Raw genomic sequence first — 144,179 nt, forward strand, 5'->3', positions numbered from 1 at the left:
TAATCAGCACATTGTATGCTACACAATCCAATTGGATATACCTTGTTTTTAATAGTGACCTGTGGTCACTATTAGAAATAATATCCTGCCTCAACTAGATGTCACTGGGAAGCCTGCAAACAGGATGAGGTTAGAAGAACCTAACTTTATGTTCTTCAAAATCCATACTGAAAGGCCTGCTGCCTCTGAAGCTGAAGATCCAAGCAACTTACATGGCTGGCATAAATAGACTTATTATTCTCTATGAATTTGTTTAATCCTCCCAGAAGGCTAAACTAGTTCATTGCCATTGTAACTTCTTGTACTGTCATAGAGAATTAACTTGAGTGAATTTATGTTAATCCATCCCATTTCAGCTTAATTGCTGAGCCTGGTGAAAGAAGATTCCCTATCTGCTTTTTTAAAACTATTCATAATTTTATACCTTTTTATTATATTCCAATTTGTTTGCCTTTTTTTTACAAGTGAAAGATCTCCAGTCTGTGCTACCTTTCCTTAAAGGGATCTTGCTCTAGTTGTTTTACCATTTTGATTGCCAAGTAATATCCAGAACTGAATACACGATTCTGTATTCTGATGAAACTTCAATTGTGTAATCAATTGTATACATACACTGCCTTTGTGAACACCCTCTTTCTTTCAGGGCATGAACATCTTCTCTATTTTTGTGAAATAAAAATTTCAGATAATTTTGCATAATTTTCCAGAAATTCTTATTTCACAAACATGGAGATGTTCATGTCCTGAAACAAACAGGGCCTTCAAGTTCTCAAACTTTTAATCTTAATTAGATGCAAAACTCCACTCACCTTTCAATGTTATAATCTCTCTTCTGCACTAGCAATTATTAGTGTCACACAGTGGGCACTGTGGCCTTTACACCGATCTTGTTGAGGGAAAATATTTCAACAGTGATGGGGTAGGTCAGATATTCTATAAATTGCCAGCAAAGTAACGTTTTTCAGCCCAATTCATAGGCTTGTGAGGAAAAGAGGAGGAGGAAAGAGTAAAGGTAGTCCTGGAGATACAACCCGTTGAGCCCAAAATTTCTGTTGCTAAGCAAGACAGGTGTTAAGTGAGTTTTGCCCCATTTCAGGACTTTTCTTGGCAAAGTTGTTAAGTGAATTACCGAAGTTGTTAAGTTAGTAACACGGTTGTTAATTGAATCTGGCTTCTCCCCATCGACTTTGCTTGTCAGACAGTCACAAATGGTGATCCCGTGACCTGGGACACCGCAACAGTCAAAAATATAAACCATTTCCCAAGCTTCTGAATTTTGACCATGTCACCATAGGGACTCTGCAACAGTTGCGAAGTGCAAGACACGGTCCCAAGTCCCTTTTTTCATCAGGGCCGCTGTAACTTCAAACTGTCACTATAAACCAGGGGTCTTCAAACTTGGCCCTTTTATGACTTGTGGACTTCAACTCCCAGAATTCCTCAGCCAGCTTTGCTGGCTGAGGAATTCTGGGAGTTGAAGTCCACAAGTCATAAAAGGGCCAAGTTTGAAGACCCCTGCTATAAACGAACGATTGTGAGTTGGTATGTTCCATGAAAAAGCAGGATAAAAATCTGAAAGAAAACGTTTAGTGATGAACAACATTCACACGCACTCCCCACCCCCACCGGTTCAGCACTAGTCTCCTCCTCCTGGGCAGAAAAGCTACAAGACGTCGGGCTTTATGTAGCCGGGGACGGGAGGGCAGCTGTTCGCTTCCCAGGATCAATTCCCAACTGAGGCACCGTGAGCGAACCAGCAGCAGCGGCGCGCACCGAGCTCCTTGGAAGTCCGACAGAGGCGCGCGCCGACGGCTGTTGCACGAGCGCCCGTCCCGCTCCGTACTGGGCAAAAAATAAAAGACCCGCCCCCTGCACCTCAGGAAACCATCTGGCCGCAAGCTTGGCGCGGCAGAAAGGTCAGCACGGCCACAAGTGAGCGCTGCTGGGGGAGCGCCTCCCGTTGCCGTTCCTCCTCCCTTTAGGCGCGCCTGCCTTCCCTGACAGGAAAACAACATGCGTTTTTATTCGCTGCGCTTTAGAATAAAACCTCCAGGGACTCAGCCGGTCTCTCATTCACACGCGTGTGAACGAAGGGAGCGCTTCGGCGCCTGGCACCCACCAGCTCTGACAGGGCGACAAGCGCCAACTCCTCCCAGCACCTGGTAACTAAGCCCTTCCCTCCTCCCGGCTGCCTCCATTGCCCCAGCCCAGAGCAAGCAACGTGCGCTTCCATTGGGCACGGCTCGCGTTCCCTTGCTGCGCGGCTCGCGGGCGGCCAGAGCTTCGGGCTGGCGTGTTTCTTTGCAAAGCCTGCAAAGCACCGTTTGGTGCGCGCTAACGCGCAGCCCTGAACCCGAGCGGAGCCTTGGTTTTTTCAAATAAATCCTCGGCTCTTCTGGGATATTTTCGTTGCAACCCTTTCTACGAGGTAGTGGAAAGGACACCCAGATATTTTCCCAGAGATGGCAAAGTGGGGGGTGGTGGTGGTGTGAAATCCCTCCTGTTCCTTACCGTTCGGCTCATCTCTCTTGTTACTTGCATTTAGTTTGAAAGCAACCTGCAGCCAGCCAGCCAGCCCCCGCCTGGGAAGTTTCCGTTCTGCTGCTTCTCAGCTGAAGCGCGTTCAAGGTGCCTTTGCTCAAGTCTCTGTGTGTGTGTGTGTTTGCCTGGTGGTAGCCGCTGCTAGGAATCGGGACTGTTGCTTTTCCCCAGCTCTTCATCGCGGGCAACCCCCACCTTCCTCTTCCAGCCCACATACCCGATTTGCTGGAGATGGAAGGGGAGGGAGTGATGAAATAAACAAGAAGTGGTCAATTGATTTAAGACTAGTTTCCTCTTCAAAACGGCGGCTCGGGAGAGAAAGCAGCGTAGCGAAAGGCGATCCGAGGCGGCAGCCCGAAGAGCTTGGGGAAGAAGGGGTGGGGATCAAGAGCTCTTGTCAGCGGCGAAGCTTTGCTGCCTTTTGCAACGGCGAAGGCTTGATGCTAGGCGCCAGGGGTGCTGGCTGTTAGGGGCGCTTCTGCAGTTCGCCGTCAGCATGCAGGCGCGCTCTAGCTTGACTGCATTTGACTTATAATGCCGGCTTCTCTTTGGAATGCAAAACCGTGCACAGGATGAAACCAGGTTTGTTACTATTCTTGTGTGTGTGCGTGTGGATATGTTTTAAAAACGCTCCCGGCCTTTCCCCCCCCCTCCCCTCCCCAGATGTCAGAAACGATCATAGCAACAAGACAGCGGGAGTCACCTCCTTAACAGTGTGTCTCGTGCTCATCTTTTGATAATGTTGTTTTTTTTTTAAAGAGAGATGATGAATCTTTTATGCAGCTGGCTTCTTGGAACCATCCAGGAGCATCCCAATTTGCAGCAGATTGCTGCTTAGAAGAAATGCAGGTTGTTGGTTTTTTTTTTAAAAAAAATGTAAGATCTCCTTCTTTAACGATGGAAAATAAACATAGGTGGAGAGGGGGGGAGAAAGGCAGTAAAGAGCCTGTGTGGTGAGGTTTTTTTTTTCTTGCTTCCCCCCCCCCCTCTGAGAATGTTTCCCCTAGTTCTTTGCCTCAGACAGAGAGACTTCAGTCTGAAAAGCAGCTGCACGGGTTTCTGCATCTTTGAAAAGTAGAACAGGTTGAGTTATGGGTTAACTCCTCTCCTTCTACTAAGCAGATTCTTCCAAAAGCAGTCCTTCCACCTGTTCTGTTCAAGTCTTGATTTCTTCCCATGTTTTGCAGGTCACTCTGCCAGAATGCCAGAAGAAAATTCTCCACGGTCTACTCCCCAGAAAATCCCATATCAGGACCTTCCTCACTTGGTCAATGCTGACGGGCAGTATCTTTTCTGCAGGTACTGGAAGCCAGCTGCTACTCCAAGGTGAGCTCTATTTAACAATGCATTTGTTGTCTGTGTAATAAATACACCATTCATTCAGTTCCAATGCTGTTTGTTCAACAGTCCAGGGAATGATAGAAATGTCCTTGCCCCAAACAATCTTTTAGCAAAAGAAACCTTGATCCTTTAGCATTTGCACTAAACTAAAGCAGTAGGTTGAAATCTTGCTCTTGAGTAACAGTTCCTAAACCCATCCAAGTGCCTGTATATTTCTGCAATAAGAGAAGAACTGGTTATTAATCATTCAGCCTCCTACTCATGAGAATAGGACTTGTTACTTGCATAAGTAAAAGCAACTCAGATGAGTAAGGTTTGACAATTTGGATAATTCTCTCATTCTTTCTTTCCCTTTTAGTTCAGTGAAATGAAACAGTAAACCCTGTGTTTTGGCATTGAAATAGGTATTTTAATTGAGTGGTATTATATTCAAAAGACAGATATGTGAAGCCTAGTCTGGGTCAAAACTTCAGAGCCCTGTTAAAATTGCTATAAATCTGTCTTTGGTAGCTAGGTTTTTCAATTTACATATTATTTACAATTTGTCATTTACTGACATTCTTCTACTGTATTTTGGGTATAGGGTTATATGGACCTCTAATACACAAAATGTATTTACAGTAATTTAAGAAGTAAATGATTGGCCATTAGGCAATCCTATTTTCATAATCCCATATGAAATAATGTCTTTGTAAATGTAATGTATAATTCAGAAAGTCTGGGATATATTCTGAATGAAGATATTGTTTGGATTTTCTCATTTTCTTTCTGTGTTGGGACTTATAATAACTGTTCTATTTGTGGAGTAGAGTAATGCACATAAAAAGGTGACACGATTGTTCAGAATAATCTTTTTTACTTTTATATTGCAAAGCAATCTCCAATTTTGGAAGTCAATTATCCCAAAGCAGCTCTTCTATTTTAGTAAATTTTAAAGCATTCTGGCTTGAGTAGTTAATAAACTTTGTATGATTCATCAGAGGATAAAGACAGAAACACAAGTCAAATCAGAGAACATTCTAACTTATTTTTCTAAAAAGTGGAGTGGCAATGGGAGAAACATGATGTAACAGCTTCTGCATGGCCATCTCCAGTTTTCATACTAGTTTATTTTGGGGGGGGGAGGGTGCTCCGTTCATTACTATGAATTTATGGACAGGTTGCAAGACACACTGAACTATTGATTTTAACTATGTAGATGTTTTACGAAAGCTTGTGGTATCAGTTACTTAACGGGTAGGTGACATTTATGAACCACAGAAAGAATCAAAGTGCTCCTTTCAACAAAATATGTTCTTTTCCAGTTACTTGGGGGTTGTTTTCTTTACCAAAATGTACTGTTTTCCGTATCATTCATGTATGATTCATTTAAAAATCCATTCATCTAATTCAGGGCCCATCTTAAGCCTCTGACCTTTCACCTAGAAACCAAACCTGAAGAATCTTTGTGCTTTGTTCCCTTCAGCACCAAAACCAAAGTTATCCTCCAAATTAGAACTTCAGAGTCATTTCAAAAGCATTGCTTTTTCCCTGACTTTGTGTGCTTTAGGGGCTTTTTTCTAAGTCCTGTTAAGGTCAGAGGACAAAGGTAACATGATTTGGAACTGCCTTTGAAGCATCTCTTTGGGTCTGGCTTTGACTATATGTTTCATACAGTAGCTTCATCAAGCCCAGTGGAAAACTTTTGGTCAATACTTATAATGAGAGTCCTGGCATCTTCCTAAAGATTTCAGCCATTGTACAAATACAGTCTTGAAAGAAGCTTCTTGTATGAAAATTATCCTGTTCTTATTATAATGCTAATTAATCATTAACTGCCTACAGTGTTCTTCATTGAGTTGCTGGACTGCATTCCCCATTTTGTGTTTAATTTCTAAGCAAATTAGTGTTGTTCACATGAGTCTTTGATCAAGAAATGAAAGGATGGTAAAGAAGTGGAAGTTAGAACTTGGCATTTCAGGCCTCTGGTAGCTTGTCTGCTAGAGCTTTGCATACCCCAAGTGGTTAATTGATAGCAAGAGTGTCCTGGTTTTTGAAAACAAAGTAAACATGATCAGTTCTGTTCACTTACAAGTGGCTCTTAACTGTGTGGAACCATTTATTTTTAGCCTCTATTGTATTGTGCTGGCAGGGTTTGAGAGAGAGATTATAGGTTGCTGGGGAATAATTTGTCAACTGCAGCCAACTTTCATGGGACAGTCATGAAATACATGGAGAAAGAAATTGTCTTCTACTATGTGGTAGATTTTCATGACTCATCTGTAGAAGCTCTGAAGATTTGCTGTGTTTTAAATGATGAATGGCACGAATTGGAGGTCAGCCTTGAATCACTTTTACAGTACTATTAATCTGAGAGAATTTCAGATACAGAAGAAGAATCAGTTGTAGTTCTGTTAGCTATAACACAAGAGATTCGCATTTATGTTTCTCCTCTTGAATGTAGGCTACTGGAATTTGTAAGAAAAACATTAAGAGCTGCTAGACTTCCTGTAGTCATGTAAGAACTTTTGAACCTTTCCTATGTGAAAGTTGTTTCATATACAAATACCTCCCTGCATGAAGAGGAAGAAAATAAGCCTTCACATATAAACTTTATCAGCATGCTTCTTCTATCATTCACAATGTTACATTTGAAGACATGCAGGTTTAAAAATGTGCCAGCCATTTGCCAAAAGCAGTTTTGATTGTGCATGCATCTTTTCTCTGAATTTCATTTTTTTTCCTAAGGAGAAAAGTAATACCGTATATCTAAAATAACCACATAAAATATTTTTGCTTAAATAGTGTAGAACTTTTTTTTCTCTCTGGCACATTCGTTAGGATTAGACATTCATTTTTTTTCCTAAACACATTCATTTTTTTCCTAAACACATACGTGTGTGTAACAGAATAACAGAGTTGGAAGGGACCTTGGAGGTCTTCTAATCCAGGGCTTTTCAACCTTTTCACTGATTGTACCACTTTTAGGATGTGGCAACATTCGAGTACCACCTAGCAAGGTATCAAAAACTTGATGACAAAAAAAAAACCCTGTTCAAAGTTGCAATTGCGCTGAAATGACTTATGACCATTTTTCACACTTATGACCATTGCAGCATGCCCAGGGTCATGTGATTTATATTTGGATGCTTGGCAACTGATTCATATTTATGATGGTCACAGTGTCCCAGGGTCATGTGACCCCCTTTTGCAACCTTTTGACAAACAAAGTCACTGGCAGGGCTGCTGGTGGCCAAGTGCTAAGGCGGGACTTCCCTCCCTCCTTCCCTGCCTCCCTCTTTCTCATGCCCACCTCCTTGTGAAGGAAGAATTTGGAAAAAAAAGCCCTTATTTTCTCTCTTCCATATATTCATCAAACAAGGAAAAGCCTCCAGAGACAGAAAAGACAAGCTTCTGAGTGAACTAGTTTAAAAAGGCACATTCCCCTTTAATAATTAGCTACTGGCTAGAAAGGAAAGTTAAGAAGCCCAGCTGGCACTTAAGGAAGAAAAAGAAAAGTAGTAAGTATTGGTTGCCGGCTAAGGCAGCCTCTCCAAATGGCTTCATTCATAAGTAAAGGAATACTACAGGCAAATTCCATTGAGAAGAAATATGCTTCAAAATCTCTTGCAGCAAAACTTATAGCTAACAGTAGCAAAGCAATAGAAGCTAACACGAGACATCAGCCATCAGCCAAATAGAAATTGCCAAACACTCCTTAAGAACACAAAGCACACATTGCACAAATCCCAGAACTTCAAAGTCACAAAAGCACATAAGAATCCTTCCTCTCTCCATCTCCCTCTCCCCCTCTGTGTCTCATCTCTAGCTGATGCTGCCTTTCTTCACTGCTACATTTCTTCATTCCTTGTGGAGGGCTACCCCTCCCCCCTGCATTTCTTGCTGTTTGTTACTACCAGCACAGGTGGCTGCCACAGAAGTTGCAGATCGGCTCATGGCCGGCCTGCTTGATCTCCTTTCCTCTTCCCCACCCAGCCTCCTCCTTTCCCTTCAGTGCAACTAGAGCTGACTCCACCTCCTCCCAAGGCGGCTTCTTTTTCTCTCTCTCTCCCACCCAAACTGCCTCCTTTTACAGCCTCTTCTTTCTCTGTCCCCCCTCCTCCTTTCTCATGGGGGAGGGTGAGCCAGAAGTGAGCCTGGGGCCTTTGCCTCGCCCCAGCCACTCTGCAGCTCCAGAGGACTCTCTCACAGTAAATCCTTGCCTGCGCTGGCTCTTTCCCTCCCTCACTACACTTGGCTAGGCAGGGCTGTGTACCACCTGCCATGTGTTAATGTACCTCAAGTGGTACGTGTTGAAAAGCCCTGTTCTAATCTCACCCTCAGGCAGGAAGCCCTATAACATTTCAGACAAATGGTTATCCAATCTCTTCCAGTGTTGGAGCATTCACAACTTCTGGAGGCAAGTTGTTCCACTGATGAATGGTTCTGTCAGGAAATTTCTCCTTAATTCTAGGTTACTTTTCTCTTTGTTTAGTTTCCATCCATTGCTTCTTGTCCTGCCTTCAGGTGACTCTCTTCTTTGTGGCCAGCTCTGAGATATTAGAAAAAGTACTGTTATCATGTCATCCCTAGTCCTTCTTTTCTCCAGTACAATTAATGTTAAAGGCAGGCACTGAAAAGTAGGTGATATTAGAGTGAAATTTAGTTAGATGTACAGACAAGAATAATGACTATTCCCTAAGTTCAGTTTACATTCACTTAAGCACCCCCATCACTTGTATGTTTTCTGTTCAAGCACCTTTTCCAGACATTCATCTTTTTTTTCTGTGGCTACAATGAATGGAAGAAAAGATCCTGGTAATTGTCATACCATTCCCACAATCATTCTTAAAGTCGAACTATATGGTGATTAATAAACTCTCTTGTCAGATTTACTTTGGCTGAGCAGATGGGATTAATTTAATAAAATTGATCCTGCATTTGGTAAGTAAGCAAGGGATAAATAAGAGGTGAGGCACAAGCATTTGGATTTCAGATTAAGGAAGGGAATGAAGAAAGACTGAAATTTTGACAAGTGACAATCATTGCTGAACCACTGGCACAGTAGAACCAGGACAAAACTCTAAGCTGAGTTGGGGAAAAGAAAAAAAGGGAAGAGGGGAGGGTGGGTGTTTTTTTTTTGCAGAATTGTGGCAGGGCCCCTTTTCTAAGGTCAATCTTAGAGTGAAAGTTGGTTTACTGAGTGCAATGTTGGCTTACTATGTTCTTTCCTATTTCCTAGGTATAGATAAGCAATCTTAAGATCTCCAGTTCTTTTGAATCTCTCTTCCTTACCAGGCACAGTCAACGTGGCCACCTTAAAATGATTATAGGAGATATAATCCAAAATTTCTGGAGTCCTAGGTTGCTTATTACTGTCCTGGTAAGTGCAACATAGAAACATGGAAGCCAGTGACACATATGTAAACCACTTGTGCTTTGGTTAAAGGGACAAGCAGATCACACATCACCTGTTATACTGTGGGGTAGACTAAAATTTGTTCATGATTTATTTTAGGATGCGCATTTTATTCAGTACATGGCAGAATGTGTGGGATTTTTCTTCCCTCTACAATAATTGGATATTGAGGTAAAGCAGTGCAGCTGTGCTTCTCCACCTGCAGAAGCATTTCAACTTATTGAACTTGATTTATGTGAACTGTGATTAAGTCCTTTTAAAATGCAAATCAATTTGATATGTAACATGGGTTGGGGTAACTGAGTCATTTCTCATAACAAGAAACAATGTTTGTTTTAAAGCTGTGATCAGATTTCTGGTACTAAACAAGATAATGTATAATTTATAGCTGCACAGTACAAGAACAAGTTCAGAACAGTTCAACATTGTTTATAAAATTTCATAATCGTTAATGCAAGGAAACAAAACCTACCTTTTAAATACAATCAGTATGCAGCTGTACATTTTCACTATGGTTAAACCTAGTCTCATATAAGACAGGGGTGTCTAACTTGCAACATCACATGATGTGTCGCGATGTATCACAACTTTTTTTCCATTGCCGGCAATGGGGTGGGCGCGGTTTCGGCATGACGCATCTGGCCCACAGGCTGGCAGTTTGACACCCCGATATAAGATCTTTAAGATTACAATCCTAGGCCCATTTACGTGGAAGTAAGCCTCACTGAACTCATTGAAATTTACTTCTAAGTTCCTCTGTTAATATGGCAACACACACACGCACAAATGCTTCAATCAGTTTCTCCTCCATTTATTTCAGTTTTGTTGACTGCCCTTTCAATGGCTGTCTTTCGAAGTATTAAGAGCTTCTTAAATACATATATTTTTATTTTCCATGTATGGTTGCATAAAGCATTTGACTGCTGGGGTAAAAGCATGCTTACTTCTTCTGTGTATCTGAGACTGCCTCTTGTGTTTAAAAAACTAAAACACTAATAAATGGCCTTCCCTATGTTTGAATGTAACAAACTCACACATGCCAATTAAGGAAGATGCTTACTCTGAGTTCCATAGACAAAAGAGAATTACATCATTTGTTATTTGGAAGCTAATACACTTGCTATTATTCTGGGGGGAAATGATACTTGCATTTTCTACACATTGTTTTTTGGAACTTCATCTGTATGTTAGAATTACACACATAGATAACATTTCCCAAACTGTATCCAAACAACTGAAAAATCTTTCTTTCTTCCTCCCTTCCTCCTTCCCTTCCTTCCTTCCTCCCTCCCCCCTCTTTCTTTCTTTCTTTCTTTCTTTCTTTCTTTCTTTCTTTCTTTCTTTCTTTCTTTCTTTCTTTCTTTCTTTCTTTCTTTCTTTTCCTCCTTCCCTCCCTCTCTCTCTCTCTCCCCTCTCCCTCTCCCTCTGGTCAGAAGTTTATATCTGACCCTTGAAACACATATTGGATGATATAACAATAGTGACTATTCATGGGCCAGCCTGCTTGTCCTCGTGCAACTCTCTTGCTGCAAAACCAAGATAAAAATGACCAGACTAATGAGTCCTGTGTTTCTAAAATGAGACAAGAAGCAGGACCTCTACAGGATTAATTTTCTTATTTAAAATTAGTTTATTATCCCTTGTTTTGCTGTTTTCTGAGGTGAGAAAGGAATCATAAAATATGTGTTGTTAACATTTAGTAAGAGGATCTCTGTGTTGCAGCAGAATGCAGAAACTCTGATAAATGAATAGTCAATGAAATCAAAACTTGAAACCTGATTGCAAACAGTGGAACAGAGTTATCCCAGGCCCTTTGAGTCTTAGGTGCCATCTATGGCGATCTCTCAAAGTTGTTACCAAATTGTAATTTAAAAAATTAAAACAAGAAGATGAATTTATTAAATAACCTTAATGTACCTGAAATCAAATTCAGCTTTTGTCTTGGCCCTGCCCATTACTGTTTGGAGTGCAGCCCGTAGGCCAAGGGGTACCATTGGCACTGACAAGATTGTGCATCCCTGGCACCAAAGTACCAGAGGATGATTTTCTTAGCGTTAAGAGTTTTCTTTTTTATCAGCACTGATGTGCTTCAAGAAATAACCCAGTAGAGCAGAAATTATAGTTTTCTCTACCATATTCTTGTTAGATTTAATAGTCATTGCTAGTGATGAGCACCATTAATTCAGGTTCTACTAGTTGATTTATTACAGATGAATGAGAATTTCTGACTCTTAGATGTTAAATATTTGGCAATCGGATTCTGTAGCAGGTATGTACGATGACATGCAGTTATAAAATGTAGGTTATAATCATAGGTTACAGATGTAGTGCCTATCAATGCAAACTTGAATCTAATATATTTAGTTTAAAGTATAACAGTTGAAACTAATGAGTCAACTCCGTACTGCATGCACACACACACTATACTGTGTTTAGTATGATTGAAAATCTTTTGCACCAGAATATACTTACAGGATCTTGGTGTTATAATTAAAAAACAGCTTTTAATGAAGGTTACTTTGTGGCACGATATTAATGAGTTCTTAATATTAATGAGTGCGATATTAATGAGTGCGCTCCCACAGAGAGGGCCTCCTCAGGGTGCCTCCGATCAAAGAATGCCGATTGGTGGCCCCCAGGGGGAGAGCCTTCTCTGTGGGCGCGCCAGACCTATGGAACCGCTTACCGGTCAAGCTCCGGATGGCCCCCGACCTTCGCTCCTTCCGGCGCGATCTCAAAACCTTCTTTTTTGAACAAGCTGGCCTGGTCTGACGGGATGGGGTTGGGTTTTTTATAATTAGTTTTAATTTTTAATATGTATTAATTACGGGCATAGTTGTTTAATCACTTTTTAATTTTTGTATCCTGTTTTTATTATGTATTGCCCTGTTCACCGCCCTGAGTCCTTCGGGAGAAGGGCGGTATACAAATTAAATTATTAAATTAAATTAAATTAAATTAAATTAAATTAAAGGATGAGAAATTAGAGCAGGGGTGTCAAACTGCCGGCCCACAGGCCGGATGCGTCATGTCAAAACCGCAGCCACCCCATTGCTGGCAATGGAAAAAAAGTCACAATATGTCGCGACCTGTCACGTGACGTTGCGAGTTTGACACCCTTGAATTAGAGTATACAGTTATCAAATTTACAAACTACCTAGTATAAGAGGCACAGTATATCAGAGATTTAACTATTTCAGGCCATAGAACATTGAAAAATAACAAAAAACCCTAAGTAGGTAATAGAAGTAAACTACTTATAATAGATTCAAAATAATATTTCCAATGTATAAAAATAAACTTTAATTTTACAATTACTTGGATGGTTACAAATTGGTGTTCAGTGCCTGGGATGTGATTGTTTTTCCTTGGTTAAAAGTTCAGCATTTGGAACAATTGCTGCTACTTCTAAGCAAAGATGATCTTCTATATTTAGCTTATTTTTATACTTGTTTTTTGATGCTGAGTATAAAGGGAAGATTGTCTCACAAAAGCATGTTGTTGCAAGTGACATAAGATATTTCAAGATTATTGGCAATTACGAGATATTCTTTTAAAAGCTCTATCCAGAAGTTTCTAAGTTAGACACAAGGAAATGTTTGTATAATGAAATGAGACAAATTTAATTTCTGAAAACCTATGCCATATGAAACCGCAGTAACAACACTATTGGAATTTGTCTTGCCTTTTCTGTTCTTATCTTTTTCTATACTATGTTGATGGTATGGATTTTATTTTCATTGTGAACACCTGGCTGAAGCCACTTAAGCTTTCTCCTGCCCACTTGCCTTTGCAAACACAGTTTTCTTATTTGTTTACTCCAAAGAAATTCGCACTCCAAAGGCATTTGAGGAACACATGCACTGCAGCCAAGCAGTGCAATCCTGTTTGCACATAGATCAAAGGGGTTTACTTCAAAGAATGTGTGCTCACAATGTCACCTTGATTATTAATTGGGGAATTGGGGCACGCATGCACATATGCAAAAATATGTCTGCAATATGGAAAGTGAAGAAGGAGGAAAGGATCCACCATGATTGCTCTTGCAGCATTCAAAATAATGTAGGCAGGGCGTCAAGTTTTGTATGGGTGCATCCAGCAAGGAAAAGGCAGCCAGTTGTCTTGTTCGTGGAGCACGTGCAAACACTGGTAATGTACAACCAGTGAAAGGGGAAGAGTACTGTAGAATCAAGGCAGCATTGAGTAGCTGAATGTTTTTGAAGTTTAGTGGGTTTTTCCCAACCTTTAATCCTTTTGAGAGAAAGTTTTCCTCCCTTTAGTCCCTCATGGATCAAATGGAACTCGATTTAAAAAGTCCTATCTTAGAACACAATATCAACATTTAGGAATTTATGGAACAATGGGCAGAAATCAGCAGGAAAAATTTTAAGTTTACATTTGGATTGGAAAAAATTAAAGGCAGGTATAGGATGATGGGAAAGGTAGGACTATGTTCAGAAGCAGTACATGTGAAAGAAAAATAGGTATCTTGATCATTGGAAAAACAAGTGCAATCTTAGCCTGCATAAACAGAAGTATAAGTGTGAAAATCAAGGGAAGTCGTCATTTCTATTTATTCTGTGTTGGTCTCACCGCATCTAGAATAGTTCTGGACCCTGGATTTCAGAATAGACATTAACAAACTGGAGTATGTGTAGAGAAGAACAACCAAGATGATAAGGGATAAGATCTAGGAGGGAAAATTTAAGAGGAGCAAGTACAGAGAGTGAGCATGAAGAATTTTTTTTTTAAAAAAATGGTAATACCAAGGACTGCCATGTAGAAGATGGGTAGAATTGTTCAGTATTTTTTCAAGAAAATGTAATAAGTGGTAGATTTAAATTAGGAAATAGCTTTCAGCTGGACAGCATAAAAATATCTTAAATGAAGAGAGTTCTTCAGCAAAGGAACAACTACTTCAGGTAGACTCAACTGAAGACTGGAAGGCTGGCTGTCAGAGGTAGAAAGTACAATGGATTCTTGTACAAGACAAGGATTGGATAAGATATCTCCAAAGTCCTTTCCAAACCTTGTATTATATGATACAAGAGTAGACATCTGTCCATTGAGAGATGCTAGATTTACAGAAAACAAATACTTATTAAAAGGAGCTCAAATAAAAATCACTAAACTATACCAAATGTTCCCTTTATGTTTTAGTTAAAAGAAATGCATCATTATGCTGTTCATGCAATGGAATAAAATATACAACATTTTAAAAGCTGACTGTTGGCTTAAGAACTCAATCTTATTTTGAATTTCTGGTGTTTGTAATAAATCCATTTGTATGAAAATACAGTACTATCCTCTCTCTAAATAGCGATGCCTAGATAAGGTGAAAGCAAATGACATTGTTTAAGGATGAAGATAACTGATAATTCCCTTAAGGGAAAAACTCAGACCCAGCAAACAATGGCTGTTGTTCATTTATCCAGAGTTCTCAAGCTCACAGAAAACAAAATGCAATCCTATCTAAATATAGAGAGCAATGATTTGTCCCTCAATACTATTAGCCAATTTTAGGACTGTATTACAAGATATTAATTATGCATTCCCTGTAACGTCAGTAGCATTTTACATTTCTCTCTCAAACTGTATAGAGTTGTGATACATTTCCTTTGCCAAGTTACAAGAAATAGGAATCTGGAAGAAGCAATAAATAGTTGAAGTAGTTAAATTTTGTATCTTGGGATAAATGTGGAAAAGTTGAACTGAGAATTGGGATAGTCATTAAAGGCATTGGCTAGAGGTGGGGGGGGGGGGAACACCACAAGTTCTTGTCCTGCCTTAAGCCTCAAAGTTAGTTGGGTGTCTGGTCCAATCTGTGTCTCTCAGCTCTAGGAAAAAAAGAACTGGCAAGCTATGTCTAAAAATCTATGACTTGTTACTGAGTCACCAGGAGTTAGATCGACTCATGGACCATAACTCCCAAAACAAATTTCAGAGTTAAGAACCGGATTTCTTATATATGATTTCAAAAAGAAGTAGAGAAAAGTTCAAATAGGAAAAACAGTGTATGCTTAAAAAAGCAGTATTTTTAAAAGTATCCTGCCATTTTCATGGAGAGCCTTCTTGTAATAAATATATCCATATTTTTCATTTTCATAATTAATTATAGGTCAGATATTAAAAGGTAAGTACTAAACCCTTGATCCGTATTGTAAGATTGTCATGAAAACTCCATCCACTCTAAATTCCACTCTGCAAATTAAAATAATGCACAATGGATACATATTGAAATGGTTTGGTTTCAATAAAATTAGTTGAATATGCAGCCCAGTCCTTTCCCTCAATTCAGATATAAGGCCCATTGAATTTGTTGAAATCAATTCATAAGAGAAATTTGTTTTATTTTCACTTTAATAAAAACTTAGGTAATTTGCATTTTTCAAATCAAATCAAATCAAACTGCATTTGAAATTAAAATTCTTTTGAGAGGGGAGTTCTCTTATTGAAATGATGGACACAAAAGTGTGTACATTAAAGTTAGAGAGAAAAGTTGTTAATTAAGTAAAATAGCCTGTCAAAATCCATTATGGTACAAAAATGTTAGGAAAATGTATATATTAGGAGAATTGTGCTAAAAGTATTTGTGACTTTTGGTGAAAGTTCTAACAAAGGTCTACAGGTTCATTCTGTAATAGATTTAAAAATAGAAAGACTGATATTTTTAAATTTATTGAAGTAAGTATAGATTTTAAGTGTACATTTCAATAGAAGAGAAAAAAGCAGCCAGGCTTTGAACTATCACATCAGCAATTGACAATCCTGAATAGGATTCACACCTTACATGGCATTACCAAGACTCTCTGTATAAATGGGGCATAGTATCCTCCCCTCATGTGACTGCAGGGTGCCATGTCAAATTGTAGATCACAATGTGATCAGGTGTAAGCTGAAGGCATATATGGTCCAGAATATGATTTTTTTTTTTAATATGAATGATGCTGCACGTCAGTGGTTAGATGGCCTAGCCATAGGTTTGCCACCACCGGGCTAGACATTGGTATTTGAACATAGATCTTTTTAGCATTAATATTTTATTGTGTTTTACTAATTTAGGTGAAATGTTAATACATAATACTAGTCACTGTATGATATGCCATACACTAAATAAATAATTTTCTGCCCTAAGCCTGGTGGTGGCTTCTATAACAAGCCATAATGATGTTAAGCCATGCATACAAGATTTTTAACTGATGAATTGTGTAGCTTCACCTTCTTCACCTTATTAAGCAATCAGTTACCAACTGTAAATACAAGTAGTCCTCAATTACAATCACAATTGAGCCCAAAATTTAAGTTGCTAAGTGAGAAATTTGTTAAGTGAGTATGCCCCATTTTATGATTTTTCTTGAAACATTTGTTAAATTAGTAACAAATGCAGTTTTTAAATTAGTAACACGGTTAAGTGAATCTGGCGTCCCCGTTGAGTTCGCTTGTCAGAAGGTGGTCATGTGACCCTAGGATACTGCAACCGTCATAAACATGAACCAGTTGTCAAGCATCCAAATGCAAATCACATGACCATGGGGATGCTGCAACCATCTTAAGTGTGAAAAATGGTCATACTTTTTTCAGTACTGTTGTAACTTTGAATAGTCACTAAGCGAACTGTTGTAGGTTGAGAACTATTATGCAGAAGTACATTTGGGGTCCAAGAACACTAACCAAAAAGTTCATTTTTATTCTGTGATGTACTGGGAAGTGTTTATAAAGTACTAGAAGTAGAAAAGATTGAAGTGTTTCTAGTTGGTATAGTCCACCCTCTTGGTATGTAGCAGGTCCAGTGTGCTGCATGCATTGGGAGGAGCTGGGTTTAGGCAGTTAGAGGGAATACTATCTGCTGGAGACCTATTGTGAAAAATCTTAAATCCATGGCTAGGAAGGTCCCTCCATTATTCAATTTAAATCATACTCTTCCTTCTCTGTTTCTCTTATTTGAACACAAAGTTTAGTCAATCCATCTAGGTCAGGGGTCTTCAAACTTGACCCTTTTATGACTTGTGGACTTCAACTCCCAGAATTCCTCAGCCAGCATGCTTGGCTGAGGCATTCTGGGAGTTGAAGTCGACAAGTCATAAAAGGGTCAAGTTTGAAGACCCCTGATGTAGATAAACATCCAGTTTTGAAACCACATCTGCAGGCTCTCTAGACTCTCTGCTGTTGGCCAAACTATTATATTGCAGTTCCCTGTTATAGAATCACTCAGTAACCAGAAGGCTTTGTAGAAAATAGCCTTGAGAAAATCTATAGCTCAGTATAGAGTGCAGATTTAGATCCTAGCAGGTAGAACTAGAACTGAATAATTTAAAAATCTAGGAGATTGCCTTCTAGCCATGAACAATACAAAATAATGATTTGATTCATTATAAACAGCATTTTATATTTACCTGGTATGATGATAATGGCTACAATCCATGAACTTATACTTCTTGTTGAATTGAGTAGGAGTGGACAATCTGTAGAGCAGAAGTAACCCCCAGACATCCATTTTTATTGTCCCTGGAGTTCTCTGAAATTACATAGCCCAAATTTGGCAATAACTTTCCAAACAATAAAAGAGTGATATCCCATTACAGTTGGTGATAGAAAAAGAAAACAAAAAAGTAATATGAGGTAGGTTTAAGTATACTAAAATTGTATAAAAACTCATTTCAATTCCTCAAGACATAATCCAGAAAATTTCATCAACATCCACCAATGTGGTATCATTTCTCCAGCACCTTGTTCACTCATCCATAATACATACAAACACACATACATTTGAAAAGTTTCCCACTGCTGAATTAGAATGTGGCATACATATGCATTAAGTTCAATGCTGGTAGTAATACTTTTTCCCGAAAAATACCTATAAAAATGTGAGCATGTTTCATATACAAATGACATGGTCATTTCACATGTAGTTTACTGATGGAAAAGCCTTTGCAGTCTTATTTCTTTATTTGCAGTCTGATGATTGACGGAGACTTCAGAAGAAATTTCAGGAGATATTAGAGATGCAGCAAAGGACAAAGAGAAATTACCATTGTATAAACAAAAGTTCATTTCTTTGTGTACTTGGGTATCACTTCTTCCATACAAGTAGTTGTAATTTCTATTTATGTATATATGTGTATATGAAAATAATTATGATTCTTAATATACAATTGATCTTGATAGAATAATAGCTATGAGATGCAGCATAGGCATGGTTATAATTTGTTTTTAAGCATTTGAGTCTTTGGTAAAGTGCCTTTCAAACGTGTTATAATTTATCTATTTTTAATAAAGAAGAACACACATAAAGCATATTCTCTTGTAAATGAATAACAGCTTGAGGCATAAACTAGAGTTGTTATTTTGGCATTGCTGTAGATGTACATGTATGTTTTGGTTTGGTAGTTGCCAGCTATGCTACAAATGAGGGTTGATTTCCTTGTCTGTTTTCAATTCGGGTGCAAAAATGAATTTCAGCATACCATGACTTTTTAAGGATTTTTCTTCCTTTCTCACTGTTGTTCTTTCTACAGTAGCCTTGACCCATCTAGCGATACCATCTGAGGGGCAGGTCAGTTTAATTTTTCCTGAAAAATTAATAAACACAAGTGCAAGAGTTCAGATGCCTGGCACCATCATGCTGTGTTGCATTAAGGCACTGATACCAAAAGAGTTTAAAGACATTGAAAACATCTAGCTTCCTTTTTTTTGTGGGTCCCTTAACTTATTTTCTTTAGTTGATAAGTCAGATTACTTGACTTCTCAACATAAACGTTAAGAAGTACAAGTGGAAATTATTTGAAAAGTCCATGAAGATAAAATATACTCACTTAGAAATAAATTACATGGAATTCCATAAGATACATAAATAATACATATAAATGTTTTGGATGTATTAAAATGTACATAGTTTAATTTATATTCTGGTTTTGGGACTGAATCAGACCAGATACGTGGAAAAGCTGTTGACAGACAGAGTATCTAGTTAGAAAAAAGAAATGCTGAATTAGTTATACTGTTTAAATCAACACAAAATCATGACTCACATTAGAGCACATGTTATATTATTGACTCAGCAGTGCAATGCACAGCTTCTGTGGTAGTTCAAGAAACACACCCACTTTTGCCTGACACATGGACAGTACAATTTCTAGTGGCTGAATTTTTGGAGTGGTTGAGAGATGTTAAGACTTAAAGCATCTACTTTGCTTATTAAAACATTTTGCAGCCTCCCTAAAATTAATTGTTTCTTTGTTTTTTCCCCCCACTCTGGGAGAATTGTACAGGTTGCAAAAGCAATCCAGGTTGCACTTGGTTGGTGGATTGTTTATCGTCCACTGGGAGGATATATGTATGTCCTGTTACAGTGTTTACTCTTCACTTTTAAGACTATTCAACAAAATAACAGAGTTGGAAGGGTCCTTGGAGTTCTTCTAGTTCAATATCCTGCTCAAGCAAGAAGCCCTATAACATTTCAGACAAATGGTTGTCCAATCTCTTCTTAAAAAACCTCCACAAATGATGTCTTTGTAGTGAATATGTAAAGGACATCTACAATTATTTGAAGGTTCCTGAGGGTCAGCAATTGGTGAGAGCAAACTACTTGGCAGGTCAGGAGATTACTGGAAATATGCAGACCATCCTAATTGACTGGCCTCTGCAAGTTCAGATAAAATTCAAACTCTTGCAAAAAAAACCATGTACATGAGTGTTGCCATAATCCATTGGGTTCTGCAGAATAACAAAGTAGCTAAGAGGATGCAACAACTGGTTGGGTATCAGCCACGTTCATTGCTAGCAAATATGAAGCGATGCTTCCACCAGAAATTGGGCACTCTGCCTTTGGGACAGATCATACTTATACCAACCTACAAATCATGGAAATGGAAATCTTAAGATCAGTGAATTTCAACCTTGCTCGCCCTCTTCCACTGCACTTCTTAAGGAGAGTATCAAAATCTAGAGAGACAAATATAAATCAGCAAACATTGATAAAATATCTGATAAAACCTGCACTGGTACATTATAAATTGGTATACTCTATGTAAAATATAGAGCACTGAAAAAATGAATCATGATTAAGATTCCGAGTTCATGCTTTTCCTTTGACTCACAAAAAATCCCCAAAAGTGTATTTCATTCTGTTTTCACAGCCGTCAGAAAGTGTAGCATCCAAGAATGCTCTAGTAGACTCTCTTCCATATGCTGAATAAGATTGCTCTTCATATACATGATTAATGTATTTCATCTCCATTGGCAATTTAAAAATGCATAATAGCCTTTCTCTCCAGAAATAAATTAAAACTTGACATTCAATGCATGTCAGAAAAGATTTCAAGATGATGCCTTTGCTCCCTGTGATGTTAAAGTAAGAATTCAGTACTCTGACCCAGACTGTGCTAGTTTATGTAGACATGAAAGTTGGTTCTCCAGATAGCACTAATTCATACTCACTAAGCTCAGCAACCTGAAAATAGCTGTAAATTTTTCTTTAGGTGCACATGATCTACAAATATGAAGATGAAAAAAAACTGGTTCAGAACCATAAAATATTGTGGAAATATCCTACATTCCAGTGCGTTGTCGAGTTTTTAAATTAAATGCATTTAGTAGGCCAGAGAGAGCTATTTTTTTCACAGCCATGCCTGCACATCCTTTAAAAATGGTTTTTAGTCTCCAGAGTATTACAAAGATTATTGAAGTGGCCCACCGAAGTAACTTGAATAGGGAAGGCTGAAATTTTTAACTCTTTTAACAATACATTTTATAATATTTAGAAGTATTTTAAGGCAAAAATTCTTAGAGAAGAATTAACATGGATTTTACTTTTAAAGACACTCTGGGAAAACAAATCACCCTACTAGCACAATCTTCTAATGTCTTTAGGGCTGTTTGGTTAAACAAATGGAGCTGGAAGAGTTGCATGCAGTCCATAGGATGCATGTTGCTTGGTTGTGACTTCTGTATCCTAGGCTCTGGGATAGGGTAATTGTAACAACATTGTTCCAATATTGTTTATTTCTGTGTTGTTCACTTGAATACACCATCTTGTTTAATATTAAATTGATTTCTTATGCTGTGGGCTGCCTTGAATCAGTCAGAGGTTCAGTGGCACTGAAATTGAATAAATAAATCACCATTGACAATTGGGTTAGGCCTTTCCTCCAAAATGTGTCCCATCTTTGTTGAGAAGCACCCTACATATAACACAAAAAATAATTGGAAGCCCTTCCAGTTTGCCTTTCCAATTTTTTAGAGCTTTGCATGATAATCCTCTTGCCCTTCGACACTTTCTTAGTGGGTGGGCAGACAATATGTAATGGAATGTGATGCCTTTATAATGAACAGCATTCAATAGTTGGTCCAGCTGTGCAGTGCTTGCAGTTGCATGATGTCTTGCCTTTCTCTGTAGCAAGCAAAATTGTACCAGATGAAAATCTTTAAGTGCTAAACCACATGTTACATTAATTATGTGAGACCTGCCATTCCAGTGCTCTGTCCGTTGTTTTTGTTTCGTTTTGTTTTGTTGTTTTGTTGAAAAAGACTATCATCACATTTTACATTTGCCTGTCCCTGTGCAATTTAATTGGCTGCAATGTGCAGGAGGATGGCCAGGAAAATGTAGAGTATGATGTCACATTGATTGTCTTCTTTACTGGGTGATGTGGGTGGCAGCCATGTGTTTTAGATCACATGGAATTTAGTCACAAGCTTCTAGTAGAATGTTGATGTTGCAGCTTGGTAGCTATTGTAACCCCAACCCATTCTCATGATTCAGAAATGGATGACTCCCAACTCCCAAAAAGAACAATCCATGAAGATATGTCTGCTGTTAAAGCTGGTATAGAAAATACCCACACTGATTAGACATGTGATGAAAACATTTGGTACTCAGAAAGATGGTTTGGAAGCCATTTCCACGATTTGTCCTGATAGTCATGTAACACATGAATTTGGTTCTGCATGGCTTTGCAGTGGACCTTCACATGAATGAGTCAGGTTACAATGTGAATTTGTTTCAGTTTTTATTAAGTGATCCCCGCACACATGGGGCATTTAATTTTTAAGTGTTCAAACTAAGTGAGTAATTATGTTCTAGGAGCCTTGAATTTTTACACTGAAACTTGAAATACATATTGTAGCATATTAATAAGCTTAGAGAATAAATACCATGACCTAAAAATGCAGATTAGTTTCTTTGTTCAGGACATAAATTTTGCATAGAATTGTGGCTTTATTCAGAAAAAAATAAAATTGCTAATTTCATGACATTTTTATATAAATTTATTGTATGACTTCAGAACAACCTGCCTTTATGAGCTAGATGTCAAAGTAGAATATATTCTTCTTGATCACGGCATATTTATCTCTGAATTCAAGTGTTTCCAATCGTTCTTTCTCCAGAAAGGACCTAAAAATGTTGCTTATCCTTGTCTTTTGTTGTTATTTGATTCTACTGCTATCTTTGGTTTAGATTGCTGATTGCGTCATTTGTTGATGATTACATATATACCCTTTTGGTAGCTGCTGCATGAATCCCTGTAATTAAGAGGCAGGTTATAAATAGTGAATTGGATTCAAACTTCTCCATTCGTAGAGTAGACACATTGGAAACAGTGAGATTTGAATAAGTCATGACTAATTTAAGTTCTTTTTATTTCAATTGACCCAAGTTAAGCATGACTAGCAATGGTTGGAGGTGGGGGACTTTCGGTGGAGGTAGGCAGAATGATTGCAGTGTCACAAAACTAGCTCTGTCTCTTGTATATGCAGTTTGAAGTGGCGAAACCTGGAGCATAATATAATATAATTTTTGTCCTTACGACAGAAGCAAAATGCTCCTGTAGGTATCACAGGTTTGTCTGCACATCTTCCTTGTCCTCAGGGAATAGGGCGGTATATAAATATAACTAAATAAAATAAATAAAAATAAATAAAATTTGGGAGGACATCTGACTGTTTATTAAGGACATGAATGCACAGTGTAGTTCCCACATTTTCCTTGGCTGGTAGTGTTTTATAAATCCCTTATGGGGAGATTAATAGGTTTTTCCTATGAAAATTGGTGGTTGATATTGGATTGGAATGGTGAAACCTTCCCACAACTGAACAGAATTTATGAAAAAAATATTGGAATTACTCAGAACAAATTACCTTTTTTTTAATTTGATGGATAATTTAAGACCAATTAGTGTATGGAAACAGAAAAATTGTGATTCAAGAAAATATACTTACTTTTCTGAAAGATGTAAACCTTCTTCAACAATTGATATTATTTGGATTTCGAAGAATTTGCCCACTAAGATTTCAAAGGAAAGATATTACCAAAGACTTTTTCAGTTCATAAACATATTTATTTGACAAGAAATAATTTTTTAGATGAAGACGAGCAGAATTTTGCTACAGAAAGAAACAATAGCAAATGATTGTAAAAAATAAAATAAAATATTTTTTTCAAAATAATTTAGTAAAGGCACTGATTAAGAATGTTTGGAAAGCATTATTTTGATGATTAAACAGGATAGATTATACAAAGAAGAGAGGTATGTTGTAATCATAGAGTAATAAGTAAACTTATAATTAATTATAACTGCTCTAAAAAAATTGCAAGCCATTTTTTCTTTTCTGTGTTTTCTACTTTCTTCTTGCAAAACCTCTTTTTGATTTCTTTTTTCTTGCTTTATATTAGTTCGTGTTAGTTTTTATGTTCTTTTAGAAATCTTTAACAAAGATGTGAATAAAATAAAATTTCAGCTACTGAGCAGGTTGTACTTTCACTTGCTTGTCCCTACCTCTTATCCTACAAAGGGACATCCCAATTTGAATAGATACAACTCTGTCCTGAAAGAGGTATTTCAAAATAATTAGATCTCCTTGGAGAAGCTCCTGCGTTTCTCCAATCAATCAGAATAGAGCTGGAAGGGACCTTAGAGGTCTTCTAGTCCAGCCACCTGCTCAAGCAGGAGACCTTATACCATCTCAGACAAATGACTGCCCAGTCTCTTCTTAAAAACCTCCAGTGATAAAGCACCCACAACTTCTGACAACAATCTGTTCCACTAGTTAATTGTCCTCACTGTTAGGAAGTTTCTCTTTAATTCTGGGTTGCTTCTTTCCTTGATTAGTTTCCATCCATTGTTTCTTGTCCTGCCCTCTGGTGCTTTGGAAAATAAGTTGACCCCCTCCTCTTTCTGGCAGCCTTTCAAATACTGGACTACTGCTATCATGTCCCCACTAGTCCTTCTTTTAATTAGAATGGCCATACCCAAATCCTGCAATCATTCTTCATGTTTTAATCTCCAGGCCATTCATCATTTTAGTTGCTCCTTTTTGCACTTCTTCCAAAGTCTCAACATCTTTTTTGTAATGTGGTGACCAAAACTGGATGCAGTATTCCAGATGTGGTCTTACTAAGTATTTATAAACTGGTACTAATATTACACATGGGAACTAATACTATGTGGATACTAATCCCACACAGATGAAGTGTGGCAATGCCATTATGACTCCTGTAATGCCGTTTTTTCCCCTATCCCATGCAAAGCTTGCAGATGCTTTGCCACTTGCTACCAGCATTTCTTTGCGATATTTATAGCCTGAGAGGTGGGGGAATGAAATTGAAAAGGGTTCTTTCACTTCCTTTGCTAACCAAAAGTACTGGAAAAACTGCAGAACAGTCTATTAGTCTTCTGTATGACTGGTAATTTCTGTCCAGAATAGTCCAAGTGACAGGTTGGTGGGCTAGAAGATGGCTGAAAGTTTAACTTCCCGTCACTATTCTATCATACTACTCCATCAGCTAGAATTGACAAGAGAAGATTTTTCAAGTCTTCTGCTAACAGTGCACGCTACCCTTGACGGTATTCTCTACCTTGCCTCTCTTTCATCCCCCTTTGTATGGATAGAATTCTTACAACATTCAGGAAAGAAGAGAAAAGCTGGAAAAACTATCAGCACTGCTTTAAGCTAGCATACTTTTAAGGTTGATCCTGTATTGGATAACAATACTTTAGTACTATCTTGCAGAAATGCCTTAGGCTGGATGTAGATAGGCTATAGGAAGGACTTGAAATGCCTCAATAAAACAAATTACTTCATCTTTGTGAAGTTAGTAGTGTCAACCTCACATATTGAAGCGGTTTGTGGCCACCTTAGTTATCAGGGAGACCTTATGTCCGCGGGAGACCACCGTCCCTCAGATAGTCGGGTGTGAGTCTCTCTTTTTGAGGTTTGGTTCGGGGGCGCAGTTGGGCTTGCTGCTGGTGTACGTTTCGCCTAGTCACACAGCGGCAGCCCTGCCTGAGCTACTCGATGTCCTCTCCGGTTTGGTGATTGAGTTCCCCAAACTTTTAGTTTTGGGTGACTTCAATCTACCATCCCTGGGAGGGTCATCTGAGTTGGCTCGGGAGTTCATGGCTTCCATGACGGCCATGGACCTGACGCAGGTAATTTCTGAACCAACTCATGAGGGAGGCCACACCCTGGACCTAGTTTTTTTATCTGGACGATGGTTGGATGATCTTGGTGGGGGCTCTCCATTTATCATGCCCCTGTCATGGACGGATCATCACCTCCTGCGGCTGGTCTTCCGTTTTACCACCCCCCGCCGTGGGGATACGGAACCAATTAGATGGTACCGCCCCAGGCGCTTAATGGACCCCGATGGGTTCCAGGCAGCGCTGGGATCCCCACCTGCCTCCGTCGCTCACAACTCGGCGGATGCCTTAGTGGAAGCCTGGGAAAGGGCAGCCACTGAGGCACTGGACCGAGTTGTACCCTTGCGGCCCCTGACCCGGTGCAGATCCCAACGAGCTCCATGGTTCTCCGCGGAGCTCCGGGAGATGAAGCGTCGGAAACGGGGCCTAGAGAGCTGCTGGAGGTCCAGCCGATCCGAATCCGACCGATTGCGGTTAAGAACCTATATTAGGTCTTATCTCGCTGCGATGAGGGTGGCGAGGTGTAATTACTTCTCCACCCTCATCGCGTCCGCAGATAATCGCCCGGCCGCCCTGTTTAGGGTGACTCGCTCACTTCTTAATCAGGAGGTGAGGGGGGATCCCTTACAGGGTCGTGCCGAGGAGTTTGGTCAGCATCTGTCGGATAAAATCGCTCGGATTCGGACCGGTTTGGACTCCAGCTGGGCAGAGTCTGACGATCAGGACACGGGCGGTCTTGTCAATGTTATCTGGGAGGAGTTTGATTCTGTGACCCCTGATGAAGTGGACAGGATTATGGGGAGGCTGAGCTCCACCACATGTTTATTGGACCCGTGCCCTTCCTGGCTGGTTTATGCAGCTAGGGAGAGGACACGAGGCTGGTTCCAGGCGGTGATATCTGCTTCTTTGAGTGAGGGTAATTTCCCCACCGTCTTGAAGGAGGCGGTGGTGAGACCCCTCCTCAAGAAGCCTGCCTTGGACCCAGCTGTGTTGAACAACTTTCGTCCAGTCTCCAACCTTCGCTTTCTTGCGAAGGTTGTTGAGAGTGTGGTGGCGCATCAGCTCCCTCTGGTCCTGGATGAAGCGGATTATCTGGATCCGTACCAATCGGGTTTCAGGCCCGGGTACAGCACGGAGACGGCATTGGTCGCTCTGGTGAATGATCTCTGGAGGGCTCGGGATAGGGGATGTTCCTCTGTCCTAGTCCTATTAGACCTCTCAGCGGCTTTCGATACCATCGACCATGGTATCCTGCTGCGGCGTCTCAGGGGATTGGGAGTGGGAGGCACAGTTCTTCGGTGGTTCTCCTCCTATCTCCTGGGACGTTCGCAGTCGGTGTTGGCAGGGGGGCAGAGATCGGCCCCTAGGTCTCTCGTTTGTGGAGTTCCTCAGGGGTCGGTTCTCTCGCCTCTCCTGTTCAACATCTACATGAAACCGCTGGGTGAGATCATTCGTGGTTTTGGAGTTGGGTATCATCAATATGCTGATGATACCCAACTTTTTATTTCTACCCCAAACCACCCCAGTGATGCCCTCGCTGTGATGTCCCGTTGCCTGGAGGCGGTTCGGGTCTGGATGGGGAGGAACAGACTTCAACTCAACCCGGACAAGACTGAGTGGCTGTACATTCCGGCATCCCGGGACATTCAAAATGTTCCATCCCTTTCTATGGGGGGTGAGCTGTTACCCCCCGTGGATAGGGCTCGCAACTTGGGAGTCCTCCTAGATTCACGACTTACCTTGGAAGATCATGTAGCAGCTGTGACTAGGGGGGCTTTCGCCCAGGTTCGCCTGGTGCGCCAGTTGCGGCCCTATCTGGACCGGGATGCCCTGTGTACGGTCACTCATGCGCTCGTGACCTCTCGCCTTGACTACTGTAATGCTCTCTACATGGGGCTTCCCTTGAAGACCACTCGGAGGCTCCAACTGGTACAGAATGCGGCCGCGAGAGTTGTCTTGGGAGTTTCCCGGTACTCCCATGTTACACCTTTGCTCCGCGAGCTACATTGGTTACCAGTTGTCTTCCGGGTGAGGTTCAAGGTCTTAGTGATGGTTTTTAAGTCCCTACATGGCATGGGTCCGGAATACCTCGGGGACCACCTGCTGCCGGCGTTAACTCCCCTCCGCCCTGTGCGTTCCCACAGAGAGGGCCTCCTCAGGGTGCCTCCGGTCAGAGAATGCCGGCTGGTGGCCCCCAGGGGGAGGGCCTTCTCTGTGGGCGCCCCGGCTTTGTGGAATCAACTGCCGGTGGAGCTCCGGATGGCACCGGATCTCCGCTCCTTCCGGCGCGGGTTAAAGACCCACCTGTTTGAACAAGCTGGCCTGGCCTGATGGGGAGTTAATTTGGGTTTTAAATATTTGTATATTTTATTGTTTTATCTTGGGCATTAATTTAATTCTATTTTAATTTTTGTAGTTTTGTATTTTTATCATATGCCCTGTTCACCGCCCTGAGTCCCTCGGGAGAAGGGCGGTATAAAAATTTAATAAAAACTAAAACTAAACCTGTCTACCCTATTAGGAAGATGAAAGTAGGAAATCAACTCCATAAGAAGGCTAATGCTACTTTTACTTATACAGATTATAATAACAGAATCTTGCAAGTCTGTGCTGTATTGTCTCCCCTTCTTACACCCATGTGAATTAAGGTGGTCAGTCATTGTATCTGCTTATTTTAGACTTAAGATACTCTTTTCTTTGATTCTGTATCTCACCTATGTCTGTCAATATCATCTTCCTTATTTTCTATGACAATATGCTTACCCACCCAAGGTAGAATGGCCTTTCCTATATAACCTTGGGATGTAGAGGTAGAATTCCAAAATATTTTTCTAGAGTACTCATAACACTGGAACTTGAGAAATGGATCGGCAGTAGTTTTGGAAATAACAAAAAAGTAACAGGTTATTTTTATATAATAAGTGCAATATGCCGTTTACTAATTAATTACTTCAACAACTTAGGGATTTTTACATAAGAAAAAAAGAAGAGTGAAATTTATGGCTAAAAAAATCACCAGAAATTTGCAGATTCACCAGGATCTTGATTTTGTATGCCTGATGCTGGGAGAGTGGTAAAAAGAATGAGGGAAGGAAAAATTCGGTTCCTTCCATATTCCATTTGAGCAACTATCCCAAACTTGGAAATTGGATAGGCCAAAAGCATTTGTTGAGGAAGGTGCGCCAGTTACGGCCCTATCTGGACCGAGATGCCCTACGCACAGTCACCCATGCGCTCGTGACCTCCCGGCTAGACTACTGCAATGCTCTCTACATGGGGCTGCCCCTGAGGAGGCTTCAGCTGGTGCAAAATGCAGCCGCGCGAGTTGTGATGGGAGTCTCCCGATACTCCCATGTAACACCTCTTCTCTGCGAGCTGCATTGGCTTCCAGTTGCCCTCTGGGTGAGATTCAAGGTGCTGTTGATGACCTATAAAGCCCTAAATGGCATGGGCCCAGATTATCTAAGGGAGCACCTGCTGCCAGTGTCAATTTCCCATCGTCCTGTGCAGGAAGGGAGGGCTTCCTCAGGGTACCGACGGTCAAGGATTGCCGACGGGCGATCCCCAGGGGGAGGGCGTTCTCTGTGGGTGCGCCTGCCCTATGGAATCAACTGCCAACGGAACTCCGGACTGCCCCCGACCTTCGTTCATTTCGCCGGGACCTAAAAACCTGGCTCTTTGAGCTATCTGGTCTGGACTGAGGGGTTTAATGTTTTTAAATTGTGATTTTAATTTTTGCGGCTAGACTTAATTTACTTTTATTTTAATTTTATATTGTATTGTTTTTAAATTTTGCCTTGTAAACCGCCCTGAGTCCTTTGGGAGTAGGGCGGTATATAAACCGAATAAATAAATAAATAAATAAATAAATAATAATAAAGGCTTCTAGTTGTGCACTGCTGGACAGTGATGGTGGCTATTACAGTGTGGAATGGGACAACTTGCCACAGCCACATCCAACTTGCCACAGCAAACTTGCCATGGGACAACTTGCCATGGGGACAACTTGCCAAAGGACAAGTCGCTGTGGGACAATTTAACAGTTCAATTTAATTATTTTTTAAAAAATATTTTAATTTTTGTCATTCATATTTCATTCTGTCCCTCCTATTTCATCCTTTCTTAAATAATTCTATCCCACCATTTCTTTGATATTAGTGTAACGCTTGTCTCACAGCGAGTTGTCCTGCGACAAGTTGGCAGTGGCAAGTTGTCCTGTGGCGAATTGGCCATGGTGAGTTGGTCATGGCAAGTTGATTGCAGCAAATTGTCATAGACTCACTACAGTTTGTGATAACCTTATAATTGCAAATTAGTTTCTATAGTATAGCCTTGGCCTGGAAATTCTTTATGCTGGTAAGTACTTCCCAAGTGCTAAACGGAATTTTAATCAGAGTATTTGCTTTAATAATTCTTCCAAAGAAGAAGAGAATTTCAGACACTTTCTCTTGGGTAGAATATGATGTTCTTGCTCTTTTTTAAAGTGATGAAGTGCCAAGAAGTGTGTATCTTGGATTTCAGTGCAGAATAATTTTTCCAGTTGTCTATAGATGTCATACTCCTTTTGCTGTTATTAGGCTCCAAGGAAATATGTCACAAGGAACTAGTCTTTTGGATTTTTTTTTAGTAGTTGGTGGTATTGTCACTACTGAGGGAGTTACTTCCTTGATACAGCTTATGAAATTTCTCCATTTTATTTATTTATTTATTTGTTTGTTTGTTTTTATAAACCGCCCTTCTCCCGAGGGACTCGGGGCGGTGTACAGAGTAAGGTAGGTATACAGATTGAACAATAGTGAAAAACAATAGTAAAAACAAACTGGGACCCCAATTAGAGCTATCAGGCCAGGCCGGACTGCTGGAACAGGTAAGTTTTCTAAGTCGCGCCGGAAGGTGCGGAGGTCGGGGGCCATCCGGATTTCGGTTGGCAAGCAGTTCCAGAGGGCTGGTGCACCCACTGAGAATGCCCTCCCCCTGGGGGCCACCAGCCGACATTCCTTGAGCGGTGGCACCCTGAGGAGGCCCTCTCTGTGTATCCTTCCTGGATACATTCTGAGAAATCATCCACATAATTTCTCTGCTCAAAAATACGGGGAGAATTTTGAAAGGGCATGTTTGTCTATTTCTAATTGTTACCTATTAAAGCCGGTATCTCATGGATGCATTTTTACATGGCTCTCTTAATATTGAATTGGTTCTCAACCAAAACAATAGTAATTTCAATATTAATAATTTTTATTAATAATTTTGATAGACTGATAGATTGAAAGAAACTTTTGACTCTCCACTTAATAATTCTCTGACAAATTCTTACCAATGCTTAGCAATATTAGGCAACCTTGCTTTAAATCTGATCTAAGGGCAGCGTTCCGTGTGCCTTTGGCATCTAGTCATGCCGGCCACATGACCACGGAGACATCCTCGGACAAGCGCTGGCTCTTTGGCTTTGAAACGGAGATGAGCACTGGCCCCTAGAGTTGGAAACGACTAGCACGCATGTGCGGGGGAACCTTTACCTTTACCTTTAAGGGCAATAAAAATATATTGCTTTTTAGAAGAAACATGAAAACCTAGAAGTTCACCCAAGGTTTCAGCAAGGGAGAATGAAACCCCACAGTTCATCATATTTGCCATCTATGTGAGTTAAGGGCAGGTCATTTATTTTCTTTCAGTATTTGTTACATTGCTGTAATCAGGTTATTAGATTGTCATGAAACCCATTTTCCAATGGGTTTCATTAGAACTCATTTTCAACCCAATGTGCACCAAGTTGCAGTCGAAAGGATTTACCAACTGCATGCCAGTGACCAGTGGGTGTGGTAATCCATTTTGTAGTAGCAGCTGCAGGTTATACATGCAGAACCTGTTTTCAAACATGCAGAAATTACCTCAGCTCAGATATTCCCAAGAGGCTTTTGTACACTTACTTTGATTACAGCATATTCAGGAAAAGTCCTACATACGGTATTTTCTGCTCCGGTTTCTTCTTGGAATATAGCTGAAGAATCTTGCCAGCAATATCTGGGGTTGAAAATAAACAATAGAACGAGGTCCTGAAGAACAGAACTGTGGTCCTAGTACAGACTTCCCAATCTGGTACACTTCAGATATGTTGGATTTCTTACCTGGAAGTTGGGTGGTCTGACAAACAAAACTGTTTGGTGGACTTTCTTCCCAACTGTGTTTGGATTGCTTAAAATAATAATATACAAATACACCATATTCTGCAGACCTGACTATTCCCACTAAAGCAATAATAGGCCATCAATGATGTGATGTCACACACCTTATTCACATTTTTGCACTGTTCTAAATGGAAGATGTATTACTGAACCATAATACTCTGCCGGACCTACTTCTTCACAGCTATTATTTAGAAGTTCAGTCAAAACTTGATTATTTAATTAGGCATTTGGAGGATTTGTATAGAGAATGTAGATAATTAAGAACTTTGTGGGAGCTGTTAATGATGTTATAATATGATTCTATATATTAATGACAGGTGCTGTATAATTTATTGTAGATCCTTTTTTAATGAAGCACATAAAAGCTGTTTCAATAATACATAACATTATTTATAAATGTGGTGTAATAAGTAAGTTCCAAGCAGAAAGTAATGAAAGGACTATGGATTTCATTTGGTGTCTTTGTAGGCAAGAAAGATATATTAGTTAGTCATTGCTCTGTATCTCCTACCACAGAGTAAACTGGATTCATTCTCCTAGCTGTTTAGCTTGCTCTATCCCCTAAGCCAGTACATTTTGTTTATTTATTTACATCCCACACCTTTTAATCTGAGAGTGATTAGAGCAGTTAACAATATAAAGCATTAAAAATAATACCACTATAAACATCAAAAGAAAAATTATAATTGATTTTAAATTTGAAGAGAAAGAAAAGTAAGTTTTGACCTGATTCCTTAAATATATCAGTATAATCTCCAAATTAGCTTCTACAAAGCAGGCATTCATAGAAAAAAGAGGTAATACCAAAAACTCTTGTTTCTGTCAGTTCTGTATGAGGGCATCTAGAAGAGATTCTTAGATTAACAGGCAGTGGAGGGTTTGCTTGTCTTCTGGATGGTTGGACTGCAGAGCCAAGAAACATCTAGGATGTTCATTCTGAAGATTAAACCAGGACATGTAAATAATGATAGCTTGTTTGATGTTTCCTAGGTGCTACCTTTATGTTTTTGTGTTATTGCTCTCTTTAGGGGCCTGGTGTTTGTTATTCATGGTGCTGGAGAACACTGCTGTCGCTATGATGACTTGGCGAAGATGCTGACAGGAATCAACTTTTTCGTGTTTGCCCATGACCATGGTAAGTGCCTTTGGTAAAAATTATATGGGGATAAGATTAAAGGAGAATAAGTATGATATTGTAGTAGATGAAGTATAGAGCATGGACTGGGAATATTCAGGATCAAGTGCATCTTTACCTATGGAAATTCACTGGATAACTTTCAGCTAGTCACTCATTCCCAGTCCAGCCTATTTCACACAATGACTGCAGATGAAATGAAGAATTGCGTGTAAGCCACTGTGAGCTTCTAAAGGGAAGGTGGAATATAAATTGAATAAATAAAAAGTAAAAAGTGCTTCAGGGATAATAAAGTAATCTAATTCTTGATTGTTTTAACTGGTGGTATTCTGCCCATATGTGATACTATTATCTAACTATCAAGGAAAATGTATTATTATTATTATTATTATTATTATTATTATTATTATTATTATTATTATTATTATTATTATTATTATTATTAATTATTAATTATTAATTATTTCAATTTCTATACCGCCCTTCTCCCGAAGGACTCAGGGCGGTGTACAGGGCAATAAAATGCAATAAAAAATACAATATACAAAAGTTAAGATAAGAATTAAATAGAGTAGCCCAATTGCAGTGAAAATTAATTAAAATTACAATTAAAATACCCCAAACCCATCAGACCAGGCCGGATTGTTCAAATAGGTGAGTTTTCAGGTCACGGCGGAAGGAGCGAAGGTCAGGAGCCATCCGGAGCTCAACCGGTAAATGATTCCAAAGGTCTGGCGCGCCCACATAATATGTGTATTATGGTGCAAGACTCAAGTTATCACATTTTAATCAAGTGGTGTTTTTTTTACTAAAAGAGCTACCCTGACGTGTGTGTGATCACATGAAGAGACATAAAACTCACTTTTATCTAATATGCTATGCTTATTAGTTTTAAAAGTGGTTTGTTGTTCTTGGCATATTGTCCAAATCAAGCCATTAGTTTGGGATAAGGGGAGTTATTAAATTGTGAGCAGAGACAAAGGAAATATAAAACTTAACACTAAATAAGTTTGTATATCACGGTCAACTGATTTTAACAATGTTTTGAATGAAACACTACTGTCTGGATTATATAATGCACTATTATAGATCATGATTTATAAATTGCACTTGTTGCATTCACACAATGTATTTGTGATTATTGGCCAGTTTCCTGTACAGTTTCAAGCAGTTTCTTCTCCTCTCATAGCAGCTGGTTAGTTTTAACTCACCTATTTGGCAGTTTACCCTGGTTTGGGGGGGGGGGGAGGAAGGAGTGGTTTGCCATTGATTTTTTCCTAGGCCTGAAGAGAAAAATTACTGTCCCGAGGTCACCCAGCTGGCTTTCTGCCTCAGGCAGGACTAGACTTCAGTCTCCCAGTTTCTAGCCTGATGTCTTAACCACTGCTCTAAGCCACCTCTCAGTCTTTCTATACAGCATTTTCCTTTGTTTCATATAATTTTAATCAGTGCTTTTTTTGTAAAAGAAAAAGGTGCCGGAACTCACACATGTCATACAACCCGCCTTGCCTACCCTACAAGGTTCCATCCAAAAAAGGTACCGGAACTCCGTTCTGAGCGTTCTATGAGGAAAAAAAGCCCTGATTTTAATGAGTCCAGGGGCAAAATGAGATGTGGATGGTGGGCCAGACAAGGGAAGATGGGCAGAATCCCAAAGCATAACCAGTCCAGTTCTTAGTCACTTTGCCTATGAAGTCCCCTTTTTCACTTGATGAAGGGGAAAGATCCACAGAATCCAAACACAAAATCATCACTGGAGATTGAAACTGAAGTACCGGTAGGTCCTTTTATTTACTCCCAGGGAACAATGTTACTCCTACATTTCTTCTGAACTGGCCTTCTTTGTGATGTGCAGTCACCATGAACACTCCCCAACGAGTGCTAAATCCACATTTGCTAATTTCTACCTATTTAATTAGTAGGAAAGGACAGAAATAATAAGAGATAATATGAGAAGATAATAATAGTAATAATAACAATAATAATAGTAATAATAATAATAATAATAATAATAATAATAATAATAATAATAATAATAATAATAATAATAATAATAATACAACAACAATAATAATATAATCAGATATGTTTATTGATTGGAATCCTGTTTATATTATGACAGCTGAACATGGAGCTACCTCTGCATATTTTTAAGAAATACAGAATAAAAAACCTGCTGTGAAAGGAGCTTTGAGATGTAAAAAATTTGAGCTCTTCAAATTAAATATTATGGGCAGAACCAATTTTTCACTAACATTTTATTTTGCATTTGGCTGCCTCTGGAAAGGAAAATCGTTATGTCTTTGCTTTCAAAACATAAAAAAGTCTGCTGGATCAGATTGAGGATGTCTCTAATCTGATATCCTATTTACAAAATTGGCCATCAAATAATACTGAAGTATCTACTAGCAACCAATGAAGATACTGGTTTTCTTCCACTGTAGTTTTTCAGCATCTGAAGTTTCTGTAGAAGCATTGTAGCTAATCATAAAATTAACCAGCTTGTTCAGCAGCCATATTTGGAGGCCAATATTTGAAAAAGACTGAATTAGTTCAGGAGTCTGACCTGAAAATATTATTTTCTGTTAGTAGTCAAAAAACAATTCTGAGAAATAACATGCAAGAACAAAATCTTTGAAGTATCAGGAAAACATGTCCTATAAGTCTTTCATGTCTTAGATAATTAAAACAAACAGGAAACATATTGATATATTTTTTTATCATTGTCCTCCCAAATGGTACAAACATTATGGAAGAAAATGTTGCTTTCTTTCAAGGACACAATGAATGTCTTCCTATTTTAAAAAAAAGTAATTTAATTGATTAACTAAATAAGAAGTCTTGGATTAGAACATGAACAGTATTCTTTTTACAGTAAGTTCTGATTCATTTCCTTATATTTTTTTAAATTTCCTTCTATTTTCCATGTGGTCACATATAAACACACACAAATACACACACACACACACACACACACACACACACACACACACAGAGTGAGTGAGTTTCTATTTCTTCTAATATCAACTTTAATATTTCTTTGGGAAAACTTGCAACTGGTTATGAGTTTAAGGAAAACATATGGATTATTATGCTCCCATGTTCATTTACCCAAGAAACCACAATTATTTTGTAGATTACTTATGCTGGAGTCATGTAGTTGAAGCAATTAAGTGCATAATTCCTTTTAAAGACCATCTGGGAGTGTGCACTTCAGTTGCTTCTCTTCTAGCTTACCATAACATGGTAATAGCACTTAATGATAGCTAATGTTTCAAATTCTGTTTCTTGGTCCATCAGAAACCTACAGGCACAGATGCCTTTAAAAGCTATTACTTTGTTTCTATTACTTTTTCTATCATTCAAGGAAATTGTAAAGTAATGAGAATTACTTCATTGGCTTTTGCCACGACATATGTAGTGTAAATTTTCAAAACACAAAGGTTTGAAACTCAGCGGGGTTTGTTTTCAGAAGCAGGTGGCATTTTAAAAACAACATTCAGTCTTTCACACAAAACATTTCTGGGATTTCTGAAGTCCACAACAACTCTGTTTGAAAACCAGGAGGAATACTATGAATAGTGATGCCAGTCAGGTTTCACTTGGAATCTTCAAATTACAGTATCTTAATAAGCAAAGACACAGTTGAGTGTCTTCTGCATCTACATTTCTTTTCTTTCTTCATCTGAGCCAGCAAACAAATCTTCTGCCATGTTACTCAACAGAAAGATGATGGATTAACTTTATGGAAAGACAGAGATATGGCCAATTTTGTGTATAATAAACTGTTATGGTTATTTAGTTTCTTTTATTAATGATCTTATATTTATTCTTTCATGGTTTCATTAGTATTTTAAATATTCTTTTGTTGTTGTTAGTTGCGAAGTCGTGTCCGACCCATCGCGACCCTATGGACAATGTTCCTCCAGGCCTTCCTGTCCTCTACCATCTTCTGGAGTCCATCTAGGCTCACACATACTGCTTCAGTGACTCCATCCAGCCACCTCATTCTCTGTCGTCCCCTTCTTCTATTGCCCTCAATCTTTCCCAGCATTAGGCTCTTCTCCAGTGAGTCCTTCCTTCTCATTAAGTGGCCAAAGTATTTGAGTTTTAGCTTCAGGATCTGGCCTTCTAAAGAGCAGTCAGGGTTGATCTCCTCTAGGACTGACCGGTTTGATCGCCTTGCAGTCCAAGGGACTCGCAGGAGTCTTCTCCAGCACCATAGTTCAAAGGCCTCAATTCTTTGGCGCTCAGCCTTTCTGATGGTCCACCTTTCACTGCCATACATTGCAACTGGGAAGACCATAGCCTTGACTATACGCACTTTTGTTGGCAGGGTGATGTCTCTGCTTTTTAGTGTGCTGTCTAGATTTGCCATGGCTTTCCTCCCCAGGAGCAAGCGTCTTTTAATTTCTTGGCTACAGTCCCCATCTGCAGTGATCTTGGAGCCCAGGAAAATAAAATCTGTCACTACCTCCATTTCTTCCCCATCTATTTGCCAGGAGTTGAGAGGGCCGGATGCCATGATCTTGGTTTTCTTAATGTTTAGTTTCAACCCAAGTTTTGCACTCTCCTTCTTCACCTGCAACAAGAGGCTCTTTAGTTCTTCTTCACTTTCTGCCATTAGAGTGGTATCATCTGCATATCTTAGGTTGTTGATGTTTCTTCCGGCAATCTTAATTCCAACTTTTGATTCATCTAGCCCTGCCTTTCTCATGATGTGCTCTGCATATAAGTTAAATAGGCAAGGCGACAGTATACAGCCTTGCCGGACTCCTTTCCCAATTTTGAACCAATCAGTGGTTCCGTGTCCAGTTCTCACTGTTGCTTCTTGACCCGCATATAGATTTCTCAAGAGACAAATAAGATGGTCTGGTATGCCCATCTCTTTAAGGACTTGCCAGAGTTTGTTATGATCCACACAATCAAAGGCTTTAGCATAGTCAATGAAGCAGAAGTAGATGTTTTTCTGGAACTCTCTAGCTTTCTCCATGATCCAGCGTATGTTAGCAATTTGATCTCTAGTTCCTCTGCCTCTTCGAAATCCTGCCTGTACTTCTGGTAGTTCTCGATCCACATACTGCTGGAGTCTAGCTTGTAGAATTTTAAGCATAACTTTACTAGCATGAGAAATGAGTGCAATGGTGCGATAGTTTGAACATTCTTTGGCACTGCCTTTCTTTGGAATTGGAATGTAAACTGATCTTTTCCAATCCTGTGGCCACTGTTGAGTTTTCCAAATTTGCTGGCAAATTGAGTGTAGCACTTTTACTGCATCGTCTTTTAAGATTTTGAATAGCTCAGCTGGAATACTGTCACCTCCACTAGCTTCGTTGTTGCTCAGCTTTTCTAAGGCCCACTTCACTTCACATTCTAGGATGTCTGGCTCGAGGTCAGTGACCACCTCATTGTGATTATCAGGGACGTTAAGCTCATTCTTGTATAGTTCTTCTGTGTAATTTTGCCACCTCTTCTTAATCTCTTCTGCCTCTGTTAGGTCCCTGCCATTTTGGTCCTTTATCATGCCCATTTTTGCATGAAACGTTCCTTTCATCTCTCCAATTTTCTTGAAAAGATCTCTGGTCCTCCCTATTCTATTGTTTTCTTCTATTTCTTTGCATTGTTCATTTAAGAAGGCATTCTTATCTCTTCTAGCTATTCTTTGGAATTCTGCATTTAATTGGGCGTATCTTTCTTTTTCTCCCTTGCCTTTCGCTTCCCTCCTTTCCTCAGCTATTTGCAAAGCTTCCTCAGACAGCCATTTTGCTTTCTTGCATTTCTTTTTCTTTGGGATGGTTTTGGTTGCTACCTGTTGTACAATGTCGCAAACCTCTGTCCATAGTTCTTCAGGCACTCTGTCTATCAGATCTAATTCCTTAAATCTATTTGTCACCTCTACTGTATATTCAACAGGGATATGATTTAATTCATACCTGACTGGCCTAGCGCTTTTCCCTACTTTCTTTAATTTAAGCCTAAACTTTGCAACAAGAAGCTCATGGTCTGAGCCACAGTCAGCTCCTGGTCTTGTTTTTACTGACTGTATAGAGCTTCTCCATCTTTGGCTGCAGAGCATATAGTCAATCTGATTTCTGTGTTGACCGTCTGGTGATGTCCATGTGTAAAGCCGTCTCTTGGGTTGTTGGAAAAGAGTGTTTGCTATGACCATCGTATTCTCTTGACAAAATTCTATCAGCCTGTGCCCTGCTTCATTTTGTACTCCAAGGCCAAACTTGCCTGTTATTCCCGTTATCTTTTGGCTTCCTACTTTAGCATTCCAATCCCCCATGATGATAAGGACATCATTTTTGGGTGTTAGTTCTATAAGGTGCTGTAGGGCTTCATAGAACCGGTCAATTTCATCCTCTTCAGCACTGGTGGTTGGGGCATAGACTTGGACTACTGTGATATTGAATGGTTTGCCTTGGATTCGAACTGAGATCATTCTGTCATTTTGAGGATTGTATCCCAGTACTGCTTTTCCTATTTTTTTATTGACTATGAAGGCTACTCCATTTCTTCTGAGGGATTCTTGCCCGCAGTAGTATACCTGATGGTCATCTGAATTAAATTCACCCATTCCTGTCCATTTTAGTTCGCTGATACCTAAGATGTCAATGTTTAGTCTTGTCATCTCTTGTTTGACCACGTCCAGCTTTCCTTGATTCATGGATCTTACATTCCAGGTTCCTATGGAGAAAAAATCTTTACAGCATCGGACTTTCCTTTCACCACCAGACATATCCACAGCTGAGCGTCCTTTCGGCTTTGGCCCAGTCGCTTCATTCTTTCTGGCGCTACTAGTACTAGTCCTCTGCTCTTCCCCAGTAGCATATTGGACGCCTTCCGACCTGAGGGGCTCATCTTCCAGCGTCATATCGTTTTGCCTTTTAGTACTGTCCATAGGGTTTTCATGGCAAAGATACTGGAGTGGTTTGCCATTTCCTTCTCCAGTGGATCACGTTTTGTCAGAACTCTCTGCTATGACCTTTCCGTCTTGGGTGGCCCTGCACGGCATAGCTCATAGCTTCATTGAATTACGCAAGCCCCTTCGCCACGACAAGGCAGTAATCCATGAAGGGGAAATATTCTTTAAGGCCTGTTAAAATCAGACACTGACAGCATAATATCTTCTTTCACTTTGAGCTCCCTTCCTTATTCTTCCTATTATTGTAGATAAACTTCTATACAAAATCTTAGAAATAGAAACTCTGTGGAGTATCTATTTTTAAAAAAAATCTGGAAAAAGCCACCTGCTTGCTGCATTCTTCATTTCAGTGGTAGCTATCTCTTTGTGTGCTCATCCTGACGTCATGAATTTCAGTTTTAAATATTGCCTAGGTACCGGTAATTGTCCAAGATGGAAAAAGAATATATAAAAGAGATATCCAAAACTAATTCCAGTTGCATCGACTTCGGCAGGCTTTCAGGAGCATTAATGAAAGATACGTGTATGGATATTTACAACCAGAAAACTGATTTTCTAACCTGGTAGCCCCAGCATGGCTTCTTTTGAAGGCTTATAGACAGGGAGCTTTTTCTTTCTTCAGTTCTAGATGAGAATTAATAGAAGCTCTTAATTTACAAATGGAAAAAGATGTACTTCAGCATCCAGTGGTTGATTCCACACATTGCAATAAAACCATAATGTGTTTCAGTTTTGCTTCACATCCCTTATTTTAAATTATATTTGAGGCTGTTTATATTACTGTACTTGAAGATTCAGCTTTCAGAAGATTGGATGAAATTGCCAAACCCACAAACTGCCTCATTTTTATTCTAACTCCTGGTGATTAGTTCAACTAAGGAGGTAGAGAAATTGGTTTAATGTGTTTTTGAATAAAAATTTAGCTAATTTCCTATTTTAACTACTACTTCAAGCAAAAGTTAGTTAAAAATTCACCAATCTCTAACTTTTGCAAAACAAAAATTAAAATTTTACAATGCAGCAATTAAATTTTACATTAGGAAAAGATTTCCCTAAAAGGCAATATACATGAAAGAATGCATTGTATAAATGTACACACAACATAAATTTCAAAATTCTCAAGTTTCAAAAGCTTGACATATTTAGGCTAGGAAATTAAGGACTGAACGCATGTATTCACTGAAATAAGGTAGAGGTAAAAGTTCCCCCGCACATGCATGCTAGTCGTTTCCAACTTTAGGGGCCGGTGCTCATCTCTGTTTCAAAGCCGAAAAGCCAGTGCTTGTCCGAGGACGTCTCCGTGGTCATGTGGCCGGCATGACTAGATGCCAAAGTCACACGGAACGCTGTTACCTTCCCACCATAGTGGTCCCTATTTTTCTTGCATTTTTACGTGCTTTCGGACTGCTAGGTTGGCAGAAGCTGGGACGAGTAACAGGCGCTCACTCTGTTACGCGGCACTCAGGATTCGACCTGCCAAACTGCCGACCTTCTGAATGACAAGCTCAGTGTCCTAACCCACTGAGCCACTGCATCCCTATTCACAAAAACCAACATTGGCAGATCTGGGTATCCCTACTTGAAACATTGTTCACATGGGGATTCATTGTGATTTCCTAACAGATTGCACTCCAGAAAACTAAAAGAAAGATAATTTTGCCCATATGCTGAAAGAGTAGAGATTTTATATATATATATATATATATATATATATATATATATATATATATATATATATATATATATATATATATATATATATATATATATATATATATACACACACACACACACACACACACACACACCTTTGTACACTTCAGATGTTTTGGACTTCAGTTTCAATACCCCCCTCCCAATAAAGTCTTTAATGTAAGAAATTAGAGTGGTTACAGAACAAACAAGAGGATGAGGTGTCCCCAAGGTGCTTTTCCAAAAAGCAACTGGACTCTTTTTCCAGGAAAAACAAGTCTAATTGCTTTTTGAAGAAACACATTTGGAACAGCCATGACTTGGATGGCTGAGAATCCCCATAGGCAAGAGGATGGAGAGGTTCTTGATATTTTTTGAGTGAGATTCTCATCAAGACAAAGAATAATTGAAATATTATAGCCAACAGAAATCCTATGAAATTGCTGTAAAATGATTTTGCACATATCAGTATTTGATAGAGGAACAGTAACATTTGTAAGATTAATATGAGATGCATGTTTTGGTTTGTTACTTCTTATTTGAAGAATAGGATTTTGAAATTAACTCCCCAAAAACCTTTGGATACATTTTCTCTTTAGTTATTGATTGAATGCAAGATCTCCTTCTGTGCTTTGGGTTCAAGGTTGGGTTGCTCTTTCAACACTCCCAACATCTTCAGTTTGAAACATATTTCCAGGAATACGGAGTCAAAGTACAGTCATGTTTTAGAGGAATTAGAGGCTTGGCAAAAATAGCATAGTAATATCTGGAAATTGTGGGATGTAATGAATAGAAGCAAGAAATTATGGTACACTGCACAAAGAGATGTGTGGGTTTTTTTGTACATTTTATACTAAAGAATAATGCATGGTTTTTGTTTCGTTTTGTTTTGCCAAGGACAGTGTCACAATTTTTAAAGCTTCCTTTGAGTTAACAGTTTCTGTTAATAGACTGCACCTGGCAAAGCTATTCCATTCAGTAGTTTGTGTGAAAAAGATGTACAGCATTATCAAGGCATTATATTCTTGGAGTATGTTTGCAGAATGTACTATGCAGAAATATTTTCCCAGATTGAAAAGTCACGTAAAAGAAAATAGAGGAAAATTGCCTCATTTTGCTGTACATGTGCTTTAAAGTCACAGTTATTTTATATTTTAAATAAAACTTTGTTTAGAGGGAATGCTCTTCTGTGTTCTCATTCTTGATTCAGTTAAGCATTGAAAATCCTTTTCCTATTTCTGATTTTCTTGTGAGGATCACAGAGTTCATTCAGTGTTGTTTGGACAAGTTTGGACCCTTTTTTCTTATGACCCCGAGTCAACTACAGCCTTACAGGTAGTCCTCATCTTACAACCATTTCTTTAGTAGCCATTCCAAATTACAGTTCTGAAAAAAGTGACTTACAATCACTCCTCATAGTTAAGAGCATAGCATCCCCATGATGATATGTTCAACGTTCGGGTGCTTGGTAACCAGCGTGAATTTACAATGGTTGCAAAAAATTACAATTTGTGACCTGTCCGGCTGGCTTCTGACAAGTTAAGTCAATGAATTAATCCCAATTCACTTAACAACTGCAGTGGTTCACTTAACAATCATAAGAAAATCGGGTGCCACTCACTTAACCGTCATGATTAGCAATGAAAATTCTAGTTTTAAGTTGAGGCCTACCTGTATTCCTATCTGGCCACGACTGCTGAAAATTGGCAAACTTGGTTTCTCAGCATTTTGTGCAAGAAACCACATGGAAAATGGAGTATTAAGTTCTAAAGTACAGTAAAAACAATTCAGCCCACCCCCACCCACCCCCATTTGCTACTCATTAGCAAAATCCAGCTGGAAAAATATCAAATGTTTTAGACTCATATGTGTAATATAGCTTCACAATTTATTCATTATTGTCTCTGACACCAAACGTTTGTTTACCCCACTCTAAAATTGCAGGTGTGGGCACTGCTTGATATTATGTTGCCTTCACCACTTTATACAGAGATGAAATTTAAAAATCTGTGGGCGTCATAAAAAGAAACTCAAAGAATGCAAGTTGTCAGGCAGCTGAACGATGAGTCCATATGCTCTAAACACCTTTCAGCTACCATGAGATCACTGGAAATATGAACAAGATACATTTTACCCTGTTTTTCTTTTCTAAAAATCAGAATACGGTAGTTTTAATGAAATTGTATTAATGAATTTCATTGTGATTAAGCTATCACTTTCTCCCTTCCATGGAGTTCCCTTACAGAGTCCTAGATTACTTGTTGTATATGGCTGCATTCCTTACTAGGTCTTTAAATATGAAAATGTAAAGTGCCATGAGAAGCAGCCAAAGGAGGTACTCAAACAGACACTGAGGTCCTTTTGCCACTTTTTGCTAATCATGGCAAATATATAACCTAGTAGCCTCTTTTTTTGTCCTGAATTCAAATGATGCTTCCTTCATCTTATCCCGTAATAACAAGCCATGCTTAAGAGTTTTCATCATACCTTCTGACTGCTAGATGATGTTGGATGCAGTCTGCCAGTTTTTTACCCGGGTTTCTGCATAGTGTCTATTACAGTTCCTATACTGTATATTGTAGAAAGATGACGCCTATTTTTTCTTCTTGATTACTGGGTCCTTTGTTCTTTTAGAGGAATTTTGTAGGTTTTGTGCTACAATTGTGTAGTCTATTGGTTGTCTCAGAGATGTTTTGATATATGGGAGTATTGTCCTTTTTATAGGTTGTACTTGTTGAGTCGCAGTGGATTAGGTAGTCAAAAATTTTTTAGATGAAGCTGCACAGTTATCTGTCGTGTTGGAAAATATTGTATAAATGGTCCGTTTCCTTTTTTGGGCATTTTGAATTATTGCAGAATGTTTGTACTTGTTTGAGTAATGTTTTTATGCAGCTTCTCATGTAGTAAGTTGGGTTGCTGTTTTGTTGTGAAGCACTTGGTTAGTATGACTTGTTTTTCAATAAACTTGGGTGTCCAGTTTGCCTTTGTTTCTTTTTTTTATTTATTTATTAAAAAGTTTTACAAAAACATTATAAACATAAAACCCACCCCACCCCCGCCCAATTTCCCCTCCCTCCCCCTCCTCCCCCTGACTTCCCAGAGCGTAATACAGGGTATTTATTAACCCTAACAATCTTAAACTATAATAAGCTAACTAACTATAATAACACTTTAAAATCCTATTGAACTTTAACTCTCCTTAAAAATAACTAAATAATAATAAATCTTATAAATCTACTACTTATTCAAATGCTAAATGAAACTTTTTGGTCCCATATTTATTCTGAATAAAATCAATCCATCTTCTCCATTCCAAGATATATCTTTGTTGCGAATGGTCTTTCAAATATGCTGAAATTTTTGCCATTTCTGCCAGGTTCGAAACTTTTAAACTCCATTCTTCTATAGTAGGCAAATCCTCCTTCTTCCAATATTGCGCTACCAAAAGTCTTGGGTGTCCAGTTTGCCTTTGTTTCATCTGCTAATGAGGCTACACAGGAAGGCACCCACGCTCTGGAATATTAATCCTCCCCCCAAAGTAATATTGACCCTAACCACATTACCCTTCTGGAAGATACTTAAAACTTGGTTCTGCCATCAGGCCTGGCAATCCTATCAAAAGATTTTGAAATGGTTGCATTGCATTTAGAATGCATTCTCCTCTGTCTTTTTGTTATGTTTTTTTTAAAAACTCTTTAAACTGTAAGATTTTTGTTTTAATTCTATTAATGTTGGGCTTTGTATTTTTAATTGTTCGTACCACCCTGTTACAAGCACGAGAAGGGCAGCTAAATAAATAAATAAATGGGTAGGGCATTATTGTGTTTTTTTTTCTTCTCTTGGGAATGTTATTCCTTTAAAGATGTTGATTGTCTGATGTGTCTTCTCCCATTGTTCCTTTTTTATTATGACAAAGGTGTGTCATCTACATAAATGGGTTGTGTGTGGGAGTGTTATTGTAGAGATTGAGGAAGATGACCTTGATGGAGATATGCAGGAGCTGTTGCCTAGGCAAAAGTGACTGAATCATTTTTTTAACCTCCAAGGCTGTACTGCTAGGGGCAGCAGGAGGTTAGTTCTTTGAAACCAGGCTGTTTCCTGCCAGGTCTCTGAATCAATCCTAGCACAAAAACAAAGATTGAAGTGAATAACTACTAAGTACACATGGCAGGCTTCAATGTGAAACAAGAGAGAAAGAGGAAGATGACTTTCTGTGTGTTTATTTAATGACAGATCCCCCCCCCCCAATGCCAATCAGGGACTGTTTGAACTGCTTTTTAAGATGAGTTTAGGGTTGTTCTGAAAGTAGAGTGAAAAAAGCTGATGGGTGTAAGAAATTGAACAATGGCCTTTCCCACTTCACCATGCAATATCCCTCATGTGCCTGTAGGTTCTTAGTGAGAGACAGAGGACTTCAGATAGTGGTAGTAATAGATTAGCAGTTATTTTATATATTGTTAGGAATTATTACATTAGCCTTATTCTTCATGAATTTATTTAAACTCCTAAAGCAGCCAAACCGGTTACAATAATCACTGAAGGAATTGCATTCCAAGTGAAATATGCAATATACAAAGAATAATCTCAAGTTTTTATTTTACTTTGTTATTATTTTTTGGCTCTGTCACACAACTCTTTGTTATAATTTGATAGATTATGTGCCAAAAAGCACTTTGTGATCTTTTCCACAGTCAACACCTGGCCATGCCTCTCATGCTCTAATTGAGCTCTTCCATTTCCTTTGAGCAATAATATAATCAATTTGAATCCTGTATATGTCATCTGGTGATGTTCATATATACAGGTGCTGTCTTGGTTGCTTGAAAACAGGGTTAGCTGTGAAGAAATCATTGGAATAAAAGAAATTGGTAAATTGGTCTCCTTTTTCATTTCATTTTCCAAAGCCGTACAATCCAACTACATTTTCCTTTTTGGTGTTTCCAACTTTGGCATTCCAGTCTCAGTTTCAAAGTTGAACTTGGTGATAAAACTCACCAACCTCCTCTTCTGCATAGGTAGTTGTAGCATACACTTGAATGATTGTCATATTAAAGTGTAGTCCACAGAGTCTAATCAATGTTATCTGGTTTGATTACATTGGTTACATTATGGTCAAAGAGCATTCTTGCTATACCATCCATTCCTAACTATAAAAGCAATGCAGTTCCTTCTTTGTTTTTCATAAATAGTGTGAACTTCTGACTGAAGTGTCCAATCCCAATCCTTCACAATTTGCTGATCCTTAAAATATCAGTAGTTTCCAGTGGTGGGATTCAGCCAGTTCGCACCACTTTGGCAGAATCGGTAGCTAATTTTTTGTTGCCCAGGCCCAGAAAGGACGTTCGGAAGCGGCATCCATAGAGAGAACCGGCTGTTCACATATTTGAATCCCACCACTGGTAGTTTCCTTTCATCTTTTACTATGTTGAGCTTTCCCATGTTTGTTTGTTTGTCTGTTAAACTTGCATGCTGCCCATCTCACCAAAGGTCATACATTTTATGTTCCAGGTTACTACTATAATTCTGTCTTTGCAGCTTTGGATTTTTTCCCCCATTATAGCAACATCAGCAACTAGAAGGCTTTAATCTAGTCATGTCATAAATACCATTAGACCTTGAAGAAATCCTCAGCTCTTCCTCAGTAGCTGTTGAGTGCCATCTGACCTGAAGAGCTCATCATCTGGAACTAAATTGTCAATCATTTTATATTTTATATCTATATAATTTTCTTGTTAAAAGTACAGGAGTGGCTTACCATTTCCTAAATTACAGAATTTGCCATTGTCACTAAAGTGATCCTCTGACTACAACATGTTCATCTATTGCTGCTACCCAGTATAGAGGCCCGCTTGCTTTACCTGGGCAGCTTAGGATGACCTTAGTTTTGGAAATATATACTATTGGCATACACTCCTGATCTCTTCACTCATATCTCCCAGGAACACACACACACACACACACACACACACACACACACACACTGACAATGGGGCAGCACAGGAGGACCTAAAGGCCTTTGTTATGAGTCTGACTGTTGTATAAAATTTGGTTCTTGAAATTCAATGCAACTACTAGAAAGATTATATTTTTTACCTTTCCTTTTTTCCTTAATTAAATCCCTTTCAATATTCTTTCATCTCCCTCCATTGAGTTACTCCATCCCTCTTAATTTTGTTTATTTTCAAAAGTAGATAGTGTTTTATTTTAGAAGATTATATCATTTATATCATAAATGTTACTTTGTTCTCTCTTTACTACAGTTTTCTCAAGCTACATCATATTTCCTAGGAATCTTTGCCATTGTCATAGTAGGTAAAGAATTTTACACAGAAAGCACCTTTGATGGATTGAATTTAGCTTGCCAGCTTGTAATCAGATTGATCACAATTATGCTACGTTAGAGAAGTCCCTCATTGTCTATAGTTTTATATAGTCAGAGTTGTGGTTCTGCCATGCAAGTCAAATAAATAAATAGCTCCATGTATCCTTTCTGGGCAGATAATTTTAGGAGTTTCTCTCATTTTGATAGGATAGAAAGATAGGAATAATTTTTTTTTTAAAAAAAATGTTATGATTACTTTCTTTAGATTAAAATACATAAAATATATTTTTAAAATAACCTTTTCTCTTTCTATTGCTGGCAACAGAAATCTCTGCACCCACACAGAGGATTATAACTTCAAGATTATAACCCTTCGCTACATTTCTCCCCCATACCATCAAACCTCTGGTAGCTTGTAACCATCATTTCATTTTAATGGTGTTTGTGCAGGAGTCTTTCACAACCAATGAAGTACTGGAATAAGTGCTAAGGTTTACATGGTTTAAAAACAAAGTGTGACAAATTTTTTGAGAATTAAATCTATCAGTGCATATTGGTGGGTATTGGTCCTGAGAGTTAAATTTAATCCCCATGGCCTAAGCCACAATATAATCTGATTATTGTATATTTAGGAACAACTAGGAGTGGCCATTTACTTGTGAGCACTTGGAGACACCTGTATAGTTGTTGAAAATTAAATATTGAACTTGATTACTATGAAGACAGCAAGGCCATTTTGAAGAGCACTCAGTGTATAGTAGCAGGATTTATATAAATATTTTCATCATTATTGTGTATTCTTTATGTAATTTTTTCATTACTGTTTATATAAATGAATTTATTCTTATTGTGGTTGGGAGAATTAACTGGAATTAAAATGAAAACATGAGTGGAAATATTTAGCTGTCTTTTTATCTGAAGAGGAGATACCGTATTTTCCGGCGTATAAAATGACTTTTTAACCCATGAAAATCTTCTCAAAAGTTGGGGGTCGTCTTATACGCCAAGTCGTCTTATATGCCGGAAAATACTATTCACCTCTCTGATCTTTTCTCTTTTCTGCTGGACGGTGGGATTGCTGTGTGAATGGAGGTAGGTGATGGCAACCCGTGGTTAAGCGGCCGATGGTGAACGGGTGATGGAGGGTTAAGAGGCCGCCACCATTGCTCTCTCTAGGACTGGCCATGCTGGCGCTTCCAATGCTGGCTGTCAGGTCCCCGAGAGGAGGGGTAGGCGGTCCCCAGAGGCGCGCCGCTCGACAGTAGGAAGGGAGCACCTTTGCTCCTGCCGAGGCACCGCCTGACCCGCGCCGACCAGAAGAATCGCTTGCCCGGTCACGGAGTGCAGAACTGAGAGCAGCAGCGCACCAAGCGAGAGAGCTCAAAGGAAAGAAGGCGAGGCCCCCCTTTGGCGGGGAAGGAGCAAAGCTGGGCAAATCACAGAGCAGGCAGAGCAGGGAAACGTTACAGGGGAAAAGGGGGCGGGGTTTAAAAGGCGAGGCGGGCAGGACGTGGGCGTGGAGATGTTCCGTTAGAAGTAACGAAGGAGCCTCCGGGCGCTTTCTGGATCAGATTGTGCGAACTGACGGTGCTGTTACAGTCCTCGTGTTTCCCAGGGTTGCCCGTCATGCCAGAGGCATTCCCTGTAGCCCCAGATTCTTTAGCTCCCCACTTTCCTTAATTCAGGTGAATTTTGTGCTCCATGGAGAAACATTAATACGCAAATGCCGTTTATTTAACCGCACAAAACTCGGGGGAAACCTTGGTATTTGGGAACGGAAAGGCTTAAGACTTTTCATTTCTGTTTTATGCACAGGCTGGGAAGGTCACGAAGTTTACCTCTTTTATTTTAGCAACATCGTGGCACATATAAAAAAAGGGTACTAACGCTAGCCCAAACCCTATAATTTAACAGGAAAAGTAGGGGGTCGTCTTATACGCCCAGTCGTCTTATACGCCGGAAAATACGGTAGATAATATGTTCAGCTTCTTGATCAAAATATTAGCTAGAGCATTGTAATAAAGCTTTTGTTGGGATATCTCTGCTTCCCTTGTTCATGACATATTTTGCAGATTACTGTTTCTTTTTCCTGTTTGCCTGATTTCTGTTTCTTGATTTTGTTCATAATACTGTGCTACTGATGCTTCCTTGACCTTCTCCAGTTTAGTCTGTAATAACTGCCACTGCTTTTGTATTGTACAAACTCTGATTGAACTAGGTGCATCCTATTGAATCTGTTAAGAAAAGTCAGCCTTTTATACTTTAGATCATACTTTGCAAATATTTTTAAAGGAAGATGATACCTAGTTCAAATTAACAGGTCATAACCTTTTTTTCTGTATATTTTAAATTAACTTTTGAACAATCTGAGATTATTGCAGCAGCATTTGGACCTTTCTTCATGCTGTGCAGCACAGCAAGATGGATGAATGAAATAATAATGTTATCCTTAGTTTTTATGCTACTATTAGGAATTTACAACAGGGAGCTTCTAAACCAAGCACTGGTAATTAGATAATTTTATCGGCAAAGGAAGCTTCTCAGGCAATTCATAAGCATCCCAGTAGCTTTATGAAAACTGTGGAAGCTAGTCTAAGCTTTTGGGAATTCTCACCAGTACCTTATCTACTGGTAAGAAGGGGAGGGGGGGACAGTTACAAGTATTTGCTTTCTTTTGAAAGAAAAGGAAGATCAAAGGATACAGAATAATGTTGACCACAACCTTATTTAGATTACCATAGGTAAATGTTTCTCTTCCTTCCTTCCTTCCTTCCTTCCTTCCTTCCTTCCTTCCTTCCTTCCTTCCTTCCTTCCTTCCTTCCTTCCTTCCTTCCTTCCTTCCTTCAATGTTGTATTTCCCCTTCTGTCAAAAGGATTTCAAACCATACATCTTTATGTTGCATTGCCCTGCCAAGAAAAGCTAGAGACAAACAGAAGGTCCCTTCAACAATAACTAGGAACAAATTCCCATGAAAGGCTACCAGATGACTATACAGATTGTGCAAAACTGGTTCTCACCTTCCAAATAGTTTCACAAGTGCATGCACTCAAATACTGATTGCTTAATAAAGCACTGACATCTATAACAGTCTGGATGGAAATTCCAGTTGTATCTTTTTAAGATTTCAAAGCACAGGTAAATAGGTAATATACTACTTTCCTAAAGATATATTGCAAAATCGGGAATAGAAATTTCACTCTTCTATTTTGTACAGATTCCAATTTTGTCTTGTGTATGAGTTCCTGAAGTGGCTCTATTGGACCAATAAATTAAGCTCTTTCTCACTGTGGAGTTTCACATCCCATTTTCAGTGTGTTTAACATCCCCATAAAATAATTAGGAGAGGTAGTCCATGTCAACTCTACAAGTGAGCATGGCTGTAGCCATTTTCCCTATTCATTTTTGGTTGACACATAGAATGGAGGGAAGGGGTTTTGCCAGGTGCTTTGCTATTCTAAATAAACTTTTATCCCGTGGGAACCAAGGTCATCTGTTGCTCCCAAGACTGCAGGCTGGGTGTTGCATAAAAAGCCCGCCAAGAAGATGTATTGGGGAACGTAGTTGTTTGCATAGCCTTGGGGATGGGATTTTTAAACTTTGTATTGGGGAATTGTTGTATATCTCCAGACTTCATTTCACTTTTGCCGTGCAGATACTTTGTAACTAATAAACATGTTCTTTGAGGAATTTGCAAGCCTCGGAGTTCTGCCTTATTCATCTCTGTCTGTCGGAACCATGACAGGCCTATGATTTGAAATACAATATCAATACTTAATCTATCCAGTTCTATTTGTCAGAATATAGGATGACAGTGAAAGTCCTGAACTGGATTGTGATGGACTGGATGTCAGAAACAAGCTGAAACTTAATTCAGGCAAAGCAGAATTAAAGTCTAAATGCAAGGATAAAATGAGTAAAGGCAGTATTCACGATGGACTAAATTTTCTTCCATAAATTTCCTTATGGAATCTTCTCACGTCAGAAAACAAAAAGGTAGCACAAGCCAAAATGGCCACAAAGAATAGTGATTGGACAGGGAGGACATGCCCACAGCAAACTTGAAATGCCTGTATTGTATGAGCTGGACAGATCCCGCTCTTGACAACCAAGTTTGTTTAAATGGTGACAGAAAATACATTTTAATGACAGATCAATTAAAAATGACTTCAGGGGTGTTTCCATAGCAGTTTGGGAATAAAACCAAGATATGTCCCTTAAAAATGATAGTGAGGTGTATTCATGCTTTGGTTAAGAGAAATGTAAAGTTAAGCCTTGAGTAACTTTGTTAATAGGTCACATTAATAAGTATAAGATTCTTCCTCATTGTATAGCATTAGCACTTAGACTAACTGTATATACCGATTCAAAGTGCTTTACATCACTCTCTAAGCGTTTACAGAGTCAGCATGTTGCCCCCAACAATCTGGGTCCTCATTTTACTGACCTCAGAAGGATTAAAGGCTGAGTCAACCTTGAGCTGGACTGAACTTCTGCTGGAAGACAGCAGAATTATCCTGCAATACTGCATTCTAACCATTGTGCCACCATGGTTCTTGTGTTAGAATTTTTCTCTCACTTTTTACTGTATTAACTGTATTAAGGAAAAAAATAACTGGATTATATCACATTTCTCAAGCTCAGTCACACTAAAATTCTTACTACTAATAAAGTACCTCCTGCGAGTCCCTTGGACGGCAAGGCGATCAAACCGGTCAGTCCTACAGGAGATCAACCCTGACTGATCTTTAGAAGGCCAGATCCTGAAGTTGAAAGTCAAATACTTTGGCCACCTAATGAGAAGGAAGGACTCACTGGAGAAGAGCCTATGCTGGGAAAGGTTGAGGGCAAGAGAAGAAGGGGACGACAGAGAATGAGGTGGCTGGATGGAGTCACTGAAGCAGTAGGCGTGAGCCTAAATGGACTCCAGAAGATGGTGGAGGACAGGAAGGCCTGGAGGAATGTTGTCCATGGGGTCGCGATGGGTCAGACATGACTTCGCAACTAACAACAACAACTTTGTACTTTTCAATTTTGTTAGAAAGAAGCTTTGGCACTGTAGTATGTGCTACTGCAAGTTCGCTGCTCTCTTGTTTTAAAACAGGAAATACCTTTATTTTCAAATACAGCCAAAGCTCCAGAGCTTTTTTTCTCATAGAACGCTCAGAATGGAGTTTCGGCACCTTTTTTTTGATGGATTTTTTTCAACTTTTGCACAAACTGTGCTACTCCCTCTATTGGCTTTTGAAAGCTAATAGGAATTGCTGCTGAGTGTGCCAAAAGACCTGGCCGGCAAACGTTGCACATGCAAGTTGTTTGCAATGAAGGAAAGTTGGCAGGAACTTTGCACCCCTCCCTGCTGCCCAACTACACCATCTCCTAGTTGTAAGTAAGAGAGGACCAGGAGTGGGAGGTGGGGAGCAGCACTTAATTCTGCCCTGCCGAAAAAGCCGGGCAGCATGTGCACTCCCACCTCATGGGGTCCATGTGCACACCCATGTCAGCCAGGTTCTCCATGCCACGCTGCAGCATGGAGAGCCTGGCACCAAAGTATGGAAAACATGTGCACGCCTGCCTTGTGCTCACCTCGTGTCAGCCAGGCTGACCACAAGTCAGAAGGAGAAAACGCAGTGGCAAAGAAACCCTCCTCAAATAACTCGCATCTACTTTTTTCAATCCATTTTCTTTCTGTCATTAATTCCCCAAGAATAAGACATGTAAGTTGTAAGCTCCTCATAGCACAGTTCTGTATCATTGTTAAAATACACTGGGCAATTATGGACATATTCATTCATATTCATAAATAGATTGAATTGTAACACTTTCCCCTTCACCTAAGCCTGTTCTCTTGTGTGTATAATTTGAACATAGCCAGGCCATTTTTTATCAGCAGTTGTAAAGAAATAGAAACAAAATGTTTAACTTACGTATTAATAACAATTTCTTTGCAATTCATTATCTTGTCAGTAACATGACTCCATCAATTAAACACATATATGTTGAAGGCAGCATATGCACTTGTATTAGACATCTATTATCTCCCACTGCTAGTCCTTCCAAAAGGAACTCAATATTTGTCATACTATATATGCAAAAGTTGTCTCCTCTATTAACGTGCAACACATCATTTTCCAAGTAGACAAAAAAAAATATTTCATCTTTACTATACCCACCTGCAGTATATAAACATGGAGGAGCTATCCCACAATTTTTCACCCCTATGGCAGCCTACTATGCTGTCTTCATGACAAATTTGATAAAACAGAACCTAGTGTTCTAAGTTCATCATATTATATTATATTATTATATTAATTTTATTTGTATACCGCCCTTCTCCCGAAGGACTCAGGGCGGTGAACAGGGCAATACATGTTAAAAAGACAGAATACAAAAATTAAAAAAGATTAAACAAGTGCCCAGAACTCTTAAATAGATTAAAACGCATTTAAAAGTAATAAAAACCCAACCCCCTCCCATCAGGCCAGGCCAGCTTGTTCAAAAAGATACGTCTTTAGATCGCGGCGGAAGGAGCGAAGGTCAGGCGCTGATGAAAATAACTATTTTGGCAGGGATGAATCAATAGCATGCATTTTGCGTTATAAGGAGCATCTCATTCACTTGAACCAATGTGATCATATCTTTAAAATGGTATGTACAAGCTATTAATAATGTGGTTGCTAATATAGGTAGGTCCGGCTTATTAGCTGTTTGTATTTAAGGAGATGCTCACAACAAATTCTAGTTTATTTGGTGAATGCCTGAAAGATGCATTACTTCATCTAAGCCAAAAACATGAAAAACCTAAAGGCAATTATGAATTAAACTTGGCTCAAATCTCAAAGATTTGTTGGATGAGAATTGGACAAAACTTTGGAATTTACTATGAACATTTGCCTTAAATACAATAAATTAAATTTATGTTAAGAATTGAATATATATTTTTAATTATATAAATAAATATATAAATAAAATTATATAAATAAAAGATTAACAAGATGAGAGTTCTGTCACCTTTTTTTTTTTTTGAAAAAAGCACTGCAAAGCTCTACGTAGAATTCTAATACTGTATGCCCTCCAACATTTTCTAGATGTAAATTCAGGACAGTGGATATGAGCATGGCCGAAGACATCGGGATAATATCCATAGTTCACAAGTAATAGCCTCAGATACTGCCTATTTTTAAAGCATCTTAAACGGTTAAAAAATAGGCAATATCTGAGGCTATTACTTGTGAAATATGGATATCAGTTGTGAAATATTGATGAGAGAAATAGAGAAGCACAGTTTAGGTTTGGCTTCTAACAAGTTAATTTTACACAAACCTTGATTTTAAATTCAGTAACACTCTCAAAAGACACTCAGTAGGAAAAGATAGGGTGAAAGTCATGTGACAGAATTTACTACAGTAGTTGAATGAAGAAGACAACTTACTATTGGAAAGCAGCTGGATTTATTTCTGAGTAAATACGCATAGATTTAATCCAAAAACATAAAATTTGGAAAGAGCCAGAAGCAAGCATATTTTTTTTAATCAAAGTACAACATTTACATGAAAAGGATTTTATTGTTTGGCAGATTGTCAAGAACCCCAGGCTGGCTCTAGTGAACTTCAAAAAGAGCCACTTTGGAGTTTTCCTCTGAATAATGTTAAACAGATGTTAGCCACTATATAGCCCTTGCCTGAGATGCAAGGCTGGCATGCACCATCCTGACATTTGGAAATATTTGATTACCTTTTCTCAGTGTAAGGAAACTAATGGGATGTGTGTGGGGGGGTAGAGTTCTGTTTTTCATGTTGAAAAAGGCTGTTATCAGGAAGACACTGAAGTTAGACTTGAAGACAGAATTTCTCTCACTCTGAAAAATGCTTCCCAGCTATGCCTTTTTCTCACAATATGCAATGTTCCCATGAGGTTTGATAGATCTGCATTATCAAGTTAGGAAGCAGCTGGACCACACAGAACTAAAAAAACAACACCAACACTGAAGTGTCACATAGAGCCTGTGCAGTTAACAATATAATGAATTATCCAAAAACATTCAGGCTTGAAGTACTGAATTACTTAGAGGTATTAGTTCATTATTTTAGGTACGGTACTTAATGAAGAGAATTCACTTATAAATTTCCTGCTGAAATTACAATATCAGGAGAACATTTTTATTCTCTGATCCAACTTGGAGCTACTGGCATATAACCTATTGATAGTTTCTAGGTAAAAATAAGTCTAATCCACATAGAAGGAGTGGGGACCTTCCTGATTTCCACACTAGCAGCAACTAATAAGGCCAGGGGTCAGGAATGATGGGACCAGTAATCTTAGTGACATTTTTGCAGCACATAGTTTCTTCATTCATAGTGGGATCAGTGGACATTGAGGAGAAATGACTTAGGAGGACTCACCCAACATTAACATGTTCGTCAGTTTGGAATAATTTTTCCCAGGTAGTTTTTGTAAAGTTCTGCTTTGGAAGAAGAATGTGGCCACTATTGCAAAGACAGAAGAGAGAGGAAGAAGAAATTTGAACTCTTGAGAAGTTTGTAAAGAAAATGTACAAGCTTTTTTTTTTCTTGGTGCTCCTTGTATGCAGGGATGCTTCAAACTAGGCCTAACATTTTTAAAATTTAAATTAGAATGTGATAATTAAAGTCTGTATCATTTATTTTTCTCACTGTGCTGAAAAAAATGCAGTGTCATCCCTTTTTTCTTGCTTGTTGGAATATACAAATAAAAATGTTTCTAAGGTAAGTTACAGGCTACTGACCTATCTTTTAATCTCATATCAGCCTTTGATTAAATTCCTAAAATGCAAAAAGAAATATATTGTATGGGCTCATTTCATTGGCTAAACAAGTAGTTTATTTTAGAATAGCATGCTTTGTCTTCTTTGGCTGATACCATGAAATGAAGATCTAAATTCTTTTCTAGCATTTTTGATGATAGATTGTCAAGTTAACATAATCATACTCTGTAGGACATAAGCAAAGACAGACAGCTAGTCAAGAAAATAAGCTTTTCTCTGCAGATTATTTATTCTTAAACTTTAAAGACCATAGGATTGGGGATATTAAAACATTGATTCATAATAAATAAAAACTTTGTGTTCTCCAGAGGCTTGCTAAACAATTCATTCCAAGGAACTCCATACAAATATCCTGATTCGGATTTGTCATACTTTGCACTTTGCTCTGCTCCCAGAAAATTTGAAAGGTATAAAGAGTGGAATAGCTAGGCAAGCAGTGCCTTCTGATGCCCTGGGAGTTTTCTGTTTGATGGCACCCTGTGTCTCTCATTCAAGGCCTAGGCAAAACATACAAACCAGAAAGACAATCTTATTTGTTCTCTAGGTAGATAGCATTTTCTTTTGTTAACTCTCATTTCATCCTGAGAGATCAGCATTTATAACTCATCTTTCTTTTTTTTAAAAAGGGAGGGGGAAGTGGATTCCAAAAAGGTAGGAAACAAGTAGGAATGGAGTTTTGGACCTAGAGTCATAGGGCCAAGTTGAAGTGGTCCCTGTGAGGTCTGAATTCAAGCAAGTCATCATCTGGCCATTATAAGTGAGCTAGCCTATAAAGAACTGGAAATAATAGTACTATAATTTGTCCATGGCAGTAATGCAAGAGTCATGATCATAATTGCACAACATACCAAGGAGAAATAAAATTTACTTGACTCATTCGCTCTTCTCCTTTCCTTCCTTTCATCCTTTTGCAAGGAAATGTCTGGATTGAAAGCTGATCCCTTTGAGAAAGTATAAAAATACCAAAGAAAGAAGCTGGAGGTGAGGGAAGGGAGGGATTATTCCTTTTTTGAAGCCCAGTCCTGTCAGAACTAATTCTTAGCCCAAGCGATGGCATATTCTGAAAGAAAGTGTCACCTGAAGGAAGTTCAGAGCTGTTGTTTGAAGAGGAGAAGCAGCAATACCCTGATCTCTTGGGACAGTCTTTGTTGTTCATTGATTTCATCTTTCCAATAGCTTCTGTTTCAAGGCTGGCCTGTTTCAACAGCAGCAGTGAGAGAAAGAAATGACAGAATGTTAGGTCTGGCTGGGCTCCTTGTGTTTTTTATAATTATTGTGCTCTCATGCATGCATCTAAAGGCAAGAGTCCAAGGATTGTTTTGTGAGGTAAACTATCCACCCAGCAGCTGTTAGTTGGCCAGTCTTCCTCTTGTTTCACTGGCTTTTTCAAGGGAGTAGCTTGAAGATATAGTACCAGACATCAACCAATGAGAAAGGCAAGCATGCATTGTTCTGTTCCTAGGTTGCCAGAGCCAACAGTCAGTTGAAACAGTCCCTTTAATACAACAAGGGAAGAACCTGTGTTCCACAGCTTATCTGGGAAAAAAATGGCCTCACATGCTTCAAAGTAAGGTTGGCGGTCCAAAGATTGCTACTTCAGACTGAAACAGTGACCTGCAGAAGGCAATAAGGAGAAATATAACAAAGACCATTAGTTGGCATTTTTTAAACAGAAGATTAATAGAAGAAATGTTGTTGACAATCTGATTTTGGAAATGCCACCTCGAAGTTTTGTTAAGCTCTTTAGAAAAATGATCTCGTACCAACCTCCTCTTGCTATCCAATGCAAGCTGCCCATTTGTTTTCTTTTTGTACTGTAGGTGCCATTTCATCACGGCCCAGAGAAGGACAAAGTTAGTAGAAACTATTGCTTTCTTTTCATACACTTGAAACTTGGCTGCCTATTCTGAGGTTCATATTATTCCTGCCTAATTGGTAATTGCACTAATGGCTTTTTTAAAAAAAACAAAACAAAAAGCAAATAGCTATTTGCCAGGCTACTTGGGACCAAAGTATAGGATGCACCAGAGGGCTCTGAGCTGATTGGGCCTCAAGAATCAAAATGATTTTCCTCCAGATTGAAAGGTTCAAGTAGATAGGAAAGATCTGTTGATAATTGAAAGACTTGCATCCCTTTGGCAGCAGAAAATGTAATGGGCCATAATGCTGTAATGTGCAGTTAAGCAGCATTGCCTTTGCATCATTTTCAGTGATAATGTAAGGCAGATGTTTTTATAATATGGAGATAAATTAGTAAATTAGGTAAATCAGTGTTCCTAAAAAATTAATTATGATCACATTAGAGACTTGGTGTAGCATAATGGTTGCATCAGTGTTACATTATGATGGGAGAGCCAGATATAAATCCATCTTTACCTTCGAAGATCAGAGTATAACTGTGCTAGTCATTCTCACTCAGCTCAATCTATCCTACTGAGTTGTTGTGGAAAAAGTAGGGAGAAATATGCTACCTTGAGTTCCTGGAGGAAAGTCAAAATATAAACAACTGAATATGCAAATTAAGCCAAACAGTACTTCACTTTCAGTTTCAGAAATGGTGAATATGTGAATATAGCACCTAATTGCCACTTCTTATAGTACCTGCTTCTTATCTTGTGATCATGCAATAGCTGTGGAGGGCCACTTGTATCCTAGGAATATGGCTTTGTTCTATTTGAAAATGAAAGGTAGTCCTTATTTAGCAATCTCAGTTGGGACTGACAACTCGGTCAAAAAGTGAAGTCACTAATTGAAAGTACAACTGTCCTTATGAACAGCTTTCTTTTGCTTTACAGACCTGCAAAAATTGTGACTGCAAGGATTGGTCACAAAGTTCATTCTTCATCACCACTGTAACTGCAAACTGTTGTCACCAAACGAGGCAGTCAGTAAATAAGGGCTATCAGCTTCATATGGTTGGTGTGCCCCTGTTGTGAAAATGTAGGAAAAATAAAACAAAATGTGAAAGTGCCCACATACTTTGTTCGATAGAGATTTGTCAGTCAAATTCCTGCTTTAAACATATTTTTGGTTTCCTAATGCTGCCTTCATTTCTGTCTGTTATAACTCATTGAAGTTGAAACAAATAAACGTCTACAACTAAAGATATTAGGAAGGCTGCCTCAAAGTTACACTTGTTGAGACAAGCATATAATTTTCAACCAAATAAAGATTTTTTTGTCAGATAATTAGGTTTTGAAAAATGCTTAATTAAAGGGGCCACTTACCTTGTTATATAGTGCGTGCATTATGTATTATTTTGGATAGCAAATTGAATTTTTTCATCCAGTTTCATTAGATACCATTTAAATGCATAGGACTTGAAAAGGACTTATCCATGACATTTGTTGCTGTTATTATTGTCATTATCTCCATTGAAGGATAGAATATAAATCAAGCAAATAAATATATATTGTCATTCTTACATGTAGGCACATTGCCTTCATTCTTTTCAATGTAGTTCACAAAATAGAAAAAAAAATACTAATGTTTTGATTAGCTTTATTGAGATCTCTTAAACCAGAATAAAAGCTTTGCAGGAGAAGACTGCCTACAATGAAGATTCTGATTTATACTCTTTCTTTAGTCCCAGGCTGTTGTAAGATAAATATCAGTGCAATCAAGCGAAGAGAAAGAGAAAAAAAAACTACTAAAATTGCATAAAATGTTAGAATATAAACTAGATGGCAAATTCATAAATATTTAAAACATAATAGAGCAGGTGACAAGCAAGGTTGTCTGAGGAATGGGTATTATCATCATGCAACCATATCAGTCTCTCTCTTTGATCCCCACCGTAAATGAGAAGGTATGCAAGTAAGATATTGGCTGCTAGGAGGATAGAAGTCATGGTGCCTTTCCTTATTTTTCAGTTGTAGTAGGGGAGATAATGGATCCTGCTCTTGATATCTCTGAATTCTGCTTTTTAAATCAGAAATTATGGTTACATCCAGTGGTGGGATTCAGCCAGTTTGCACCACTTCACACCAAGTTCCATGAAAAATAATGCATGTGTGGAGAAATTGCACAAAAATTAGTATATATTTTGGTTACATTAAAAAAACATCCCCTAAAAGTTAGGGTTATCCACAGTGCGTTTCAGTCTAGTAAGCATAATGAGATAGTATCCCGGGGGGGGGGGGAGTCTTGTTACCTTTCATGAAAAAACAATACAGGTAATCCTCAATTTATTACCACAAAGAGGCATAGAATTTTGGTCATACGTCATTGTGGTCATAAGTCAAGTCACCACCTGACTGGATTCAATTTAATGATTGTTTTTACAATGGTTGTTATACAAGTCACCTTGGTCATTAAATGAATTGTTATAAGTCTAAATCCAGCTTATCCAAATTGTGGTCTTTGCAATCACAAATTCAAACCAGTTGCCAAGTGCCCAAAATGTAATCATGTGGCCATGGGGCTGGTGCACAGTCATAACTTTGAGGACAGGTTGTAAGTAACTTTTTTGAGTCCATCATAATTTTGAACAGTTGTTAAGCAACTGGTCGTAAATTGAAGATTATGCATACGGTATATAACTCTAAATGTTTATTGGCATTATCCTGTTCTCATGATGTATGAATCTGAAATGTCACTAAACAGAGAACATTAAAGTTGTATTTTCAAATAGTCCAAAGAAGCTTTTTGTTTTATACCAAAGGTAAGCTAACATGCATTAGAAATGCAAACAAAATTCCTTTAACTTTAAAGCAGAAGAAGGTGGTTGCAGATAAAGGGTGGGATTGCTAAATGATAACAGATTGTAAGGCAAGATAAACTAAAAAGAAGTTACAGCTTAGCTTTGTTGCTAAACTTAACTCTAACTTAAAATTGCTGGTATCAGGTCATTACATTTTAATAATGGATGATCTGGCAGCTGGTATAAACAGAGCATCCTGGGATCCATTTATTCCAAGGCCTGACTACTTGACAAAAGACTTCAGGATTAAGTCACTGAAATGATTGTTTTCAACTATTAGCATGAAGAAGGTAATCTGTACTAGAGCAGATAGATTATTAGAGGGTCTGATGTAAATGAAGACTAAAGTATTTGAGGAAGAACATTGTGTGTTTTGTTTCTTACAAGGAACATGAGAAATAAATCAAACTTCCTGCTTCCCGCATAACACCTAACAGATATTCAGGTTTGTTCAGCCATGCGCACTGGTGGAAGCAGCCAAGCGAAAAGCATCACACTGTTTATTCATGATGTTCTAAGATGGCGGCGCCTGGAATGGCTGCGGCTGCATTGGCTCTTGAAGGTGAATAGTTTTGGGAGGGATAGTAAGGGCTATAGGCCACATGATCAGGAAGATTTTAATGTGTTTGAGCAACATGGTGGAACTAAGGTAACATACGACCGACAATCTTTGCTGGCCTGGCGAGTTTCTAGTTGTTTTGGAACTGCTGGTGAGACCGTTAAAAGTCGTTGGCGCTGTTTGAATTTGTTCTACCAGCAGCAAGATCTGACTGCTGGCCTAGTGATGGATTGTATTGCAAATCAGGGCTGTTTCCAGAGGAGGCAGAGGAGGAGAGGACCTGGAGCTTATGGAGCGAAGGAACTGGATGAGGCTGTCGGCAGGCCCAGAGGAAGAGAGAGAGGCTTTTGGAGGAGTTGGTGGCGGCGGCAGTGTGCTTCAGGGGTGAAAAGAAGCAAGGCCTCTTTAAGGAAAAGGTGGAAGAGTCAGGATCAGAAAAAGGAAAGAAGGCGAGGTTGTCAGAATACAAGCTAACTTGAGGGCTAATCCACAGGGAGCCCCATTTCCATCTGTCCTGTTTGCCATTGTTCACTCCCTAGAGACTAAAATGGACAATGTGAAATTTGAGCGGGCCCTGAACAAGGAGTATATATCGGAGGTGGTGACCCTTTGAGAGCTGTACGCAACGAAATTTCATTTTGATGTATGCCGATTGGTGTACATTCAAAGTGACAATACAGTTGTCATCATTATAACACTTTCCTGTAATTTTACATCTTCAGGAAAAGTGAATTTGAAAGCTAAGTATATACAGCCTGTATGTGTGCTTGGAAATTACCTCCATAGTTAAACTTTAAAATGATGGAAATTAAATGAAGCATATTGTATCAAGACTATGATGTATCTTTTTTTGAAAAACATAATGCTGTAGTTTCAGGGAAGTTGGGTTTTTGTCTTTCCTGTTCATGAAGATCTTCTTTTCCATAGCAACATAGCAGCTCTTTTATTTATATATCAGGAATTCCTGATTTGAAAGGTTTCTTGTTGGTGGTTGCATGACGTCTGTTGGAATGCATCCTTTTAGCATAGGAAAAGCTCTGGCTTTGTCAAAAAAAAAAGGAAATTAAGACTGCTACTGCATTCCCTGGATGTGAGCCCATTTTCTTCACTGAGGAAATTACTGCTGAATAGGTATACTTTGCTGAAAGGGTACAAGAATCAGATTATTTACAAAGGCACAAGCACAATTATAATGTATGTTTATTGAGCTGTGGGTGTTTCTGATTTAGTTCCAAAGAGATGCTTCAGAACAGCAGGTGCATAAACAGAACACCTGCCTACAGCTCCTTAAAGCAGCAGTGCCACACAACTTTGTGATCCCAGTAGATTAGAAGGCACAGCTGCAGCCAGGTATTAAGTTCATGCCCCCAGCATATTTTTTGGAATCAAAATCTAAGTGCTGGATAGCCCTAATGCCTGATTGATCAATTCCTCTATGTGTATCTGTTACAGTGTGCAAAACAAATGTAACAGAACATAATGGCTTACCATGATACTTTTACACCCTGAATATAGTGGTTTATTGTGACCCACTATCCTCTTAAGACAGGCGACACCAAATCACATTAATTAGATAAACTGATTTTCACTATAAAGGTAAAGGTTACCCGCACATGCATGCTAGTCGTTTCCAACTCTAGGGGCTGGTGCTCATCTCCGTTTCAAAGCCGAAGAGCCAGCGCTTGACCGAGGACGTCTCCGTGGTCATGTGGCCGGCATGACTAGACGCCAAAGGCGCACGGAACGCTGTTACCTTCCCACCGTAGTGGTCCCTATTTTTCTACTTGCATTTTTATGTGCTTTCTAACTGCTAGGTTCACTATAGGTAAAGGTAAAAGTTCCCCTGCACATGCATGCTAGTTGTTTCCGACTCTAGGAGCTGGTGCTCATCTCCGTTTCAAAGCCGAAGAGCCACGCTTGTCCGTGGTCATGTGGCTGGCATGACTAGACGCCAAAGGCGCACAGAACGCTGTTACCTTCCCACCGTAGTGGTCCCTATTTTTCTACTTGCATTTTTACGTGTTTTTGAACTGCTAGGTTGGCAGAAGCTGGGACGGGTAACAGGCGCTCACTCTGTTACGCGGCACTCGGGATTCGACCCGCCAAACTGCCGACCATCTGGTCGACAAGCTCAGCGTCCTAACCCACTGAGCCACTGCGTTCACTATACTTATTGCAAAATAAAACATGAAACTGAAAACTGGTAGGTCTGGTTATAAACCTTTTACTGATAACGTTTAAGTAGTTCTCATTGTGAATTAAATTTGCGCGAAGAAGGATATTTCTATTAACAGTTAATGAAAGGCAGACTCTGCTGCTATCAAGTGGTTGTCTGCATTTTTGTATAGACCCCTGCTTGTAACATGATGGGATGAAGAATGGGATGAGAACCAACCTAGAATGAAGGAGAAATTTCCTCACAGTTAGAACAATGAATCAGTGGAATGACTTGCCCCAAGAAATTGTGAATGCTCCAACACTGGAGGTTTTTAAGAAGAGATTGGACAACCACTTATCTGAAATGGTACAAGGTTTCCTGCTTGAGCAGGGGGTTGGACTAGATGACCTCCAAGGTCCCTTCCAACTCTGTTATTCTGTTAAACATCCATTGTGCACACACATTTCGCTTTGATTGAGTTAAATATTAGTACACTTTGTTCCTGTAAGTAAAGACAAAGAGGCTAAGATATTTCATGCTTGAATTATTATTTTTAAAATGTTAGACCAAATTGATAATATACTGCTCAAAAAAAGGGAACACTTAAACAACACAATGTACTGTATTTAATAGTATGATGTCTTATCTTCTGTTCCCTTTATTTTTTTTTTTGAGCAGTATAGTTGGAGAAAAAAAAACAGCAAGCTAATATAATGATGCTGTTCATTCAGTCCTGTCAGATTTTTGGCAATTCTGTAGACCTGGTCTCTTAACATTGTCTTTTCCAGTAAGCTTGATCATGTAACATGGCCAAAATAAGTCACATGATAAGAATTTTGTGATTTTTGCCTTCCAGTGATACGTCTGGTTTTATATGTTCCAGTTGTTACTTGTTTGTCACCTTTGTTGTCCTGGGAATACTCAGGAGCCTTCTTCAGTGCTACAGCTCAAACAAATTGATTTTCCTCCATGGTCCAACTTTCACAGCCATGGGTAGAAACATGACTAATCAGCATTTAGTTGCCAGGCTGATGTCCTTGCTTTTCCATACTCGATTCCTGCTCATTGTTGCTGTGATGCTTTATTTCTGGACTCCATCCCCTCCCTGTTTTTAGATCAGTCTGTGATCCCAGGAAAGTAAATTCTTGCTATACATCTGATCTCTTCACTGTCAATTGTTATTTTTATATTTTTAAAATACAAAACATTGGAAAATGAAGCTCCAGCTGGAGTTTTTATTAGAAGACAAGAAAGTAACTGGATAATGCACAGGTACATGACTTAATTCACAAAGGAAAATGGCTGCACTGTTGTGATGAAAGGAATCAACAAACAGGTTTCCCAGTATCTGGATCAACAGACAGAGTCAGCCCACACAGATATCACAGAAATCTGAAATAATTATAAGGTGCCCCAGCAGCACACTTTTAGCTTGCATAAAAGAGCTGTGCTCTCTCATACTGCCTCTTTGTACTGATTTACATTCAGGTTGCACAACATTTTCCTGCCCAAAGGACTGACTGTTGCTCTTCATATTCCCATACTGCACACTAAAAAATTAAAGGGTAGGGCAAAGTAAAAAGCTAAATGTTACTTCATTTACTTTTAAGATTAATTAAAGCAGAGATTAGGTAATTTAATGATTAGTTTCTAGCCCTGTGTGTTACAACTTTCCTTTTCAATCCACTTGCAAATCAACCTGTAGAAGTCCTTGAGAGCTCAAACTGTACCTCTCTGCCTTATTCTTTTCTTTTCCCTTTGCTTATTATGATCAGTCTAAGCCTTCAGAGATCAGAAACTGAAGAGAATCAACAGAATGAGCCTCAGCCTGTCCCTGGGGAATTAACAGAAGACAGTGCCCCTGAGAAAAGACAGAGGTGTAGGCTAAGTCTGCTGATTTAGAGCCTGAATTAGGTAAAATCCCAAGATTGCAACACATCACAAATTACAAAGAAAAAGCAAAGAAAGTCAAGCTCTCTACTTGAAAAAAAAAAGGATTCGGAAGACTTTAGTCGTTCTAATAGAACTACATAAAAGAGGTGGCAATTATTCCTGGCTCTTTGTGGTAAAAACTGTTCCGATTTCCTGTCTGTAATATTCTTTGTATGCTGTTGTTGGATTACTTGAAACCTTAAATTATTCTCAGATCTTGCGTCTTTTTCTATGCAGAAAGCTTTGAGACTGCAGGATGCTTAGGATAACTTTGGTGGAAGATTTACATTTATCGTAAATATTTTTAAGCTCATTATCAAAAACACTGCGTGTGTGTGTGAATGCTTTTGCATGTGTAAGAACAGTGCTTTCATCTATCGTCAGACTTCCGTTTAAGGATTAAGTCTCTCTAAGGTTTGTAGTTCTAAACACACACTTAATTTCAAGTTAATATTAAATAGTTCCGGGAATAACCAAAGTCCTGTTTCTCTCTTTATTTCTATTTTCCTGCTTTCTTCTTTTTCCATGTTTTTTTCTGTACTGAATTATAAGTTGTAAGCGTTTCTTGCAATTGGTAAAGCACAGTGCACATTTAATAATAATAATCAACTTGGCATTGATTCTCTAGTCTAAAGAAGAAATTCTGTTTCTCATTAAGCTCCTAATAGTATTTAATATAATAAGTGGTGATGAGGAATGTGATGGGAAATATTCTTACCACAACAGCATCATACTTTAGGAGGAAAATACTATAAGGCCTGACTCCAAAACTAGATAGGCCAAGCTATTAATGAAATTTGATATAATTTTGTTTTAACTTAAAGAAATTCATTACACCATTACTCCCCATTCTTAGAGGTCTTTGTCACATTAAGAACTGGATTTGTTTGCAACATTTACAAAGGCTTTGGAAACTATGCTTGAGGCTTGAAAGGGATCTCATTAATTTTAAAGCCTTGGATTATATACCAATGCCTTATAGGCAATTGGGCATAGTATCTATCTAAGAATTGCAATAAAGAATAAATAAATTGTAATAAAGATGCTTTTGACTTTTGTTTGCCTTCTAACCACTCTTGCCCTTTGGAACCGAACCCTCAAGAAAAAAATAGCAAGTGACTTCTGTAGGCAGTCACTTCTTTGTTTGACCCTTTTCTGCTGCCAGTGTGACTGCATTGCTTCAATGTGAAGAAGAGTAAATAGCTTATTCTCTTGAAATCCCCTTCTCTCCAATCCTTCTCCTCCATAGAAATGGGGGAGGAAAAGGGGAAAAAAACAGGTCAAGCATAGGAAAGCTGACTGTAATGGCAATTGTGTGATTGAAGGATAGTGTAATGATTGTAAATAGGCCATAAAGTTATTTTTTCAGCACTGTCATGACTTAGAACAGTTGCTGAATGAATGATTAATAAGTGAGGAGTACGAGTAATGGGCTTGAGTTTTAAACCTAAAGCAAAGCAAAAAAAAAGTAAAATATGTTTAAAAGATGCTGTTGTATAAGGAGACAATAGAAATTTATCATTGAAATCTTATATTTCCATACTTCAGACTGTCTGACTATATTCAATATACTGAATTCATTATAATACTACTACTAATTATGTAGTTGTGACAAAAGGAATGTTTTGAATGCATTATTTGCCCTGAAAATAATGTAGACTATCAAGGGCAGCACACAAATAATTAAAATCAAGTCTGTTACAGTTTTTTCTCAAAGACAACTCTAGAATTACTTTCAAGATACTAGCAGAAATTAGATTATTTTGAAATAAAAAGGGAGAATTCTGTGGATCAGGGGCCCAGGGTTTTTTAAAAAATATTCATGCTTTGTTTCTCCATATAAACTAAATGTAAAAGAATTCTTAAATGAGCCGTTGCAGTAAACCTCCTCCTTGCAGCATAACTAATTCTAAAGAAAGTGCAGTCAATTCAATTTGAAAAAAGGACTTTTATACAGAGGGAACAAAACCCTGATAAAGAACAGGAAATAGGTAGAGATTTTGAAAAGAACTGAAAATGTTTTCCAATCAAATAAGCAGCTGTTTGAGTTTGAATAGTGTCTCTGTGTTGAAAAGCACAGTCATATGGATTATGACACTAAAGCAGGTGGTGTGCTAATCAACAGGTAACAAAGTAATGTGGTTTTGTGCTTCAGCTTGAAAAAAAAAACTGGCCATAGGGGTTTCTTTTACAAGTTGTTATTCTGTGCAATCTGAAGCTACTGTAGTCATCAAAAGCATATGCTATAATGTGTAGTTTATGATGTGGCATGGTCTTTTGGTATTCTTAAAAGCACTGAGTTATTAAAGATAAATATAATAGTTCTCTTTCCTTTTTTTGCCTCGGGTGGGTAGAAGTTTTAATGTTGTAAGAAAACATTTCCTTTTCTAAAGGTGTTCCTTTTTTCTTTCTCTTCTTCCACTGACAGTGTGCTAGGTTAAAAATAATGGGCACATGAATCTAAGTGTCATCTTATTAAACATGAGACATATCATAAAAAAATTACTTGTGTGAAGTTAAATTTCTAACAATGCCCATGTTGGTCACCTTAAAGCTATAAAAATGTCTTCAATCAGTTAAATTGTCACACTAACCAGCATATAAAATTAGTAATATAAATCCTAACTGTACTTTCTCATTTCCTAATTAAATTTAAAAATTAGTAGCTAATCTAGCTAAAGGTGGTAAGAATGTTTGTTCTTTAGAGGACTTGGGAGATACTTTCGTGAAATTTATTAGTTATAAAAAGAAGGTAGATGAAATGTAGCCCATAACCCCATGTGCATATATGTAGCTTTAAAAGAATAAAGACACCCTCACCATCTTCCCCCAAGTATTCTGGTATTTCTGATATATCTAAGAACCCTCAGTTGTGTTAAATGACTATATATATATATATATATATATATATATATATATATATATATATATATATATATATATATATATATATATATATATATATATATATATATATATATATATATATATATATATATATATATATATATAGGGACGCGGTGGCTCAGTGGGTTAGGACGCTGAGCTTGTCGATCGGAAGGTCGGCAGTTTGGCGGGTCGAATCCCGAGTGCCGCGTAGCAGAGTGAGCGCCTGTTACTCGTCCCAGCTTCTGCCCACCTAGCAGTTCGAAAGCACGTAAAAATGCAAGTAGAAAAATAGGGACCACTACGGTGGGAAGGTAACAGCGTTCCGTGCGCCTTTGGCGTCTAGTCATGCCGGCCACATGACCACGGAGATGTCCTCGGACAAGCGCTGGCTCTTCGGCTATGAAACGGAGATGAGCACCGGCCCCTAGAGTCGGAAACGACTAGCACACATGTGCGGGGGAACCTTTACCTTTACCTTTACCTATATATATATATATATATATATATATATATATATATATATATATATATATATTTGTTTTCGTAGATTCTCGCGGGTGTCTGTATGTGTAGATCTAGAGTCTCGGGTTTCTTCCCGCGTTCCTTTCATCTTCAGAAAGTTGTGGCGACGTTTCGACGAAATCCCATCCGTCATCATCAGGCCGGAGTGTTCCTCCTGCTGCTTCCAGGAGCAATGCGTGGTCTGGCTGTTCCTTTCCTTCCAACTGCCGGTGGGGCTGTGTTCTGACTGGGTGGAGGCGTGGCTGCTTTCTGATTGGGTGGGGGTGTCCTCCGATTGGGTGGAGGCGTGGTTGTCTTCTGATTGAGTGGAGGCGTGGCTGTCTTCTGATTGGGTGGATGCGTGGTTGTCTTCTGATTGGTTGGAGGCGTGGCTGTCTTCTGATTGGGTGGGGTATGTTCTGAATGGGTGGGGTTTTTTGTTGTGTTGTAATATCCTGAGTGTTGTGATTTGGTATCCTGAGGAGTGGGCTGTGTAGTGGCCTCCAGAGCTTTGGTTTGGCTCCGAGTTCGAGGACCTGCTATGTATCTCTGGTATGGGTCAGTCAGGTTCGTGTGTGCGTTCTTCTGCTTGGGTGATGGCACTTTTGCTTGACTTGTTCTGTCTTCTGTGTGGGAGAGTTTTTGTTCTGGGTGTGGATGAGTCTTGCTGGGGCAGGAGTTTCCTTATTCATTGGTGCTTCACTATATTCTTGGAAATAAGATCCCAAGAGGATGCCCCGGACACACATTCTTTCTAGTTATGGAACAGCAGCCTATTTGTTTTTCCTGCCTGAAAATGCTTTTGGTTATAAATGCCCCAGCTCCTACCTTGACTACAAATTGTCTTGGTAGCTTTCTTGGCAGTTTATTCATACACCTGCTTGCTTCAGCCCTGATCTAGTTCTTCATCTCCAGCCCTGCTTGTTATCACATCACATTTCTGATCCATCAAAATATCTTGTGCAACTACTCTATATTTTTCTTATCAGTAAATATTTGAAGAAAGGAGACTTTAGTTCAGGAGCTGTAGCCTATAGTAAGGTAAACCTGGAGAGGGCTTTCCCCCCAAATACTGGAGATCTTAGTATTGTTCAAAATTAGAGGACTTTTGTCTCTCCAGATGTCACTGAATTACATGTCCCAACATCTTTTGCTCTTAATCAAGCTAACTGACTACTGGGAATTATAATTCTTCAGCATCCATAGAACAAAAGCTCTCTCTAATGTCACTAAGAGCCTGAATTGATATGAGACAATTTCTAGAATGACTCATTATGTATTTAATTTTTAAAATAATATGCAACATTAACACAAACCTAACATACCACTTTGTTCAGCCATATCTCTACCAGCGGTCCAACATAAAATATAACTGCAAATCTTGCTAAAAAACAAAACAAAACCTGGGATCAAATACTCTTGTCAAGTCATCATTATAGTACCTTCAGAAAATCAAGGACCTAAGCAGAACAGAATGAAGTTATAGTTTCACTTGATGTCACAAGACTCTTCACATCCATAGACCTGGAATTATCAATAGAATCCATTACAGCATTACTACAGAATGTACCTATCCTAACAAAATAAACTAAGATTGAAATTCCCGGATTCATGGAATTCATTGACCTTTGCCCCACCACCTAATTTCAGTTCAAAGGACAAATGTTAATCACACATAGAATTACCACTCTCAGGATTCAAATCCAAAACTGATGTAACATCTAGAAGCAGCAATACCTATCAAGTGCTTTACTACCAAACCCACAACCCAACTGCTTACAAGACAAACTGTATAAAAACATTATTCAGATGAACACTCCGCAGTAATCCGAAAGATTAAAAAGAGGAAACAGACCATTTATGCAACATTTTCAACACAACAGATAGCCATGCAATTTCATCAGAAATGCTTGATTTCACAATCCATTGCAACACAACCAGTGTAACCAGGTTGAATCTAGTCTGGTGGCTAAGTTTGGAAGAGTTTAGTGTTTGAGACATTAGAGTCTACTGTCTAATTAAGTTTGGGAGAGTCTGGTAGTAATGTTTGAGAGCCAGTTTGGTCTAGCGGTTAAAGCACAGGCTAGAAAACAGGAGACCATGAGTTCAAGTCTCCCCTTAGCCATTAAAGTCAGTTGGATATCCTTGAGCCACTTCCTCTCTCTCAGCCCAAATCACCAAATCCAAAAATGCTAAGGAATTCCAGGAAGTTTGCATTTAGACAAATTGCCCATTGATAAATTCCATTTATATACAATTTAAAAAATAAAATCCAAGGCCTAGAAAGTCCCAAACATGCATTTCAAAAGACAACTGGACTTCCTTAGGTTTTTTTTCCCCTTTTAGATGATTAGCTTCTCATTTAAGAAGCTTCTTCAGTTCTGATTGAATAGTGGAGAATGGGAAGATTCATATTATTTGGTTGCTAGCACTCTGAAGATGCGGCATTAGCTCTCTAAGAATTGTTGAGGCCACTTGGGGGACTATCTGTACCTTCAGGGTCACCTGAATCAGAGTGCAAATGGATGTGGAACCCTCTTGGAACTGCTGATAGGACAGTGTTATAGGTAAGAGGAAGGTGACATCATATCCCTCTCCCTTTTTTGAGAGAGGTCTGTTCAACTTCAACATAAAAGGTAAAGGTTCCCCCGCACATGCGTGCTAGTCGTTTCCGACTCTAGGGGCCGGTGCTCATCTCCGTTTCAAAGCCGAAAAGCTAGCGCTTGTCTGAGGACATCTCCGTGGTCATGTGGCCGGCATGACTAGACGCCAAAGGCACACAGAACGCTGTTACCTTCCCACCGTAGTGGTCCCTATTTTTCTACTTGCATTTTTACGTGCTTTCGAACTGCTAGGTTGGCAGAAGCTGGGACGTGTAACAGGCACTCACTCTGTTACGTGGCACTCGGGATTCGACCCGCCAAACTGCTGACCTACATAGATAGCCTCTTTTACCCCTCTTTCAAACGAGTGATCCTCTCTTAGTTTTAAAACTAGATCTGGATGAGACTATGGTTTCTTATGATGTGACTTCACTCTTTACCTGCATTCCAACAACTGAAGCCGTCATGGTAAGGAAGAAACGATTGCCACAAGACAGCGCATGAGGTGACAGAATTAACCTCAGCCCAGACCACCTATGTGCCATGCTGGACCTCTGCTTCAAATGTAAAGACAAAAACACAGCAATGCCCTGAGTTCACCTGTGTCCCCCATTATGGCCAATCTCTACATGGAAGAGGTAGAAACCAAAGCCCTAAACTTCACAAGAATTCCACTCACTCACTGGTATAGGTATGTAGTCGATAACTTGGGTCAAGATCAAAACACAGGAAGTGGAAGACTTCTCCAAATATATCAACTTGGTGAATGGATACATCAAATTCACATGGGAAGATGTTAAGCAAAACAGTCTGGCCTTTCTGGACTATACAGTACACATTAAGGAAGACAGAAGCCTTAACGTTGAAGTTTACAGAAAACCCATACACACAGAACAATATTTACATTTTCATATTCACCTCTGACTGGAGCACAAAATGGGAGTAATCAGAACCCTAAACCACCAGGCTGAAGCTTTGCCTATCAGCAAAGAGGGATAAGAAAAAGAACTAAAACATATCAAGGAAGCCATCAGAACTTGTGGCCATGCCAACTGGGCCTTCACCAAATCCAAAAAATGACTCGGGAGCTCCTCCATAACAGACAAAGAAGAGAACAAAAAAACGAAGCAACCTCATTCCATATGTTGCAGGAATATCTGAAAAGTTCAGGAGGAACAACATACATCCACTCTTTCAACCCAAGAATACACTAAGGCAGAAAAGCTTGTCCACCCCAAGGATATAACACACATACACAAACTAAGTAATGTGGTATATACAGTACAGCACAGTGAGGCATGTGCAGATCTGTACATTGGAGGAACAGAATAACAACTTCACAAATGCATGGCACAGCATAGGAGAAGAAACCCATCAGGACAAGATGCATCAGTCCATTTGCATTTGAAAAAAAAGGTCACTCTTTTGAAGACAACAAAGTCCACATTCTGGACAGAGAACCAGTGGTTTGAGAGAAGGGTAAAAGAGGCCATCTATGTTAAAATTGAACAGCCTTCTCTCAACACAACCAAAAAGGTTCCAGACAGATTTGCACTCTGATTCAGAGTGCTAGTCATCAGACGACTGCAAAGAACATAAATCCTTCCAATCCTCACCATTCAGTCAGAACTGAAGAAGTTTCTTGGATGAGAAGCAAAACATCTTCAAGGAAAAAGCAAAGTCCAATTGCCTTTTGAAAAGCACTTTTGGGACAATCATGATCTGGATGACTGAGACTCTCCATAGACAAAGCCTGGGAAGGAGACCTGCAGCCTAGAATTCATCCTCTTTAGCAGCCCACTTCCAGGTAACCAATCAGGAAAGAAACACCTAAATGATGCCACAACCCCACCAAGACTGGTAGAGCAAGCTGGTGTGTATAAAAGTCAGCACTCACTTTCCCTCGCATTGATATTACTTAGCCTGGTAATAAAAAACCCTGCAAGAAAACCATCAAGCTCAAAGAGTGCCAAGGACTGTACCCAACTCTTATCTTTCATTATCACTGATACTGCTTACTGGGGAAAAAATGGTTTGGTTTTGTATTTTTTAGTTCAGATTTAATGTTTTATTGAGAAGAAAATTACCAGCATGAAGAGTGAAACTAGTGTTATTTAGATATTTCATTGGGTAGTCTATTGGTACAAACAGATAGGTTAAGAAAAATATCATTTAGAATAATATGACTGACACCTCAAATCTGAATTTGGATCTCCAAAAGAACAGAAACATGAAAAGGAAAACTTTTCTTCCCAATCATATCCTCTGCCATCAGAGATCATTTTGTTGAGCACTGGCAGAAAATCATGCAACAGACTTACCATATCCAGAGTTTTCTGCTTCACAGAAATAAGGCAGAAATAATTTTAGCTTAGAAAATTGTTTCTTTCTTCTCTCTCTCTCTCTCTCTCTCTCTCTCCCTTTTTCCCTTAAGATAACAAAACAATAATCTGTTGTGCAAGCTAGTCTAAAAATATCTCTGCTCTTCAAAAATATGTACTGAGAGGGAGGAGATTCTTTTCTGAGAATTACATTCTGGTTTGAGGAAAGAAACATAATCATGTGAACAGTGACAAGAACTAGATATCGATCATACCAGAAACAAAAATATTGCGTATTCTAATATAAAGACATTTGCAGTTTAAAAAATAACTCTGATCCATATTTCATTAAAAATAAAAGACAAAAATCCATCAAGCTGCAAGTAAAAGCCACCTTGTCCTTGCTTCCAACAATATAACTATAGTGTGGAGGCTGTCGTTGATATGTGGATGTAATTCAGTGTTGTTGTTAGCTGCAAAGTCGTGTCCGACCCATCACAACCCCATGGACAACGTTCCTCCAGGCCTTCCTGTCCTCTACCATCTTCTAGAGTCCATTTAAGCTCACGCCTACTGTGTTTCAGTACTGAGACATAAATGTGAGTTAAACATACAGGCTGAGAACAGAATCTAACAGATTCTAGTGAATTTTTACAAGAATCTTAGCCTTGGTTGGCAACTGGAAATCAATGTGAGATTACTTTCTTAGAGTTGCTACAAGCAGAGGGCTTATAAAAGCAAGCTTGGTTCCTTCATGCGTGGAGATGGTTAGGAGACATTCAGTTTATATATTCTTCCACTGATAATTCCGTGCTGTTGTGGAATTTAGCAGCCGTGGAAAGTGTGCTGTTTTGATCCAGTCTCTGCAAGTATTCCCATTGCTCAAAGGTGGAAGTCAGCCATACAGATTGTACAATTGTGAACTTACAGAAATTCCAACATATCAAATAAACTGGCAGAGTACAGTGGGCAATAAAGTGCATAATTCAGAGAGATAGCAGTATAAGGAAACTCTAATAGTAAGAGTTTTCCATGCAATTACTGAGACAGACAATTAGCTCCTTTTGCTAGATTAGGCATGGGATGCTTTAATCCAGTAATGATTCCTTTAGGGAATCCTGTAGTCCAAAAGGGCGGGCTCAGTTGGCTAAATGGTCCTTTCCAAATCTATGATTTTGTGAGGCACAAAAAATTGAAATGCTACATGCACTAATTAATACATCATTAAATAATAGTTATGTATACATTGCCATCCACATAAGAAGCCTTTGAAAGCATCTATTGCCTATGCTGCTCTGTGTCAGTGGACGCCTCAGGTAGGCTTACTTCTGCAGAGATCAGGTCAGTCTCCCTTGTGTAAAAACTAATTATTATTTTTTTATTTTTTTATTTTAATCCCATTTATATCCCGCCCTTCTCTGAAGACTCAGTGCGGCTTACAATTTAAAGCACAAATCAATGTGCTTAGCAGTAGCCTTCATTCTATGTATATGCCTGCTTATTAGGGCTTTCGCGCCCCCCCCCAAGCGGCATTATTACAAACTCAGCTTATTGCCCCCAACAATCTGGGTCCTCATTTTACCTACCTCGGAAGGATGGAAGGCTGAGTCAACCTTGAGCCACATTATCCCCATTTTACGTTAGCTCTCCCCAGCAAAAGATGAAATTTAGGTAATGGAATTCTTTAAGGATGCAAGCTAAATTACTAGTGCCAGCTTGAGTGGATTCTTGGCATCTGGTATATCCGTTCATAGAGCTTAGTATGGATGTGTGTATTTTTTTAATGATAGGCATGTTTCCTTTTTTACATACACAGCCTTCAGCATTTGTTAGACTGGAAAGCAGTAGATAAAACTTTAAAAAAAAGAAAAGATTTTTTAAGGTCTCCAACTTCAGTGTTTAACAGATTGATAAACACATGTGTCCTTGTGTTTGTTTCTATTTGGCATGCATCCTGGGTTCTGTAAGAGTGATATTGGGTTTAGATGTTCAGAGGAATTGAAACCTCGACTTTCTTCAGGTCATGGGAATATGCCCCATCTTCGACACTTAATCCAGCTTGGATTCGACAATTGAAGTAGTCATGTTGCTACTAAGTAGTTACATTACCGTGTGTTTTGTTTGTACAATCTCACCTACAAGCTACGCTCCTCCCATAAAAATTCTTTCTTGATTTTGAATCTCTCTGCTTGGAATTTTGCAATTGGTTAGAGCAATTTCTGAGCCAAAATATTTAAAAACTGTGAGTAGGTTTCCTTCCCCCCCCCCTTTTTGTGAACTTCAGTTAAGCTTAATTCACCATCATTGTGTATGTCTTCCTAATAGTCAATTTTAACATGCTCCTAAGGAATCACTAAACTCTCTTGTTTATCCAAACCATTCATTAACCAAATACTTTGAATGGTTCCCAGGTCATCAGAAAGAAAGGTTACACTTCCCATATGCATTTTACTCCTCTATTTAAATTTGACATAAACATTTACAGTATATGACAAAAGATATAGGGCAGAAGAGCTTGTTTTCTGCCTAATAGATTGGACTGAAGTTTTATTTATTGAATTTAAATAATAATAATAATAATAATAATAATAATAATAATAATAATAATAATAATAATAATAATAATAATAATAATAATAATCCCTTCTTACCCTTATAGGTGGCATAGGTCTTCCTCAGTTTCAGGTCCTTGGAGGTCATCTAGTCCAACCCCCTGCTCAGGCAGGAAACCCTATGTCATTTCAGGCAAATGGCTGTCCAGTCTCCTCTTAAAAACTTCCAGTGTTGGAGCATTCACCGCTTCTGGAGGCAGGTTGTTCCACTGGTTAATTGTTCTAACTGTCAGGAAGTTTCTCCTTAGTTCCAGGTTGCTTCTCTCCTTGACTAGTTTCCATCCGTTGCTTCTTGTTCTGCTTTCAGGTGCTTTGGAGAATAGCTTGACTCCCTCTTCTTTGTGGCAGCCCCTGAGATACTGGAACACTGCTATCATGTCACCCCTCACCCTTCTCTTCTTTAAACTACACATACCCAATTCCAGCAACTGTTCCCTATATGTTTTATCCTCCAATTCCCCAATCATCTTTGTTGCCCTTCTCTGTACCCTTTCTAGAGTCTCAACATCTTTTTTACATTGTGGTGACCAAAACTGGATGCAGTATTCCAGGTGTGGCCTTACCAAGGCATTGTAAAGTGGTATTAGTACTTCACCCGATCTTGATTCTATCCCTCTGTTAATGCAGCCTAGCACTGTGTTGGCTTTTTTGGCAGCTACAGCACACTGCTGGCTCATATTGAAGTGACCTAGGACTAGTGGACCTAGGACTCCGAGACCCCTCTCACAGTTACTACTATTGAGCAAGATACTATTTACTGCCCAATTCATGGTTCAGGCAGCTCTGAGCGGATTTCTGGTTTGTAGTTTTCCTTTAGTTGTAGTCTAGATGTTCCTTTCCTCTTCAAACAATTTTGACTTGGTAGAATCCATTTTTTAGTTTATTCATATATTGTTACAACTGCTATTATTACTAACAACCTTCCGCAGCAATTTATTTGCGTTGGAAAATAATGAAAATAACATGTTCTCTGTATCTGTGGTCTGGATAATGATTAAAATTATATAGTGAATATATGCATGAGAAGAATCCTACTTGATGGTATCAAAATTGCACATAGTTCACTATGCTTTCAGACACCCCCAAGACTGCATCTGCATGCAAAGGTATACTACCTATTAGAATAGGAATAGAACAGAACAGAACAGAATAGAATAGAATAGAAGCTGTAAGGGACCTTGAAGGTCTTCTAGCCCTGCTCAAGCAGGAGAACCTATACCATCTCAGACAAGTGACTGTCCAGCCTCTTCTTAAAAACCTCCAGTGATGAAGCACCCATGATTTCTGGAGGCAAGCTGCTCCACTGGTTAACTGTACTCACTGTTAGGAAGTTCTGAACATGGACATTATTTGTTGTTATTAGTTGTGAAGTCATGTCCGACCCATCCCGACCCCATGGACATTATACAGAAGTCTTATTTCCATTCTCTGTGAATTTGTCCAATTTCTGTGCGTTAACTTTTTTAGAATTGACATTCTTTGATAGAATTGTTTATTATTAAATGTTTGCAGCCTCCCCTCATTTTATGTAATTTTCTGTATGATAATTCCATTATATTAAATCAGAAGTGATGTTTGAACTCTTTACCGCTTAGAATAAAACTTTCCATCTGTGAAGGACCAAGAGTGGCCGTTCTAGAAGATGAATCTCTGAAAGTCCTCAAGTTCATACACTATGGTAATTTAGGAGGGCAACCTCAAGAGTGAAGAAGGGGAAATTACACAAACTGATATTTATCTTAGAATGTTTTCACTATAGCTTTAATCTCAATTTTTTGCAATTATGATCAGAAATATTTCCAGAGGCTTCAGGAAAGGAATTTGGGGGGTATATGTAATTCTAATAATGACTAAGGAAAATATATCTTCTTATTAGACTCTGTTGATGCCATGAATTGCCTTATTTGTGAATTTTATCTACTAAGAAATGCATTGTGGAGATCTTGATTAATTGACTGACTATTAGTGATTCAGAAATTCTTGCCTTTTTTGGTTGAACTTTCAGACCTTCCTAACTGTACAGTTAACATAACTTCAGCTAGCAAGCTCATGTCTTAGTGAATTCACTCACTTGTTCAACTCTGTCTAAATTGAGCTATTTAATCCATCTCCATTTTCTGCATTATAACTCTACAGTATATATTATAGTAAAAAATTGTCAGTATATCTATATTAACTTGATTTGTCCAGTCTCGTGGCATCATTCAAAATAAATGAAAAGGCCAAGGTTAAAGTTTTCAATTATTTCACACAGAGAGAAAAATTGCCCTAGAACCTCCACTAAAATGTATTCACATTCTCCTTCAAGAAAATTGAGCAAATGAGATTACTTAAAAGCTGGACAATTTTTAAATTTATTTTTTCTCATATTCTGTATTAAAAGGAAAATCAGTTATTACTGATGGTTGTTGCCGTATTAAGTTGAACCTTAAAGGAGAGTTTGCCTTATTTACATCTTGCCATTACATGAAGGAGGTGAGAATGTATTGAACTTGACTTCCTTCCTTTTCTTGATCATGTCAGAATGAACATTGATCCTGTTGCTCTTGCAGGGAAAGAATAGAATTGTTATAAATTTTTTTTATTTAGACAAGGTACCTGCACAAATATACCAATGTATATTTATTTACATTCTGTATTTATATGCCACACATTTCCAAACTTGTAAGGAATTGCAGTATATTCTTGGTTTTTGTAGCCTCAGTATGTCACTGCAAAGCTGTTCATTTTTTTGCAGTAACTTTATTAAAAATTACAACTAAAAAGGTAAAACTAATACAAAATTAAAAAATAAAATAATACAAAGGATCTTTTTCCATAGCATTCTTGCAGCCTATTTTTTTAAATCAACTTGCACATCAATCTCAGCCTGTCCAATAAAATTTGTTCCTCTTCGATAACACCTTTTAAACACTGTCTCTAGTGGTAGACATTCTTAAAATTATCCATTGTTCAAAAATTTCCTTCAGTATGCTCAATGTTAAAATGTTTTGCTCCCTTCTGTATTAGTAAGTCAAATTTAAGTGTTTTTCTCTTTTAATTTTAATATTTAGTTCATTCTGGTTCTCTCTAATGTCTAAACTCTCATTCCTTTTTTAAAGAGAATTAAAACAAAAGCATTTTTCCTTGGGAAGAATTCTTATAATTAATTCCAAAATCTTATTTCAAATCCATTTGGACCCCCATCCGTCATCATCAGGCTGGTGGCTTCAGCTTCCTTCTTCTGGGAGAAGCATGTGGTGGTGGCTGTTTGTTCCTCTTTTTTAAACTGCCAGAGGGGGTATATATATATATATTTTAAAAAGCCTTAAACATGTATTCAAAACTTCTTTCTCTAACAATTGAAGGAGATTCACCTGGTGCTGTAACACCTGTTGATTCAAAAGTTCCTAATAGTTGAAAAGCAGTTAACAAGCAATTTGCAAAGGCAATTAGAAAAGGAAATATGAAAACCCAGTGTCCTGTCTTAAGGCACTGACTGTGGTTTGAGCAAAAAAAAAAAGTTATTCCCTCATTTCCCAGATCTCGAAACACACCACACTGTCGTTTTGCAGTCTTATTGTTAGTAGCGACTGTATGAAGTGCCCTTATCTGGAAAGGAATTACAAACAGCCAATTAACTTGCCAGCCCTTCATTCTGCTGTACTCATTGTTCTACTTTTTAACTATGGAAAGCTGCTGTTGGTTTTCCATTATTTGATTGGAAATAATCAAATCTACTTAGCTTAGTTTATCCATGAATATACATTGTTTGGTTTACTTGAGATTTGGCAACTAAAAGTATGAAAGAATAACAATCTTAAAGATTTTTAGTTTTTCTTGAACATAGCCCAATTCACACATAATGGACGGATTCACACACAGAAACCCATCAACCACATTACAGCTTAACTGGGGCCATATGTAAAGTAATATGAAGAAGCAACTCATCCATAGATGATTGTTAGAGATATAAAAACAAACATAATAGCACTTAAAATATTTTTTTAAAGCATATGGGAAAACCTACTTTCACAGGACTCAATAATAAAGGAGCTTTAAGTGGAAATTTTAAACGTTTTGTCATTTATTTATGCTAGTCTTTCTCAAGCTGATGCCCTCTTGATTTATTTGGGGCTACAAACTCCAGAATGGCTGGAAGCTGTTTTCTGAACACATCTGCTAGGCATCATATTAGAGAAGGCTGGTTTATATTATCACTACTAGCCCAATCTGTACATGTTTAGACTTAAGGAAATTAGTTTGTACTTACTGAGCTCAATTTTTGTTAATTCCACATAAACATATTTGGAAAGAAAAGAATCCAAATTAAATTGCTCTGATTTTGCTGGATTCGTGAGTACCTTCTGATCCTAAGCTTCTGACAGCTATTTAAATTTGAGAAAAAGTCATCAGCAACTTCAGAGTTTACATCTCTTTTGATGCTATTATAATTAGACCAGTTTTATGTATTTGTTTCTTATCCACCTACATTTCTTTAGAATAGAATAGAGCTGAAAGGGACCTTGGAGATCTTCTAGTCCAGCCCCCCGTTCAAGCAGGTGAACCTATACCATCTCAGATAAGTGATTGTCCAATCTCTTCTTAAAAACATCCAGTGATGGAGCACCCACGATTTCTGAAGGCAAGCTATTCCACTGGTTAATTGTCCTCACTGTTAGGAACTTTCTCCTTAATTCCAGGTTGCTTCTTTCTTTGATTAGTTTCCAACCATTGTTTTGTGTCTTGCCCTCTGGTGCTTTGGAGAATAATTTGACCCCCTCTTCTTTGTGGCAGCCTCTCAGTACTGGAATATTGCTATCATGTCACCCTATTTCTTCTTTTATTTAGACTAGCCAAACCTAAGTCCTGCAACTGTTCTTCATGTTTTAGTCTCCAGGCCTTGGATCATCTTAGTTGCTCTTCTTTGAACTTTTTCCAAGGTTTCAACATCTTTTCTGTAGTATGGTGACCAAAATTGGTTGCAGTATTCACAGTGTGGTCTCACTAGGGTTTTATAAAGTGGTACTAATACAACAAAAGTGCGTATAGTCAAGGCTATGGTCTTCCCAGTTGCAATGTATGGCAGTGAAAGTTGGACCATAAAAAAGGCTGAGCGCCAAAGAATTGAAGCCTTTGAAGGCTTCTGAAGGCTTCTGAAGAATACCATGGTCAATGGTATCGAAAGCCACTGAGAGGTCAAGTAGAGTAAGGATGGATGCACTACCCTCATCCCGATGACACCAAAGATCATCAAAAACCATGACCAATGCCGTTTCTGTCTCATATCCAGTCCTGAATCCTGATTGGTAGGGGTCTAGATAATCAGTTTCATCCAGAAACCTCGAGATGCCTTGCAACCAGCTTCTCAACCACCTTCTTCAAAAAGGAAAAATTGGAGTCAGGTTGGAAATTATCCAACAGGGTGGAACCCAGCAATGGCTTCTTGAGAAGAATGCGGACCATAGTCTCATTAAAGTGCTGCGGAAGGAAGCATTAATCACCGCCAGGATGGGAATGTTGCATTCAACTAAAAGCCTAGTTCCCATATTATTCTTAACTCAGTAAGCCACTAACTCAGTCATAATTCCTAGCCTAACCAACATGCTGCTTTCAACATTGATACAATTGCAAATCATGTTGGGTGGACCAAATCAGAATATCAGTATCGAAGAAACATTTACAGCACAGAAATCTGGATTAAAGGGCAAGAAAATGTGCAGCTGAGTAATGTCAGAAATCTCTGCATTTCTTTACCCCAACCCTCTGCTCTTGAGCTTGACTAGTCAGCATTTTTTTCTTTTAAGAATCAAAGCTGCAATGATTACAGAGTTATAATTTTGGTTCAATAATATGGCAGTGGGCCATCTTGTCAGATCAGCTGATCATCAGTGCCTATTGCTGTTCTTTAGTTCTATTTTATGAGGGATAATTATGATGAATTTCACTAGCATATGAAATAAACAATCCTTTCCTGGAAATGGATAAGGAGGGAGGTAATAATTATTTTTCTGCTTTTAACTGTGTAAGTATTAGTCCCATAGCCTGCAATCATTTCTTATTCAGTGAACATAACACCATCTTTTATTTCTCAAAAGTTTAGAATTCTACCCTTATTTCCTCATATGAGTGTTATAAAACCAGGCCACACTGGAAGCCTCTTAAGGAGCCCCAACTATGTAGGGATTATGATCATTTATAGTCTCAGGCAATCTCAGTTGTGGAACATGGAAGTTCTACTTCCATGACTTGGTGTTACCTTTCATTCTCAACAGGTTAACGTTCCCCAGACAAAGGTGATGTACAGTTTGGGGCTCCCCCTGTTCGCATTGCTCTTGTGGCTTGAGAGGCCTTTGCATATAAATGATGTTATTTGCATTGGCTATCATAAAGTTAAACTAAACGTGCATTTGAAATTAACAACCAGACTACAGATAGTCCTTAGGTTATGATCACTTTTTTAGTAATCATTCAAAGTTATAACAGTGTTGAATGAACAATACTTATGCCCAGTCCTCAAAGTTCTGATCATCACAGGATCATATGATTATAATATGGGCAGTCAGCAACCAGCTTACACTTACAACAGTTGCAGCATTCCACAGTCACGAGATCACCATTTGTGGCCTTTCCTGCTGACTTCTCACAAGGCGAAAGCCAATGGGAAGGTTGACCAGGAAAGTCATAACTTGCTCCCACTACTTTCTCCCACAGAGCCCTACTATGAAGTACAAATAGCAGCTCCCTGCCTGCCTGCATTTTCTGCAGGCCATTTAATTTTTGTACTTCATTAGAATGGTTGTGACCAAATTTCTTTTTAGTATTTTTGGAGGAGGTTTAAGTGTAGGAATCATACAGGAAAATCTGTATGAGGTAAACCATTACCTCAAAACCAAAAAAAAATGCTCCTAAAGCACACTATCAAATGTCATTCATTTTGCTGTGGGTGTTGGGATGGAGGCATACTGGAGTGCAGGATCACAGGTTGCCCACCTCAGTTTAAGTGAAGTTTTGAGGTGGGTTAAGCCTTATGTAAACCAGGAAGACATAATGCTATTGTTCTTACTCTTGGAGGTGACTGATACCAGAATCAGTTTAATATAATGTACAGCACATTGTTGCATTACAGTATATTGTTGCATTACAATATAGTGTTGTATTCAACACTGTATTGCTGAAATTGGATTAGTTCAAGAATTTATCTTCCTTGGATCCAAAATTGTTCACGGTGGCAGTTCTACTAAGATATATTTAGGATACACCACAATGGTTAACATAAATAAAATCTGGAAAAGCAGAGATATTGATAAATACAAAAAGCAGGCTAGTCTTCCTTATGTATGGACACTAAGGATGGCTGATCGAAGACGTATTGACGCCTCTGAACTGTGGTGCTGGCGAAACCTACTGCGTATACCATGGAAAGCTAGAGTAATTAACAGAGAAGTGTTAAATGATATAAAACCAGACATATCCCTGGAAGCTAAAATCATAAGGCTAGGTCTGATTTACTTTGGCCATCTTATGCGTGCAAATTCATTGAAGAAAGCAATGATGTTAGGAACGGTTACTGGACCAAGAAGAAGGGGCAAGCAAAGAATAACACTGAGGGATCCTTAGTGCTGTCTGAGCTTGCTCGTTTTCTTGCAGACGTTTCATTACCCAAATTAGGTAATATTATCAGTGGCTTGATAACATCAAATTTGATGCAAAGTTGAATATAAAACAACTGAAAGAAGCTGTGCTTGACAGGGGTAGCATAGAGAGTCACCAAGAATCAGGCACAACTAAATGGTTAAAAACAACAGCACATTGTAAATGGAGTATAGTTTTTCTTAATTTGGTGACTGCCAAATGTGTTGGATTTCGGTTCTAATAGGCCCTGCACATATCTCAACGGTGCCATGTGGGAGAAAAACTGTAACAGAATATAATGTTTGTGTCTGGGTTGGGTTTCATATGTATTTTTATTTATTTTTTATTTTAATTCCATTTATATCCCGCCCTTCTCCGAAGACTCAGGGCGGCTTACAAGCTTAGCAGTAAGTCTGAGAAGAGCAAAATATGAACTACCGGTACTTTTGATATGGCAGGTCACTTTTCCTTTTCTCCTTCTACAGTTGGCCATGGGCAAAGTGAAGGAGACCGTATGGTTGTGTCCGACTTTCATGTGTTTGTCAGAGACAGCTTGCAGCACATAGATCTTATGAAGAAGGATCATCCAGGTGTTCCTGTGTTTCTTCTGGGGCACTCCATGGTAAGCACACTATCCTTCCTCACGGAGCCTTGGCCTCCTATAGAGCAGCAGACGCTGTTTATTTTGGGTTAGGATTCTGAAGTCTAACAATTAATACTGGTGCCAGGAGGGTTTTTTATTATAGCCTTTTCTGCTTCCTCTCCTTTCCCTTTTTTGCTTCCTTTTTTCTTTTATTTTCACAGAAGCAGTGGCTACGTTATTGGAGTTATTTGTAAATAGCTGCCCACCTAAATGTAAACTGCACAGTTGCTAGTTCTAATGTGAAATTACAGATGTACACACCATTCCCAAGGCTTATTTCCAATATTGAAGAGCTATGAGCCTGGAATTTCTAGAAACGCAAGTGGAAAAATACAGGCTTCTTATTTTTCCAAAAAAAGGAATGATGTGATACGAATGTATGTTTTTATGTACAGTATATGAGAGAGGTAAAAGACAAAATGTTTTGGGGGTTCTCTGATGCTCTAATGGACTTTACATGGATTGTTGTTCTCATAATTTTCCCAAACCATAAATAAGCCAAGAGTTTGTTCTTTTTCAGACAGATAGGTACAGAAACTGACCAGACAGACAGAAAGACAATAGATTGTGTTGTATGTCCCCTTATTCATATTGGTTAAAATGTTTCTATACCAATTAAGGGCCATATTCATTTTAAGAGTGAGTTTCCCCATTTTCTGAGATTCTCAGGTGCTCTTAAAGGGAAGGATGAATATAGCATTGGAATACATTTTTGCATTGAAAAGAAAGGGAAAGGAAAGGAAATGGGCAAGATGAAAGCCAAAAATGAACTTCTGGGTTGGGAGCCACAATTCAGCTTTCCAATGCTACAGGCTACAGAAGATCTTTTGATTGTGAATGAAAATCACAAATGTGGGCAGGGCCCAAAGTTCCAGTTCCTTGGGGAGGCTAGATAAATAACAAATACTCCCATTCATACTTACGATCCTTGTACGTTGAAAAACTTGGAGAAAAATTGCATTGCCAGAAATCAGCCATTTTCTACCAAATTTTAGCAGAGTATTCTTAGGATGCACCAATAGCTATAGATCAGGGGTGTCAAACTGCTAGCCCGCGGGCCAATGCGTCATGGCGAAACCGCACCCACCCCATTGCCGGCAGTGGAAAAAAAGTTGCAATACGTCGCTGTTGTGTATATAGTGGGGTTGTTCAATGACGGCATGGTCACTGACAACACCAGGTGGTGCCAGTCAAGCGTCCGGATTGGCTAGCCAGTGTATGGCAGGAAAGTCCGATGTTGAGATTGGTTTTAAGTAAATCTGGCAAGGTACTTAAGGGGCTCCGGGGAGCTCCATCCTTTGTCTTCGTCTTGAACTCAATAAAGGCTGTTTGTATGAACCCTTTGTCTGCTGTCTCCACGTGGTCCTGAACCCACTACTTTACAGTGGCGACGAGGATGGGATGCTGCTTACCCAAGCTGAACTACTAGCAGAATTACCAGGAAAAGGGGAAAGAGAAAACTTTCAGAAAATTCCTGCTGAGGCAGCATCAAGGACCGACAGCAGCATGTCTAAACTTGGGCACATCCGCAAGTTCGACGTCTGCTACCCAGAGCGCTGGGCATCGCACTTGGGTCAAATCGAAGGCTACCTGCTGGTCAACCAAATAACTGAAGACCGCATGAAGGCAGCGGCTTTGTTGTGTCTCAGCGGGCCAGCCATCTACAATATAGCCGTCAGTTTGTTCAACCCAGCAGCCGTCACAACCGTATCGTACGCCGACCTCACCCGCAAACTGAACACCCATTTCATGCCAAAGAGGTCTGAGCTTTTTTGGCGGCTGCAGTTTGTTCAGCGGAACCAGCTTCCAGGGGAATCTACGACTGAATTCGTCGCGGCGGTGCAACAAGCCGCCTGCATGTGCAAGTTCCCTGACCTGGAAGACCGGATTCGCGACTGAATTGTATTCGGGTTAAGGGATGAGCGGCTGCAGCAAAAGATGGTCGCCAAACCAACCATAAACCTGCAAGAGTTCATAGATGAAATAATGGCCCACAAGGTGACCAGCTGCAGGAACTCTCTCTGACCTAGCAGCAGGAGAGCGTTGCGGACGGCGGAAGCAAGGAACCCGAAGAAGAAATGGAGATCGATGCAATCTTACAAAAACTTGAGAAGACCCAAATTCGGTGCGACATTGGAGGAAGCCAGAAGAAACCACGGAGAGCCAAAAAATATTCAAAGTACCCAAGCTACAGCCCTGAACAAAAGTGTGCCAGCTGCGGGGGTAGCCATTCAAGGGCGACCTGCAAGTTCCGCAGCGCGAAATGCCGTTCTTGTGGTAAAACCGAGTACATTCAAGCAGTCTGCCGCAACCACAACCGGGACAGTCTGAATGAGCTCGATGCATCACCATCAGGTACAGAAACACTGCCATTCTCAGGTGCTGAGCCCCCTTGGCCCCCGGAACAAACAATTGTGGGGAGTGGGGAAGTGGTGTCCCACTCCGAAATCAACCAGCTGCTCAAGCCAAAAATTAAAAATAGAGGTCCGCTTGCAAGGAATTCCTTGCAGGATGGAAATTGATTCGGAATCTTCTGTCTCAATAACATCTTATGAAACGTTTCAATCGATCCGTGGCCAGAGCAGGCAGCGGATTCCCTTAAAACCCACCAAAATTCAATTAGCAGATTTTCAACAGGCCCCAATTAAATTAAGGGGAAAGGCCACCTTGTTAGTCAGTTATAAGGGGTTCCAGGGTCAAGAGGGCTAGCTTAGTAGGGCTGGACTGGTTCAATGCCCTGGGCATTTGGCTGGGGAGAGTTAATACCATCCAGGCCAGGAGTCTCGAATCCGTCTACAAAAAAATTGCAGACGTATTCGATGGTAAATGGGGCAAGTACACAGGCCCCCCCATCAAGTTTAATTTAAAACCCGATGTCCTGCCAGTGCGAATTAAAGCGAGGAGAGTTCCGTTCGCTCTCAAACACAAGATTGAGAGCGAACTGGAAAAGTTAGTTAGGCAGGGGGTTTAGGAGCCCGTGGAAGGGGGAGACTGGGAAACCCCCATTGTAACTCCCTTAAAATCTAACGGTGAAATTAGAATATGCGCAGATTACAAGGCCATGGTAAACCAGGCCTTAAATCTGCATGCATACCCAGTTCCAACGGTGAAGCACGACCTCTCGGCAATACAGTCTGGCGCCATCTTTGCTAAACTCGATTTGGCGCAAACGTATCAGCAGCTCCCCGTTACCCAGGAAACGGCTGATGCCCAGACGATAGTGATGCACAGAGTGAACCGCTTACAGTTTGGCATCTCTGTGGCTCCTGGAATCCTTCAAGAAGTGATGGAAAAGACGCTGAAAGGTATTCCTGGGGTGTGCCCGTATTTTGATGATATTTTAATTGCAGGAGAGTCAGAAGAAGTTTTAGCAGATACGCTGCAGGCTGTGTTAGGCAGATTTCATTCTGCTGGGCTCAAACCTAAGAGGGAAAAGTGCAGTATAGGAGTAGCATCCACGGAGTTCCTGGGATTCAGGATTGATGCACAGGGCATTCACCCCACCGACTCCAAGATAAGGGCAATTAAGATGGCTCCTACTCCAAAGAACAAGGCAGAACTTCAAGCTTTCCTGGGGCTACTTAACTTTTATCATGCATTTTTGCCCCACAGGGCAGCTATTGCAGAGCCATTACACAGATTACTGGATAAGAAAGCCCCTTGGAATTGGGTCAACGATCCATGATAACAGTTTCAGGAACCTTAAACAACTGCTGTCCAGCAATTCAACAGTCACACATTTCATTGAGAACAAGCCCATCTGCATAGCGTGTGATGCATCCCCTTATGGGGTGGGCGCAGTATTAAGTCATTTGGATGAAAATGGAGAACAAAAGCCGATTGCTTACTATTCCAGAACACTCTCAAAGGCAGAGAGGAATTACGCCCAGATTGCTAAAGAGGCCTTGGCCATAGTTTCTGGCATAAAAAATTTCCATGACTACCTATATGGAAAAGAGTTCACCATTTTCACTGATCACAAACCCTTGTTGGGGTTGTTCACAACGGACAAGCAAACACCACAAATCATGTCCCCAAGAATGTTAAGATGGTCTATATTCCTCTCTGCCTACACGTGTAAATTGGTCTACAAACCAGGGAAGGAGATGTGCCATGCAGATGGGTTAAGTAGGTTGCCTTTAGCAGTTGGTGAACCAGACCCAGCACCGGCGGGTCAAATTTTAGCCATCCAGGAACTCCCTGAATGCCCACTTCCCGCTAAAGACATTGCTGCTGGCACAGTGGCTGATAAGGTCCTGAGCAGGGTGTTAGCTTGGGTAGTATTGGAATGGCAAGAAAAGAGCCCAGGCCCTGAGTTTCAGGCATTGTTTATGAGAAGGCACGAGTTGTCTTCACATAAAAGATGCCTTTTGTGGGGAAGCAGGGTTGTGATTCCAGAAAAGCTAAAAGATAGGGTCCTACATGCCTTACATGAAGGGCACCCAGGTATAGTCAGAATGAAGGCTTTAGCTCGGAGGTATTTGTGGTGGCCAGGCCTGGACAAAGCAATTGAGGAACAAGTAGTTGGTTGCTACCAGTGTCAAAAGATCACCAGAGCAACCACATGCTCCAGTGCATAAGTGGGAGGCAACGCATACCCCTTGGTCTAGAGTTCACATAGATTATGCGGGACTCTTCCAAGGGCAACTCTTCTTAGTGGTCATGGATAGTTATTCAAAATGGTTAGAGTTAGTTCCTGTTAAGAGCATGACCACAGCCAAAACAGTACAGGTGCTGAGGGGGCTCTTTGCCACGCATGGTCTGCCTGATGTGTTAGTCTCAGATAATGGCCCACAATTCACATCTACTGATTTCCAGGCTTTCACCAGGGCCAACTTGATTAGGCACACCATAGCCTTGGTGGAGCAGTGGGCTAATGCCTCCTTAAGTAACACCAGCTGCCTGCAATTAGTGCAGGTTCGCATCCCACCAGGCTCAAGGTTGACTCAGCCTTCCATCCTTCCGAGGTAGGTAAAATGAGGACCCAGATTGTTGGGGGCAATAAGCTGACTTTGTAATAATGCCGCTTGGGGGGGCGAAAGTCCTAATAAGCGGGCATATACATAGAATGAAGGCTACTGCTAAGCTTGTAAGCCGCCCTGAGTCTTCGGAGAAGGGCGAGATATAAATGGAATTAAAATAAAAAATATCCGCGCCCTTCCATCCGTTGACCAACGGACTTGCAGAACGAATGGTAAGATTGACCAAGGACGCCTTGAGATGCATCATCACAGGTGATTGGCACCAAAGGCTGGCCCAATACTTACTGGCACAACACACCACACCACACCTTGCACTGCCACTGGCAAAAGTCCAGCAGAGCTGCGTTGGGGCAAGCGTCTCATCACGAAGTTGGACAGACTTCACCCTGATAGAGTGGCCGCAGAGGCAGAGCAACCCAGCCCCATCAGGGAGATTGGCATTGGCGAGCAGGTGTGGGTCAGGAACTATGAGTCTGGGGACATGTGGGCTCAAGGGGTGGTGGTTGACAAAACTGGGCCCTTGTGATACATTGTAGAGGGGGAAGGGGGCCGTCAGGTCAGAAGACACATCGACCAACTGAGGAAGCGGACTCCTGAAAAACAGCATCTTGAGCAAGCTAATCTGTCACCACCATTAAACCCTGCCCTTCAGTCACCATCAAGGGGTAATCTGTCACCGCCATTAAACGCTGGCCTTCAAGCATCACCAAGGGCCCCAGTCGATCATCCTCATCATCTACTGGCAGATGGCCAAGGAAGGCTGGAGGTCAACACTGACACAGAACACTGCTCAGAGACTTTTGACTGGGCCGGGCAGCAACCGAGCCAAGCATAGGATGGCAGCATGGGGGTGGAGAACCAGGGCCTGTCATCCGCCAAGGATTCAGGGGTTAAGGACAGGGATCAGCCTCTGAGACGTTTGTGCCGGGCTCTGAAGTCACCGGCGTACCTGGAGGACTTTGTGTGGTTCTGACGTCAAGAGGGTGGGTGGTCTGGACACATACATAATCACACTATAACATGTTAGCATACTTGTTTATTTAACCCTGGACTGTAGCGGCACGCTCAGTTTGCACAATCCGATCCAGAAAGCGCCCGGAGGCTCCTTCGTTACTTCTAACTGCAGAACGTCTCCATGTCCTCCCCGCCTTGCCTTTTAAACCCCGCCCCCTTTTCCCCTGTAACGTTTCTCTGCTCCGCCTGCTCTGTGATTTGCCCAGCTTTTCTCCTTCCCCGCCAAATGGGCGCCTCGCCTTCTTTTCTCTGAGCTCTCTCGCCTGGTGCGCTGCTGCTCTCAGTTCCGGGCAAGGGGCGCCAAGTGGCTGCAGACAAGAGGCGCTCTATCTCTCTTTCCCCCCACCCTCCCGCCGCCCAAAACCCGAAGATTGATTGGCAGACTCACCACGCTGAAAAGAGCGCCGCGCGCACTGGAGACAATTCACGGGCAGCGGCAGTGCGCGAAGCCGAGGCGTGACCGGGCAAGCAATTCTTCTGGTCGGCGCGAGTCAGGCGGTGCCTCGGTGGGAGCAAAGGTGCTCCCTTCCTACGGTTGAGCGGGGCGCCTCTGGGGACTGCCTGCCCCTCCTCTCATCGGGGACCTGACGGCCAGCATTGGAGGCGCTAGCATGGCCAGTCCTAGAGAGAGCAATGGCAGCAGCTGCAGTAGCCGCCCCAGAAGCTGACGAGAGTTTGCCCTCCTTCGCCGTTCGCCGTCAGCCGCTTTACCACGGGTCGCCATGCCTACCTCCATTCACCCAGCGATCCCGCCGCCCAGCAGAAAAGAGAAAAGATCCGAGAGGTATTTTTCCGGCGTATAAGACGACCCCCCAACTTTTGAGGTGATTTTCATGGGTTAAAAAGTCGTCTTATACGCCGGAAAATACGGTATCATTACTCATCAACTTTGAATCATTTAATACAAGAATAAACCATGTAAAATAAAAGGTATCCCCAAAAGTTATGTTATTGTTTACTCATAACACATATAATATTCTATGATGTAGACTTTGTGCTACCTTAGAGTAGAATTTTTATTTTTACTACAAAGGATGCATAACCCCAATCATAGCTTGTTCTGAAGGTTTTAAGCTAGCTAACAAAAGTTAAGAAGGGTCAGGGATGAAAATACAAAAGGCTGTGAGTCAATTGTCATTCACTTCAAAGGAATGGTTTATCATCTCTGAACTTTAATACAGCTGTGGAATGTATCAGTGACTGCTTGTACTCTGGAGATACAGTGTATGCGTATTCATTTCTCATTCTATTCATTTTAGTTATCAGCAAAATTCAGATTTTTGAAGGCAAAAAACCCAGTGAAAGCTAGGCAAGAAATTGCTAATGATCTACTTTACACATATACACAGACACATACAGACATTTTTTTTCTTGTATACAACCAAGGCCTTAGCTATCACTACATCCCATGGTAACATGCAACAGAGCCATATGGTACACTGTAGGAAATTACATCATCTATTACTTCTTTTAAAGTTATATACAAATGCATTTTCATTAACTTTGAGAGTACAACAAGAAATCTGTAATTCTAAACCTTACTCCATTTTTGCTTTGAATTCAAATCCAGATGAAAGTGGAAAGTGGTAATTCCTGTTAATGCTCTGGATCACTTTGCTCATGCACAGGTTAATCATTTCCAGTTCCTTCTTTTCAAAAACTTCCTTCTTTTCAAAAAATATACTCTTGGTTTATGAAAGAGCATTGTATAAAAGCGATGGGGACCTGCATGAAAAAAATAACATTTTTTGCTGAGTATCTTCAAACAAATCTCAAAACATTTTAAAAAAAAATAACTATGCAAAATAATAGTCAAGAAATCCCTCCAAAACTGGAACGAATCAGTCCAGTTTTTAGAGATTAAGTTGAGAGATATAAGAGATGAAAGTTATGCTTTCAAATTCAGTGGTGGGATTCAAATATGTGAACAGCCAGTTCTCTGTGTGGATGCCACTTCCAGAAGTCAGTTCTGGGCCTGGGCCAGAACTCAACAAAAAATTAGCTGCCGGTTCTGCCGAACCGGTGCGAAACAGCTGAATCCTACCACTGTTCAAAATCCTTTGTTTCTTTCATCTAGCCAGATTATCCAAAACTTCAAAAAATGGCCCTAAAATAAACGTTCTTCATCATTCTTTGCTTTAAACCGTACATTTTTTAATGAAAGCACATATTAATGTCTTAATAATCTAACATCAAGGTATAGTTTGTCTTTCCCTTTGGCTTCTGTTTCATCCCAGAGCTTGGCCGGACTGTTTACTTGCCATTCTTTTCTTTCTAGTTGCATCATTCCTTAACTCACTGTGAATCTCTTGATTTACTCTAGTCTCCTCTTCCTTTTCCTCTGTTTTTGGGCCTTTATGGACATGCTGGGAGCCATTTTTTCCATACTGCTGGACAAATGCTGTCTTTCCTCTTGCATTTTATAAAAAATCTGATTGTAGTTTGAGGGAGCAGGGAAACTGATTTACAATTCCTTTTTGGCATTTTGGGTTTTTCTTGTAAAGGAATAATAAATATGAATTTAGTATTTAACAAGAACCTAATAGCTGTATTGTGATTCCTAGGATTATTTCTTTTGTGCAGTTGTATTTCTGGGTATTCCAGTGTTGTACAATGCTAGAAATGGTATTGAAGCACCTTTTGAAGCACTGCCATGAGGCTCTGCTGCAAACGGCAGGTGAATTGCACAGGTGATAAACACACGCATTCATTACATAAATTCTGAACTTATCACCTTCATAGTTCCTTTGAAGTATTTTGTCTGTTTTTTTATATTGCTGGTTGGAATCAGTGGTACATGATAATGGAATTGATCTAAATTTCTCTTTTTCTGGTTACAGAAGGAAATTGAAGTTAGTTGTAGCTCATTGCCAGAATAAATTGGCAAGGTTCCCAAGACAGTAACCTTGATAATGTACTTGCCCATAAGTGCTTGTCATATCTTTTTGTTATATGGGGGGTGGGGTGGAGGGGAGAGCAACCATGACACTTCAGGTATTTCTCAATTCCAACTCAGTTGCCACTCCAGTCAGCATGCCACTGGTAAGACATGCTGAGAGTTGTAGTGTTGCACAAACTTCTCACCTCTGCTTTACTGAGATCAATAGTCTTAGCAATCATCAACCCATTGCTTGCTTTTTCATTTCAGGGAGGAGCCATTGCCATCCTCACCGCGTGTGAAAGACCAAATGACTTTTCAGGCATGGTATTAATTTCTCCTTTAGTAGTTGCAAGCCCTGATGTAGCGACACCGATCAAGGTAAAAAAAAAAACAACAACAGGTGTTCATTTCATTCCAGGCACGCTATCTAAATATATCGGCTAAAAATCTTACTGTCTTGAGATAATATCCCTTTCTTTCACCAGCCAAAACTCTCCATGTGTGGCAAAGCACTATTTTCTTTTTTTAAAAAATACATAAATTTAAGACTCTTTCTAAAATTGAGTGTAAGAATGCTGTGGTCAGTGCTAAAGCTGAAGGATTAAATACATAATATAATAAATGAAGATGTCCTTTTTCTCACAAAAAGCAGAATTGCAATTTAGAGCAAGAACCTTGCACTAACCTTTTCCATTTCCTGTAGATGTATTTTGACAAATCTCTCTTCTGAAGCTGCTTTTGTTCCCTCAGTTTCCAGATGCATGATCTCTGGCTAAGTTCCCATGCTATGCTACGCCTTAATGCAGTTTGCTTAGACTGGTGTGTGAACTCTTTGTGGTTTGTAAACCATGGTGTTTGACTGATAAAGCCCTGTGACATGTTCAGAAGGCATGGTTAAAACAATTCATAACCTAGCACAGCGTGTGCAGCTTTCTCTGGGCAGAAAGCCACTCTTACGCTTTGAGTATCCCTAGGGCTGCACTCCAACGTGCAATTGGTTGGACCAAGACAAAAAAATATTTCCACAGTTGAATGCAGTTAATAGGATTGCTCTCCTCTCCTGTATTTAATCCCCTTTCAGTCATATTAAAAATGCAGTCTGGTAACGATTTGTGGAGGTCTATTAGAAGTATAGAGACCTCAGCTTCTGTACCAACCTCTGTTGGGTTGACTAGAGTGATGGATATGGGGACTTTTTGGTGGGGGTTTCAAATTTCTTTAGCTTCACTTCGATAGACAGTTCTAAAAATAATTATTTTAAGCAAGTGATGCTGATTTATTAAGTGTGGGAAGGAAAAAGTAACAACCAGCCTCACAGCTAGTCAGCTGGTATCACTTAATAGTATGGACTCATTCATGGAGCTTAATCTCAGTCTACAGTCATTTTTTATTGTGGAGAAATTTCCTCCCTTGATAGTTTCTGAATGTATACATACCATATACTATCACCTTACCTGATATTGCGCAATATGATGAATCAGACCAACTAAGCAGACCTGACAAGAGTATTGTATATAGGTAGTCCTTAACCTACCATCACAATTAAGCCCAAAATGTATGTTGCTAAGTGAGAAAATTATTAAGTGAGTTTGCCCCGTTGTATGGCCTTTCTTGCCACATTTGTTAAGTGAATCACTGCATTTCTTAAATTAGTAAGACGGTTGCTAAGTGAATGTGGTTTCCCCATTGACTTTGCTTGTCAGAAAGTTGCAAAAGGGGAGCACGTAACACTGCAGCATTGCAACAGTCATAAATGTAAGTCAAGCATCCAAATGTAAATCACATGACCCTGAGGATGCTGCAATGGCCATAAGTGTGAAAAATGGTCATACGTCCCTTTTTTTCAGTGCCGTTGTGACTTCGAATGGTCACTAAATGAACTGCTGTAGTTTGAGGACTACCTGTATTCCATTTCCATCTTCCTAGATCTTTATTTATTAAACCATGTGATGCAAAAACTTGTAAAACTCTCTTTGGTCAATGATTCTCATTACAGCTCTCTTTTGTAAGCAACTCTTTAAACTAGCTGAGTTTTTCCCTGGGCTCATGAAGAACCTTCTTTAAAGGGCTGCTGAAAGGAGCTACTTTTTCACTCCTGCCTGTTCGTAATCTGGATTGTTGCCCCATAAATTATGTAGATAGCAACTACAGTGATAGCAACAGCAACAACCTGGATGTGCAGCCACATAGTCTAGTCTTTACCAAACTTTAATGAAAACTTCTTGCTTAGGAGAGGTTTGGATGAATGCAATTCAAAGCAAATGTAAGACAACTGTTGCCTAATAACTACCATAACTACTTACAGCATTAGATTAGCTCCTGATCTTGATTCTTCCAGAGATATCTAAGAAAGGAAGGCTGATGGGACTGAGGATTAGCAATATCTTTATCTCATAGATATGATTGGCTGAGTTTTAAAAAGCTGAATATTAACAGAGTCTGTTTTTCAAACATTCCATTAATAAGCTATTTTTGTGAGGAGGGCCTCTCTCCCATATGGCTAATTGTCATTAATTTGTGAGATATTAATTCAATAAAGCATCCTTTCTATTGGCCTGTTTGGGTAGGCAAGGCATTCAAACCGGTCAGTCCTAGAGGAGATCAACCCTGACTGCTCTTTAGAAGGCCGGAACCTGAAGTTGAAACTCAAATACTTTGGCCACCTAATGAGAAGGAAGGACTCACTGGTTGAGGGCAAGAGAAGAAGGGGACGACAGAGAATGAGGTGACTGAATGGAGTCACTGAAGCACTAGGCGTGAGCCTAAATAGACTCCAGAAGATGGTAGAGGACAGGAAGGCCTGGAGGAATGTTGTCCATGGGGTCACGATGGGTCAGACACGACTTCGCAACTAACAACAACAAGGCTATATTAACAATCATAGGCGAAGAATTAAACTGTTTATATTCTGAAAAATTCAAAAATTAATAGACAATATCTGTACATGGAAAAATCAGTTTAATAGGCCATTGGGTTGGAGGGCATGTCCATTAAGCCTGAATGTCCATTAAATCCAAATTTATGTCATTTATGTAATTATGCCAGTTATATAATTTGTCATTTGTGTCAGTTCACGTCATTGGGCTTATCATATGATGATGTAAATTCACACAAATTATGCTAATTTACCTAAATCCTCTGCACTATTTCCAGTAAAAGTTCTGTCCATTGTCTTCAGAGTCCACTAAACCGGGGTTCGATAAAATGAAGTTTCACTGTATTAGGAACAGAACTCTTCATTAGCTTAAATATTCAGCAAAGTGGAAGAAAAAAGATTGGTGATGTTAAACCAACAAAATCTAATATGGTAAAAAGTTGGAGAGTCCTAGGGGGAATATTAGATGCCACAGTTACACGTCACAGCATAGCCCTCTCTAGACAGGGGCAACATAACTTGCATTTCCTGTAAAGGCTTCTGAAATTGTGTCAGCTTTGAAACTTTCTGTTCTGGGAGAACTTTTACTTTATTCTTTCATCATTAATACGATATATTTTTCCCATAGTCCGTAGCAATCTTTGATGCAGGAAGATCAGAGAATGTTATGGATATTATTACATTTAATAGATTCATGGAAAAATCAAGGTCACAGATTTCATTTTACATTTTCCAGGAAACATTACTGCATGCAGTAATGAATGTGACCTTAAAATAGGCCTGGCAGAATATTTTCTGGGTTCTTGTTGTTTTTAAGTGATGACCACTTAATTAGAAAGTAATCTACAGAAGATCAGAGATAATTTAGCATTGGGGTCAGTTATAGAATCCTGTTAGTGGAATTTTTTTTTTGAAGTATTTTCTTCTTTTGGCATCTTCATATTTTTGTATTTAACTCCCAGAAACTAGCTGTTTAATAGATCTTGTTAGTCAATGTGTACACATTTTACAATTTATTTGTATCCCTGCTACAGAATGTGTTTACCATGTTTAAAGAACTATACTGTAAATCACATAAGCTACAATTTTCACTGTAGGAAACTAAAATACAACGTGAATAGCAAAAAGAAGGAACCCTGGCAAACATCCCTAACTTCCCTTGAAGGGTGGAAAAGCTGGCTTTCTCTCAACTTCTTCAGCTTTTTTGTTGTCAGGAACAAATGTAAGAGTCCTAAAGTTGGACAAAGAGGTTTTAGGGAATAATGCCGGTTGCATCAAGCTTTCCCTTATAAACAGTCCTGAGAATCTTTTCAGCCTCTCTGGTACATTTGGAATAAATTTGTTGGCATTGAGGAACAGATCTTCAGGTGGAATACAGTAATAATGTAGTGGTTAAACTAAAAAAAAAAGTTTCTGCCACCTGCAAAACTGTCTTCTATAATTCTATTCTTGCCTGACAAGACACTAATTATATTTTTCTCCTTCAGGTATTTGCAGCTAAAATACTTAACTTTGTCCTGCCAAACTTGCCTCTGGGATCTATAGATCCAAATGTCATTTCACGGAATAAGAAAGAGGTGAGAATTGTATTGCCCTGAAAGTCAATGTATTGCCCTGTGATAGTTTGGCTTCTTCTCATACAGTATGAGTAGATCATAAGTGAGCAATTCCATCTTGGTACAAATCAAGCAATATATCAAGGGAACAGAACATACCTATAATACATATAAAGAGAGAATCAAATACAGGTAGTCCTTGTCTTACAATCATAATTGAGCCTAAAACCTATGTTGCTAAGTGAGACCCTTGTTAAGTGAGCTTTCCTCCATTTTATGACCTTCCTTGCCACAGTTGTTAAGTGAATCACTGCAGTTGTTAAATTAGTAACCTGATAAGTGAATCTGGCGTTCCCCCATTGAGTTTGCTTATCAGAAGGTTGCAAAAGGTGATCACATGACCGTAGGACAATGCATAGATATGAACCAGTTGGTAAGCATCCAAACTTTGAACATGTGACCATGGGTTGAAAAGGTGAAAAAATGCATAAGTCACTTTTTTCAGTGCCGTTGTAACAGTCATTAAACAAATGTTTGTAAGACAAGGACTACCTGTATTATACTGAAAATGAAAATGAAATGGCCTCCTCTCCAGATATTTTTATCAGCAGTCTGAAGTAGGGAAGAGAAATTACAAAAAGGATTGTCTGTACTGGTTGACGGATTTGTGTAAAATCTGTGAGGTACATCTGATTCCATCAGTCTGCATGACCTGCCAGCTTCCATTTATGCTAAGGATAAGTGTTTTGATGAGAATGGAGGAAAAGCATAAATTGAATCATTGCAACACTGTTTTTGCCGTCGCTGTTTTGAAGGAAGAAAAGATGTGGCGTTTAGCTTCCTGTAGAAGAATTACAATACATTTAAATGATTTAGGTCTCTATGACACCGGTGAGTATATGATTGGCAGGTGTTAATTTATATTTACATTTTAATTTATTTATCGGTCTTGTATGCTTCTGCAAGTACCAGAGTCTCAGTGGCTAACCAAGTATAAAAATATACGCAGATTTTAAAAATGCCACTTTTCCGGTAGTCATGAAGTATTCCTGTTGGCCATTTTTCTTCTATTTTTTATTTTTTTTATTCTACAGACTAGGTAAGTCCTGTTAAAGATTAATGTATGCTGATGAAATTCTGTTGTTGGTAATGTTGAAAAAAGGTATGATATCCATATAAAAACAGAATACCAGCAATGCAGTAAGAATATAATGCTCAAACATGTTCAGCCTGTTATATTTATTATGGATGTTTAATGTGAAGGTCAAAATATTAGTTTCAGGAGGATAAATTAAAGCACTTTTTCTGGGGGATATTATCACAGATTTGATGTGGAATTAAAAAAGCGAGCAGGAGCATTCTGCCTCCCAACAATTTTGTTAAAGGACAGAGGGATAGTAATCCATGTAGCAGAAATAAATCATCTCTGCTATATAGTAATAATGATAACTTTATTGTCACTTTGAATGTACACCAATCAGCATACATCAAAATGAAATTTCGTTGCATACAGCTCTCAAAGGGTCACCACCTCCGATATATACTTCTTGTTCGGGGCCCGCTCAAATTTCACATTGTCCATTTTAGTCTCTAAGGAGTGAACGATGGCAAACAGGACAGATGAAAATGGGGCTCCATGTGGATTAGCCCTCAAGTTAGCTTGTATTCTGACAACCTTGCCTTCTTTCTTTTTTCTGATCCTGACTCTTCCACCTTTTCCTTAAAGAGGCCTTGCTTCTTTTCACCCCTGGAGCACGCTGCCGCCGCCACCAACTCCTCCAAAAGCCTCTCTCTCTTCCTCTGGGCCTGCCGACAGCCTCATCCAGTTCCTTCGCTCCATAAGCTCCAGGTCCTCTCCTCCTCTGCCTCCTCTGGAAACAGCCCTGATTTGCAATACAATCCATCACTGGGCCAGCAGTCAGATCTTGCTGCTGGTAGAACAAATTCAAACAGCGCCAACGACTTTTAACGGTCTCACCAACAGTTCCAAAACAACTAGCAACTCGCCATGCCAGCAAAGATTGTCGGTCGTATGTTACCTTAGTTCTACCATGTTGCTCAAACACATTAAAATCTTCCTGATCATGTGGCCTATAGCCCTTACTATCCCTCCCAAAACTATTCGCCTTCAAGAGCCAATGCAGCCGCAGCCATTCCAGGCGCCGCCATCTTAGAACTATATATATATTATATATTATAATATATATTATATTATATACTATATTATAACATGACTGTTATAAGTATCAGTATCAGAAACTCAGAAACAGTGTCATAACTGCTATTCTCAGGATCAGTGAGAAGTAGAGATCATTTAATAGAAATTATTATTGTTGTTGTTATTATCATTATCATCATCATCATCATCATTATCATCATCTCATAGACTTTCTGTGAGGTTGGATGCCTACACAGATATGAAAGCTCTGGTCCATTCTCAACCACAGAAGCTGGGTGACTTTGTCTAAACCAGGCATGTCAAACTGCCGGCCCATGGCCCAGATGTATCATGCTGAAACTGCACCCACCCCATTGTAGGCAATGGGGAAAAAGTCGCGATACGTAGCACGACGTCACGTGACATCATGAGTTTGATATGCGTGGTCTAGACACTCTTTAAGCCCAAAGTACTTCACAGGATGGTTATTAGGAAGAGGGAGATGTGTCCATCAGCTGGCACTCCTGAATGAAAAGCAGAAGATTGACTGATTGATCAATCAATAAATTAAGTAATATGACTCACAGAGTAACAAATTCTGCCATTACATGTCACATATGGTAGAAGAATGTCAGTTGTCAGGTTTGTGTTATGATGTACCTTTTCTCACCAATTCCCCTTCCTCTGTTTTTCTCCTGAGGACACCTTTATATTACCAGCCTCAATCCCTTAAGAATATTAGGGAAGTTGTCCAATGAACCTAATGACATTGATAATAATAGTAATAATAAATAATAATAATAATAATAATAATAATAATAATAATAATAATAATAATAATAATAATAATAATAATAATAATAATAATAATAATAATAATAATAAAGTTGGAAGGGGCCTTGGAGGTCATCTAGTCTAACCCCCTGCTCAGGCAAGAAACCCTATACCATTTCGGACAAATGGCTATCCAGTCTCTTCTTAAAAACTTCCAGTGTTGGAGCATTCACAGCTTCTGGAGGCAGGTTGTTCCACTGCTTAATTGTTCTAACTGTCAGGAAGTTTTTCCTTAGTTCTAGGTTGCTTCTCTCCTTGATTATTTTCCATCCGTTGCTTCTTGTCCTCCCTTTGGGTGCTTTGAAGAATAGCTTGACTCCCTCTTCTTTGTGGCAACCCCTTAGCTATTGCAACATTGCTATCATGTCCCCCCTTGTCCTTCTCTTCATTAAACTAAGGTAAAGGTAAAGGTTCCCCCACACATGCGTGCTAGTCGTTTCCGACTCTAGGGGGCCGGTGCTCATCTCCGTTTCAAAGCCGAAGAGCCAGCGCTTGTCCGAGGACGTCTCCATGGTCATGTGGCCGGCATGACTAGACGCCAAAGGCGCACGGAACACTGTTACCTTCCCACCGTAGTGGTCCCTATTTTTGTACTTGCATTTTTACGTGCTTTCGAACTGCTAGGTTGGCAAAAGCTGGGACAAGTAACAGGCGCTCACTCTGCTACGCGGCACTCGGGATTTGACCCGCCAAACTGCCGACCTTCTGATCGACAAGCTCCGCATCCTAACCCACTGAGCCATCGCGTCCCACGTCATTAAACTAGACATACCCAATTCCAGCAGCCATTCCTTATATGTTTTAGCCTCCAGTCCCCTAATCATCTTTGTTGCTCTTCTCTGTACTCTTTCTAGAGTCTCAACATCTTTTTTACATCATGGTGACCAAAACTGGATGCAGTATTCCAAGTGTGGCCTTACCAAGGCATTGTAAAGTGCTATAAGGCCTAGCTGTATATTTTTCTACATCATTATCAAAATTTAAACTGCCATGCCAAAATGCCCAAGAAATTATATATGCAGTCAAAGCTGAATGATGTAATAAAATGGGTTTTGGATGTATCTTTTAAGCAGATTAGTAAATAAACTACTGTATTAATAGCCTAAGGGACGCGGTGGCTCAGTGGGTTAGGACGCTGAGCTTGTCGATCAGATGGTTGGCAGTTTGGCGGGTTGAATCCTGAGTGCCGCGTAACAGAGTGAGCGCCTGTTACTCGTCCCAGCTTCTGCCAACCTAGCAGTTCGAAAGCACGTAAAAATGCAAGTAGAAAAATAGGGACCACTACGGTGGGAAGGTAACAGCGTTCCATGCGCCTTTGGCGTCTAGTCATGCCGGCCACATGACCACGGAGACGTCCTTAGACAAGCGCTGGCTCTTCAGCTTTGAAACGGAGATGAGCACCGGCCCCTAGAGTCGGAAACGACTAGCACGCATGTGCAGGGGAACCTTTACCTTTACCTTTTTACACCTTTATTGCATGAGACCAGTATAATTTACAGGCTGCTACTAAATCTGAATTTCCTGTGTAGAAATCTGATGCTCTACAGAACAGAATTAATAATGTTAATTAGAACCAACAAACTGTATCAACCTGAGTTTGATAACACTGAGCCTGATAAAGAGCAAAAGAGAAATCCTCCTTGTTCTTTGGGGCCATTTTGGGACGCGGTGGCTCTGTGGGTTAGGACGCTGAGCTTGTCAATCAGAAGGTCAGCAGTTTGGCGGATCGAATCCCGAGTGCCGTGTAACAGAGTGAGCACCTGTTACTCGTCCCAGCTTCTGCCAACCTAGCAGTTCAAAAGCACGTAAAAATGCAAGTAGAAAAATAGGGACCACTACGGTGGGAAGGTAACAGCGTTCCGTGCGCCTTTGGCTTCTAGTCATGCCGGCCACATGACCACGGAGACGTCCTTAGACAAGCGCTGGCTCTTCAGCTTTGAAACGGAGATGAGCACCGGCCCCTAGAGTTGGAAACAACTAGCACGCATGTGCGGGGGAACCTTTACCTTTACCTATTAATAGCCATTCACCTTGAGATACCCTCCTACTATACAGAGCAGGTTTTGAGATATTTAAGAACCTAAAAGTTTGACCATGTTATTTTATCTGCTACTTTTAGTTTGCTTCTAAAAAGCAATATGTAAAAGATCTGCAGTTTGACAGAAATAAGTCTCCAGCTTCCTAATATCACCAACATTCATCATTGCAGAATACAAGTTCAGATTGTGCTGGGAACAGCCACTATTTACATGTTGAATACATTCATCAAACAGACAATTTCTAGTCTCTATAAATATCATTGGGATAGTCTCCAAGAATTTCCTGATTTGTTTATGTTCATAGCAGTTTGGTTTCTAAAGCAGAAACTGAAATTTAGAAGGATTTGAGACATTTTAGGGTTTCCCCTCCCCCCCTTTCTGGTTAGTTAAATCTGAATCTCAATTTTTTGTTATGTGCTGGAGAAGTGTTCCCCAGCCTGGTGCCCTCCAGAATTCTTGAGCTACCGCTTATGAGATTCAAATGACATGGAACTCCTTAGAGTTGTAGGGTGAAACATGACACCAAACGTTATCAAAATCTTGGTAAAGACTTCTTGATCTTCATTTGGTCTCACATGCAATAAATAAAAGATAATATATCCTCCTCTGTTTATTTAATTTATATATAGCATCTCACATGTGTATCTCTGGGTGACTCATAAAATTAAAAAAATGAGCAGCAAAAGTAAGAAAAAGAAGTAAAAAAAACAACAAATTAAAGCAATTAAAAGCAATTAAATGTAAAATATGGGAGATTATCAATCAACAGCTTATATAATCATTTCATCCTCATCCTCCATGAGTTTGGCATGCAAATACAGAGTTACTGTAGGAAGCTAATGCTACATTAACAGTTTTAAATTCAAGACAACTCTCATAATCCACATCAGTGAAGTCCAAAGGACACAACTGATTTTGATTTGTGGGGCAAATATGGTCTGATGTTACTGAGTATCAGACTCAAAAAGCTTTATTAGCTCTAAAGTGATAAGACGACCTAAAAGGGATCTTAGAAATCTCCAAAACAAAATCTGAAAGTATTCTTTGAAAAGAAAATAATAAAATGTGCAGAAGTTATTTTCAAGACTGGATGGAACACAACTATTTCTACATACATGTTTGCACATACACAGATAGATATATAAATTACACGCTGGTCATACTAAGCTTGACTCAGTAATTTGTCAATATACGCTGAAAGCAAGAAACCTATACATTAGAAATCTTCAAACAACTTTGATTGTAAAAAAATACTAGGATAAAGCTATTCCTCATTTAGCAGTTATCTCATTGAGCAAATGTTTACAAACATGGCATTATTTTTTTAAAAAAAAACATTTTCTGACCAATGTGTGCTTTTACAACCAAATTTCGTGCACTTGGCAACAAAAGCCTTCAGTATAAAATTAATCACTTTTAGACAGTGGCACAGTATAAAATTAATCACTTTTAGTCAGTGGCACAGCCTGATGTAAGATTCTAATGAACTAATTAAAGTCACAGATCTGAGGCTTGTTTAACTTGGGGGTTAACAATTTTTAGGCAAGCGCTGCACTGCAGAGAAATACAGTTCAGGAAAAGATAGCTTGTTTAAGCAGTCTCTGCCCTGTGGGTGGTGGGGAGAACTGGTCAGGTGGAGGACTCTGCCCAAGAGAACTTTATCTAAATGAGAGGGCAGCAACCTAATCTTCCCAGCCTTTCTCTGAGAGTCACATGTTCATTTAGCAACCATTTAGTTCCTTATTTTAAAGAGAGGGTGCAATGCATTTGAGTTTAGAGAGAACATTAAAGTGTTGCATAAATTCTAAAAATCATGTTTCCAGGTCCAGGAGCAGAATTATATTAGCATTACAGTTATTGTATCCAAGCTGAAAAAACAAGGTGCCTGCCAGATTGTAACAAGGAGTCATATATCTGTTTGCTGTCATCTAGTGGTAGCCCAGATTTTTATAGTGTAGATATAGCAATTCTATAGTTGGCAAAGTAATCAAAAACAGAAAATGTGATAATAGCAGCGAAACCACATCAACCATGTATACTTTTCTGGAAGTAAACTTGACGCAATTACCCAAAATAGAATCCAGATAGTCACAGCAGAAATCTTACTGCAAATTTCCATTTATGGGGTTACAGCAACAAAAAGAGCAGATTGAATATTAAAAGAAACTTATGTAAATAAATTAATGGATGGTAGAGTCACATTTAAAATACAGTACAGTTCTGATTATCTCATTCTTAAATATAAATATCGGGTAAATAATGGCAAATAACTACAGGTAATCCTTCATTTAGCTACCACAATTGGGACCAGCAAGTCAGCCATTAACAGAAGTGATCACTAAGTGAAACCATGCATGTGCTTATGATCTTATTTCAGCTTCGCTTTGCAGACCTTTGAAGATCATAAATGTGAGGCTTAGTTGCAAAGTTACTTTTTGTTGGCAGTCTCTGTATGAGGTTGCAGATTGATTGCAGTCACTGTACAGGGCAGTCACTAAATAAGAACTACCTGTACTGTAAATAGATTTTAAGTGAAAATTATACACTTTTGATCAGGAACACTAAGGACCTTCTGTATACAAAGCAAGGATATTACTATTAAATTATTCCATACTTCTCAATATCCTGCCTTGATGAAGAGAGAATCTGTGGTTCTGAGGTTTTTTAAAGTTATGTAAAAAAAGTTCAATGAAAAATCTGGACTGTGTTCCTTAATAGTATCCAAAAATGGGCAAATGGTGCTTAGCAAAATTAATGAATGCAGACTGAAAACTGGAAAAGAAGAAATGTAATAAAAAGAAAGATCTTTATTGCCTGCCTGCATCTCTCATTAAAATCATCATTATCCTCCACAGCCGTTCCCCAGAAGCTCTCAATTTGCAACACCTTCTGACAGTTTCAGATACGTTTGTGTTTATACCAAATCAGAGATTAAAAACCAAGTGTAATCTCTAGCTATTTTTCTTCATTTCTTTCACTTTGTCCCTTGCTTGGACAGTCATGGAATGTCATACTTGGGTCAGTAACTTTCAAAAGTGGCATGTCTGTGGAGTCTCTTGTATTTCTAGGTTTTTAAAATATCAGTATAAAATAGGGTTAGGGGTTAAGAACAAAAAAGCCCATCTCCTAGCATTTGTGGCGTTGTACTGGGGTGGTAAAGGGAGTATGTCATACCAATTTATATCATTCATTTTACTCTGTGGGAAGGGAACGTCTGTCAATTCAACCACCCACTCCTTTGTGATTTTTTTTTCCTTTCAAGAGTGCTTCAACTGCTTCCTTTTAGTAAAGGAAACTGCTTGGAGCTATGTTGCCTCTGTGTGTGAAATGCTGTGGCACAGCACCAAACAACTGGGCAGTTTTTAGGCTAGAGTTAGTTGCTAAGTAGCCAGAACAACCCAGCATTTTTGTTTAAATTGGAAAAGAAAAGACAAATGGATTTGGATGAAAATGTCAGAACTCCTATGAAAAATGTCAGGCTGCTGCTGCACTTTTACTGTTAGCGTAATTTTCTTTCTCCCTTGCCCCTTCCTTGACAGAGTGTGTGCAAAATAAAATCTTTCTAAACCAAATTTCTTCACTTCCTCATCAGTTGAGAAGAAAAGGGAGGGAGCAAAAGTGTATCAAATAACCTACAAGAACAAAATGTGGGTGTAATATTATGTGAACACAGCAATTCTCTTACGTTAACCTTGGTTTGGAGGAGGGAGTGACATGCCAGCAGAGTCAAGTTAGGCATTTTCTGAATGTTTGACATGCCAAGCGCAAAAGTGAATTAGAGCCTCTGTTTCATCTCTTCAAAAGAAAATTGTTCTTGGGCCAATGCCTAAAAGGTGATACTTCAGGGTTTAACTTTTCATTGTTATTAATATACCAGAAGTTGCTTATGAGAACTGATCTCTCTCATAAGCTGGTGTTAAAAGAGAAGATCTTGATAATGGCATCCTTCCAGGTAGATAGTTGGTGCAGCAGGAAGTACTGTATAATACATAATTGCAGTGCTCTAAGCATGGTGGAGAGGCCGAGACTAAACAGCATGATCTAGAGCAGAGGCGAGCAACTATGGCCCCTTTATGACTTGTGGACTTCAATTTCCAGGCTTCCTGAGCCAACATGGCTGGCTCAGGATTTCTGGGAGTTGAAGTCCACAAGTCATAAAAGGGCCACAGTTCCCTACCCCGATCTACAGAGTCAGATTCCCTCCTGCCACTTAACCAGTGGGCACTCGTCTTTTGGCCATTCACAGTCTGTGTACTGTGAATTGCTTTGACATAATTTTTTTGACAGACCTTTGAAATAAGATAAAAAAATTAAGTTTCAAATCTGAATTCAAAGGAGAAGGACATGTATCCTCTTTAAAAATGTATCTTCCAAAACGGCAGAGAAAATGCTTATCAGAAATTGATTATTTGCTGGCTAAAATGTCTGAAATGTTATTTTTACTCCCAACAGGTTGAAACTTACCGTTCAGACCCTCTGGTCTATCATGGTGGCATGAAAGTCTCCTTTGTCGTTCAGCTGCTGAATGCTATTGCCAAAATTGAGCGCTCTCTCCCTAAACTGTTTCTCCCCATCTTCGTGCTCCATGGTTCACCGGACAAACTCTGTGACATCCGAGGGTCTTACTTGTTGATGGATTCTGCCCCAAGTCAGGATAAAACATTCAAGGTTAACTTATTTCATTTTTGCAGGATCAAACAGTTTTTGTTTTTAAAAGTTGTGCTCTGTTCATTGATTCAAATGTATTAGTTCAAGCAGATTTTTTTTAAAACAAAATCTAGATTATAGACATACTTTAGCTTTTCAGGTACTGAGAAGGCCAAGATGAAATATGTTTTGGGATGCTATTCAAGTAAAACTTTCCATTTCTTCCATTCATCATAATTCAAAGCCCATTTTCCCAGGTTGATTAATCCCATTGATTTTAGCAGGACTTAAACATACATTCATTCACTCAAAAATAGAAAGTATAATGACTATTCGTAAAAATCTCACTTTTATGAAAATGCCCAGAGGAATGCCTAAAATTCAAAGAGGCAAGTTGCATTTCAGGAAGACAGAGTTAATTAATCAGTTTTCCTTAGCACATAATTTTTAAATCAGAAGTAGATATAAGGATTGCCCGAAACTACACATGGAAATAGCATAGATTAGAACAACAGCACAAAAAAAAGGATTATTTAAAATGCAGGATCCATCCTCTTGGCTATTTCAAATGTGTATTGCCAATAGACAATAACCCTTTGCCTGAAATGGTATAGAGTTTCCTGCTTGAGCAGGGGGTTGAACTAGAACAGGGGTAGGCAACCTTGTCTCTTTCATGACTCGTGGACTTCAACTCTCAGCTGGCTCAGGAATTCTGGGAGTTGAAGTCCACGAGTCATAAAAGAGCCAAGGTTGCCTACCCCTGAACTAGAAGAACTCCAAGGTCCCTTCCAACTCTTGTAATGTTCTCTGTTAGATATTTTCCAGACACTACTGGAGCAACTGGATACACTGAAAACATCACAGAGAATATATTTAGGAATTTGTTTATCTACGTAGTTATAGTTATCACCCTGTCTTTTTATATAAATCTCTTCTTATTCCCAAATTTCAAATAGAATTTATCTTTTGCTAATCCCCTCTAATAGTAAGTAAAAAATGCACCATTTTTATAATTTGGTGGAGCAGTGGGCTAATGCCTCCTTAACTAACACCAGCTGCCTGCAATTAGTGAAGGTTCGCATCCCACCAGGCTCAAGGTTGACTCAGACTTCCATCCTTCCGAGGTAGGTAAAATGAGGACCCAGATTGTTGGGGGCAATTAAGCTGACTTTGTAATAAAGCCGCTTGGGGGGGGGCGAAAGCCCTAATAAGCAGGCATATACATAGAATGAAGGCTATTGCTAAGCACATTGATTTGTGCTTCTTAGATTGTAAAGCCGCCCTGAGTCTTCAGAGAAGGGCGGGATATAAATGGGATTAAAATAATAAAAAAAATTTCCTTAGGATTTCTCTTATGTATAAAACTCTGTAAAGTGATTAGAAGTTTCCTATGCCACATCCTTTACTATTTATAAGAAATATTTATAGATTTGAGTTGGGGGAACGATGTACATTTTTAAGACAGTCTTATTTATTTATTTATTTGATTGATTGATTGATTGATTGATTGATTGATTGATTTTTATACTGCCCTTCTCCCGAAGGACTCAGGGCGGTGTACAGGGCAATAAATATCAAAACTACAAGATACAAAAGTTAAAAAACATTAAATAATTGTGCCCGATGCAATAAATTAGTTAAAATCAATGTTAAAACCCCAAACCCATCAGACCAGGCCGGCTTGTTCAAATAAATAAGTTTTTAGATCACGTCAGAAGGTACATGACAGTAGACATTTATGGATGAGTTGACTGAATTCTAACATAATAGATGAAATGTAAATTATAAAAATGGTGCATTTTTTACTTACTATTAGAGGGGATTAGCAAAAGATAAATTCTACTTGAAATTTGGGAATAAGAAGAGATTTGTATAAAAAGACAGGGTGATAACTATAACTACGTAGATAAACAAATATTAAATGTATTCTGTAGCTAAGGAACAGATTAGGTTATTTTTCATAGAGTCACTGGGGATAGAGGCTATTGTCAGTATACTGAGTAAATGGGTATTCCAGAGAGGAAATGCCAAATCAAAAGAGAAAATAATGGAGGTATTAGAAAAACAACACATCTGTGGAGGACAAAAACAGGACAAAAACACATAGATGGAAGGAATGGAAAAGAGTTGTAGATGCAACATTTTAAAAGTTGATTATCTTGTTATTATCTTTTTCTTGGTGTCTTACATGAGAGGAGGAATATACAAAACAGGCAAAATAGGGCATGAAATACTTAGTGGTGTTTCAATGAATAAAATATTTCAATAATACTATTTTATCAATCAGATATTTGAGAAATACACATATGTCTTCCAGCAATGAACAGGATTTTCTTGAGATGTTTCTAAAGTTTTATAAATATAAATGTGTATGAAAGGAACAATCTTCAGTGAAATCCCTGTATCTATGCCCCAATGTGCTAATTCATGGACACTAAAAGTATTGCAATGAAGAAATATTAAAAAGAGTTTGTGCCAAGTGCTGCTTAGCAGTGTTATATAATACATCTGAGCACTAGGGGAAAGTATGTGATTAAAATATTCTTAAGGTATTAACCCACCTTATAAGCAAAATTTACAAATACAAAAGTCAAGATTGCGCCCTAATTGAAGATAACACTTTTAAAATTGAGTTAATCAGATAGCTATAGGACAAGATGTGGCATGTTAAATGGCAAGAAAGGCATAATTGCATGTTAAAATGGCAAGAAAGGCATATATTGGAAAAATAGTCTGTCAGAAGTAATTTGCAATGTGCTTCAACTTCCTTTCTTGCATCCTGCAGGTATATGATGAAGCCTTCCATGCTCTCCACAAAGAGCTTCCTGATGTGACTACTTCTGTTTTTAAAGAAATAGAAACATGGATTGGCCAGAAAGCAGCTGAGGAAGCCCACCAATCTAAGCAAAAGCCACTCTGAAACCCTGTGTCTGGTGGTTGGGGTATACTGGGAAGGGTTCTTTTTCTTTTAACAGCCTCTCTTTGAGGGGAAAGGTCTTATAGGGGCTCCTGAATTAGCTTATTTTTTACAAGAAATTGCTGTTTTACCTGGCGTGGGGTGGGAGGAGAATGCCATGCTCCATTTAAAGCAGTTACTCTACAGAGGAAAGAGCTAGCAAGGACATTAGCGTGGACTTTACAGCTGGGAGTGCCATTGTATTAAAGGACTTTTGTCCAGTCTTTCGCCAAACCTAGTTTTTTGGTTTTCCCAAGGAGTTCCTGAGGTGCTGAGGTAATTTTTTATATTGCAATAATTTTTGGAATGTTTCAAAGTTTGGCATCTTCCACAGCATTCTATTTTTACTCTTGCCAGGTTTTAATTCTTCCCTCCCATTCTTTGAAAATTTCAAACCTTCTATTTGACAGATAGAGATAGGCTTAGGAGGCTGAGGGATTCAGAACATCTCACAACACTCAAATATATATTCCAGATAATCTGGCCAAAGGATTTCTCCCAATACAAACCCCGACAGGCCTTGAAAGAAGAGACCATTAGATGATAGAAACAGCACAGTTTTGCACTTTGAAAGGGTGTAGTTTATACTCAGACCATTAACATTTAGCCCCAGAGTTGACACCATGGAGAAATGAGAGTATGTAAAATAATGTATCTAGAAGATTTAAATGCATTGAAGAAATGCTGCTGCTTCCAGAAGCCAAATCATTTTTCAGTGCAAGAAATGTAAATACTTGGGCTGTTTTTTTGTTACCTGGGTTTCAGATAACTTAAAGTATATAACTGAAAGTTATATTTAAGAGAGAAATAATAAAAATAATATATAAAGTTTCTGTAGGTTGTTGAAAGATATCTTAAGGAGGAGTGAAGGAGTACAATATGGAATAGATATCAAGGCTGCCATTCCTTTGCCTAATAGCTTTTATGCCAGAGAACTGCCTTGTTATATACAGAAGGCCATTGCCGCTTGAAAGCTGGAAAATAAGTAAGCACTGCTTTTCCTTCATTGTCAAATTCCTGCTCCTACTCTGACTTAGATGTTGGCCAGACATTGGTGATGCTTGGAAGGCAAGGAAACCAAAGAGGAGGAAGAAAGAGTGGCCCTAAGGTAACTGTGCTGCAAGAATCTAAAGAGATACAAATAATTCTAACTCTACTGCCATCTAGAGGCTGTTTGAATTTTTGCAGCAAGTGAATGATAGGTTGAAAAAAGGGCTATTCCAGCAGCGACAGACTAAGTTCCAAATAGCACTTAATCAGCAGAGAAGGTTGCTGCTGAAAATTGTTGAGGAAAGCCAGTTATTATATAGGACGTACAGTGGAAGACTAAGATGTGCATGAAGGAATTTAATTAGGGCTTCTAGATCTTGGCAACCTTTAAAAGGCTGCAGAGAGATAGTTTTTTGAATCTCTTTGCTTCCATCTGTTGGTCATTTATAGTTTTGCAGCCTAGACATAAAGGTTTGCTGCACTTATGAATGGGACAAGGCAGCTGTGTGCAATCTCAATTTCACCTGATGTTGAAGTTTCAGCCTTAATTGTGACTAACTACTTAATAAAGAACAGCAACACTAGAAAACATGAGGGAGCTGCCCACTGTAATCACATATTTACTATGCAGCAAGTAGCATTTTCATGAGTTCTTTGGTGGAAGAAATTCTATATTACCATCTCTTGTAAAATAGTGCGTCTTTTCTTATAATCCATTTTTCTAATTGTTACTCACTACACCTTTATTGAGGGACGCGGTGGCTCAGTGAGCTGAGCTTGTCAATCAGAAGGTCGGCAGTTTGGCGGGTCAAATCCCGAGTGCCGCGTAGCAGAGTGAGCGCCTGTTACTCGTCCCAGCTTCTGCCAACCTAGCAGTTCGAAAGCATGTAAAAATGCAAGTAGAAAAATAGGGACCACTACGGTGGGAAGGTAACAGCGTTCCGTGCGCCTTTGGCTTCTAGTCATGCCGACCACATAACCACGGAGACGTCCTCGGACAAGCGCTGGCTCTTCGGCTTTGAAACGGAGATGAGCACCGGCCCCTAGAGTCGGAAACGACTAGCACGCATGTGCAGGGGAACCTTTACCTTTACCTTTTTACACCTTTATTGCATGAGACCAGTATAATTTACAGGCTGCTACTAAATCTGAATTTCCTGTGTAGAAATCTGATGCTCTACAGAACTAGGCAGCTATTTTCCCCAAGAAGCAGTAATTCTATTTTCAACCATCAGGCAGGTATTCACATGATTTTGTTGCCTGTATGTGCTTTCTGTGTAGGAAAGATGTAATATTTGAAGCATCCTTCAAGTATTACAATTGATGTGGCCAGTGTGAATTGGAAAGAAAAATATGGCCTAATGGATGCTAGGATACAACATTAGTAAAAACATGAGCTCTCCATAGTTGTTAATTACCAAAATTAAGTTGGATGAGATGAGAAGTTGGAGGAGAACGAATAATTTACTTTTCAATATATCAAAGATATATTGAATATACTCAATATATATATATATATTCAATATACCTAATTATTTGGATGTGATGGTTACTCACCCAAGAAATCAAATAAATGCTGATTTATAAGTGTGGATTCATTCATTAATTTGAAAGTCAGATTAATTGGCATGTAGTAGAGACACTAGTATCGCTAGTAAGTAACCCAAAGTTAGTTGGGGGAAAAATCAGTTTTCTAACTGGTGCTCCAATTTTTAATAAGAACTTTTTGAGGCATTGCAAAAAAAAATACTACAGACACTGGAAACCAGTGCTCACTGTAAAGACTATACTAATGATGCAGGTTTGCAGTTCTTGGAATGTTCTCTCTGGCTAATCTTCCAGTTTGGGAGTGGGAGAATCACACAGTATCATTATTAAAGGATTTTACACGAGCCCATGTAAAACACAATTTGCTCACGCAATTTGACATTCCACCTTGAAAAATAATTTTGTATTTTCATGGGCAGCTCCAAATCTATTTTTAAGGATTGTAGTTGTAGTATTAAATGGCAGCAAAATAATAATAGAAAGCTTTGCTGTTATATAGTGATCATTCTGCATTTCTGCAGTCCAGATATATTTTAATAAGTTCTACTCCTTCCTCTAGTAAAAATGCAAGTACTAGGGGCTTGATAGGGCTTGCAGAGATCTGGAGTTGATGGGCAAAATTTGGAGCCCGTGATGGTGTTACTTGCATGCCTACTCATGTGCTGAATCATATTTTGCCTTTCACATATGGATCTCTACACAGCTGTAATTCCAAATGCATTATAAGAATCTGCAAGAGAAGCTCAGTAGGAATAACAGTTGCCTGTTTTGTGCCTCTGTGTGCAAATCATCAAGGTGCCTAAAGTGACATGCCCGAATTAATTCTTGGTAGCATGGATTTTATGGATCATTCTATAGCACAAAAGAAAGGTCCTATCCACCATATATGAGAAGCTACTGTAACTTGAAAAGGAAGTCCTTTTCCCATTCTGTGAGCAGGACTAAGGACAACCAGAAGTGTCTCTTCAGAGTGTGTGTATGTAGGGAGGGGGATAGGCATTAAAAAAAGGGTAGACTATGGCTGCAACGAGTTGTATAGAAATGGAAACAAGGGTTCAAGGCAATTGTGATAGAGATTATTCCAAAGATGTACAATTTAGTTCAATTCTTAACCTGTTCAAATGTATTGGGATTTCAGCTGTAGTGAAATAAATCTAGACCAGTACTACTTATTCTGGACAGCAAACATTTTAAAAAGAAAACACCTATACGTAAGACTAGATACAACTTATACTGGTTCCTTCTTTTAGTCAGACGTTTGAAGATCAGTGCCTTTGAATAACTTTGTTGAGGGAGTATCTGCTGCAACTCCTAAGCTCTGAAGCAATATAGAAAGAAGTATTAGAAATTATATTCAGCTTTCAGCAGAGCTGTGTGGACTAGAGGATAGGTCTGAAATAAGAGGCTGAATCATAAGGAAAGTGAGAGTTACCTTTCAGTTATTTTGGAAGAGACATATTTGTTGGGGCAGTCAGAATGCTGTCCATTGTCCCAGAGTCCCTAATTCTAGGCCCCTTGTGCTTTTATCTCCCAAGAAGCTTGGGAAAGAGCAATTGATTTTTGCCAAGCAAGATCCTACCCCTACTGTATGTGAAATCTTACAGCTTTACTTTTTTAAAAAAAATAAATAAATCTAAATAATTACCATTTCTTAAGGTTGAATGTAAATATTAAAAGTGGCATTTGTTTGAAATTTAAGTTGAGATTCTCACGTAAAACTGTTGCTTTTGAAGCTGAAATTAAACTTACCAAGTATAAGCTACTTTAAATAAGGAATTGGAGAGTTTGCTATGGAAAGGGGATTTCAGACTTGTAACTTGGGGAGTGGCTAGTAGGTTGCCTCCCTAAATTTTCTTTGCCACCCTTAAATGTCAACTGGGCATATATTCAAGAAGATTTCTCTTTCTCTCTCTTTCCCCCTTCCCATCCTTTCAAGACAGTTCTGAACAGGACCACAGGCGACTTATGTTAAGACTTGCATGGGACAAAAAGAAAAATATACTAATTTGCTTTAAAGCAGCTGAAGTAATCTGGTACTGTTCTGATTTAGACTGCACAATTTCTGTTCTACCAAACGGTAGTATAGCCCATAAAGAGCTCGACATATTTTATATTTCTACAGTCCTGTAAATCTATATGTCTCTCTAATGGACCTTCATACATAGAGACAGGTGAATTGAATTTCGATAGGTAGGGTATAAGTTCTGTAGACTAAATCTACTGTAAAATCTACTTACACTGGAAGCAAAAGAGTTTATTAACAGAAGCAGCTAGAGATCTGTATGTCTGAATGCAGATAGATTCTGACGCAAGGTTAAGATTGTATTAGCTCCAAGTCACTGCTGACACACCAACAGTTTCCCCTTGAGAGCATAATTCCTCTGACAGCAATAGTTGCGTGTAACTAATGTATATCACTACTATATGCAACAAATGTGGCATGACAATTTACCTATTCATAACATGTCTGGAACCATGTTTTATAATGAGCCTGCTCTTTTTATATTAGTCACTCTATCACTTTGATGACATGACCTTATCAAGATACTTATTTTTCCAAGTAATTTCTGATTACTGTTTCTTCTTGTTTTGTTTCTGTGCTCGTTTACTCAGTACTATACACTCATATCTACACGTTTGAAATACTTGTACTTAAAGCAAGGATAATACGTATAACTTAGATACTTTTGAGGAAAAAAAATATATGAACATTAATAATAAAAAGATAAGTTTTCTGAATATGGCTTATTTGAGATTATTTATATTCATTCAATTACAGCAAGAACTTCATAAATAAAGCTTCTTACACACAAAACAATAGCCATGCATTATACCAATCTATTTTTGATACATATCCCTAAGTCTGCACCAGGCTTGCCCAGAACAGAATCCACAGGGATATTTTCTCTAACACCATGTTATGTGCTATATGGATGCTTTGGCTTCCTAGCAAAACTGTTTTGAAAAGCAGGATGGAATAATAAGGAATTGACCTGATCTGGAGAACTATAACTGCATGTTTGAAAAGAAACTCTATAAATAATGTTCAACTTCATTTCCCCCACAATATGGGACTGTTATTTCTAAAGTTATCAGACGTTCCACATCCATCCCTATTTTTTTTAAAAAAATGTTTAATACATCTACAGTTCTTATTGACTCCGTACTTTGCCCAGCATTCACACCATAGTGGGTTTGTTTATTCAGTTTATATATTGTTCATAGATCACTATAGATGCCATCTATTCCATTAGGGTACATAATATAAAAAAAACAGCAGCTGAGCACTATAAAATGAACAGCAGTAAAGCCAAAAGATGAGCTCTTCACATACTCAGGCACAAAATCAAATTTTCAGATGACCAGCAGAGCTGGGACTAACCTAGTCTCGGACGGAAGGACGTTCCAAAGGATAGGAGCAGAAAAGGGTCTCCTGGGTCCCACCATGCTGAACCAGTTCCTGACCAGGGATCGTCTTCATTCTTAAATACTTTTGGAAGTGCTTGGGGCATTATCATTTCCCACTTACATTTCAAGCAATTTGGAAAGGTACATGTAATGAATTATATTTACTGAATAATAAAAAGACACCAAATCTCAGTTCTGAAAACCTTAACAAAATGAATCTCAGTGAACCAAACTGAAATAGTCCCGCTTTGTGCTCTCTCACACACACACAACTATACAAATAAGAGGGAAACATGAAAAGGCAAGTGCCTGCCTCAGCCTTCTTTCCCGAACTCCAGATACGTAGCTTGTCTGTCAGCTACAGGTTTTCTTGGCAACTGGCTGTGTGACCTGAAAATAATGACAACCCTTCAGGGTTAGCAGTGTTCCAGTATCTCAGGGGCTGCCACAAAGAAGAGGGAGTCAAGCTATTCTCCAAAGCACCTGAAAGCAGGACAAGAAGCAATGGATGGAAACTAGTCAAGGAGAGAAGCAACCTAGAACTAAGGAGAAACTTCCTGACAGAACAATTAACCAGTGGAACAACCTGCCTCCAGAAGGTGTGAATGCTCCAACACTGGAAGTTTTTAAGAAGAGACTGGACAGCCATTTGTCTGAAATGTTATAGGGTTTCCTGCCTGAGCAGGGGGTTGGACTAGATGACTTCCAAGGTCCCTTCCAACTTTAGTATTATGATTATGATTACCGATTTCATCATTCATATGATGAAGGCAAAGAGAACAGGAGGGAAATAACTTGCTATGCATACACACTGCCTCAGCAACTTTATAGAAAAATTACCATTCTGTTTTTTAAAAAGCCATTTTACTCAAAACACAGTGTTTTTTTAACATTGATTGTAAGATGTATATTGAACATCCTTCAAAGTGATTTTGCATGTTGGTCCAGAGGCAGATTAGGATAGACAGATGCATCCCAGGATTCAGTGCAGGAAAAAACATCTTTTTTAAAATGAAGTGTACAGACAGGCAGTCTTACAATCACTGCGTGAAATCTATGAATAAATATTGAAAAATGGCAAATTCAACTCTTATCCTTTTCCGCTAGGAACAAAAAGCAGTTGCATAATAATCAAACAAATGCTAGCAGGAAGTATCTTTTGCCCTCTGATCTTCCAGATAGTTTTTCTATCTAGAAATATAAGATGTGTTGAGATTGAAGCATGGAAGCCAGTACTGTACTTTAAACAGCTTTAATCAAATGCAATTATAACTGTCTTAAAATTGTTTTATCATTTGAGGTGGCCGCATGCTCCAGATTTCATCGGGCATTTCTTGCACAGAAAAAAAAAACTTCGATGAAGAACTAAGAGATCATGATGCAGGCATTTTTCTCTAGGCTATGTGTCAATTACCCCAGAAAAAAAAATTGCTATACAAAATGACACTTGGAAGAATTTCACATACTAATTCAGCAGTTTTTGGACAAATTTTGAACATTTCTATTTGGAAGGAGTCTACATACAGTCTGCAGCTCTAAGAAATGTTGCTTTCATTGACCACATCTTTTTTTCTGAGCATTCAGGTTGGCTTGTAGAGAGTCTTCTCTATGCCCATTCTGTCAATTCTGAGAAGCTAGGTGAGCCTGGGGTCAGAGGGGTATTACCAACTCCAGCTTCCTGGTCCAACACCTATACTACTACACTACACCTTGGTGTAGTTGGCAGGACTGCCCAACTCTCCATAATTTCATGCTGTGCTATTAATAATAATAATAATTAATAATAATAATAATAATAATAATAATAATAATAATAATAATAATAATAATAATAATAATAATAATAATAATAATAATAATATAATTTCTATACCGCCCTTCTCCCGAAGGACTCAGGGCGGTGTACAGGGCAATAAATACAATAAAAATACAATGTACAAAAGTTAAAAAAGAATTAAATATTGTAGCCCAAATTACAGTAAAGATTAATAAAATTAGTATTAAAATACCCCAAACCCATCAGACTAGGCCGGCTTGTTCAAATAAATAAGTTTTTAGGTCACGGCGGAAGGAGTGAAGGTCAGGAGCCATCCGGAGCTCAACCGGTAAACGGTTCCAAAGGTCTGGCGCGCCCACAGAGAACACCCTCCCCCTGGGGGCCGCCAGTCGACACTCTCTGACCGACGGCACCCTGAGGAGGTCCTCTCTGTGGGAGCGCACTGGATGAAGGGAAGTTGATGCCGGCAGCAGGTGCTCCCGTAAGTAAGCCTTGGTGGAGCAGTGGGCTAATGCCTCCTTAAGTAACACCAGCTGCCTGCAATTAGTGCAGGTTCGCATCCCACCAGGCTCAAAGTTGACTCAGCCTTCCATCCTTCCGAGGTAGGTAAAATGAGGACCCAGATTGTTGGGGGCAATAAGTTGACTTTGTAATAATGCCGCTTGGGGGGGGGCGAAAGCCCTAATAAGCAGGCATATACATAGAATGAAGGCTATTGCTAAGCACATTGGTTTGTGCTTAAATTGTAAGCCGCCCTGAGTCTTCGGAGAAGGGCGGGATATAAATGGGATTAAAATAAAAATAAAATAAATAAAAAAATAATCCGGACCCATGCCATTTAGGGCTTTATAGGTCATCACCAGCACCTTGAATCTCACCCGGAGGGCAACCGGAAGCCAATGCAGCTCGCAGAGTAGAGGTGTTACATGGGAGTATCGGGAAACCCCCACCATCACTCGCGCGGCCACATTCTGCACCAGCTGAAGCCTCCAAGTAGTCCTCAAGGGCAGCCCCATGTAGAGAGCATTGCAGTAGTCTAAACGAGAGGTCATGAGCGCATGAGTGACTGTACACAAGGCATCCTGGTCCAGATAGGGCCGCAACTGGTGCACCAGGCGAACCTGGGCAAAGGCCCCCCTAGTCACAGCTCCTGTATGATCTTCCAAAGAGAGTTGCGAATCTAGGAGGACACCCAAGTTGCGAGCCCTATCTACGGGGGGTAATAACTCACCCCCCATAATTAGAGGTGGAATAATCTGAATTTCCTGAGATGCCGGCACGTGCAACCACTCAGTCTTGTCGGGGTTGAGCTGAAGCCTGTTCCTCCCCATCCAGACCTATGCCAATATGCCAATATTCACCCCAAAAAATATGCAGCACTATGGAATTATTTTACTGGGGGGAAATAGTCCCAATTTTCTTCATACCAATCTTCCTGCAATTTAGGATGCAGATAAAAAGAGGATTATGAATACGTATACATAGCATACATATGCATATTGGTGTGCAAGCAGCTCTGCAGTGCCCCCCCACCTGTCCGTCAGGATCCAAAATCCTGCAGTTTTCTATCAACAGATAACTCTCCCTCCCCATCCAACAGTCTCAGACTTTTAGTGTCAGCAATGCCTAATACAGGATGTCTCCTACCCTGCGGCAGTCAAGATGTCTCAAAGACACATGAATAGAGAGGTGAGTAATGCATAAGTTTAATAAATAAATAAAGGGGGCTGGGAAGCTGTCCTTTTCATCCTCACTTTTTATATATAACTAATGATATATAAAAACTCAACATGTGACCAGCGTTGGTGCTGCCTTTTATTGTGAAGGGGGCAATGAAAAATACACAGGAGAAAAACAAGAAGTCCTGTTTTTGCAGCTCTCCAGCCTCTTGACTGTCATCCTCTGATGAGTACCATAATTTGCATGGTAAAAGAATTAAATGAATAAGGGGAACTAACTTAACCCAACCAAACTCAGGTCTTCTGAGGGCTAAATCCAGCCTCTTCTTGACTAATGAAGGAAATTGCCACATCCTCCAGCCTCTGAGCCCAATTCAGTACCTGGTGCCAACGGGACTTGTGTCTTCATTCAGCTGGATCAGACCTATGCTTGACTTAGTCCAACACTACATTGTCCTCAATCAGCAGCCAGATGGTCCTGGCAAATTCCTAACATGCAGAGCAGGCTGGTAATGGGCCTTTCTCCTCTATATTCGCTGCCCCACCCCGCCCCGCCACAGCAGCTGGTACTCAGGAGTCTGCTGCATCTAAAAAGAAAAATCCAGGTTTCAGCCATCAAGACTAATGGACATTGATTGACCTTCCCTTATGCTTTTAAAGCTACTTCAAGTAGCTAGCATCATTGTATTTTGTGCTGATGTGTTCCATAAATTAATTATGCATTATGGGAATATGTAATCTCCTTTCATTGTTTACAGACCTGCTACTGATCAATTGAATTCGGTGGCCTGAACTAGGAGGATGGCAAAGCTGACATTTTGTTCAAGACAAAAATGGATAGTTACATTGGTTCCCATTTTTCTCCAGAAAAACCATATCTATATTCATATTTCCCTAAACCTTTAATCTTGTCTGGAATTGGGCAATCAAACACCTTTGTAGATTTCCATATTATAGGCAGTGGGAAGAGACTGTTGGCTTGAAAAAATATTCTGAGGGAAGCCCTCCCTAAACCTTAGAAAGTTTAGCCATACGGCCTCTAACCTAACATAAAGGGTCTCTCTTTGAGAAAAATGGGTGGTTTAGAAATGTAAAAAATAAACAAACATGTGCCTCCTTCTCTAATATTTTAGAGCATTTTTTTCCTAAGCCCAGCCCTGCTGACCAAGTGGTCACTGAGAACTAAAAGCATGCAAGCATGTTTAGAAAAATGCAGAGGTATTCACTCCCAGAAAGGGACGCGGTGGCTCAGTGGGTTAGGATGCTGAGCTTGTCAATCAGAAGGTCGGCAGTTTGGCGGGTCGAATCCCAAGTGCCACGTAACAGAGTGAGCGCCTGTTACTCATCCCAGCTTCTGCCAACCTAGCAGTTCGAAAGCACGTAAAAATGCAAGTAGAAAAATTGGGACCACTACGGTGGGAAGGTAACAGCGTTCCGTGCGCCTTTGGCGTCTAGTCATGCCGGCCACATGACCACAGAGACATCCTCAGACAAGCACTGGCTCTTCGGCTTTGAAACGGAGATGAGCACCGGCCCCTAGAGTTGGAAATGACTAGCACGCATGTGTGCGGGGGAACCTTTACCTTTACCTTTTTATTCACTCCCAGAACCTAAAAGGAAATAAGTAGATCACTACAATCTCATTTGCATATTTTAAGTGTTCTAATGAAGGGAAATAATTGACAACAAAGCTGAGTGCATTGAACTCCTGCCAAGTGTAAAAGGAATTAATAGCCATAACTAAACAGTTATTACTTGCCAAGAGTTCATTCCTAGTCAGCAGAAGAAAAAAGCTTTTCAGCATTTCCATTGCTTGCAAAGCTTTTTATCCCTGAGCTAATTCAGAGTCTTGTTCTTGTGCTAGTCCTTAACAGCTGATAGCAGAGAAGGTCTGACCTTACATTGGCCTTTGTGATGTCCAAAGCAGTAGCTGCTAGATTAAAGATCTATTTCCATAACATGTAAAGCTGCCCACATCCAAAAATGGCTGAGAAAGTTTTGCTATGTGTGGGCTGCTGCTACTTGCTTTTCTTCAGAATCAGTTTTCATCATCACGAAACAGATGTGTTAATTGGCTATCCTTGACCCATCACAAGTCAGCTCTCTTGATCAGTTTTACAATGGAATTGTCAACGCTGCTAACATCAGATGTTCTTGCTTTGACAACAGATGGAAATGTAGCCATCTTTTCTCTTTTGCTTTTAAAGTTAAATGATGCTGGGAGGGGGGATGTGGATGAGAGTCCAGTTAGCCATAACAACAATAACTCAGCCATGGGAATCAAGGTTATTGTGCCCAGAGCTGATAAAAATTTGGCGGGCTGGAGAGCTGGGGAGAAAGCCCATGCTTCAAGCTAATTGGGGAATGTGATTTATGACTGTTAATTGGAGGAGGGAATTGTGCTTGTCTACTTTGTGCCCAGGGGAGGGGAATTCAGTTTTTGGCTTTAACTATGTAGTGCCGATAATTTGTTTCTCGAATAAAAGATTCTTTAAGGTAAACAGTGCCTCGGAGTTCTTTTAAAGAGTTTCATCTGTCAGAACCATGACAGGAATATTTAATCTGCAAAAATATGGATACAGAGCAGTTCTCACAGGCTGCAAGACAGAATCAGCCACAACTGTTTTGGTATCTGCCTCTGGTTCATGGGCTCTAAGGGATTCCCTAAACCAACAGCAGCAGCCAACAGCATTTTTTTAAGATGGTGGATCAGAACCCTACCTGAATATGACACAACTGAAAAGATATATTAACCAGTTTTGTGGTCTCTTTGTGAATACACACACTTCCTTCAACAGATGCTTTACTTCTAGAGTTCCTGACCTGTGTGTGTGCAATGAACAAAGGATGCTCTATTTTGTTTCCCCATCTTATCACTATTTTTACAAACAAAAATGGATTTAAGGAAGGCTTTCTGTGTTTTCACATGCCCCCCTCTCTCTCTCACACACACACAAAGCTGTCCCAGTTGGCACCATCTGCCAGTGAGGAGGGAAATTTTTTAAAAAAATCTCACTCTTGCTTATTTGCCCTGAGTGGCTCCTATGTTGCAAATCAATATGATCCCCAGCATAAACTCTGGAGGAATAGCAGCTTGACTAATCTGAGAAAGAGATAAAGCCCACCTATCCTAATGTTGGTAGGTTTATTTTCATATGTGAAACCCAAGGAGATCGAACATGATCAGTTTTGGGATGTTTGCCTACAGCTTAGACAAACTTGTCTAATGACTCTGGCTTGGAGGTGAGGTAAAAGAAGGACCGGCATTCTAGTGTCTTTCCTTTCACAGATGCAATCCAATTATAGAAATAATATTTTTGCCATCTCTAATGACAAAAAAACAGAAAGCAAAAAAATCCTAGATCATGGCTGGCTGAAGAATTCTGGAAGATAAAATCCACACATCTTAAAAGTGCCACCTTTGAGAAACACTGCTTGAGATCTCTAAGCCCCTTGGGGGCGAAACTATGGCACGCATGCCATAGGTGGCACGCAGAGCCCTCTCTGTGGGCACACACGCCGTCACCCCAGTCCTAGGCCTTCAGATGGGTTTTATAAAACCTTTTCGCTTTAGGCCTCCGCCGCCATGTGCAAAAAAAAAAAGGTTCAATCAATTTCAACTTCTCGCGGGGAAAAAAAAGATCTCGCAAAGTTGGAATTGATTGATTGAACTTTTTAGTCCCACCCAGTCTGCCGTTACCACTGCAGCCATGCCCACCCAATGGGCCATGCTCACCCAGCACCCGATGATACATAAGTGGGTTTGGGGTTCCAGTTTGGGCACTCAGTCTCTAAAAGGTTCGCCGTCACTGTCTTAGGCCATAGGTGGACAGATATGTCAATGAAGAGCTGTGAACGTCAATGCCTGAGCAGGGGGCTGGACTTGATGACCTCCAAGGTCCCTTCCAACTATTATTATTATTATTATTATTATTATTATTATTATTATTATTATTATTATTATTATTATTATTATTAATAATAATAATAATAATATTGATCATATTAATATGTGAGTGAAGGTGCAAAAACACACACATTTCCCTTCCTTTATGTGACAGCATGTAATAAGGAGAATCAGGAGTGCTTTTATTAGGAAAATGAAAAACTAACAGTTCATATCCAGATTGCAAGTGCTAAACTCCCTGCGAGCAGGTGTGTTTAAAGTCTTTTTCTCCAGGGTGAAGAAATCAAACTTGTTTTTCCAGGATGCAAACTCAACATGAATCAGTGACAGAAAGAGCATCTATGCAGTCAAGAATTGCTTTGGTAGCCAGGTTACACATACCAGTGCAGCTTGGGACTGTTCCATGATCTCCCAAGCAAGAGGCAAGGGCCTGAGGTATCTGGGGCCTGAGACCAGCAGCCCTGCCTATAGCAGCCAGGCACCACCATCTTCTGGATCCTGTAAGAAGGTAGCAATGAAGAGGGGTGGCTGATGCTATTTTTCTAGCCTGGTTGAGCTTGGTTGTTTTCTTGCAGATATTTCATTGTTGTTGTTAGCTGCGAAGTCGTGTCTGACCCATCGCAACCCTATGGACAACGTTCCTCCAGGCCTTCCTGTCCTCTACCATCTTCTGGAGTCCATTTAAGCTCACGCCTACTGCTTCAGTGACTCCATCCAGCCACCTCATTCTCTGTCGTCCCCTTCTTCTCTTGCCCTCAATCTTTTCCAGCATTAGGCTCTTCTCCAGTGAGTCCTTCCTTCTCATTAGGTGGCCAAAGTATTTGAGTTTTAGCTTCAGGATCTGGCCTTCTAAAGAGCAGTCAGGGTTGATCTCTTCTAGGACTGACCGGTTTGATTGCATTGCAGTCAAAGGGACTCGCAGGAGTCTTCTCCAGCACCACAGTTCAAAGGCCTCAATTCTTTGGCGCTCAGCCTTTTTTATGGTCCAACTTTCACTGCCATACATTGCAACTGGGAAGACCATAGCCTTGACCATACAGACTTTTGTTGACAGGGTGATATCTCTGCTTTTTAGTGTGCTGTCTAGATTTGCCATGGCTTTCCTCCCCAGGAGCAATGTCTACAGTCCCTATCTGCAGTGATCTTGGAGCCCAGGAAAATAAAATCTGTCACTACCTCCATTTCTTCCCCATCTATTTGCCAGGAATTGAGAGGGCCGGATGCCATGATGTTGGTTTTCTTAATGTTAAGATTCAACCCAAGTTTTGCACTCTTCTTCTTCACCCGCAACAAGAGGCTCTTTAGTTCTTCTTCACTTTCTGCCATTAGAGTGGTATCATATGCATATCTTAGGTTGTTGATATTTCTTCCGGCAATCTTAATTCCAACTTTTGATTCATCTAGCCCTGCCTTTCTTATGATGTGCTCTGCATATACTAAGTTAAATAGGCAGGGCGACAGTATACAGCCTTGCTGGACTCCTTTCCCAATTTTGAACCAATCAGTGGTTCTGTGTCCCGTTCTCACTGTTGCTTCTTGGCCCACATATAGCTTTCTCAAGAGACAAATAAGATGGTCTGGTACGCCCATCTCTTTAAGAACTTGCCACAGTTTGTTATGATCCACACAATCAAAGGCTTTAGCATAGTCAATGAAGCAGAAGTAGATGTTTTTCTGGAACTCCCTAGCTTTCTCCATGATCCAGCGTATGTTGGCAATTTGATTTCTAGTTCCTCTGCCTCTTCGAAATCCTTCCTGTACTTCTGGTAGTTCTCTATCCACATACTGCTGGAGTCTAGCTTGTAGGATTTTAAGCATAACTTTACTAGCATGAGAAATGAGTGCAATGGTGCGATAGTTTGAACATTCTTTGGCACTGCCTTTCTTTGGAATTGGAATGTAAACTGATCTTTTCCAATCCTGTGGCCACTGTTGAGTTTTCCAAATTTGCTGGCAAATTGAGTGTAGCACTTTTACTGCATCATCTTTTAAGATTTTGAATAGCTCAGCTGGAATACTGTCACCTCCACTAGCTTTGTTGTTGCTCAGCTTTTCTAAGGCCCGCTTCACTTCACATTCTAGGATGTCTGGCTCGAGGTCAGTGACCACCTCATTGTGATTATCAGGGACGTTAAGCTCATTCTTGTATAGTTCTTCTGTGTAATTTTGCCACCTCTTCTTAATCTCTTCTCCCTCTGTTAGGTCCCTGCCATTTTGGTCCTTTATCATGCCCATTTTTGCATGAAACGTTCCTTTCATCTCTCCAATTTTCTTGAAAAGATCTCTGGTCCTCCCTATTCTATTGTTTTCTTCTATTTCTTTGCACTGTTCATTTAAGAAGGCATTCTTATCTCTTCTAGCTATTCTCTGGAATTCTGCATTCAATTGGGTGTATCTTTCTTTTTCTCCCTTGCCTTTCGCTTCCCTCCTTTCCTCAGCTATTTGCAAAGCTTCCTCAGACAGCCATTTTGCTTTCTTGCATTTCTTTTTCTTTGGGATGGTTTTGGTTGCTACCTCTTGTACAATGTTGCGAACCTCTATCCATAGTTCTTCATGCACTCTGTCTATCAGATCTAATTCCTTAAATCTATTTGTCACTTCTACTGCATATTCAACAGGGATGTGATTTAATTCATACCTGAGTGGCCTAGTGCTTTTCCCTACTTTCTTCAGTTTAAGCCTAAACTTTGCAATGAGAAGCTCATGGTCTGAGCCACAGTCAGCTCCTGGTCTTGTTTTTACTGACTGTATAGAGCAGGGCTGTCAAACTCAATTTCATTGAGGGCCGCATCAGCATTGCGGTTGCCCTTAGGGGGCCGGCTGGGTGTGGCCAGGGTGGGCGTGGCCTGCTGGGTGGGCGTGGCTGGAGTGCATATGGCCTACTGGGTGGGCATGGCCAGCTCTACATCATTTGTGTCAAGGGTGCCTATGGGGGTCTGGGCAGGAGTGGGACAGATGTGAGGGTCTCTGGCAGAAGGAGATGGGACCAGGGAAGTGCCAAGGCATGGTCTACCAGAGGAGCCTCACTGTTCCTCTCAGGCCATGCGGGGGAGGAGGGCTGGGTGGTGGCGCGGAGGTCAAATGCCTAGCCCAGCCCTCAAGCACCCACAGCACTAAGCCCAGCCCCACTTCCCCCAAGGGGGTGCCCAGCTGCATTTACCACCTCCTCAAGGCTGCTGCTGCTGTGCTTGCTGTCCTTAGCCAGATTGCTCATGACGGGTATGAGGGTAAAATCAAGAGGGAGGCCCACTCCCTCTCCATGTGAGGAGACCTGGCTTTGTATCCAAAGCTTCCTTAGCAATAGGGAGACCCCCCAGGATAGTCCAGGAGGAGGGGGCAAGGGGATGGTGAAAGGGCAGCAGGGCAGGACTAAGGTAGGACTTCCCTCAGACCTTCCCTCTCCTTCCTTCCAAAGAACAGAGTGGTGGGAAAATATTTGAGATGAGGGAGGGAGAAAAACAGGCAAGAAACACAGCTGGGGAAATGTCATCCTTTGTGAGGAATGAAGAAATGCACCATTGCCTGGAAATGGCCAGCACATGGCCCTCGCCTACTTCACATATCCAGCTTGGTGGGCTGTATGGGAGGGGATGCCATGAGCAGCGTGAGAGTCGATGTTACCTGCGCAATGCTGCTCAGCCCCTAGCCTGCCCGGTTTTGGCAGGTAGTGGGGTGCTCTACTCACAGTGCCGAGAGGCTGAGCCGGGTGGCATGAATCTGAAGAGAAGCACAATGCTGCCCAACCCCTAGCCTGCCCAAAGTAGTCAGGGCCATGTGCTGGCCACTTCCAGGCGATGATGCATTTCTTCATTCCTCATGAAGGGTGATAACTCCCCAGCATGCACCAAGGGGGCAGTGCCAACACGGCACAGGCCGGTCCCTCACTGTTTCCAGATGGCCTTGTGGAGCAAAGACTGAATGTATTTCAGCATAGATGACCACCACGAAATTGTACATTGGCTCCTGGCCAGCCTGGGCCGGGGCCAAGACAGCGGGGGCCATTCCCTTACTGTTTCCAGGATGGCTTCGTGGGCCACATGAACCCACTTCGCGGGCCGCATCCGGCCCCCGGGCCTTGTGTTTGACATGTCTGGTATAGAGCTTCTCCATCTTTGGCTGCAGAGCATATAGTCAATCTGATTTCTGTGTTGACCGTCTGGTCAGTGGCGTAGCGTGGGGGGTGCAGGGGGGGCCGGCCGCACCGGGCGTAACATCTGGGGGGGGCGTGCTCGATGGCGCCGGGATCCGGCAGGGCGGAGGCACCGGAGCCCCAGCCGGGAAGGGCCTGACGCCCCACGGCGCGCCACACACACACACACACACAAACACACAACCACACAGCGTGACTCCTCCTTCGGGCCGCTCCGCCTTCGCTCCGGCGCTGGACGGAAGCCTTCTCTCCCTCCTCCCCCCCGCAAAGGAGAAGGCGGCTCCTGCCGTGCACAGAGCGCGGCCCTCCTGCAAGCCCGGGGCTCCGCTGCGGAGGCTCTCCCAAGGCGCTCCCGGGGTTGCCAAAGGCGGGGGGGCGCGGCGGGGCTTGAAAGAGGGTGGATTTCCCGCGGGGGGAGGATCGCTGCAGCGTCTCTCCGGGGGTCCCTGCTCTGGAACGAAAGCTGCGTCGGCAGGTTGCCGATCCAACCGTGCATCGGCGATCGGGACCGCCCCCCCGACACACGTCGCCAGCAGCGAGAGTTTCCAGGCAGGCCGGCAAATCTTTGGGGTGAGGTGCCAAAGAGAAGGAGGTGGCTTGGCTTGGATAAGGAGCGTCTGGGCAGAAAATAGGTCGGGCGCCGCAGCAAGTATGAATTCCTGGGGTTCAGCCTAAGCAGGCAAAGCTGCAGGGTGGGTTGGTTGGCTTTTCCGGCTTTGGAATAACCTTGGGAAGCTGAGGCATTGTAAGTTGGAAGTCATTGTTTGTCGCCTAACATGTTGGGTCAACCCCACGCCACATGCTAAGCCATAAACCGTGGTTGGTATCCAGGGTTTAGGACAAGATGGAGAAAACTAGCCAATTGTGGGATCATAAATCTTGATGAAGCCCATCATCGCTCCATGTGATGTATGCACTCAATCTACAAACGTAAAAGGTAAAGGTAAAGGTTCCCCTGCACATGCGTGCTAGTCGTTTCCGACTCTAGGGGCCGGTGCTCATCTCCGTTTCAAAGCCGAAGAGCCAGCGCTTGTCCGAGGACGTCTCCATGGTCATGTGGCCGGCATGACTAGACACCAAAGGCGCACGGAACGCTGTTACCTTCCCACCGTAGTGGTCCCTATTTTTCTACTCGCATTTTTACGTGCTTTCGAACTGCTAGGTTGGCAGAAGCTGGGACGAGTAACAGGCGCTCACTCTGTTACGCGGCACTCGGGATTCGACCCGCCAAACTGCCGACCTTCCGATCGACAAGCTCAGCGTCCTAACCCACTGAGCCACCGCGTCCCTAACTACAAACGTAGTCCAAGCCTATTCACATCTGTTGTAAGGTCATTCTCTCGTGGGGTTTATCCTGACGTCCACTAAGAGTGGAACAAACATGCCCCATTAACCATTTTCAACGCCATGTCCTCTCTTTGTCTCATCCTAAATCACAGCTGAGGCACCTTAAAGTTGCCTTGTTTCAGTGTTAAACTAGCATTTTCCCTCTTCTCCAGAGACCCTTTTTTGCCTTGAACCTAACTCAGGGGTAGGCAACCTTGGCTCTTTTATGACTCATGGACTTCAACTCCCAGAATTCCTGAGCTAGTGGAAGAGACTCGAGTGCTAAAATCCACAGGTTAGGGGGCGCAAATTACTTGCCTTGCCCCGGGTGCTGACAACCCACGCTACGCCACTGCGTCTGGTGATGTCCATGTGTAGAGCTGTCTCTTGGGTTGTTGGAAAAGAGTGTTTGCTATGACCATCGTATTCCCTTGACAAAATTCTATCAGCCTGTGCCCTGCTTCATTTTGTACTCCAAGGCCAAACTTGCCTTTTATTCCAGTTATCTTTTGGCTTCCTACTTTAGCATTCCAATCCCCCATGATGATAAGGACATAATTTTTTGGTGTTAGTTCTATAAGGTGCTGTAGGGCTTCATAGAACCGGTCAATTTCATCCTCTTCAGCACTGGTGGTTGGGGCATAGACTTGGACTACTGTGATATTGAATGGTTTGCCTTGGATTCGAACTGAGATCATTCTGTCATTTTGAGGATTGTATCCCAGTATTGCTTTTCCTACTTTTTTATTGACTATGAAGGCTACTCCATTTCTTCTGAGGGATTCTTGCCCGCAGTAGTATACCTGATGGTCATATGAATTAAATTCACCCATTCCTGTCCATTTTAGTTCGCTGATACCTAAGATGTCGATGTTCAGTCTTGTCATCTCTTGTTTGACCACGTCCAGCTTTCCTTGATTCATGGATCTTACATTCCAGGTTCCTATGGAGAAAAAATCTTTACAGCATCGGACTTTCCTTTCGCCACCAGACACATCCACAGCTGAGCATCCTTTCGGTTTTGGCCCAGTTGCTTCATTCTTTCTGGCGCTACTAGTACTAGCCCTCTGCTCTTCCCCAGTAGTATATTGGACGCCTTCTGACCTGAGGGGCTCATCTTCCAGCGTCATATCGTTTTGCCTTTTGGTACTGTCCATAGGGTTTTCATGGCAAAGATACTGGAGTGGGTTGCCATTTCCTTCTCCAGTGGATCACATTTTGTCAGAACTCTCTGCTATGACCTTTCCATCTTGGGTGGCCCTGCACGGCATAGCTCATAGCTTCATTGAATTACGCAAGCCCCTTCACCACGACAAAGCAGTAATCCATGAAGGGGGATATTTCATTACCCAAACATTATTCCAGTGATGATGTTACCTAGTTTGGGTAATAAAATGTCTGCAAGAAAACAAGCAAGCTCAGAGAACACCAAAGACCCCTGAGCTACAAATATTCTCCTTTATTGATTTCCCCAGATCTGTGATATAGCAGTCATTCCTGCTTGGCAATGTCTCCTTATGAGTTCCTTCCACATGGCTTCATGAGAACATCCATCTGCCTTATGAATCCCACAGTAATTGTGTTTCAAAATAATTGGAATCAGTGGCCAAGGAAATATTTCCCACTGGTACACTTCCCAACCCTGAATACCTGTTTAAGCCAAAACTGTTGAACAAATAGCATTAAACATGAATCTCTGATGGATGGTCCCTTTCTATTCAACATGCAAACAAATTGTTAACATGTAGCTGCAAGAGGGGAAAAATGTAAGTAAGGCAAGATATTTCTAGCAAGATAGTGAACTTTTGAATTCTCCAGTTATATTTTAAACAAAATGGAAGAACGGGGAAAGTTATGTTACCTCATGCTGAAGCTACAAAATCTATCTTTAACCTTGGCTTGAAGATAAAATGTGGGAGAATAGATAGAAATCACAAATATTCAGACTCAAGCCCTAATATGTGGCTTTACAAGTTAAGCTCTTAGGACTTTTAGAATAACGATTGCCCCTCTTCTTTTGAAAATAGGATTTTAGAATCCTTTTATTTAGTTTCTGCTAGATGTTTTAGCACAAAGCAGCATCTATTGAGACCACTTTTGATTATAGGTTTCTGTTTCATCAAGTTCAATTAGCTAAGCTACATAATACCTATAAGATTTGCACTCAGATCAGGACAAATGAGATGAAAATGCACGTGACTGTGTAAAATCTCTCCTTACTACTTGCTAAATTGGTCATATTCCTGGGCATAGAAGAATGTGGATGAAAGATCTTTCATCTTCCCTGAGTCGATGGCACATAAATTTAATAGCTTATTATTGTTATTGCTATTATTTCTTTGCTTCTTGTCTCTTTTTTGCCTACCACTAATATTAAAATGATGTGTCCAAACAATGTTTACCTGCTGTGGACATAATTTATTAGGTGTGATTCAGTGGTGAGATTCATCTGGTTCACACCACTTTGGCAGAACCGGTAGCTAATTTTTTGTTGCCCAGGCCCAGAATGGACTTCCGGAAGCGGCATCCACACAGAGAACTGGTTGTTCACATATTTCAGACATGTCAAACTCGTAATGTCACGTGACGTTGTGCAATGTATCAGGACAGTTTTGCCATTGCAGGCAATGGGGTGGGCATGGCTTCCACGTGATGCATCCTGCCCATTTGGCTGGCAGTTTGACACCCCTGACATATTTGAATCCCACCACTGGTGTGATTACTTGTTGGTAAATGCATCTGTCAGATAATCCTAACCCTAACCTTCAACCTTTGGAGGGGGTGTGTGATTGTGTGAGGCAGCCAAAATAAGTGGATGTGCAAAACTAATTGTCAGGCTAAAAAGAAACAAGACCCCCTTTCTCCAAAAATCTTCATGAATACATGGAATCCGAGGCTGTAGCCCTTTCAAATAACAAATGCTCCTTTATTCTGATACAGATTTATTTTGATAATAAACATTTTTCCCAAAATTCGTCATGTAATAATGTTAATTAGAACCAACAAACTGTATCAACCTGAGTTTGATAACACTGAGCCTGATAAAGAGCAAAAGAGAAATCCTCCTTGTTCTTTGGGGCCATTTTGGGACGCGGTGGCTCTGTGGGTTAGGACGCTGAGCTTGTCAATCAGAAGGTCAGCAGTTTGGCGGATCGAATCCCGAGTGCCGTGTAACAGAGTGAGCACCTGTTACTCGTCCCAGCTTCTGCCAACCTAGCAGTTCAAAAGCACGTAAAAATGCAAGTAGAAAAATAGGGACCACTACGGTGGGAAGGTAACAGCGTTCCGTGCGCCTTTGGCGTCTAGTCATGCCGGCCACATGACCACGGAGACGTCCTCGGACAAGCACTGGCTCTTCGGCTTTGAAACAGAGATGAGCACCGGCCCCTAGAGTCGGAAACGACTAGCACGCATGTGCGGGGGAACCTTTACCTTTACCTTTTTAATAAAGTTATTTCCTAGCTACAATGTTGGGATTTCTTTTTCTCATGAACCATCATGACTAAATCATTTTTTACATGACTGGACCAATATATTGTGTATCTCTTTAAAACCCTGATAATTTTTGTCCTTCAAAGAATCTGAAATACTGACATTTCTAAACAGTCATCTGGATTTGGAAAGGGCATCTCTTTCTGCATCTGATGAAATAGCCTACATTCCATGAAAGCCTACATACTATTATAATTTGTCTGCTCTGTAGAGTACACAAGAGTACCACACTTCTTTTGTAATTATTACCAAAGGAAATTAGATAACTTGGACTGAAAGTTAATTATTGTTCTGAAGTCAAAATGCTAATGGTAAAAACAGGAATTCAAAATCCATTTTCTAGTTCAATCTATATTTTTTAAATCTTCAGATTATTTATTTATTGGTCAATAATAATTCAGTTGTTCTATCCCATTATAATTGTTCTATCCCTTAATTTTCTCTAACCCTTTTCTTTACTAAATAAAAACCTCTTTCTGCAAATGTTTCTTTGCATTAATAAATAGCTAGCAGTTGTTGAGGCTCAAAAACGCTTATAGGTGTCAGTCTTGCTACTTTTCAGCATTAACAATTCTATATTTAGTTCAGCAGTAGAAGAAAATCCTCTTTGCAGCCTCTGCCCATCCAGATTCATTGTTAACCAATTGGATTTAAAATGTCTGGGACCCACATTAGAACCAAGGTGAGATAAAAGGTATGGGAAAAGTCTTCTAAGAAGGGAAGAAGAATATCCCCTTCACACAAACACACATACCACTGGAACAACTGGAATCAATTACAGCAGACTGCTTGTGGTCTTGTCAGTAACCCTACTACAAGCACTACAACTCTTTCATGGTCTGCAAGACTTACAAATGTTGCTATTGCTTATATACAAAGTCAGCCTGCTCTCTCTAGCTGTCAATCACAGAGTAGAAAATTAGTAACCACTAATAAGTCAATAAGGTAGGGACGCGGTGGCTCAGTGGGTTAGGACACTGAGCTTGTCGATCAGAAGGTTGGCAGTTTGGTGGGTCGAATCCCAAGTGCCGCGTAGCAGAGTGAGCGCCTGTTACTCGTCCCAGCTTCTGCCAACCTAGCAGTTCGAAAGCGCATAAAAATGCAAGTAGAAAAATAGGGACCACTACGGTGGGAAGGTAACAGCGTTCCGTGCGCCTTTGGCTTCTAGTCATGGCAGCCACATGACCACGGAGACGTCCTCGGACAAGCGCTGGCTCTTAGGCTTTGAAACAGAGATGAACACCGGCCCTTAGAGTCGGAAACGACTAGCACGCATGTGCGGGGGAACCTTTACCTTTACTGTTATGTATGCAGGCACCTGCATAGCAACAGCCACCAGGGGGCGTTGGCCTGGACAGTTTCGGCGGGAAACCTAGGGCCAACCCCATTGGCTGTTAGCTTACCTGGCCAGGTATATAAGGAGGCCAGGTAGCCCTCATTCCCCAGTTCACTTCCCCTTCCAATAAAGAGCTGAACTCACACACCGGCTGGCGTCTCTCTTGCGTCGGACCCACTACACAATAGTGGTGACGAAGGTGGGATTGCTGCCGACCAAGAGCTGAAGTCACTGGGGAAACGCTCCGCGAGCTGAAGGGAAAGGCATTTTTCCTTCTTCCCCCCACGACCGCCAGCCGAACCGGCAACGCCAAGCGCCACATCCATGACCAACTGCCGCCATGGCTAGAGCCGGACAACCCCGCGAATTCGAGACCCGCCGCCCCGAAACCTGGACCCGTTACCTGGCTCACGTTGAACTGTACATGCGGTTCAATCAGATATCGGAGGACGGTGCAAAGGCGGCCGCCCTGCTCTGCCTTGGGGGACCAGCGCTGCTGGAAGTCGCCGCGTACCTGTTCCCCCAGGAGGCCATCAACACAGTCGCGTACCGAGACCTCGTGGCCAGGCTCAACGCACATTTCAGGCCCCGGCGCTCCAAGGTGGCCGCACGGTCACAATTCGAGAAAAGGGACCAGCGCCCCGACAGGACCGGCGCCGACTTCCTCGCCGCCCTGCGGGAAGCTGCCGTCACTTGCAGGTTCACAAATTTGGAGGAGCGACTACGGGACCGGCTGATTTGCGGCCTACGCGACAGGCGGTTGCAGGAGCGCCTGTTCGAAAGAGAGGAGGTCTCTCTCCAGGAAGCCGAGGATGCCATCCTAGCCCACGAAGCGGCCTGCGGGGCCGTCCAAGCCTGCCAGGGAACCCGGCCCGGCAACCAGGCAACCAACGTCCACCGGCAAGGGGCCACAGAGGAGGACGACCTGAGCATCGACCTCCTCCAGCGGAAGTCGACCCCCGACCAGCGAGCCAGACGCCCAGACAGGCCCAGGCCTCCCAGCAACACCGCCGTTCCCCAGAGGTGCGCAGGGTGTGGTGGGAACCACGTGCGCAGCCTCTGCAAGTTCTGGTCCTCCACGTGCCGGGCCTGCAAGAAAACAGGCCACATAGCCGCCGTCTGCCGTAGCCGCCGACCCCGGGAGGAGATCCACGAGCTGCAGCCGGAGGAACCGCTGTTCGAAGGTACTGGGGCCCCCACCAAAACAAAAATTGGCTATGTCAAGAGCCGGCTGGCCATTAACCACACAGGTAGCCGCCGGCTGCTCAAACCCAAAATTAGATTAGCAATCCGTTTGCAAGGCGTCCCTTGCAGCATGGAGCTTGACTCCGGATCAGCGGTCTCGATTATTTCGGACGAGACCCTTAACCACATAATTAGCCGGAGCAAGCAACGGATTAAATTACGGCCTACTAAATTAACCCTGACCGATTTTCAGAATTCGCCGGTCAAGGTGAAGGGGGAGGCCACCATTTCAGTGGGGTTTAAGGGTCGTGAAGGGCACCTGGACATTGTAGTGGTAGAGGGCCGCAGAGCCAGCCTGGTCGGGCTGGACTGGTTTGAGGCCCTGGGAATCTCAGTATCCGGGATCCATCGGATCCAGGGGGACTCCGTTGAGGCCGTTTGCCGGGAGTTCGCCGACGTCTTCGACGGGTCATTAGGCAAGTACACCGGGGCCCCCATATCGTTCAAGCTTAACTTGAATGTCTCCCCCGTTAGGGTCCGGCTGCGGCGAGTCCCGTTTGCGCTCAAACACAAAATCGAGCACGAACTAGACAAGTTGGTGGCCCAGGGAATCTTAGAGCCCGTAGATGGAGGGGAGTGGGAAACCCCCATCGTGACCCCCCTCAAATCCAACGGGGAAATAAGGATCTGCGCCGACTATAAGTGCTCGGTGAACCGCGCCCTAAACCCGCACGCTTACCCGGTTCCCGCGGTCAACCACGTTCTCGCTTCCCTCCAAGGCGGCGCCATCTTTGCAAGGCTCGATCTTGCACAGGCGTACCAGCAACTCACGGTCACTAGGGAAACAGCTGACATCCAAACCATAGTAACCCATAGGGGGGCGTTCCGGGTGAACAGGCTGCAGTTTGGAGTCAGCGTTGCTCCCGGCATTTTCCAGGAGGTTATGGAAAAGACACTCAAGGGCATTCCAGGAGTCTGCCCCTATTTTGATGACATCCTGATCGCAGGAGCATCAGCAGAGGAACTGGCAGGGAGGCTTAGGGAAGTGCTGGCAAGGCTGCGCACAGCTGGCCTCAAACTCAAAAAGGAAAAATGCAGCATAGGCGTTCCTTCCACAGAATTTTTGGGGTTCAGAGTAGACGCCAGGGGAATCCACCCCACAGAATCCAAGGTGAGGGCCATCAAACTAGCACCCACACCCAAGAACAAAGCAGAGCTTCAGGCATTCCTGGGTCTGCTGAATTTCCACCATACATTCCTCCCACACAAGGCAGCCATCGCTGAACCGCTCCACAGGCTGCTAGACAAACAGGCAACATGGGCCTGGACGGCCACCCATGATCAGAGCTTCAAGGCCCTGAAGGCATTGCTGTCGGACAAGTCCACAGTAACCCATTTCATCGAGTCCAAGCCCATTTGTATCGCCTGCGATGCATCCCCTTATGGTGTGGACGCTGTCCTAAGCCACCTTGAGCCCAACGGGGCATAAGTCCCCATAGCATACTATTCTAGGACACTGTCTGGAGCAGAAAGAAACTATGCCCAAATAGACAAAGAAGCCCTGGCAATCGTGGCAGGAATCAAGAAATTCCACGATTACTTATATGGCAGGGAGTTCACTGTCTTCACGGACCACAAACCACTCCTGGGCCTGTTCACCACAGACAGGCAAACCCCCCAGATTCTGTCCCCCAGGATGCTCCGGTGGTCCATCTTCCTTGCAGCATACAATTGCAAGCTGGTGCACAAGCCAGGGAAGGAGATGGGCCACACAGACGGTCTAAGTAGGCTCCCCTTAGACACACACGACCCAGACCCAGCACCAGCCACACAGATCCTAGCCCTGCAGGAACTGCCCGAGTGTCCAGTTCTTGCCAAGGACATTGCCAGCCACACAGCCACAGACAACATCATGGGCAGGGTGCACTCATGGGTTTGCACAGGGTGGCAGGACAAATCCCCGGGACCAGAGTTTCAGGCCTATTTCATTAGACGCGATGAAATCTCCACACACAAGGGGTGCCTCCTTTGGGGTAGCAGGGTCATCATTCCACCCGCACTACGCGCCAGGGTATTGGACTCCTTACACGAAGGGCACCCGGGGGTGGTCAGGATGAAGGCACTGGCTAGGAGCTACCTCTGGTGGCCCGGGTTGGACAAGGAGGTTGAGGATCGGGTCAAGGCCTGTTATACGTGCCAGAGATCCAGGCCAGAAGTGCCACATGCACCAGTACACCGGTGGGAGGCCACACACACGCCATGGTCCCGCATTCACATTGACTATGCGGGGCCATTCCAGGGTCAACTATTTTTAGTAGTGGTGGACAGTCACTCCAAGTGGTTAGAGGTAGTCGCTGTCCCCAACATGACCTCGGGGAGGACAATCCAAGTGCTCAGAGCTCTCTTTGCCACACACGGCCTCCCCGACGTAATTGTGTCTGATAATGGGCCTCAGTTTACTGCTGCTGATTTCCAGGCGTTCTTGAAGGCGAACTGGATTAGGCACGCCACCTCCGCGCCTTTCCATCCATCTACCAACGGGCAGGCCGAACGGATGGTAAGGACGACCAAAGACGCACTCCGGCGCATCATCAGCGGGGACTGGCACCACAGACTGGCCAAATTTTTACTAGCCCAACACACAACACCATGCGTGGCTACCGGCAAGAGCCCAGCAGAACTGCAATGGGGACGGCGCCTCATCACCAAGCTGGACCGCCTACACCCAGACCGGGTAGCAGCCGAAACCGGAAGGGCAACATCACCATCATCACCATCATCACCATCACCACCAGCATCACTACCATCACCATTGCCATCATCACCCACACACAGGGTCCTCAACCTGGGGGACCTGGTCTGGGCAAGGAACTATGGGGCTGGACATCCTTGGGTTCCGGGGACAGTGGTTGGGAAAACAGGACCCCTTTCGTACATTCTAGGGGTGGAGGGGGACAGACGCATAAGGCGACACATCGATCAGCTCAGAGGAAGAGTCCCTGAGCACGTCACACACGCCCCTGAGCGCGTCACACACGTCCCTGAACTCAACGCACACGATCAACAGGAGGACCACACTCCAGGAGGGGTCAACCCAGCTGAGGACGTCACAGGGCAGGGACCAGAGGAGGAGGACTTCCTGATGCCGGCTCCTTGCAGCCCTGCACAAAGGCCTCAGGAACCCACGGTCCAAGCCCAGGGGCCAAGCACACCCAGACGATCCACCCGTCCACACAGGACACCAGCCTACCTGTGGTGGCCTCAATAACCCCCTAAAAGAATGCAAATGACCAGATGTCTGCAAGGAGTATAAATCCTGTCATTCTCCACCATCCAGTCAGAGCTGAAGAAGCTTCTTGGATGAAAAGCAAAATGTCTTCAAAGAAAAACAAAGTCCAGTTGCCTCTTGAAAAAGCAACTTTGGAACAACCATGACCCCGATGACTGAGAATCTCCATAGACAAAGGTGGGGAGAATGCGATGGGGTGGTAAGTCTCAGGCAAGAAGATGGTTAGAAAGGGCAAATTATAATTGGTGAAGGGATTGCAAACAATGAGTTTAAAAGTGCAGCACCACACAACAAACTAAAAAGGATGGGTTGTTCTGCATTGGTTTTTAGTTTTGGAAGTCACTGTATTTTGTAAACTATGGTTTTTGGTTTGACTTGGTTTGTGTGAATTCAGACAATTGTAGTACATTTAGTACCTTAATTAAACAAACATGTTTAAGTATGATTTGTGACTCAGGACAGCATCTAATTTCCCAACTAATCTAGACCATTTCCATTTGCAGCTATGGAAACACAGCTTTTCAAACCAGCTTCTCAGGAGATGATAGATTGGAAAATTAGGTTCTGTAATTACATTTGCAATGTATCTTGAAATAGTTAATAGCACTTCCAAATGCTAAGTGAGATTAGGCTTGTCCGCTCTAATGCTCTTCAGTTGTGTAGAGTCAACACTTAAATCGTTCCCAACCAGCATGGCCAAAGGATTAATACTGAAAGATTTGAAGTGCTAACTTCCTGGAGGGTGTAAGGAAAAAGCCTTAAGTATCACTGATCTCTAAGAAATTGCACACTCAGTAACATTTGTAGCCAAGGAGATCAAGTGAATGTGGTTATATTGTGCAATGTTCTGGTTCACACACTGTCTGAGGCCATAATGTGTATAAGACCATACCAAACATTGAAAGGGGTGATTTGCCAAGGTCAAGCACATTCTCCAGAAGCATTGGCACAGCTTTCCCAAGTGGCCTGTCCATATACAGATAATGTGCCAACTGGGACAGCTGGTCATTTGCATGCATGTTCATGAAGAGTCATCTAGCTAGCTGCCTCTGTGTCTCTTTTCTTTCTTGGTAGTCATCATTCCTTGACTTTGCCTGTTGTCAAGTTCTGTTAAAGGCTAGGGACTTTTATCATTTCAGTTATGGCCAGTTTCTTCTGCTACTGTAGATTCGGATTTATAGACTAAATATATAGAAACTTGCCCTTATAGTTCCTAGTCCACAAACGTGTCAATTAAGGTATATGAGCCTTGTGGTAAGTGGCTGTGCTTTATAATGAAGGATCCTATCCCAAGCACACCCTTTGGCTATAAGTTTGGATACGCCATTCCTCCCCATCTCCACTTCTCTAGCAAGCTTGAACTTTCTCAAATACCCACTAGATCGTGGAGGATGACTAAGGACCATATGAGAATTGGAGACCCATTTCTTGCTATATTGCCTCTCACTTCAAAGAGCCATATTGAATCAGAGAAAGGTGAATCTGAGAGAAGAAAAATTGCCTTTGTTCTCTGCTTTGTGACATTTTTTTCTTCATTTTTCACACATTAATAACACAGTTATGAAAATGCAGAGAACATAATGCTGACTTGGGGAAGACTTCTGCAAATCCTATAAACATCAGGGCTAATAGGAGTTGTCTCTCACTGGAAGCACCTGGCCACTGTTTATTTCCACATGTTATGTCTCCATTTAGATTCTGGCTTGCTTTTTCCTCTGCTCTAGAAGAGTTACAGATTGCATGCTTTGGGGAGACAGAAGTTTCTCTTCGTAGCAGGTAAAACTTTCATTATATGTAAGTTACATTATAAAATGTTTTATATTTATTTATTTATTTTATTTTATTGAATTTATATACCACCCTTTCCCGAAGGACTCAGGGGGGTTTACAGGGTATAATTTTTAAAACATTAATACAAAAATTAAGACCAATTTAAAAAAGATTAAACTAAGTCCCTGCAACATGTAAAACCCCAGTTAAAACCCCGATTAAAACTCAGCCTGAGCCGGAAAGCTCGAAGAGCCAGGTCTTCAGGTCTCGGCGGAATGATCGAAGGTCGGGGGCAGTCCTAAGCTCCGCAGGCAGCTGGTTCCAGAGGGCAGGCGCCCCCACAGAGAAGGCCCTCCCCCTGGGTGTCATCCGCCGGCATTCTTTGACCGGCGGCACCCTGAGAAGACCCTCCCTGTGGGAGCGCACAGGACGAAGGGAGCTTGATGCCGGCAGCAGGTGTTCCCTCAAATATCCTGGACCCAAGCCATATAGGGCTTTATAGGTCATCACCAGCACCTTTAATCTCACCCGGAGGGCAACTGGAAGCCAATGCAGCTCGCAGAGCAGAGGTGTTACATGGGAGTAACGGGAAACTCCCATCACAACTCGCGCGGCTGCATTTTGCACCAGTTGAAGCTTCTGAGTGGTCCTCAAGGGCAGCCCCATGTAGAGAGCGTTGCAGTAGTCTAAACGGGAGGTCACGAGCGCATGAGTGACTGTGCGTAGGGCATCTCGGTCCAGATAGGGTCGCAACTGGCGCACCAAGCGAACCTGGGCAAAAGCCCCCTGGTCACGGCTCCTATATGATCATCAAAAATTATATATACTTTATTAGCAACAGATTTTATACAATAGGTACAATATCCAGAGGAATAGGAAACTGTTATATAAAATGTGTTGGAAATTGGGTTTTCTTTGTTCTGAAGCATCTTGTCACACCCTGTCAGCGTCTACTTCACTGAAAGACGTCTGTGAGCCTTGGAACCCACTAAAACCAATAACCTCTTTAAGGAGGTGCTGACAGGTGCTGTTGTGACTCCCATCCTCCCCCTGAAACTTCTTTTGACCTGCATCCTCGTGCACAGGACTCTGTTCAAGCGAGATTTTGCTGCTCCAGAACCACCTATTATCCAACAAATCTTGGTGTCCTTTCCCTGTGCCTGGCTAAAGTTTCTTCCTTTTTCAACCAAATAGCAACAACAGCTACTGACACAAATGGTAGCATGCTTTTTTTTAAAAAAAACAACCCATCACAGCTACCAATTGGCTTATAAGTGGAATAAAGAAATGATGGCTTTGCAACAACTTATTTATAGCAGCTGCTGAGATTTCCCCCACCCCCACCCCATGCAAGCAGAGAAATTCACACATTAGAGATGGCAAAAACACCTTAGTTTGCACTGCATGGGGTATAAGAGGATTTGTGTGATTTCGGGAACTGTAGTAGCTCTGGGTGGGCAGATTACCAATAGTCCTAAAGGGCTCCCTGTTGATTCTCAAGATTCTCATGTCCACAAGCTTTAAAATATTTGAGAGATTTTGAGTAAAAATAGTGCCCTGTAGAAGTGCAAACCCCATTCAAAATTTGACTTTTTAAAAGTGTGTTCTAAATTTGAATTTGAATCTAAGGTTATGAGCACCATTTGGGGTTCTCTGGAACCCCAAATCTCTTGCAAGGTTTTGTTAACATCTTGTAAGATAACGATATTGAAGGGTTAAAGTCATCAGCAATATTGTGAACTGTAAGAAAAGCCAGAATGTTCTACTGACAAACCTTGAACTACTAAAACTTGGATTGCTTTGGTGAAGTTAGAATTATACCCGTCAATTCTGGGAAGGAGACAAAATATGCAATTATATAAGAAAAATGATGGTATTACTTCAGTTTCCCTTCGTGTTACTTTTTCCTGACAAAGCCAGAAAAAAGCTTGTGCTTTCATTTTTTCACATTTTTTTAAACCACACAGGATTAAGTACTATAAAATATTGGCATTCAGGAGACCAGATTCAGAAATGATGAAAGTACTATCTCAATAGTATGCTACACTATCGGCACAATTATTAGGCAACTTGTATTTTAGAGGATTAATTTTCTTATTGAGAAACTACAGTGCTCTCAGTCAATCAAAAATGCTAATAAATTGCAAACCTGAATATTTAAGAAAGTAAAAGTGAGGTTTTTGTTTTCTTAGGAGAATATGTGTGCACAACTATTTGGCAACTTTAGTGTGCAGAATTATGCAACTAAATGAAAAATGAAAATTTGCCTATCTCACTCATTTGCATCATAAAGTGAGAATAATAAACAACTCAAAATGTACAAATGTACAAATAAACAGCCTTCTTGTCAATAACAGTCATAAGCCTTCTATTAATGGAGTCTGTCAGTTTCTTGATCTGTCGACGATCAATGTTTTGTGCAGCAGCAACCACAGCTTCCCAGGCACCTTTCAGAGGGGTGTACTGTTCTCCTTCATCGTAAATCTCCCGTTTAAGAAAAGCCCGCAAAGTCTCAATAGGTTTAGGTCAGGTGAAAAAGGGGGCCATGTCATTATTCTTTCATCTTTTAAGGCTTTTACTAGAAGCCACACAGTGGAGTACTTCGATGCATGTGATGGAGCATTGTTCTGCATAAAAACCATGGTCTTCTTGAAAGATGCAGACTTTTTCCTGTACCATTGCTTGAAGAAAGTCTCTTCCAAAAACTGGCAGTAGTTTTGGGAGTTGATTTTGAGTCCATCTTCAACCCGAAAATGTCCAACTAGCTTATCTTTAATAATGCCAGCCCATACCAGTACTCCACCTCCACCTTGCTGGCATCGATTCGAAGAGCAGCTCTGTGCCTTTTACTGATCAATCCACGGGTCCATCAAGAGTCACTCTCATCAGTCCATAAAACCTTTGAAAAATCTGCCTTCAGATATTTTTTGGCCCAGTCTTGCCATTTCAACTTGTGTCTTGCTCAGTGGTGGTCAGGTTTCAGCCTTCCTTACCTTGCCCATATCTCTGAGCACTAACACCTTGTACTTCTGGGCATTTCAGGTAGGTTGCAGTTCTGGAACATGACAGCGCTGGAAGATAATGG

At 40.5% G+C, this 144,179-nt stretch overlaps 1 protein-coding gene and 1 long non-coding RNA gene across 3 annotated transcripts; one reads left to right on the forward strand and one right to left on the reverse strand.

Annotated features, from left to right (window-relative positions):
* Positions 1-2,036: 2,036 nt before the first annotated feature.
* Positions 2,037-116,478, forward strand: MGLL (monoglyceride lipase). The gene is made up of 8 exons (XM_081317742.1): positions 2,037-3,123; positions 3,729-3,867; positions 32,912-33,018; positions 85,138-85,274; positions 94,440-94,550; positions 98,535-98,624; positions 108,087-108,302; positions 111,067-116,478. Exons 1-8 carry the CDS (start codon positions 3,114-3,116, stop codon positions 111,199-111,201), a joined length of 945 nt encoding a protein of 314 aa, XP_081173868.1. The 5' UTR covers positions 2,037-3,113; the 3' UTR covers positions 111,202-116,478.
* LOC308662192 lies at positions 56,067-74,521 on the reverse strand. 2 transcript variants are annotated; one of them, XR_014025122.1, is made up of 5 exons: positions 74,427-74,521; positions 59,559-59,688; positions 59,363-59,431; positions 59,138-59,241; positions 56,067-58,375 (listed from the first exon to the last, which is right to left on the reverse strand). It is a non-coding gene; the product is annotated as an uncharacterized lncRNA (long non-coding RNA). The 2 variants fall into 2 exon arrangements; XR_014025123.1 differs by lacking the exon at positions 74,427-74,521 and adding an exon at positions 73,722-73,942.
* Positions 116,479-144,179: the final 27,701 nt, after the last annotated feature.

The sequence above is a fragment of the Vipera berus genome, assembly GCF_964194415.1.
Source record: "Vipera berus genome assembly, chromosome: 2".
In the NCBI taxonomy this organism is placed as follows: Eukaryota; Metazoa; Chordata; class Lepidosauria; order Squamata; family Viperidae; genus Vipera; species Vipera berus.

Bases quoted from the DNA above. Each gene is read 5' to 3' on its own strand.
- MGLL (XM_081317742.1), top strand. The intron at 33,019-85,137 runs GTAAGTGCCTTT...CTCCTTCTACAG, and splicing joins CGTGTTTGCCCATGACCATG to TTGGCCATGGGCAAAGTGAA. The intron at 108,303-111,066 runs GTTAACTTATTT...TGCATCCTGCAG, and splicing joins GTCAGGATAAAACATTCAAG to GTATATGATGAAGCCTTCCA.